Raw genomic sequence first — 144,179 nt, 5'->3', positions numbered from 1 at the left:
GGAATCAGGGGAGAGGTAAGGGCCTTAATAGATACTGGTACTCTTACATACTGCCCTATGGTTGCAAGCCCAATGGATCTATTAGAGAGCTTCCCACCATTAAAATGCATTTGAGGTTTTAAGTAGACAATACTCCTAGGAAAAGCAGAACTTAGGGGTAAAAGAGAAAAAGACAACTAAAAAAATAGATACAGAACAATTATAGAAAAAATAATATCACCATCAAGAAAAAAGAAAGAAAGAAAAATGTAGAAAACAAAACCCAGAAATTCTTTTTCTCCCCCTCTTTAGAGTGTGAGTCTCCCATCTTAATGATCTGCTCCATGTCAAGTCAACAAATACTTATCAAATACTTCCTATGTTTCATATACTATGCTAAGGGCTGGGGATAAAAGAAAAGGCAAAATGGGCCCTCAAGAACTCATGATGTAGTGGGAAGCAAATATTCAAACAACCATGTGCAAACAAGATATATGCAGGATAAACTGAAGGTAATCTAGAGGCAAGGCACTACCATTGAGGGTGGAGGGGGTGAGGATTAAGAAATACTTTTTTCAGAAGCTTAAACTTTAGCTGAGATTCGAAGTGAGCCAGAAAAACAGAGGCCATGATGAAGACCAAGAGCATTCCAGGAATGAAGAACAGCCAGTAGAATTGCACAGGTTTGGGAGATGGGCTGTTTCGTGCAAGCAATAGCAAGGAGCCAAGTGTTACTGGATTAGAAAGTTTGTAAATATAAATAATGTGTAAGAAGGTTAGGAAAAATGGAGAGAAGGCAAGTTATAAAGGATTGTAAAAGTCAAAGGATTTGATATTTATTAGTGGAAATAATAAGAATCCAATAAATTCATTACATTCCTTCCAAGCCTTTCCCTTTTCCAAAATTCCCAATTTCTATTGAGGGCTCTGCCATTCTCCCTGTCACCCAGTTTCACAACCTAGGTGTCATCTTCAACTGCTCATTCTTTCTTGCTTTCTCCCTATTCAATCTGTTGCCAAGTATATAGTATTATAAGTAGGAAGGGTAAATAGCAAATTTCCAATGATATCTCTGGATTTTCCCACTCCTTGAATTCCCCAAGCTTGGCTGAGTGGGCTAGACTCTAGGTTTTCTTAGGATTTGTTTCCAATTTCTTGTCCTTCAAAGCTTTAGGTATTATGGTCTCATCCGGCCTGGTCCACATTATGACATCAATGATGTGTTATTCATCAGTGCCCTCAGGAAATGAAGGAAGCCTCTTTTATATCTCTGACCAACATAATGTGACATTATGAGGAAGAGTATAGGTAGTCTTTTGGAAAGACAGGGAAAGTATGCTGAACCCCTTCTTAGGTGGAAGCAATTGATCTTGACTAGCCTTATCCACAAGAATAGAAGGAATATTAGCTATCATGATAGGCATGAAAATGTTTTACTGCCTATAGTCCACCATAGGCTGCCAGATGCATTTGCCTTCCTGGCAGCATGGGTTGTTGCAAAGGGAGCTAGTATAATGGAGTACTTGAGCTTATTTCTTCACTGTCACTAGGAAAGAACTATCTTTCATCCTCTTAGGAGCCCAATTTTGTTTGGTTTTAACAAGGCAGGATAGTTTAGGCAACTCCAAATGCTTTCATTTGACTCAAACCATAGTAGTTTGCATAGCATTAACTTAAAGGACCCACACAGCTACTGATTCATAATATCTCATGATATTTCCTCTCTGATTTGACCTCAGTAAATTCCCCTAAATTATCCAATTGAGGCACAGAGTTTAGGGAATTATTTAGACTTGAGAAAGGATAAAGAATCCTTACTTCCCTCATACAGAGGTTCCTTGTTCGATTTTACTAGCACCTTCACAGGTTAACAATCAGCTGCTTTCTTATAAACTCTTTCAGTAGTCCTTTAATTACGTAGCAGGACACCAGACTCTGTGACTCCTCCCTTCATTCTGGGAGTGCTTGTTTTCACTGACAGCAATATTTTCCCAAGGCACAGTTGTCCCAACTTCCTAGTCAAATGCCTAGTTGAGCAATCCATAACTGTTATTTGGTAGAGAAGTTATGTGCTGGGGTAGTTGTGTTATTGAAGAAACTCAGCTATAATCTGAAACCATTCAGGTAAGGGTCTACCCAGAATGTGGGCCCTAATTGATCTAAGCCACACTAGGGATAGGTGTGTCTTAAATTCATTTCCTTTAAGAATTTCCACCTCCTCCTCTGTAGGTCTCCACTGAGGAGAAGGCTTTAACAGAAATTAGTTTTTATTGGGTCAGGTAAAAGTGACTCCATCTCAGGCACTTAAGAAGAGATAAAGGGAGGTCTGGATAAGTCAACTAATTCAATTGGCCTTGCAATGAAAACTCATCCAACATTTTGCTTCCCTATTTTTATATGAAAATTATTTTACCCATTGGGATAAAATGTGGTAACTTAAATGTTATTAGGATATCCACAAAATCTGAAGTCTCTGACCCCAAGAGAGTCATCCCTTTATGCCCTTGTTAACAAGAAGCTTTGTGAATTCAGTCAGAGGATATAAAGAAGGGAGGTACAACTTAAACCTTGTCCTATCCTGGTCAATAAAGTCCAAGGGAATGCTCTATTTACTTTTAGAGGAAAACTAGGTTAGAACATCCATGTAGGAGGAAGGGGTAATATCCTAAATGTTATCCTATTATCAACATGAGAGTCTTATAAATATTTTTAAATATTTGAAAACAATGATGGTTCATCTCTTCTAAGCTTCTTTTCTCCAGGATACTCAAGTAAAAATAAATATGTAAAGGAAGTTAGATAAATTTATAATAATAAATTCACATATGTATGTAGGTATGTATGTAAAAGAGGTTACAGTGCCAATTTATTTAATCCGTTAAACCAATAATGATGTGAAAAGATAACAACTGAGCAGAAAAAAGCCTATATGTTATTTATTCCTTCCAACAAATTCAGTTGAAGTTTTATTTAAATAATAGCCTATTGGAACACCTTATCATCCTAAAAATACAGACAATCTCAATGGAGGGCAAAAAGGTATAATTTAATGATTGAGAGGACAATGTTTTGAACTTAAAAGAAAAGATAAAGGTTTAAAAGTGAATTGGAAATCTTGCTGACTTCAGAAATAATCTAAATGTAGATCATGCTATTCAATGACGATGCACTTAAAGTCCACTAACACTGCTAATAATAGGAATCTAATAGGTTTTATAAAATTCATTTTCCTATTCTTTTATTGACAGAAATGATTTGTCCCCTTTCTCTTGTCATTGATAAGAATGTAATTTTTTCTCTATCTTTTTTTAATGCAGTAGCAAAGAGGAGAAAACTCTGAAGAAGGAGGAATTTAAGTTGATTCCTGAAAGAAGCCAAGGAAGACAGGAAGTAGATATAAGAAAGACAACATTCCAAGCATGGAAAATAAGCAGTGCAAAGAGACGGGAGATGGAGAGTTGTGTTCAGGGAAGAGCAAATATATCAGTGTGATTGGATCACAGAAAATGTATAGGAGAGGAAAATTTATGAAGATTGGAGCAGTAGGAAGGGGCCAGTGTACTTTATCTCTGATGCTGGAAACAATAGTGTCACTTGAGATTATTGCTTAAGGAGTGACATGGTCAGAACTGCCTTTCAAAAAAATAAATTTTGGCAGCTAAGGAATGGATTAAAGCAGGACAAACTTGAAGCAAGGAAACTTCTATTATGCTGGTCTGAACTAGAGTGGTGATTGTGTGAATACAGAGAAGAGGACATACATGAAGGTAATTGTCAAGGCAGACAAGATTCAGAAATGGAAATACGTACTGAATGCAAGTAAGGCATTGAGGATGGCATTGATATTGAGAGCCTTAGAAACTAAGAGAAAGATCCTGCTCTCTATCTTTGGGCATCAATAGTCTGTGAGCTCCATGAGGGCAGGAACTGCCTTTTGTCTTTTTATATTCCTAGAATTTAGCACAGTGCCTAATGATATAGTAAGCCCTTAATAAATGTTTATTGACTGACAACCAATAATGTTACCAGATTTCTGCTTCCTGAAATAATGGAGCAGAAGGGAAAGGCAGACACAGGTTCCCTTAATAGATAGCTCAGGGGACCTTGGAAGGATGACATTCATTATTCACAAACTATAGTGCTGACCGCTCTGCTTTCACAGAGAATGACCCCAACAAAGCAATTATGTCTGGGTAGCCTTTATTCATTCTTTATTTAGGTGTTTCAAGTTCATTGAAAGCTATTGAATTCTAGCTGCTTAATTAGTATGTGCAAATAATGAGAAAGTGCTATAAATTCCATCTTTAATGAAGCAAAAGAGATTAGATTATAATATTTCTCTCCCTTTCTCCTTAACATTGCAGCTTAGATAAAAGTTCAGGCTCAATTTATAGTGACAATGTCATTGGTAGTCAGTATTTATGAATGCAAGAGGTTGCGCCCAATCCTTAAACTCCAAGCAGTTGAATAAGCTACAATGCTTTAGTGAATCAAAGTACACATGAAGTCTAGTAACAGAGATTCAGATACAAATATAGTCAGTATCATAATAATAACCAATATTTATGGAGCACTTTAAGGTTTGGTGATTTTAATAGCTAGCTTTTATAGCACTTTAAAGTTTGTAAAACTCTTTATTAACATAATCTGATTTTGATCTCAGAACAACACAAAAGGTAGGTGGTGTTATCCTAATTTTACAGAAGAGGAAACTGAGACAAAGATTAAGTGACTTTCCCAGGGTCACCTAGCTGGTAAGTGTTTGAGTCAGGATTTAATTCAAATATTCTGAAGTCCAATCTTCTATTTACTATGCTACCTCACTGCCTAATCATTCTTTAGCTGACTGGCACATCCTTTAAAACAGAGATTTACAGGCTTTTTCTTTTTTTTTTTTTTTTACAGTGTCATGAAAGTCTATTAATACTCTCAGAAAAAAAATTTTAAATGCTTAAAAAACAGGAAAACAATTATATTGAAACACACACACACACAAGTTCAAATTCATAGAAGTTAGAAATAGAGAGTGCCCGTGTTATGGCCCGCTCTTGTTTTTATACTGAATACTTATTTGTCAGCCCCGTATATATCCAGGTTGTTGTTGCTATTGATATAGGCTGATCGCTTTGAACTGAGATCCCTGGAGAACTTTGCCTGGCAATACACAGCCTTGCTAAATGTATCTTTGCTATTTTTGCTAACTGCTTTATTGACTCAAATTTGCCAGATCCTGACCTTTTACAGCATGCACCTAGACTCCAACAACTAACTTTGCCAAGTGTTTTATTTCACTTCTCCATTCACTGTCATCTCAATCACACCAAATGCTTTTTGTGCCCCTTCAAAGCACATTGTTATTGCATAAGAAGAAAATTTTATTAAAGAAAAATCTGTCAGACCCAAATACTTTAGATGAACTTCTCCAAGAGACAGGAGAGTGGGTTAAATAGCCTTAAAGAGCACAGCTCCCTGACTCTGAGTCTAAATCCAGAACAACTCCATTAGTCAAGGAAAATTTTAAGTAGGCTTGCCCATATCTGTAATTGAGATGTCCAATTTTCCATAAACTGCTACATAGATTTGCATCAATAAATGAAAACCAGTAGGATGGGTTATAGGTTCTGCTACAATTTGTTGAGTTCACAATTGTGGTTAGAATATGCATTGCCAAGTAAAGTTCCCCAGGTATCTCAATTCAAAGGGATCAGCCTATCAACAGCAACCGCCATCTGAACAGCAGTGGTGTCTATCCTATATATATGGGGCTGACTAATATAGTATCAGAAGCTATCATAAAAAGAACCCCAGATTTGGAGTTACAGTACTTGGGTTCAAATTATAACTACAACTTAATATCTCTAAGAGTTAAAGTACTTGGGTTCAAATTATAACTACAACTTAATATCTCTAAGACTATGAACAAGTCAATTAGTCTCCCTGGACCTTGGTTTCTCCCTCTATAAAGTAAAGAACTCAAACTAAGTTGCCTCTAATATACTTAGTAACTCAAAATTGATGCTTCTATGTTCTTTACTGAGAAGTGATTGGCCTTAAATGTATACACCCCTGCTTTTCATGTTTTTAGAAAAAAATCACTTGATTCCTTTAGGTATACATCTACACATACCAGTCTCCTAAACTTAAACTGAATGGCAACTAGCACATTTGGAAACTAAAGGAAAGTAGAGATCAGTGATTGACCACTACACAAAAGAGAGTGACAGAAACATACTGAAGTAGCCTGGGGCTGTCCAAAAACCATGACAAGTTCTACATCTGTTATTTGAGACACTTAGATCATTCTTTAATCAAAATATAGCCTATTAGCACTTTAGGCTGTCATCCAAGAATGAAACCATGAATTGAATGGGAATCAGTGTTTATCAGAAGCTCACTGAAAACATTTAGTGTTTGAGAAAGACAGTCTAATGGGAATGGAAACTAGTTGTTTCTCTAGGTTCTTTATGCTCAATCTCTGAATTAAATTAAATTTTCAAAAAATGATATACTTGGGTCAAATTACTTTAATTACCTACTGAAATATCTCCTTAAAATAGAACTTAATGTTATACATTAAATATTTATAGTGAGGCCATACAATGAATACTTATTTAAACAATGTTTCTCTTTTTTGATAACCAAAACATTGTTCATTGTATTATTCAATGTAATTTATCTCATTTCAAGTTAGCTTTATTAATGCATGTTTTTACCTCACCATCATTTATGGGGGAGGGAGGAGGAAAATCCTTTTTCCCCTTTATCCCTGGCTTTTAACTCTCCTTTATACTAAAGAAAAATGTATACTATATATATATATATATATATATATATATATATATGCATATATATATACATACTTTATGCCATTTATATTTATTTTATACTAAATATATATTTATGTAATATATATAATGTGTATATATGTATGTGTATATATATGCATGTGTGAATATATATATATATGTGTGTGTGTGTATGTATATATGTATACACTCTATCCTAAAGAAAAACCTACAATAACCAAAACAGACATCACCTTTTCAAAAAAGTATATCAAACATTTTGAAACTTAGCTGATGCTGAAATAATATATGGTAGTGAAAAGGGTACCAAGCTTGGAGACAGGGAGCCAGGACTTTAAGATTACTTCTAAAATATGTTACCTTAGACAAGTAATTTAATCTTCCAGATCCTCACTTTCTTCATCTATACAATACAGACAATGATGCAAACATGAAGAAAGTGCTTTGTAAATCTTAAAGCATTTTAGAAATTGAGCTGTTATTAGATTCTCATACCTATAATTATTCTCTCCCTCCTCAAGTATTCCTAGAGAACTTTTTCTGGAATTCCCCTTCACTGATATCACACTTTAACTTGCTATGATACTCATCTTCATATATTTCTTGTAAATCTCCATTCCATGGTAGAATAACAACTTTCTGAAGGCAGGATCATCTTTGCATTCCTAGTTCTTAACACAAGGCTTTTATTCTTTCCAATATAGCTTATTTGCTACCTCTTCTTAAACTAATATTTTCCTGATCTCAAGTGGGTGTAGATAAGGCAGGTGGTGATAGGTAACTAAGAGGTGAAAGTTAGCATTCTGTAGATAACAGGACAAGGATATTCATCATTTGAGGGAAAATAGCAGGTCCTTGCTGAACCAAATACTTCTTAAGTAAAGGTTGTGCAGAGAAGGAAGTGAAATAAACAAGAATGAAGAGCAAGGACAAATGAATGAAGGAGCAGAGAATTGCTTCTCACCAAATATCTTTAAACAAACCCTAGATCAAGGGTGGGGAACCTGTGACCTGGAGGTCACATGTGGCCCTGTAGGTCCTCAAGTGTGGCTCTTTGACTGAATCCAAATTTCACAGAACAAATAGCCTTAATAAAAGGATTTGTTCTGAGAAATTTGGATTCAAAGGGCTACACTAAAGGAACTAAAGGGTCACATGTGGCCTCCAGGCCTGCTCTAGGTGAATATTTGTCAGGTGTATTGGAGAAATAAGTTCTTTGGACACGTGGATTCTTGGCTTGGACTAGGTGACCTCTGGCATTGCTTCCAAATCTGACATTCTGTGATTACCAAATGAATGTAAGTTCTTTGAGGGTTGGGTCTGCTTAACTTTTATCTTTATTCTCCCAACGCCTAGCAGAGTTCTTACTGATTGAATGGTTGATTCTGTAACTGAAAACTGTTGTTAGGACAAAGAGCAGCTTTAATGTGAGTAGCACATCGGATAAACACAAGGACAGCATATGAATAGAGAATTTCAGAGGTGGAAGAGCTTCTGGTGAAGGTGAAATGTTAAGTGTCATCCCTGCGAATGGATGGTACAACATGGAGACAAAAGATACTGAAAGAAGGAAGTTTATGACTTAAGAGGTGAGGGCATTGGGTCATCATTGTGAATACTTAAGTCATCCAGGATGTTAACATGGTGCACACTTCAAAGGAAAAGAGCTGCAGGATGGTGGCAGAGACAGTCTGCAAGTGGAAATTGGGAGTAAGGAGGACACTTTCTTTTGGCTCTGTATTAGGGACATAATAAAAAGAGTAGCTAATGCTGAAGAAATTGAAATGGATATGGTGTTTTACAGAGAAATTTCATTTTCACTTATCTTCCATAGATTCATGGAAGCTATATGAGAGAAAGGCTTGGTGGACAAAGGAGGAAGTTTATTATGAATAAATAGGAGATTCTAGAGAATACAGAAGAAAGAGAGAAAAGGAGTCAATGAATTGGGAGGAGGAAAGATGAGTAATATAGGAATGAGTATACAGAAGGAAATAGGAGAAAAGCTTTTCCACCTGGACAGAAATAAGGTTTGAATAAGAGATTAGGGACAGAGGAGAATGGAATGCTTAGACTCAGTGACCTTTAAAATGAAACAGTAGATTGAATAACAGAAAAAAAAATATTGTTCCAGAAATTTCTTTAAAAGGCAGGGACCAAAGGAATAGAAAAAGGAGATAGGAAAAATATTCTCAGAAATTGGTGCATAAAAGAATTAGGAACATAGATTTAAAAGCTGGATGAGTCAGAGACATGGGAATCTCATAGAACCAGATTCTTTGACTTCAAATCTTTGCTTTTCATTTGTCATTTAATTTATTTTCCTCACTTCTATGTAAATAAAAAATTTAACATTCAGATTTTGAAATTTTAAAGTTCCAAATTCTTTCCCTCCTCCTAAAGAAGGCAAAAAATTTAATACAGATTATAGGGGTGCAGTCATGCAAAATATTTCCATATTAGACATGTTGTAAAATAAAACATATAACAAGAACAATAAAGAAAGTTCAAAAAGCATGCTTCAATCTGCATCCAGGCTCCATTAGTTCTTCCTCTGGAACTGGATAGCATTTTTGATCATAAGTCCTTCAGAATTGTTTTGGAACATTGTATTACTGAGAATAGCTAACTCATTCACAGTTTATCATTGTGTAATATTGTTGTTATTGTGTGCAGTATTTTCCTGGTTCTGCTCATTTCATTTTGCATCAGTTCATGAAAGTCTTCCAAGTTTTTCTGAAAACACCTTCATCACTTCTTATAACACAATAGAGTTTCATCACAATCATATACCACAACTTCTTCAGCTATTCCCTAACTGATAGGCATTCTCTCAATTTGCAATTCTTTTCCACCACAAGAAGAGCTGCTAAACATATTTTTGCACATATGGTTTCTTTTAGTTTTTCTTTGATGTTTTTTGAGGGGGTAACAGACCTAGTAGTAGTATTGCTGGGTCAAAGGGCATAGATATATAATTTGATTGCTTTTTGGGCACAGTTACAAATTAGTCTCCAGAAGGGTTGGATAAGTTTACAATGCCACCAACGATGAAATAATATCCCAATTCAGTCACATCCCCTCCAATATTTGTCATTTTCCATTTTTGTCATTAACCAGTCTGATGGGTGTGAGGTGGTATCTCAGCATTATTTTAATTTGCATTTCTCTAACCAATAGTAACAGAGTATTTTATGTGACTATTGAGAGCTTTGAGTTTTTGTTCTGAAAACTACCTGTTTATGTCCTTTGCCTATTTATCAACTGGAAAATGACTTGTATTCTTATAAATTTGACTTATTTCATTAATCTCAGCTGCAATTGGTTTTGTTGGTGCAAAACAATTTTAATTTGATGTAATCAAATTATCCATTTTGTATCCCATAATGCTCTCTATCTCTTGCTTGGTTATAAATTCTTCCATTATCCATAAATCTGACAGGTTAAATATTTTATGCTCCCCTAATTCATCCACAATATCACTCTGTTTGTCTAAATAATATCCAAACCCCTTTTTCACTTCATCTGAGTATATGGTGTGAGATGTTTGTCTAGATCTAGTTTCTGCCAAACTCCTTTCTAGGTTTCCCAGGAATTTTTTTTTTAAGAAGTGATTTCTTTCCTTAAATCTCAGATCTTTAGGTTTGTTTGACCTCCAATCTAATGTCCTTTCTTCTAGCCCTCACTATATCATCAAAGATAAAGAACTGTATCAAGTTTTCAGATATTTTTATGCTACATATTTTACAAGTCACTTTATCATATTTCTAATATTATATTATATGAAAACTGTGGCTAATATTATATATGTTACAAAAATATGTTATGTTACAGAAATATGCCCAAAATATTAGTAAATTAAAATTTAGAAACTTTGATAGATTTAATTCTGATTTAAATAGACAGAACTATTTAAGAATATTGCTTAGAAATAACCTTGTATATAAATCTGCTTGAGGAGAGGTCAATTCTTATCCACACTTTCACCAGACACATCTGACTGTGTGGAAATTATACACTGTCTTATTTATTCTCATAAAAATATCTACTATGCTTCTAGTTCTATTTAAATTAAGTGACAGCCAAAGGCATGATACTATGATCAGTATCAGAAACTAATAAGTGCTCTGGAAAGAGTCCAACATGGTTCTGGATAGCACATCTTGTAGAAGAGGAATTGGCTTGTCAGTGATTGACGTAAAGAAAGGTTGATACTAAAAGCCTGTCATTCATAGTAGTATTCATGCTCCATGTCAATCTTCTGCTTTGCTTTTATCTAAACAAAACATAAACTATCATTAAGATGAATGGAATGTGAACCAACTTTCAAATTATCATGAAAAGCATGTTAGAGCATTCCCATCTACATATGTGTACACAACCACTTACACACACATATTTATATGAACTTGACAGTCAACAACAAACATTCTAATATAGAAAGAAGAGCAAAAAATATTGTATAAGAATTCACTAATTTCTGTTATGAAATAATATAACATGGTAGCAATGAAATTGCCTGTCTGTTTATTACCTATTTTAAACTTATTTTTTCTTCTATACATATTTTTTTATTATTAAATTTATTTATTTAACTTTTAACATTCATTTTCACAAAATTTTGGGTTACAAATTTTCTCCCCTTTTATCCCCTCCCCCCCCAAACACCAAGCATTCTAATTGCCCCTATGACCAATCTCCTCTCTCTTCTATCATCCCTCTCTGCCCTTGTCTCTGTCTTCTCTTTTGTCCTGTAGGGCCAGATAGCTTTCTATACCCCTTTACCTGTATTTCTTATTTCCTAGTGGCAAGAACATTACTCGACAGTTGATCCTAACACTTTGAGTTCCAACTTCTTTACCTCCCTCCCTCCCTACCCCTTCCCTTTGGAAGGCAAGTAATTCAATATAGACCAAATCTGTGTAGTTTTGCAAATGACTTCCATAATAGTTGTGTTGTATAAGACTAACTATATTTCCCTCCATCCTATCCTGTCTCCCATTACTTCTATTCTCTTTTGATCCTATCCTTCCCCATGAGTGTCGACCTCAAATTGCACCCTTCTCCCCATGCCTTCCCTTTTATCATCCCTGCCACCCTGCTTATCCCCTTATCCCCCACTTTCCTGTTTTGTAAGATAGCTTTTCATACCAAAATTAGTGTGCATTTTATTCCTTCCTTTAGTGGAATGTGATGAGAGTAGACTTCATGTTTTTCTCTCACCTCCCCTCTTTATCCCTCCACTAATGAGTCTTTTGCTTGCCTCTTTTATGAGAGATAATTTGCCCCATTCCATTTCTCCCTTTCTCCTCCCAATATATTTCTCTCTCACTGCTTGATTTCATTTTTTTAAAGATACGATCCCATCCTCTTCAATTCACTCTGTGCACTCTGTCTCTATGTGTGTGCGTTTGTGCACGCGTGTGTGCGTAATCCCACCCAGTACCCAGATACTGAAAAGTTTCAAGAGTTACAAATATTGCCTTTCCATGTAGGAATGTAAATAGTTCAACATTAGTAAGTCCCTTATGACTTCTCTTTGCTCCTCACCTTTTCCTGGTTCTCTTCATTCTTGTGTTTGAAAGTCAAATTTTCTTTTCAGCTCTGGTCTTTTCATCAAGAATGCTTGAAAATCCTCTATTTCATTGAAAGACCAATTTTTCCCCTGAAGTATTATACTCAGTTTTGCTGGGTAGGTGACTCTTGGTTTTAGTCCTAGTTCCTTTGACTTCTGGAATATCCTATTCCACGCCCTTCGATCCCTTAATGTAGAAGCTGCTAGATCTTGTGTTATCCTGATTGTATTTCCACAATACTTGAATTGTTTCTTTCTAGCTGCTTGCAATATTTTCTCCTTGACCTGGGAACTCTGGAATTTGGCCACAATGTTCCTAGGAGTTTCTCTTTTTGGATCTCTTTCAGGCGATGTTCTGTGGATTCCCTGAATATTTATTTTGCCCTCTGGTTCTAGAATCTCAGGGCAGTTTTCCTTGATAATTTCATGAAAGATGATGTCTAGGCTCTTTTTTTGACCATGGCTTTCAGATAGTCCAATAATTTTTAAATTGTCTCTCCTGGATCTATTTTCCAGGTCAGTTGTTTTTCCAATGAGCTATTTCACATTATCTTCCATTTTTCCATTCTTTCGGTTTTGTTTTGTGATTTCTTGCTTTCTCATAAAGTCATTAGCCTCCATCTGTGCCATTCTAATTTTGAAAGAACTGTTTTCTTCAGTGAGCTTTTGAATCTCCTTTTCCATCTGGCTAATTCTGCTTTTGAAAGCATTCTTCTCCTCATTGGCTTCTTGAACCTCTTTTGCCAATTGAGTTAGCCTATTTTTCAAGGTGTTATTTTCTTCAACATTTTTTTGGGTCTCCTTTAGCAGGGTGCTGACCTGCTGTTCATGCTTTGACTTCATGTCTCTCATTTCTCTTCCCAGCTTTTCCTCCACCTCTCTAACTTGATTTTCAAAATTTTTTTTGAGCTTTTCCATGGCCTGAGCCCATTGGGTGGGCTGGGACACAGAAGCCTTGACTTCTGTGTCTTTGCCTGATGGTAAGCATTGTTCTTCCTCATCAGAAAGGAAGGGAGGAAATGCTTGTTCACCAAGAAAGTAACCTTCTATAGTCTTATTTCTTTTCCCTTTTCTGGGCATTTTCCCACCCAGTGACTTGACCTCTGAATATTCTCCTCACACCCACCTCACCTCCTGATCCTCCCAGCCAGGGCTTGGGGTCTGAGATTCAAATGCTGCTCCCCAGCCTCGGGACTTTGGCAGGGGCAGGGCTGCTATTCAGTGTGAGATTAAGTTCAGGTGGTCAGGTTGGGGCAGGGCCACCTCTCAGGCTCAGTTCCCTCAGGGGATTTATGTACAGACCTTCAACAATGGATCCAGGCTCCTGGCTGCTTGGGGAGCCCTGGTCTGCCGCTGCCTCTCAGCTTCTGCCTCCAGAGGGGGCCTGAGTTATGGGGGCACCCCACTCCCCTCTTGACCCACCAAAGAGACTCTCTCACCGACCCCCATCACCTGTGGGTGGAGGGACTTGCGCGGCCACTGGAGATCCCGTCCCTGAAGCCTGCTCGGATCTGTATCTCTCAGTGCCGCGGCCGCGGCAGGTCTGGGCTGGGCTCCACGTCTGCAGCGTGATGGACCTTTTGTGAGAGGTTTGCCGGTCCCTCTGGAACAGAAATCTCCTTCGCTCCACTCTTCTGTGGCCCCACTGCTCCAGAATTCGCCATGAGTTACTTTATACAGATGTTGTATGGGTTGTGGGTTCAGAGCTATGTGTATTTGCATCTTTCTACTCTGCCGTCTTGGCTCCGCCCCCCCTCTATATATTTTTTTGTAAATTTTATTAATGCTTTTTTCCTTCCTTTTGTCCCTGCATATGTATCTCTTCTCACAAATTCACCCCATTCCTTGAATACAAATCCTCTATTATAACAAATAATTATAGTCAGATAAACAAGTCAACATATTGGCCATATCTAATAATATACTCCTCATTTTGTACTTTAAGTTCATTACATCTGTATCAAAAGGATATGTTCCCTCATCAAACATGTGATGTTTTGTTTGTTTGTTTGTTTGTTGCTTTTTTAATGTGCTTGCTGATTTTGTGTGTGGATAAACTTTAGACCTTTTCATTTAAATTTTTTAACACAATTCAAAAGAGTCATCTCTTTCTTATACTACCCCCATCAACTTCCCTCAGTCCCATTTCCCAGTACATGCTCATTTTATGGGTTGGGGTGGGAAGAAATGGAGTTAGATCAGAGAGATTGTTGTCCTAGAGAAGCCTCTGGGTTAGTATCACCTTATCAAAGCATTTAATTCAATGAGAATCATTTTTTTCTTTTTTCCCTAGAGTAACCTTTCAAAAAATTTTTTTTTTGCAAACAAGTTCCTTTCCCCTAAACTTGTCATGTCTGAGAGAAAAGATACTTCAAAGAGGCAATAGCTCAGTTCAGTGTGATTAGTTACCCTATGCTTTTGCTCAGACAACACCACTGCAAATATCAATAAAGATCACCTATAAATCCAACTGCCTCTGTTCAATTCAGTACAGTCTTGGCTATGTAAAGTACTTTAGGAATTATATAATTGCCCTAGAAATAGGAATATTACTAGGAGCATAAGACTTTCAACTATTGTATTACACCTTGCTCTGTTCCTAGACCAACAAGTAATTTTAAAAGAAATGAGCCCATTTACAAAATAACTTTGTGGAGGAGGGAAGAATCAATAACATACTTGTATTTGACTTTGTCCTTTCTGAAAACATAATTGATCTAGGACACATTCTGAATCATGCTGCTGAAAGGAGCAATTACCTCAGCACTTACCAGTTATGTGTTATCCCCTTCATTATGTGCTAATATTCCTATAACATGATGGGTTTTGCCTTTGAAGTACAGCAAAATGATTTGAATCAAATCTAAACTAAATTGTTTCTGAATATATGCTGTGATTTTATAGGGAGGCTCTTTCAGCTCTAATGATCTTGTAGTTGACTTGTACTTATTTGAAAAAATAATAATAATTTATCAGTTCCACAATGTTCTTATCAAGAAAATCCTTGTTGAGAAATGAAGCTGAAGAAAAGATATGTACTTATGTCAGTCATAAATTATTTTCAAGTAGTGAGCCTCAACTTACCAATTCTTAGTTGCCAGGTCTCAATTTTGGGGTGATTCAGCTGTGGCATTCCCAAATATTCTAATTATGACTTGGGTAAATAATCACAGCTCCCACAAAATCACATTTCTGTAAATCCTTGTAGGTCATTCAATTTAATCACTATAGGATAAGAATTTACCTGTACTTATCTCCATATTTTGCCTACCACTGTCCTCCATGTAAAACACAAGCTCAAAGGGAAGACATAAAGACAAAATGAAAACAGTCTATGTTCTCAGGAATATTCTGCGATGGGGAGAAAGGGAAAGAATACAATATGAACACAGAAAATTATGTAATATGAAATATAGAGAGAGTAATAGGAAGAGGGAGAGACTGCAAATAGAAAAGGGCACAGGGAAGTCTTCATATTGGAGGCAGTACCTGAGCTGTGCTGTAAAAGAAACTAGAGATTCTGTAATGCAGAGGAGAAGACAGTGTGTACACCAGGAATGGGCCACCTCATGAATCACAGGATATGATTTATTTCCATGTACAAATAATAATCACCTCCTTTTTCTTCTTACATCTCTCCCCCATGTTTCCTACCACACTGCTAAGCACATAATAAGTACTTAACTTTTTCATGATCTAAATGATAGCTTTATTTGAAATGGGCACCTTGTGATCACAATATGACCTGTTGACCTGTTAAACGAATGAAGCATTCTGGCATTCCATAGTAATTCTCAATTACTTCTAGATGAGCTTTAGAAATTGCTGAGGTTGTTCCTCTGCCTTCCTCGCAGCCACCTTATTTCTCTCTCAATCTAGGTATCCTGATGTTATCATATTCAGTGCTTCTGGCATCCTTCATGGGGCCCTGCTGCAAACCTAGGGGGATTTAGCAGCCACGGATGGACCTCTTGATTTACCTTTCATCTTTCTGGATGGGAAAACTACTGGTGCAGGATCAGGCTTCCAGGATATTAATCCCATGTGTCAGTTTCTGGTCCAGAACAGCTGCTTATTAGTCTTTCTTCAGTGCCTGACTTCCCCAAGGACTTCACTGGAGCACCTTGGCTATAACAATCAACCGCCATCACAGAACCTAGGCTTAATGATTGAAGCTCAGTGACAAGCTGAGAGCAGGAAGACGTGGGAGGAGAGGGTACCATAATTATAAAAGTCAGGGTTTTTTTTTCTTTTTTTATTATTTTATTTATTTTTTTAAATGTTCTACAATCGCTACCATAAAACGTAAATTTTTACCCCACACACACTTGCCCCCCACCAACCTCCTCCCTCCCCAAGATGGCATAAAATTCTATATAGGATCTACATACACTTTCCTATTGAATATGTTTTCACTATAGTCATGCTATGTAGACGAACTAAAATAAATGGAAGAAATCACACAACAAATCAAAACACACACACACACACACACACACACACACACACACACACACACACACACACACACACATGATCTGCTACTTTCTGCAAATGAATTCCATAGTTCTTTCTCTGAGTATGGAAGGCATGTTGCCTTAGAAAACCACTGGGAATTTTTTTTTTTAAGTTCTTGCATTATTGCGAAGTTCCAGGTCTACCAGAAACAACTCTCGCATACTGTGGTCGTTGCTGTGCACAAAGTTCTCCTGGTTCTGCTCCTTTCACACAGCATCAGATCATATAAGTCCCTCCAGGCCTCCCTGAAGTCTTTCTTGTTCATCATGTCTTATGGCACAAGAGTACTCCATTACATTCTTACACCATAATTTATTCAGCCATTCCCCAATTGATGGGCATCCCCTTGATTTCCAGTTTTGGGGAATTACAAAGAGTTCTGCTACAAATATTTTTGTACATGTGGGACCCTTTCCAAATTTTATGATCTCTTGGGGATACAGTCCTAGTAGCAATATTGCTGGGTCAAAGGGTATGCACATTTTTGTAGCCCTTTGGGCATAGTTCCAAACCATTCTTCACAATGTTTGGATGAGCTCACAGCTCCACCAACAATGAATTAGTGTTCCAACTCTCCCACATCCTCTCCAACATTTATCATTTTCCTGTTCTGTCATGTTTGCCAGTCTTATAGGTGTGATGTGATACCTCAGAGCTGTTTTGATTTGCATCTCTCTAATCAAAAGTGATTTAGAGCATTTTTCCATATGATTATAGATATCTTTAATTTCTTCCTTTGAAAATTGCCTGTTCATATCCTTTGACCATTTATCAATTGGGGAATGACTTGTATAGCTGTACATTTGACTCAGTTCTCTATATATTCTAGAAATGAGGCCTTTATCCCCAAGATTAGCTATAAAATTTGTTGTAAATTTTCTTTCCCAATTTAGCACATCCCTCCAAATTTTGGTTGCGTTGGGTTTGGTTGTGCAAAAACTTTTCAGTTTAATGTAATCAAAATTATCCATCTTTCATTTCATAATGCTTTCTCTCTCTTCTTTAGTAAAAAATTCTTCCCTTCTCCATAATCTGATAAATACACTATTCCTTGCTCCTCCAATCTGTCCATGGTATCAATCTTTATACCTAGATGGTGTACTCATTTGGACTTTTTTCTTGTGTATGGTGTGAGGCATGGGTCTATACCTAGTTTCTGCCACACTGTTATCCAGTTTTCCCAGCAATTTTTGTTGAACACTGAGTTCTTATCCCAGAAGCTGGGGTCCTTGGGTTTAGCAAACAGGAGGTCGCTATATTCCTTGCCTACTGTGTCTCAGTGCCAAGTCTATTCCACTTGTCTACCCTTCTGTTTCTCAGCCAATATCAAATGGTTTTGATAATTGCTGCTTTATAGTACAATTTGAGATCTGGTAGCACTAGGCCACCTTCCCTAGCATTTTTTTTCATTAGTCCCTTTGATATTCTGGATCTTTTGTTCTTCCAGATGAATTTTGATATTATCCAGCTCTAGAAAATAATTATCTGATAGTTTAATTGGTATAGCACTAAATAAGTAAACTAATTTATGTAGAATTGTCATTTTTATTATATTACCTCAGCCTATCCATGAGCAACTGACTTTTTCCCACTTACTTAAATCTGACTTTATTTGTGCAAAAAGTGTCTTGGAAATGTGTTCATATAATCCCCGGGTTTGTTTTGGCAGGTAAACTCCCAAGTATTTTATAGTATCTATCCTAGCTTTAAATGGGATTTCTCTTTCTATCTCGCTGTTCGACTTTGTTGCTAATATATAGGAATGCAGAAGATTTGTGAGGGTTTATTTTGTAACCTGCAACTTTGCCAAAGTTGTTTATTATTTCAAGTAATTTTTTACTTGAGTCTCTGGGATTCTCTAAGTATATCATCATATCATCTGCAAAGAATGATAACTTAGTTTCTTCTTTGCCTATTCTTATTCTTTCAATTTCTTTATCTCCTCTAATTGCTACAGCTAACATTTCTAGTGCCATACTGAATAATAGTGGTGATAATGGACATCCTTGTTTCACCCCTGATCTTATTGGAAATGCATCTAGCTTATCCTCATTGCACATAATGCTTATTGAAGGTTTTAGGTAGATGGTGCTTATTATTTTATGGAAAGTTCCCTTTATTCCTATGTTCTCCAGTATTTTTCCTATTGGAATGGGTGTTGTATTTTGTCAAAAGCTTTTTCTGCATCTATTGAGATAATCATGTGTTTTTTGTTAGTTTTGTTGTTGATATTATCAATAATGCTAATAGTTTTCCTAATATTGAACCAGCCCTGCATTCCTGCCATGAATCCTGTCTAATCATAATGCATTATTCTCGTGATAAGATGCTGTATTCGTTTTGCTAAAATCTTATTTAAAATTTTTGCATCTATATTCATTAGAGAAGTTGGTCTATAATTTTCTTTCTCTGTTTTGTCTCTTCCTGGTTTAGCTATCAAAACCATATTTGTATCATGGAAAGAATTTGGGAGGACTCCTTCTTCCCCAATTTTCAAAAATAGTCTATATAGTATTGGAATTAACTGTTCTTTAAATGTTTGATAGAATTCACTTGTCAATCCATCCAGCCCTGGAGATTGTTTCCTAGGGAGTTCATTGATGGTTTGTTTAATTTCTTTTTCTGAGATGGGGTTGTTTAAGCATTCAGCTTCCTCTTCTGTTGATCTGGGCAATTTGCATTTTTTAAAATACTCATCCATCTCATTTAGGTGATCAAATTTGTGGGCATAAAGTTGGGCAAAGTAATTTCTAATTGGTGTTTTAATTTCCTCCTCATTGGAGGTGAGTTCAAACCTTTCATTTTTGATATTAGTAATTTGATTTTCTTCTTTCTTTTTTTTAATCAAATTGACCAAAGGTTTATCAATTTTATTAGTTTTTTCATAAAACTAACTACTGGTTTTATTTATTAATTCAGTAGTTTTCTTAATTTCAGTTTTATTAATCTCACCTTTGGTTTTCAGTATTTCTAATTTGGTATTTACTTGGGGATTTTCAGTTTGCTCTTTTTCTAGCTTTTTCAGCTACATGCCCAAGTCATTGATCTTCTCTTTCTCTATTTTATTTATGTATGCATTCAAAGATGTAAAACTTCCCCTAAGAACTGCTTTTGCAGTATCCCATAAGATTTGGTTTGTTGTCTCATTATTGTCATTCTCTTGAATCAAGTTGTTGATTGTTTCTATGATTTCTTCTTTAACCCACTCCTTCTTTAGGATTAGATTATTTGGTTTACAATTGATTTTTGGTTTATCTTTCCGTGGCTTTTATTACATATAATTTTTATTGCATTATGATCTGAGAAGGATGCATTGATTATCTATACCTTTCTGCACTGGATTGTGAGGTTTTTATGTCCTCATACATGGTCAATTTTTGTAAATGTGCCATGTACCGCTGACAAAAAGGTATATTCCTTTCTATTCCCATTCAATTTTCTCCAGAGATCTATCATATCTACCTTATCCAGAGTTTTATTTACCTCCTTACCCTCTTTCTTATTTATTTTGAGGTTAGATTTATCAAGTTCAAAGAGGTGGAGGTTGAGATTCCCCACTAGTATAGCTTCGCTGTTAATTTCTTCCTTCATCTCCCCCAAGCTCTCCTCTAAGAATTTTGATGCTATACAACTTGGAGCATACATGTTTAGTAATGATATTACTTCATTGTCTACGGTGCCTTTTAGCAGGATATAGTTTCCATCCTTATCTCTTTTGATTAGATCTATTTCTGCTTTTGCTTTGTCTGAGATTAGGATTGCTACTCCTGCTTTGCTTACATCAGTTGAAGCACAATATATTCTACTCCAACCTTTGACCTTTAATCTGTGTGTATCCCCCTGTTTTAAATGTGTTTTTTGTAAACAGCATATTGTTGGATTATGGCTTTTAATCCATTCTGCTATCCATCTCCATTTTATGGGAGAGTTAATTCCATTCATATTCACAGTTATGATTACAATCTGTGTATTTCCCTCCATCCTCTTTCCCACCCTTTGTGTTTTTAGCTCTCCCATCTCCCTTCCCCTCCTCAATAGTTTTCACTTTTCACCACTTCCTCCTGCAGCCTTCTCTTTCTTCTTTTAACCTCCCTTTCCTTTACTCCCCTTTACCCTTATTGCTTCTTCCCTCCCTCTTAGCTTCCCTTCACTTTCTTCCCCCTTCCCCTTCTACTGCCTATAGAGCTAGTTAGGATTATCTGCTTAAGTTTATTGTTCCCTCCTTGAAACAAATCAGATGAGAGTACCTCTCAAACAATGCTCATCTCCCTCCCCTCCTTCCCTCTACTATAATTTTGTACTTCTTCCTGTGATGTAATTTACCATTTTCTGCTTCCTCCTTTTCACACCTCCTGTTACAATCCCTTCGCATACTTAAATCATATTTTTAATATAACATCATTTACTTTATATCCATTCCCTCTATGTCTATCCCTTTCATATTTCATAATAGATGCACAGTTTTCAAGATTAAGAGGTATCATCTTCCCTTATAGTGAGGTAATCAGTTTGCCCAAATTGAGTAACAAGTTTTGTTAATTCCCCCCCTCCCCCATTTACCTTTTTATGATTCTCTTGAGACCTGCATTTGAAGATGGAATTGTCTATTAAGTTCTGGTGTTTTTGTCAGAAAGGTCTGGAAATCCCTTATTTTGTTGAATGACCTTCTCCTTGACTGAAATGTTATGCTGAACTTTGCTGGGTAGTTGGTCCTTGGTTGTAGTCCCAACTCCTTTGCCTTATGGAATATTGGATTCTAATTCCTTCTATCTTTTAATGTAGAAGCTGCAAGGTCCTGTGTGATCCTGACTGTAGCTCCTCGACATTTGAATTGTTTCTTTCTGGCTGTCTGTAGTATTTTCTCCTTCACTTGATAGTTCTGGAATTTGGCAAAGATATTTCTTGGGGTTTTGAGTTTGGGATCACTTTCGGGAGGTAAATGGTGGATTCTTTCAATGACTATTTTGCCCTCCATATCTAGCACTTCTGGGCAGTTTTCCTTGATGATTTTCTGGAAGATATTGTCCAGACTCTTTTTTTCATCATGGCTTTCTGACAGGCCAATAATTCTTAAATTTTCTCTCCTGGATCTACTTTCTAGGTCAGTTGTTTTTCCAGATATTTTACATTTTCTTCTATCTTTTCATTCTTTAGATTTTGTTTGACTGATTCTTGCTGTCTCATTGAGTCATTAGTTTCTACTTGCCCAATTCTAATCTTTATCAAATTGTTTTCTTCAGTTAACTTTTGCATCTCCTTTTCCATCTGTCCAATTTTTCCTTTTAAGGAGTTATTTTCTCCAGTCAATTTTTGTACTTCCTTTTCCATTTGTCCAATTTTGTGTTAGGTTTTGTGTTTCCTTTTCCATTTGACCAACTGCTCCTTTTAGGGAGTTATTTTCTCCAATTAATTTTTGTACTTCCTTTTCCATTTTTTCAATTTTCCTTTTCAAAGAGATGTTCTCATCAGTGAATTTTTTTTTTTTATAATTTTAAAATTGTTGGCCAGTTTCTCTTCTATTTCCTTCTTCAGCTGTTCCAGGAGAGCTGTTTGTGCATGCAAGCAGTTCATAGTCCCTTCTGAAGTTTCAGATGGAAGTACAGTCTCAGTATTGACCTCTTTGGTATTTGTGTTTTGGTCCTTATCCCCATAGAAAGATTCTATGGGTTTTTCACACTTATTTTCCTTTTTTTTATTCAAGGTGTTGATTGTGTGTTGTGGCTTTTGGTTCTTTCAGTTAGAAGCTGCAGAACTTGGTGTTGAGCTGATGTGTGAAAAAGCTAAAAGCAGGTTTTTGTTTTGTGCTTCCCTGATCAGCCCTGGGGTTAGCTTATTAAGTGTGGGGGAGGAGTGGTCTGGTCAAGGGAGATCTCCTCAGCTGAACTAAGAGGCAAAGGCAAGCTCAGGGGATGGTGATTCCCAGCTGCCCTATTGTCTTCCCATTTCCCCTGCAGTGCTGAGGCATGCATAGATGTTAGTGTGAATTCCCACTCCTCCTGGGACTCCTCTCCTGGTGCTGAGGCTTGCCTGGGTCCTACTGTGAGTTTTCTCCACTCTGGGTCCTCTGTCCTTCCAGTTTGCCTCCATCACAGTAGGAGGAATCCCCCTTAGCTATTTTCCTAGCCTCAGGTGTTATGAGACTATTTGCCCCCTCTGCTGTTCCAGCTGATCTAGGATTTTTCTGGGGAAATATTTTATGGTTCTTTCAAGGTCATCAAGGGGGAGAAGAGAGCATTTACTGATCACTCCATCATCCTGGCTCTTGGAAGTTCAAGTACGTGACTTACCGATGTTTATTATGTGGGCCGAATGTCTCAGGAGCTGCTGGGCTGCTATCTGGTGCTCAGCGGCCACCACTCCTTCAGCTCTACTGGTCTCCCACCCTTAGGTGCTGCTCCTCTGGTTCCACTTGCTGCTCTTAGGTTTCTCGGGGCTCTTCTGCTGCACTGGCTGTGCTCTGTGGGCTCACTCCTGCAGAACAGATCTTTCCCATGGATCTTCCAGTCTGTCCTGGGTTCCAAATCTGCCACAGTCTGTCTTCCACTGTATTCTGCACCTCCAAAATTTGGTCAGATTCTCCTTTCAGAGGTATTCGAAGGAGTTTGTCCAAAAGCTTAGGTCAGTCATTGCTCTCATTCTACCATCTTGGCTCCACCCGCATGTTTTTTTTTTCTAGAAGGGCCAAACATTGCCTCATTCCTTCTCCTTAATTTCTATGATATACACCAAAATGGCACATTGTATTTGGAAATGGGTTTTGGGATAAAGGGGAGACAGAGTATCCTCTTGGTGACAGGCTGGGCTTGGGAGTTGATGGAGTATAATCAGTGCCAGACACAAAGTGTTCTCTGTGGTTTCTTTTGGTAGTAGTGTTGCGATTGGTACCATATATCTTGCCTCCTGGTTGGAAAATGGTCCATTAATGTTTCTCTTGATTCTTGTATTTGAAAGTCAAATTTTCCATTCAGCTCTGGTCTTTTCAACAAGAATGCTTGGAAGTCATCGATTTCATTGAAATTCCATTTTTTCCCTGAAGTATTATACTCAGTTTTGCTGGGTAATAGGCACTTTTAAAATTCTTGTTGATTGATTGATTCTAAGACTAAGATTACAAGCAGACCATTCCTTGTAACTGTCAGTGCTTCAAGGATAGAATTCTGCTTTCCCCAAAGATAAGTAAATTTAAAGGTTCATGAAGATGAGAACTACCACCAGGTTTTAGAATTATTTTTTAATATAGAAATAAATATAAGAGTTATGACAGAACAAATCACAGCCAACTAGACTGCCCAGACTCATATTAGCAACTGAGTGTGCTCTTAAACATGAGAATTACATACAGAGATTGTGTCATTTTCCTCCTCCTAAAATTCCTCAAACCAATTTATCGAGCCAATGAGAGGCACCATGGTACAGTAATAACTTCACAGTCAGAAAGAACTGAGTTCAAGTCCTGCCCCTGATACAAGCAGCTTATTCATGCCTGACCAAGTCATTTAAGACCTCGGTGCCCTAAGAATCTCCATAAAATGCTAAGTTAGTAGCAATGTTCCCTCTACATTAAAAGAGAGAGTTTACTCCCTGGGATCTCTCTATATGAAAGAAATGTTATATCTGGATAATCTACATATTGTAACTGAGTTCTTACCAGCAGTTAAACTTTTGCCAAAGGAAATGGTAAACCCTGGGAAGAGGCTGAAAATCATATCTCCTAAAATCTGTTCTAGAGAAGGAAGCTGAAGAAATCAATCAAAAAGTGTTTGTTGTAATCTAATAAACATTTATTATATGAGCTCTACATTGAAAGGCATTTTGATGGGTGCTGGTGATACAAAAACAAAACACAAAATCCTGCCTGCTTAGAAGAAACTAATATCTTAATGTGAAGATACAGAATGTGAACAAAAAGCATACACATGATAACTGGAAGAAGAAGGAAAGATTTTTTTTCAAGTAGGTGACTTGGGAGAGACTTTCCAAATATTTTGGCACTGAGGTGAGTCTTGAAGGAAGGTAGGAATTTTAAGAGGCAGAGGTAAAGAGGAAGTATGTAAAGGCATAGAAGAGAGGGAGATATGGACTGTCAAGTTTTCAGAGAAACATGCAGATCAATTTGTCTAGAAAACTGAAGTGTAGAGGGAAAAGTGTAATATGCATGGGAAACCAAATTGGAGCCATATTATCAAGGTCTTTAAGCCAATCAATCAAGCTTCTATTAAGCATCAACTAGGTTTCAGGCACCATGCTACCTGTGGAGGACACAAAGGCATAAATGAGATAGTCACTGCCCTGAAGGAAATTATATTCTATATTCTATCAATTTAGACAATATGTGTTCATACAAAATATATGTTTATATTATGTGTGCATCTATGGATATATATATACATATATATGTGCATAAAGTATATTCTAAATATAAAATAGAGAGTCATTGGCAGGCAGGCATGAATAAATGAGACTTCAGGAAATGTCTGTGGTAAGAAGTGGACATATGAGATGAAGAATTGTAAGGATTTGGGGATGGCTCTGAAGTTAAAAAAAACTATTTGACAAGACTATGGTAATGTTCTCAACAGAAATAAGAATGTTTGAAAGAGGGTTAAATTTAGGGAAAATTTAAATGAATTCTGATTTAGATATGATGAGTTTGAGATACCTGTGAGCCATCCTATGGGAAATATACAACAGCAAGTTGGATCAGAGCTCAAGACAAACAAGAATGAAACATTTAGGAAATCCTCCACATAGAGAACTCAAGGATAATAGTATTCTTGAGAAAAATAGAAACGTTTGGAGGGTGATTATATAAGGGTGGAAAATAATGAATTCTATTTTGGATATATTTAAATATTCAGGAGGCTATTCTAGCAGAAGTACTAATATTCAAATATTAGCACTAAATACTATTATTATTATTTAATACTATTATTAACTACTTAAATTTTGAGGGTAGGACTTGGTCTCATCTGCAATAGAGATGATCAGTAAACCCATAGGAGGTGATAAAATCACTGAGATCTCATTTCAGTGTAATCAGAAAAAAGGTGGCCTAAGGCAGAACCTTCAGGGACCTTAGTAGTTAATGGGATGTAACATGGCTAATGATATAAACAAAAAGCAGACAAATAGGCAGGAGGATAACTAGGTGAGATTTCAGCCAGAGAGGAGAAATTCTCCAAGAGGGCATGGTAAGCAGAAACAAATCCCATAGGAAAGTTATCAGACTTAGCAGTTAATAGATCACAGGTAACTTTGGACAGAACAATTTCAAACAATCGATAACACTGGAAGCTAGACTAGAACAGGCTGTGAACTGACTTTAAGAAGAGGAAATGGAGACAGTCTCATACTATTAGGATTATGCAATACACTCAACAAACTAGACTATTATACCCTCAAAAATATTATCTTTTCCTTGTCTTTGTGCTTTGCTCTATTGCTTCTTATGCTTGGAATGTTACAGAACCTTCACATAATGAATTTCTACTTGTGTATTAAAGCCTAAATCATAGATTTAAAGTTAGGAGGGGCCATAAAGATCATTTAGTTCAACCTCTTCATTTTATAAGTGCGGAAACAGAAACCTGTAGAGGTGAAATAACTTACCCAAGGTCACATAAATAAGCATGACTGAAACTTGAACCCAAATTTTGTGATTTCAAATCTAATTTTTTTGTATGTTGGAGTATGTTGGAGCCAGATTGAACTAGCTCTCAAAAGTTGATTATTAAATTTTCAATGTGAGAATTTACACCTTGGAAATCAGCAAAGGCTAAAAGTAAGGAATTTATTGTATTGTTAACCATATATATTTAAGAAATTGATGGGAAGATAAAGGAGGGATCATTGGAGGGGATTAGTTTAAGTAATAGAAGGGCAAGATAGCAAGCAGAATTAAATTAGAGGAGTCAGGAGCAATAGGAAATAAGAGATACGCATTAACATAAAAATAAAGATTAGGAGCAGAATCTGTTAGGGAAAGTGTGTGTGTGTGTGCGTGTGTGTGTGTGTGTGTATGCATGAGTATATATGTATACAGGGATGTGTATATACAGATATAGAGACATGTTTATATCTCTATATAAATATATCCACACTTAATTGTGGACTGTGGGGAATGGGGAGAAAGAGGGGAAAAGAACAAAGTAAAAAGTGTAAAGAAGAAAACAACAGAAAATCTACAAGGAAACAATGAAAAGATGGACAGCTCTCAACACAATTTGTAGTATTTAATATATAGGCTTTCTTGAAATGGAAATTTGCTGCAATATGTTCAATATATTTTCAACATATTCAATATATTTAAAATATTCAAAATATACAATTCAATATATTCAAAACATATTTTGAAATCTCTCTTAAGTACTGCTGTGCATAGGACGTTTTTTTTTTCTTTTCTTATTTTATATTTAAATTTATGATGTTTCTTTTACTTTTCTTATGTATTTAAGTTTTAGCACTTAAGTTTAAAATAAAAAAGATTAAAAAAGAAATTGATGGGGAAAATATTAATAATGAAGATTAAATTTTTAAGAGGTGTCTCATACATATATTTTCCATTGAGAACCAGTTGTTAAACATTTACAAGAACACCCTTGAATCATCCATTTGTTCTATGAAACTTTCCCCCTTTTTTGCAGTAGATAACAACTGAGCTACCCCTGGACATTGAAGAGAAATTCATATTGCAACCCTCCAATGCACTAGCCAGGAATAATTTTAAATTATAGTCATTTTTGAACGTTTGCTATTTTTTTAGTAGACTGTAATCTCCATGATCACATGGGCAATGTCTTATTTAAATGTAGCCTGAGCTTCAAAACCCATTTAGGACTATCACCACTCATGGAGATTGATTGTTTAGTGCTCTACCCCTGAATGAGGGGTGGAATTGCTGAGAGAGAGAAGAGAGATCCTGATCTTCAAGTTTCCAGTTTTGAAAGAAAAGACACCTGATTTCACACTCTCTTCAAGTCTCTGGAAGAAAAAAAGACTCCAGGAATAAACCAACATATAAAAGAATTGAAATGTCAATCATGTCCCTATTCTAGCTTACTGCCCTAGAGACTCTAGGGAATTTCCCTTTGGGTGATATTAAAGACTCTCTCTTTTGGATGAGCTGAATATTCTTATTCTCAGTAAGAGAAAGCTTCTCCATTCTCTGTATTGTCTGGTATATGTTATCCTACATAAATTTTCTCTGATTTCTCTTTTGTTGTTGTCAAGATGGATTTATTTGCTCTTTAAAAAGGGTAATCATTGTGAAATTGGCATTTGATGGGAGGGGAGTCAAGCCTTAGATATATAGCTTGGTGTTTTGCTTCTCCATAAAGGGATAGAATCAAGAGTTTAGCTTGAACCTAAAAATGTTTTCCCTAGACCAATAATATTTAAGAGAGAAGATATGGCATTTCTCTCTCTGAGGAGAGCAGTGTCAGCCTCTGACCATAACTTCCTGCTTCTCCTCTTGGCATGAGTCTATCCCTCTTAGAGAAGAAATTAGAGAGGAAACTCCAGAGATAACCATTCTTTCCTACTAATGAGCCCCATCTAGACATACACACATAGACAACACAGACAAAAACAAACAACAAATACAGTTCACTCATGTACATTTTATCTTTACGAATGTAATATAGTGAAAAGAGAGCTGGATTTGGAGTAAGAGAACTGGAGCCCAAATCTCACCTCTGTAATTTACTCCTCAATAATTCTGGTTAAGTCATTTAATCTTCCTGAGTTATAGTTTCTTCATCTACAGAACAGTATGTGTGTGTGTGTGTGTGTGTGTGTGTGTGTGTGTGTGTGTGTGTGCGCATGTGAGAGAGAGGCAGACAGACAGACAGAGAAATAGACAGAGACAGAGACAAAGAGTGAGAAACAGAGATATATAGAAAGAGACAGATGGTTGAACCCCATGACTAGAATATGTTCCACCTTCATTTCCACCTCTTAGAATATCTAGGATTCTTCAAGTTTCATTTTAAATGCTACCATATATAGGAATCATTTCCTAATTTCTCCAAATTTTACCATTACTTTTCTCCCACATTTCCTTGTATTTTTTTGTATCTCTATCTATCTATAGATCTATATGTGTGAGCGCATGCATATGTTCTCTTCCTCATATAGATTATGAGCTTCTAGAGCACAAGAATTGTTTTACCTTTGCCTTCTCATCCCCCAGGGACTACAATAGTCTCTGCCAAATAGTTTTATTAAATCTGGTTGATAAATCAATTGAAGATGTCTTCAAGATCTAAATCTATGATACAGTGAAGAAGTTTTATATTGCAAGTCAAAGATTCTACTATCATGTATGTCTCTACCAGCTATCAGTGGAACACAGGGTATGGAGATGGTAACGGAGAAAAGAATATGCAAATTATTCAGGTTCATCTAAATGAGTATTTATTATTAATCCTGTTGCCAGCTCTAAGTAGATACAAGGAAATAAACATGTATTATGAACCTAATATCTGCCAGGCACAGGGCTAACTTCTTTACAAATATTATTTCATTGAAATCATGATGATGATGACGATGATGATGATGAAAATGAACAATTACATGACACTATGTGGCAGACACTGTGCTAAATACTTTATAATTATTATCTTATTTGATCTCAACAATCCTGGAAAGTAAGTGCTAATATTATACTAATGTTACAAATGAGAAATTGAGGCAGATATCTAGTAAGTGCCTAGGCTGAATTTGAAGTCAAGTTTTTCTTACTCCAGACCCAGTGAACTATCCATTCAGCTGCCTAGTTACCTATCTAAATTGCAACTTACTAGTGTCATTTAAAGAACAGGTAATATATATCTCCCTCCAAAATTGTCAAAATTCCATAAATAGAAGCCATTTGACTATTCTCACATTTTAAAAGGATATTTAAATGCAAGTATCTCTGGGAGTATAAGCCCTGTTGTTGTTGATTTTCACATTCTTGATAATTAGTAGTAGGCATACAATACATATTTTTGTTAAATGAATATTCACATAAGTTTATAAGATCCATTTAGCCAAGACCAAGAGATATTGGTAGTAGACGAAGAGACATTGCTAGTGGGAGGAGGGTTATGGAAGGGAGAGGAAAGGAAAAGAGAAGTAGTTTACAAATTTGCATTGAAATAGATGCCAAAGACAAACTTTGTGCTTGGAAATTTTGACTGGGCTGAACCTAGTTAGTACCAGAAACATTAAAAGTGCTTATCATTGCTGCTCACAAGCAAGCTGGTGGCACCAGATTGAGGCAGGAAGAGAAAAGAAAAGCTAGGCAGCTGATCAAATCAGCCATGCTTTTTGTAAGCAGCTGTGGGAAGAAAGGAAGACCTCTGCCCCCCTCCTTTTTGTATTAGCAAGGAAAGCAGTATTTAAACAAAAGTGATAGAAAACAAATAAAATCTAAGGACCTTTCATTTGGTACCCACGTAACTATTTTCCTGGGGTTGTCACAGATCCCTTCTCCAATTCAAGACTGAACATTTCATTTTATCTAAACCCAAATAAGTTAGAGGAATGTTTTAAAAAGAAAAAAGTGTTATGAATAATAAGAATTATTTGTTTTTCTTTCTCCAGAAACAAACCCAGAGAATTACATGGAATTGAGGAAGGAAATAATTAACAAAGATGCTGCTGCTGCTGGTGATGATGATGATGATGATGATGATGATGATGATGATGATGATGATGATGATGAAGGTAGGCCTCAATATCACATGGTGTATTCACTTCAGAGCCATGACCAGAAATTTTAGAGTTATACAGGATGCCAGGCTAGAGAGGCTAGATCTTGTTCTTTACAGAGTTTAGCCTATTAATGGTTTTTGAGTAAAGGAGGGAAACTATTTCATTCTACTAAAAAAGAAATAAACACATAATATTTCTTAAAGACCTATAAAGAAAGTATGATGCTGTGTGCTTAAGTGAAAAGGGAAAAAACTAAATAATCCTGGTGTTGAAAGATCTAGCATTCTTACAATCTTTTGGTAGTTTGCAATATGTACATACATACACATGCACTCATGCACATATAATGCACATGTGTAATATATATATATGTATTGTGTATATATTCAGATATATTTTATTTAAGGTAAATTGAAGTTGTCGAGAACATTAAAAACTGGCAAAATATGAAGTCTTGGTGGATTGGACTAGGCAGAGACATGTGACAAGGAAATAAATTAGATATGTGGGATATTAAGGGAAAGGGAAGTGTTAAGGATCTCTGAGATTATAAGCCAAAAAGTTAGGGGTGATGATAGATAATAGATAAATATTCAGGATTAATTACATGAACCCTTAAACTAAATATATATATATATATATATATATATATATATATATATATATAGTGTTTATAAGAAAGTGTTTTCCATATAATTCAAATGTGTGTTCAGAGAGATCTGTTTAGATGTGGTTCACAGGGAGACATGAATTAATAATATTAGACTCTATTTTGTACATTCCTTTCCAAGGGAGACTTTGTTTGCTGCCAGGCAGGGGAACAGGTGATTGCAGCCACTATTATAGCTATAATTATATCTATCCACACAAATATTGCTAGTCTAGAAGAAATAATTTTAGTTTCAAGCAGCACTCCTGATTGTTATCCCTTAATGGGAAAGGAATGTTTTGAGCTATAGAGATAGATAGATAGATAGACAGACAGATAGATATCCAGACTTGACTCACTTCCCACTAAATGACAGTTACACAAGGATCATCACACATAAACCCTTTTATCCAAGCTGATCACAAACAGAAATCAAGTAAGTTAATTCACACATATGAAAATATGACACACAATATACAAAATGATGAATTTACTGAGTGGGAGTAAGATAAAGAGAGAAAGAGAGATGAGACAGAGAAAGTGAGAAATACCTAGATCTCACCCACGAAGAAATTTCTCAAAGTCTCTAATATAGTGGCTACAGATAGTGACTGTGATAATGACACTGGATCCTGCTGATTTTGTCTTAAAGAATTTTTCTTTTTCTAGGAATTTCTCCCTAAAAAGAGTTGAGAACCATGAGTCTGCTTTCTGGCAGAGGAAGAAGGATTTCTCTCTCCCATCCCAAGCTCTCACCATATTTTTTCTCCTAAAGTATGTTGATACATTAGCAGTAATATTGTAAGAACAACTTTGAGTAAATAAATCATTTTGACAATTCTAAATGCCCATATTAACTACAAAAGACAATAAAGGAAGAAGTTATCTCCATCCAGAGAAAGAACTGATAAAAGTATTCATAGAATGACTTCATACACACATACACACACACACACACACAGAGATATATGTGTCTAATGATAGCCATCTCTAAGATGAAGGGAAGGGAAAAAAGAATGCATAAAACACTGAGTAGTCAATCATGACCAATGAAGACATGAAGAGAGGCTTATGAAAAGAGGCTTGAGACCCTGTTTACAAAGAACATCCAAGAAATTAAGGCTAACCAACTATGTTAATTGGCAAGAGAAAAATAGATAATTGACAATTAATTTCTGAATCATCTATCTGTGTAGAAGGCTATCAACTAGTTACAGTAGAGGTTCCCATATTTATATGGTGTACTACCTACCTCCTTTTCAAAAGAAAAAAAATTATTTCCCTCCTGGAAATTTACTTTTTTTAACCCTTTAACAGTTTTTTTTTTAATTTGCATCATTTCAAAAAATATGTACACATATTTTTTAAAATGATGCATCTTACACTTAAGAATTTATTGTAAATTTGTGGGGAGTTTTCCTGCACTGAAATTTTGGTGACACAATATTGCATCATGTAACCATATAGTATTGTATTGCAAACAAGTCATTACATGTACATATTTCTGATAATGCATGCTGCTTTTTAAGACATGTTGGCAGATTTGACTACCAATTGGTTCTAACTTGCATTTTGTGAGCTTATTTGGAAAATAATGTAATCACTACAGCTGTAACTCTGTTAAACAACAGATGAAAAATGTAGAGTTTTTCAAAATTTTCTTCTCTTCTCTCCTTTCCTTATGCTTCCACCACTCCCTTCTTTTTATTCAGTATCTCCCTAGTTGCACCGAAGGCTACTACCACCTCCCTGGCTTGTTCCAGTGCCCCCCAGAGGGCAGTACTGTCCACCTTGGGAACCTGTGAGTTAGAGTACAGATCAAATCTGAAACAAGATGAGAAAAAAGCAGTATTAATTTTAAAAAGCTCCTACATACCCTAATCAAATCGAGGTGGAGGTGGGGAATTACTTCATTTTTCCACAAAGGTTTAGCCTATGTGAATCAGTAACTATACTGAGAAGAGCAAAAGAATACAGAACTCACTTTAGACATAAATTACTAGGATATCCTTTCCAAGTAGTGATATTCCAGCTAAGGGAAGTACCAGTTTAGAGTAAAGACTCATTTGCTAAGCATCATGATACAATATGGTGAAAAGTTTTGATCAGTATTTTCTTAAAACATAGTGACAAGTAACAAACCCACAAGAACCTTGGTGTGAAACCAAACTAAATAAAATAATTACAGGGATATTTATCAGTGAAATTGAAAGGAAGACAAATTCATGGTAAATGGAACAATTTGTCATCATTTCTATAACGATCCATGGAGTAACTTGTTTAAAAATCTTACATATAAGGCTTGTGTTATATGACAATGTGCAACCAGTACTTAAGGATATTAAACTGGAAAGAGGAACTGGTCAGATTAAAATACCCACAGGAAAAATAATGAATGTTGATGATGTCACAATTAAAGAATTCATCTTCAAGATCTCAAAAAGAAGATACATGTTTGGGGGATCACAGGTGCTATTATTAACTTTAAAAATGGCTTTGATTCAATAAAACAAAATGTAGACTTCCAACAAGGAGTCCTCTATGCATATTCAAGTTTCCTTAGTAAATTCAACCACAAAGACAGCACCGACTAATGATCTATTGATTACACACATCCACTGATGCATAATGGAGGAAATATGTATTCATCACAGTCATGGAAGATGTCTCAGGAAGAGCTCAAAGGGAAGGCTTTCCTAAAAATGGTGGAGTCCAACACATGCTCTTTTTTTGTGTTGATTTTATGAAGCAACACTGATTAATTTTACATCTAACCATTAAAAAGAAATTGGACTAAAAATAAACTAATAATAATAAATAATAATTTAAAAATAATAGTAATAATAAACTAATAATAAACACTGCTCCCCAAAAAGCTAAGAAATGTATGATGTGACACAACTTATTGTTAGTAGAATTGTGAACTGTTGCAGTCAATTTGGAGAGCAATTTGGAATTAAACTACCTATACACTTTGAGCTAGCAATACTAATGCTAAGTTTATTTTTTCAAATATCTTTGGGGATAAAAAGAGAAAGAACCCATACATTTCAAAATATTTACATCAGCTCCCATGGTAGTGTTACAGAATTGGAAATTGCTGGAATGCCTTTCAATTCGAAGATGGTTAAACAAATTGTGGTATATGATTGTGATGGAATACTAATATATTATAAGAAAGGATGAGCTCGATGCTCTTAAAAAAACATGAATAGACTTGCACAAAATAATGAAGTGAAATGAACAGAACCTAGAGAACACTGATACAAGAACAGTAATATTGTAAGAACAACTTGGAGGGAACAAGTCATTCTGACTATTCTAAATGCCCAAACTAACTACAAGAGACATAGAAAGGAAGAAGCTATCTGCATCCAGAGAAAGAACTGATAAATAAAAGTAATTATAGAATGATTTTACACATACATATGTATACATATACATATGCACTCTATTCATATTTATAAGAATTTATACATATACACATACATATTTGTGTCCAATGATAGTCATCTGTAGGGCAAGGGGGAAGAAAAAAGACATTACATAACTTTATCTTTTTTTTAATTATACTATGCTATGGAAATGTTTATTTTATTCTACAAATTAAAAATAAAATATATTTTTAAAAATTCATGCTGATTAACTATGGCATTCAATTACATATAAAGCCCATTTAATCAACATGTGTATGCTGATATATGCCCCTATACATATACACATGTATCCCTATGTGTTCCTATTAATGTATATGTGTGCACATATATGTGTAATATGCAATGTGTATGTATATTCTCTGTGCATGCTTATGCACATACACACACTTACATACGTACAAGCATACATTCATTGAGGTAAAAATGCTCCCAAGCTCCTTGCTCAGAGAAATGAAAGAGAAAGAAAGGGAAGGGAAGAGGAGGGGAGGGGAGAGGAGGGAGAGAGGTAGGCAGATAAAACAGCAGAGATGAATATTTAATTTCCTTTGAAGTGACATACTTAAGGAACTTCCTGACTCACACATTTTTTACTATCCACAGGCACGCAACTAACTTTTTCACTTGTTCAGCTGATGAATTCCCAAGTAGTTAATACAGAATAAATTACTTCATTTTAGAAATTCCCTGTCTCCAAGAGCATATCTTAAGTGATCTTCCTTGGACATTTTGAGTCTCTACCCCTCAGTTTCTCCTTTCATAAAAAGAAAATAAGAGTAACTTGATATCTACACATGGGTACATATATATATATATATGCTATGTACATATATTCATATGTTATATTCATGTATGCATTTATGTTTTATACAAGTGCATAATATAGTATATATGCATATATATTATATATGCAAATATATGCATATGGAATACTTGCATGTATATACACATACATATTTAAAGACAACATATACTTATATATTATATACTTATAATACATTAAAAATGTGCATGTATATACATGCCTACTTATATAGTGGTTGCAAAATACAACGTGTGGATAAAAAGTGGCATAAGAAGCTGATTGTGTATGAGAGTATAAATATTCCACAAACAGAAAGCTTAAAGGTTACATTGGTTAAATGAAATGTTCAAAGACCTCCTGCTCTTTGATAAATGCTCTGGTGGGGATTTACAGTAGAAAGTAAATAAGAATCACACAAAATTGCAATATGTGATGGGGAGATATGCATATCTATACCTATATGCATGCATTATATATATATACATATATATATGTAGTCTCTGTGTAATGATATACCCACGTTGATGAGGTCAGAGATTCTATGACATATTTTGCTGTAGGCAAACATTAGTTATATGACAGAAACATCAAGAACTCTCTTGGGCCCAGAAGCATTTCTTCCAATTTCTCAAATTCTATGATTTAGTACCATTGTCAAGGGAAGAGGGGTGATGTTCTGGAAAACCACTAGTCAATTCAGCACATGCCCTACTTAACTTGTTGAAATTGCAGGGCACAACCTTTGTTAGAAGGATGCTCCCCATTGAGGTAGAAAATGATCCTGAATGCCTTTATGAGGGAGAGATAAGGGCAAAATAGTGAGGGAGGGATGGAGAGTGAGAGGTGGGTAAAGATAGCACCAGAGAGCAATGTTTAATTTCCTTTCAAATATTATCCTTAAGGAATCTCTTGAGACACCTATATTCATTATCTAATTGGTATTTTAAAAACTTTCCCACTAGTTCAATTGATGAATTTACAACTAGTTAATGCAGAATAAATTATTTTATTTTAGAAAATTACTGTCTCCAAGTCCCTTTCTTAACACATTTTCCATGTGCATGTCGATTTATTTTCCCATGTCTCAGCTTCTCCCTCCATAAGAGGAAAATAAGAGAAACCTGATATCTAACTCACATTCATATTGTGGGAATTAATGAGCCAGTTACATTGAGCTTTTTTGAGATTTTTGGATGAAAGACACTACAATTTCCACAACCTTTCTCCAAAGGAATAAGTGCTTGTGCCCCTCTATAGAGAAAATGTAATTTGTTCTTAGTAGTGAAACATCTTTCCTAGTTAGTGTTATCTGGTTTAATATGAGTACTGGACCTCATTAAATCATGTTCTCTTTTTCTTTGATTAATTTATAAATTTTACTAACAAATGCCTTGCATATTTACTCACTAAGAGTAGTTGCTGCAATTTCTATTTGTATTCCTCTCTCCTCCACCACCACTAAATTTTCAGTGAAATGTGTTCCTGTGGCTACTTACCCAGCATATTTCATATAACATGGCAATTGTTTCATTAAAAATAATCATTTAAAGGGCTTATAAATCACCTTCCTTAAGGATTCTAAGTAGACAGTAGGTGTAAAGAAGCCATATAAAGGATTCCTTAGTATATACACATTTAAACTGAGTAATATCCATTAATCGTGTTTAATGAGCACATCTGAAAAAGGGACCATTTGTGTTTAGCACTCTTTTTCCAGGTTTACCATCCTTAGTGATGGTTTTTTCACCATCACTATTGTTTTCTTATAATGACATGTACCATTCCTTTATCTCATTCTGTCAAAGGCCAAATTTTAAACCAAGTAATATAATAAATTATTTTGTGTTAATGTTATACAGGGAGAAAGGTAGAGAAACCATAACAATGTCAATTGGACAATTGTAGAAAAAATTATGGTCAAAGTTTCTTATCCTCTGATTGTCAAGGTCCCTTGATTTCTGACCCTGATACTTTGGAGAGAATAAGGAAGAAACACACACACACACACACACACACACACACGGTAATCAAAAATACAACCATTAATTTCCTTGAGACATAGATTCATCATGGCCAAATCTTCTAGTAGTCTTGTTTCAAAAGATCTCATTCAGTTTAAGTACATAGCTTGGCATATAAAATTTCCTCAGGAATTTTCAAAACATGGGAACACAGACACAGAAAAAAATTTCCAGAAAAATAGATCACACACAGCAGCTCTGCCATACTAGTGTAACATGGTCTCTCCAAGGTATCTCTTCTTTTAACAAAGCTCTCCAAGAGAAGAGTAGTGGATCAGACTAATGCACACATACATATACAAAACATACAAACACATACAAAGCCCAGTCAAGATAATGTGCTTCCTACATGTATTTCTTTCTTACCTTTAGGTAGTTTCAGATTGGGAAAGTACCTGAAGTAATCTTCATTTATTATCCATACCTGTTGCATTGCTAACCTCAAAAGACCATCTAACCAAGAGTCAGATAATTTCAATGTTTCTACTGTGGGGTAGGAAAGTAGCTCACTTTTCCTTCCCCTGAAGGGGCAGAAAATTGGAATAGATGGTGGTGAAAATTATGCTAAACTTGGAGTGAGGATTATATGCAGACTTCTCTTATGTTCATAATACATGTCACCTCAGGTAAATGACAATCTAGCTAAGCCTAAATTTCCCCATCCAAAAAAAATAGAATAGTAGTTTCCTCACCTGTTTTAAAGGTGTTCTCCTTAAAAATAAAGTTCTCTGTATAAGTTCACATATGTGTTTACATATGCATATATATCAAAATGGCATGCATGATATAGTTGACATGCATGTAGTTTGAAAGATTTGTGTATTCATTTAGTTATATACATGCATATACATAAATATATGTTTATGCTAAAGTATATGTAGGTGTGTCCATACATGTGTATGCACACATATATCCTTCTCCTGGGTTTTCATGACACTGATTTTTTTATGCTCCTCCTACTACTGTGTATAAAAACACTTCAGTCCCTTGCACATCTTTGTCTCACCTTTTATGCATAGGTGTAAACTATGGTTCTATTCTGTTCTTTCTTTTCTTTCTCCACTTTTTCTTTCTCTCTCTTTTCTCTCTCTCAGTGATCTCATTGATTGGAATGGGTTCAAATATTATCTCTATGTAGATGATTCTCATATATGAATCTCCATTCCACCATTTATTTACTGAACTCTGGTCCTCCATCATCAACTCCCTATTAGAAATCTCTAATTGGATGTCTCATAGTAATCACAAAATTAACATGACTTCCTTCCCCTACCCTAAATGCTTCCCCCTTTCATAATTCTCCATTTCTGTCACCACCATCTTTTCAACCACTTATATTCACAATCTTGAAGTCATCATCAACCCTTTACTCTCTTTCACCACCTATATCCAATTATTTGTTGAGTCCTGTTGATTTTATGCTTACAACATATCCATATTGACACCTCACTCACAACTGAGATTGCTATCATGCTAGTTCAGGCATCCTCACTTCTCACCTGGACTGTTACAATTAATTGCCTCTCCTAATACCAACCTCAAATCTCTCCACTCTCTAATGCAGTGCACAAATAGCTTCCCAATTGATATCATGAATCCACTGTTCTGTCCATCTCACTCCTCTGATGAAGATTTTCTAGTCTAGTGGCTCCCTTTTCCCCCTAGGGTAGATTATTAACTCTTTACAATCTGCCTCCCACCAACTTTTCTTAGCCTCTATGCATTTTTCTCATTCAACACTATTTTTCAGCAAAAATAACCTGCCTCATTTTCCTTATACATGACATCCTATCTTCCATATCCATGCCTTTGCTCAGGATGTCCTTCATACTTGGAACAAATTTTATCCTCACCTCCACTTCAAAGAATCCCTAGCTTCTTTCAAAACTCAACCCAGATACAACCTCCTTCAGGAAGTCTAACCTCCTGATCTGCAATCCACCTTCAAATTCTGAAATTACTGATGCCCTCTCTAAGGGAAATTGTGCCGGTGTGTATATGTGTGTGTGTGTGTGTGTGTGTGTGTGTGTGTTTACATATTGCCACAATAGAAATTCTGGGAGACAAATTTCCATCCACAATCCATTTTTAGTAAGACTAGTAATTTACCAATAAATGGGGTCAGTGGCCTCTTTCAATAATGAAAATCCTTAAATGAAGACTGACAGGATCTTTTTATAATTAGTAAGATGATAGAGCAAAATCTCCAGCAATTGACTATTGACAGCATACCCAGAATTGAAATTATATCATATAGACTTTGCCTACTGAAACCTCCATAACTATATCCAAGGTATGTGATTTGAGTCACAGGACAAAGGTTCCCAGGCAAGGGGAGTTGCTATAATAGTTTAAATCGATGAGATTTAATCTTTTAGGTTAATCAAGTTTCTCTGGAAAGTGGATGATGGGTGAAGTGACAAAGGTGGAGTTAATTATAAGACAAAAGCTTGACCTTTAGGCAAGTTGCTCTGGGATTTGGGTGATGGATGAAGTTTACAACAGAAAGGAAAGGATAAAGGTCAATGCAAGGCATCCTTTTAGTCTAAGCAAATTTAGGAGTTTGGAAGGAGAGATCTGTGACATAGGTGTGGAAGGTGGCCTGCAGTTCATGTACATGCAATACCAATAGTGGTTAGAACAGGAGGTAGCAGATGCAGCAGCAGTCTCAGAGTTCTCAAGCCATAGATGGAGAGAGCACCTGGTAACTTCTCAGAAAGAGATTACAAAGGCCCCTGTGCTAGCACTGGACAAAGGAGCACAACTTAACATAAATTCACAGTCAAGAAACAGGCTTACAAATGATTAAAAAAAAAAGAACCTAACCATTAAAAAACTGCTATAAATACAGGGAAGATCTACACAAACTCAGAAGAAGGCAATGAAGTCAGAGTAGCTGCAGGTAAAGCCTCAAAAGAAACAGAAAATGTGAATTAGATACAAACCAGCAAGAACACCTGAAAGAGTTAAAATTTAATTTTCAAAATCAAATAAGGTTGATTGAGGAAAAATTAGGCAAAGCAATAAGAGTAAAGGAAGAAAATTTTGAAAAGACAATTGGTTGGTTGTTGTCCTGCCTTCTTGAAGAGGACCAAAATGACATCACCATGATAAAGTGAAGTTTCAGTGTGTCCAACTGTGGCTAATCAGACCAATATAAGTTCAGAATGCTCGAGCAAAGGTTGGTAACAGAGTTTGTGTGAATATTTGGGGTGGATACACCAAATTTGCACATCCTACATTTACTTTGTGCTGTCTCAATTCTGCTTTACTCACAGAGCACAGCACCCTTTCTGATTTAGGCTGAGTGGTCCTGTGCCAGTGTCTCCCATGCTGCAGTCAAATCCAAAGCTTTTGAGAGGGTTCTCGTATAGCTTCTTCTGACCACCATGTGATCACCTACCCCATGTGAGTTCTCCATAAAATAGTCTTTTTGGCAAGCATACATTTTGCATTTGAACAACATGGCCAGCCCATCAGAGTTGTGCTCCTGAAGCATAGTTGGAATGCTTGGCAGTTCAGCTCAAGAAAGGACTTCAGTGTCTGGTAATCTCATCCTGCCAAGTGATCCTCAGAATCTTCCTAAAACTGTTCAAATGGAAGCGATTCAGTTTCCTGGCATGGCACTAGTAGACTGTCCATGTTTCACAGGCATACAACAATGAGGTCAACACAATAGCTTTGTAGACCTTCAGTTTGGTAGTTTGGTAGTTAGTCTAATACCTCTTCTGTCCCAAACTTTTCTTCGGAGCCGCTCAAACACTGAGCTAGCTCTGGCAATTCATGCATCAACCTCATTGTCAATGTGTACATCCCTGGAAAGTACACTACCAAAGTAAGTGAACTTATCCACAGCATTCAAAACTTCTCCATTTGTTTTAATCCATAGTTCCACATATGGTTGGTGAGGTGATGACTGATGGAGCACCTGTGTTTTCTTGGTGTTAATTATTAGGCCAAAATTAGCACAGGCAGCAGAGAATTGATCCAGACTTTGTTGCATCTCAGCTTCAGAGCCTGCATTGAGTGTACAATCATCTGCAAACAGAAAATCATGTACCAGCACTCTCTCCACTTTGGTCTTACCTTGTAACCTTTTCACATTTAAGAACTTATCATCAGTATGGTAGTTGACCTTGATGTCATGTTCATCCTCATTGAAAGCATTTGACAACATGGCTCAAAATATGCTAAATAGCATGGGAGCAAGCACATAGCCCTGTTTCACTCCATTAGTGACTGGGAAGGCATGAGAGTCCACTATCCAGAACCTGGGCAAACACGCCATCATGAAATTGACATACAAAATTGATGAACTTCTTCAGGCAATCAAATTTTGACAATTTTTCATTAACTCTCATGAAGAACAGTGTCAAAGGCCTTGGTCAGATCTACAAACATTGTATACATACCTCTATTATGCTCCTGGCATTTCTCCTGGAATTGTTGGGTAGCAAACATCATATTGACTGTTCCTCAACCCTTTCTGAAGTCACACTGGCTCTCAGGTGTAGGGGTAAGGTGTGTTCAGGGAGGACCAGTGCCCTTGTTATAATGGCTGCTGAACCCTTTTGAGGGTTCTTTCTACCTTTGGTGTCCACCTGTTCCACCCAACTCTCATGTGTGGCTCCAAGAAGTAGCAGCATGAGTAGTGGCCACACTCCGATAAACCATTTCAGCAGATGGGCCATACCAGGTTGAAGGTAACCAAGGAGTCCCAAACCTGTTGGTAAATTACAGGGGTGTCCATGCCAAGCATGTGAAGACTTTCTCTGGTGGAATAGGAGGAGGAGAACAATTTATTCCAATGGCCATGAAGGCAGATTAAGCAGGTGATGTGGAGCACTTAGAGTTTGGTTAGACACTGAAGACTCCAAAGATTCTGCATCCTGAGCCATCCTGAAAAGAATATTAATGCCTTGGTAAAAAAGGGTGCAAAAAATATTGAGGAAAATAACACATTAATCCAGAATTGATAAAACTGAAAAAGAGGTACAAAACTTCACTGATGGAAATAGCTCCTTAAAGAGTAGAACTGGTCAAATGGGAAAAGAGGTACAAAAGCTTATAAAAGAAAATAATTCCTTGAAAATTAGAATTTGTCAAGTAGAAGCTAATAACTCTATCAGACATCAAGAAAGAAAAAATTAGAATTGGAAATTGAAGTGATGCCCATCAAGATGGCAATGGCTGAACAAGTTGTGGTATATGGTTGTGATGCAGTACTATTGTGCTATAAGAAATGATAAGCAACATGGTTTCAGAAGAACCTTGGAATACTTATAGAAATTGATGATAAGTAAAGTGATCAGAAACAGGAGAACATTACACACAGTACCAGCAATTTTGTAAGGATGCTCAACTTTGAAAAACTTAGCTACTATGATAAAGACAAGGATCCAAGATCATTTCAAAGGATTCATGATGAAAATTACTGTCGTTCTCTAGATAGATAACTGATGAACTTTAAGTACTGATTGAAACAAACTTTTTTACAGTATTTTTCTTGTTTCTCTGTGTTAGTGTGTGTGCATGTGCTTTCTATAACAACATGGCTAATATAAAAATATCTTTTACATGACCACACAAAACAAGAAAAGAAGTAGCAGTTTCTGTACCTGATTTAGTTGGTACTCAATATTATTGAGCACTTAGAACAGAGGTACTGAATGCTCAGTCTGTGGCCTTTATTTCACTCAAAAATACTCCCACTAGTTAGGCAAATCAGATTAAAGTGTAATTGGGAAATATTTTACAAAATATGTAAAAAATAATAAAACAAAAAAATACATTAAAACCTGAGCCCTTAATGCTCTTAAAATTGTGTTGCCTCCAGAAATGTTCTTCTCTGCTACCTTGTAGACCTGATTTTTGCATCTTTTTTCTTTAGAAATATCTCTGTTTCACATCTATCATATCAGGGACTCTGATATCTAACTTTAAATGTAACTATTGCATTTTTCACAATAGTTACAAAATTTACTATAAAAATTTAGAACAGATTTTTTTCTATTTTTTAAAATTTTTCTCCCTCCTACTTCATCCGTAATTGGTTATTGATGTGATTTTGCTTAATTGGGTTTGTCAAGCTTTTTTTAAATTGCTATTTTCTGTCATTCTTTGACATTGTTCTATAGTCATTTAAAGTGTAAAACTTTCACAATACTCTATTATAACTTATAAATAAGTTTATATATTATAATTGTGGGGTTTTTTTTCTGAATGAGTCAGTTTGTATTTGGTCAGTAAAAATTTCTATGTGTTTCATATCCACTCCTCCAGCCATTTCTCACTTTTTTTTTCTATCAGTAACTTATTTAAGTAAGTCAGTTTGATCTTATTTTAAATTGAATGCCACATCTTTCTTGGGTTTATTTCTTTTGTGTTTTTATTACTTTTCATTATTATTATAACAAATCAGATGAGCTGAATCTATAGATTGTCAATTCACAAATAACTTCCACATCAATAATGAGTTACTTACTATACATGAGTTAAAATATAATCAATTTCATTTTTGTTATCTATATTGTTGTTTACTGTGTCTAGTGCCTTTTGATTATTGTGTCCAAGAATGTAGATGTAAAATATTTGTATGAGGCATTTGTGGAGTATAGAAACCTTTGGTCCTTCTTATTTCTTACTTCTTAATCGATCATCAACAAGCACTTATTAAGCATTTACTGTGTGTCAGGCACTAAGTGCTCAGGGTACAAATAAAAGTACAAAGAAATATAGCCCCTACCCTCAAAGAGATTATATTGTAATGAGCAAGACAGCAAATAAAAGTAAGCAGAAAGGAAGGAAGTGATGAGAAGTTATTTAGCTTGGAAGCATGGTAGAAAAAGTCCAGAATTCATCCTAGATGCGAAAGACATGTGACTGGCCTGGGCATCTTACTGAAATGCCTGTTCTGAGAGGAGCCATTCAATGAGAGGGAGAAGTCACAAGGAAGCATAACACTTCCAACGTGGGATGTCCAGGGCTCCAATTAGTTTCCAGGATAATGAGGTTTCTAGGGAATGGTAAAGGGAGTCCAGAATGCAGTCTTTTTTCTTCGTATTCTCTGTTTTGTTCATTTATGCCTCAAAGTCTCCAAGCATTATAGATGTGCACACACACACACTCAATTATTTATCTCCCATGGATCTTTTCTGCTGACTGTTTTTTCTCTTCCTCTGTCTTTTTTATAAATATTCTTTGTTTTAAAGGATTACTTTCAGGGGGAGGGGGGATACAAAGGGAATTTTAGACTATTTATAAACAAAAATAGCAATTCAAATGTATTTTTAAAATATATTATAGATATTTAGTGATGAGCATAGATTATGCCCATCAATTCTCCTGCTTCTGATAATACTGGCTGTTAACTTGAGGACATCATTGAATGTATCAGTGTCTCCAGGTCAACTTTCAAATTTTAAGTTGGAAAATAATTGCAGATATATAGTGGTGAAGTAGGTTTACTCATCAGAAGTTCCCGCCATCAGTGAAATTATAGTTGCAGTCCATAAAAAATTATAGTAACCAACCAATCCACTAATTAGAATGAGGACATGGTAGTTAGTATCCTCAGCTTTCCATTTTCCTTTGTAAGATTATAGTAAATAAGAGTTTCCTTATAGTTGTGCTCCTTATTCTACTATTTCTGGACACGTCTTATTTAAAACATAAAGTCTCCTATATGTCTAAATGGGAATGAGGATAGTAGCAACAAATGATTTTTTATTTTAACTCTTGCCCGTACAAGATTGGTACTCAATAAGCTTCAGGATTGAAGAGAGGCTTCCTCTCATAACCACAATCCACAAACTTCTTGATCCAATGTTGTGGATTTCAAGAAGAAGCATGGATCTCTATTCACCAAATAAGGGTTACATTGCATCCTGATAGTGCCTTCAGTATGGATAAGCATCACCTCTAAGAGATGATATTGAAGGTACAGGATTTGACTCAAGCAGAAGTAACAGGCAAGACTAGTGAAGTTTAACTGTTTTATCCTTCTTTCCCTTCCCCCCTGCCTGCCCCACTAAGAGAATCAGAACCTCATAACTGCTCCGTTCTTCTCTTGATATTAGACAGATAAATGTGATAGTGAATAGAATATTGGATTTGGAATCAGGAGGATCTCAGTTCAGATCCTGCCTCAGGTGCCTATTTAGGAGCTGTGCGACACCAAGTCATATAACTTCTCTCACCCTCAGTTTCCTCATCTGTAAAATAAGGATAGTAATAGCATCTTCATAATGTTGTTGTGAGGAAGAAATGAGGTATGTAAAATGCTTTAAAAATCTTAATGCACTGTATAAATTCTAGATTATTGCTGCTGTTGTGCTGCTGTTACTATTACCTCAGCTCCCTTTCCTTCTAACCCAAGAGAACTCTGGGCCTCCATAGGTCTTGTGGCTGACCTGTCCAACTTTGATTTAGAGCTGAACTTAGTAGAAGAGAACTAGCATCACATCTCTCCTTTTCTATCTTCCTCTCTTTCTCTTCTAGGAAAGTCCATGTGGATTCCATCCAGAAAAGTCCACCTGGGTCAGGAAAGTTATACAGTGTCATCCTTTCTATACATATAATTTTGTACCTTTTATCTCTAGGATTATTCTTAAGGATTCTATTTTTTGGTACATCTACATCATTATTGATGGATTTGTTGGTGAGTTAATGATTCCGTTGATGGCCCAGGTGCTTGGTAGTTCAATTAGTATTAAATGGGATATTCATTGTTTTCATTGTTAAACTAAGAATTTTACTATAGTCCATATTCTGTCAGTAATCATTAAATACCTCCCTTAGGCAAAACTGAATGGTTATTTTGAGGATTTAGCTTTGTAAGCAACCTAAAATCAAACCTGAAAGATTCTAGTAGTCCTAGAACCAGAATAAATCGTTTGATGTAGCAGATTCAACAACTAGTGAAAGTGGGAGGGAGGAAATTTAGCATTCTTCTCTGTCCTCCTGTCCTCAATCTTTGCTCTTTGTAGAATGGATACAGTATAGTACCTCCTTCATACCAAGACTGGTCCATTCCGAAGGTCAGTGGCCATATCCCCTTAATGACAAAAGTCAGATTCCGATCAAGAAATTTCTTTTCCCTTAACAAACTAAAAGACCCTCCTTAACCTAGACAACATGACTCATTGAGTGCATTATTTTCTGACTAGAGAAAAAGGGGGAGAAAGTGTTATTTTTACCCTTCATTCCAGCTGCTAGGTACCTCACTTTCAGCTACAGTTCAAATACTGCAAAAAAAAATGACTAAACAGGAAAGCCCTAAATCATGTCTACACTCCCGTAATAATCTGTGCAGCTTCAAGATATTCTTTATCTGAATTTTTGTAAATATCTCATTTTGTAGCTGTGATACATATAGGATCATGGTTGTTTTCATTTAAAAGATCTATGTCAAGTCAGAAAGGAGGGTAGAAGACTTAAGGCTATGGAAGTAAAGGTGGAAGACATTAACAATAGGAATCAAAAATGGGGCTGAGCGAAAGCTCAGGGTTTAGAGTTTGGCCCATAGTCATGCACTGACTGGAAAAAGCAGGAAGCATGACCAAAGCCAGCCTGAATTTTCATTCTGTATTAGGTCCCAGGGGAAAAGCAATCACCCCTACAAGGAAGGCTAAGAATCCAAGAAATATTCATAAGACTATAAAACCTCAACAATAGAGAGCTAAAGGATAGCCATCAGTCAAGGCACTCTGAAACTCCCCAAGGAAGCTCTGAGCTTTGGGAGGCCACAAAGAAGTAACTTTCCACATTCTTTATAGACAGCCAATAATAAATTCCTTACTGTCAACACTGACTGCTACTAACAAGATCAATATTAATGGAGTATCTCTTAAATAATACAGCTAAAGTTCACTTTAAAATAGTGTAGCTACTCATTGTCAGGAAAGAATGACCGATGTACGGATTCTGAGGAGCTGTTTCTAATAGCCTTATCAAATGAAAATCAGAGCCTTAAATTTTAGTGGCTTCCCATTAACCAAGTCATGTTTTTGTGACATGATGAAGGAGTGTTGAGAGCAGAACATGTGCTGTCAATCAAGATATGCATCCTCCACCACAAGGAGGCACTCTAAGGTAATAACCAAACCCTTTCTACCTTTCTCTGGATCTCACAGCATCTGGCTGCTATTCTCCCCTTGGCTCCATTTTTCCTGGCCCATGTCTACATTCTTGTCTAAGGTCTAGGTTGATATTTACATCAATCAAACCATGACCTGACTTCTATAAAACTAGCTCTTCCTTTTATCCCTCATCCTACTATATTTTTATAAATGTTCTTACAAAGAGAAATACTTGTAAATGATCTTTAATGAAAATATTAGATGAATCAAAGTAAATTAACATTAACATACACTGTGTGTAAGCCAATGTACCTCTTCAATTCTTTCATCAACTTTCCATAGGCCATCAGACCTTATCTATACCTTATATCAGTGAAGTGATTTACTTCTAGTGCAATTGTATATTTAGGAATTATTAAGACAACATTTATTAAATGCTCCCTATGCTCTTGGCCAGGGATGGTGAACTGCAGCCTCAAGGCCACATGTGACCTTCTAGGTCCTCAAGTAGGGCCCTTTGACTGTTTCCAAACTTCACAGGACATATGCAAGGACCTAGAGGGCCACACGTGGTCTTGAGACCACAAGATCCCCACCCCTCGTTTAAACTATTTAAACTTATTGAATAAATACCTCCCTGTAGGAAAAAAAAATAACTCTTTATTTCATTTGCTTTTAGTTCTTATATGTATTTGGACCCCTTCTGCAAGAAATTCTCTACACATTGATATTGTCTCTCTGGTGTCAAACATCTCATAACACTGAAAAAGCCAAGATTATGTAAACTATACAAATGCTTGCATGTAACCAACTATATTAAACATATGTAACATTTGAAATCAAATTTATCTCAATTGAATTTTTATTTCCATTCAAGTACAGGGAAAATTAAAAAATCTTGAATATTTTTCTGCTCTTAAAGTGTTTAAGCTTTCAATTTTCCTAATCAACTCAGAATAAATTTACATATGTTTCTGACAAAATAATATTGATAAATTAGGCTAATCTTTCCTCATTTTGGTCAATTTCTAGAGTTGTTACAACCAAAACAATTTGTCACCTGTTGGTCATTCCTCTAACAATGAGCTTCTTTTATCTATGGTTATTACTCAAATTATACTAAAAACTATTGATTAAGCATGTATAAAGTAGCTACTATGTGCCAAGCACTATGTTAGGTCCTGAAAATATAATGACAAAGGGTGCCTGTTCTCTCAAAAAGCTTATATTCAAATGAGAGAAATAGCATTTGTTTTGATATGCCTATACACACATAAGCCTAGGAGAGCGGGCTTAACTTAGAGTCAATAAACAAGTAAAAATGGTGTCTCAGACACACCTATTAGCTGTGTGCATCTGTACAAGTCACTTCACCTTTCAGCCTCAATTTCCTCATCTGTAAAATGGGTATAATAATAATAATACATATTTCACAGGGTTATTGTGAAGATAAAATGAGGTAACATATGTAAATTGCCTTCCCATCTTTAAGGCACTATATAAATGTTAGCTATTAGTAATATCTTTGACCCCATGGAAGACCATTATTTAATTAATTAAAGGTTTCTAAGAAATTGGGCACAACATCCTCATAAATTTATGTATCAAACTTTTAAGTTGCAAATATTAATTCAATTCACTTCTGTAACTGTTGCTAGGGCTTTTAAAAAGTAAAAGAAGAATCAGATTAATGTCCTCCAACACTCAAGCATAAATTGCTTTGTATTTTCCATTAAGGGCTAATTAGAGCTTGTTCTCCTTAGAATATAGTGCCCTTTATCTTAGCTCAAGAAAATCACCTTTTTCATTCTAACTACATCCTCTGTTTGATCAAATTCACAAATTAGTTGCAGTTTATTTAGAGACAAATCAGGGAAGTTTTCATCTTCTTAAATGACTCACCTCAGAGAGTATGCTGCTAAAAAGCCTCACCTGTGTTGTGTCTGAATGAGCTTCTTAAGAAGAAAGTAATTAACATTCTCCATTTCTCTGTCCTTCTGCTAGAGTGCAAGGTAACTGATAGGAATGGGGAAGGTTTGTGAATGATTAGAGACACAGAATGAAGAAGTAAAAGAAAACTAGAAGTCAAAAAGAAAAAAAGAACAGAAATTATTGTAACCCAAGTGCTTAGTACAGTGTGTGGTGGATTATGAATGCTTTTTTCATTTATTCATTCATAGTTCTTAATAGAATATATTTTGTATTTCACATTTTAAAATAATATACAGTAGTATTTTAGATGTGGAGGGAGTTATTTAAGAAGAATGATGGGTTCTGGTAATATTTAATATTAGACTTAGGAGGAACATTGAAGATTACAGATGAAAAGGTTGAAGGGATCTCAGATATTTTCCATTCCATATACTTCATCTTACATATGAGGAAACCAAGGTACAGAAAGATTAAGTGACTTAACTGTGGTCACACAAGAAGTAAGAAGCCAAGTCAAAATCAGATTCTCTGATTATGCATCTAGCAACCTTCTCAGTGTCCCACTTCAGTCAAAACTTCAGTCAACAGTCTTCATAATAGCAAATGAGGAAACTGAGTCCCTTAGTGATAGTAGCAGAGCCAAGATAAAAACCCACATGGTCCAGCTCCTAGTACTGTATGATGTCCATGGCCTCATACTACCTTGTTCTGGATTTTGACCAATCCTTCTGCAGAGACTAATTTATATTTAACCTTCCCCCATTAAAACTGTGTCACTAAAACTATTGCTTAAAGGAAGTTTTAGGTCTGGTAAACCTTCTTTGGAGAGCATTACTTCTAGAAATTAAGGAGGTGAGAACAGAGACTCAGAGCTCAGATATTTTTATATCTCTATCTGGAAATGCTGCTAGTCTTGTTCTATAATCAAACAACTCCCCATTGGACCAGTGTTTAAAAGTCAAGGAACCTAGAAAAGACTTTAGAGATCTGACCATCTTAGTATATATATGAGACGTTTAAGGTTTAGAGTTGTGTAACAAAACACATCTATAATTTTTTTTGTTTTTTTTAATAATTTATTTATTTAAGTTTTTGACATTCATTTCTACAAAATTTTGGGTTCCAAATTTTCTTCCAATTTCTCCCCTCCCCACACCCCAAAATGCCAAGCATTCTAATTGCCCCTATCACCAATCTGCCCTCCCTTCTAACATCCCTTCCTTCCCTTATCCCCATCTTCTCTTTTGTCCTGCAGGGCAAGATAACTTTCTATACTCCATTACCTGTATTTCTTATTTCCTAGTTTCAAGAACAATACTCAACAGTTGTTCCTAAAACTGTGAGTTTCAACTTCTCTTCATCCCTCCCTCCCCACCCATTCCCTTTGGGAAGGCAAGCAATTCAATATAGGCCATATTTGTGTAGTTTTCAAATGACTTCCATAATAGTTGTGTTGTGTAAGACTAACTGTATTTCCCTCCATCCTATCCTGCCTCCCATTTCTTCTATTCTTTTTTTGATTTTGTCCCTCCCCAACAATGTTGACTTCTAATTGCTCCCTCCTCCCATTGCCCTCCCTTCCATCATCCTCCCCACCCTGCTTATCCCTTTCTCCCCTGCTTTCCTGTATTGTAAGATAGGTTTTCATACCAAAATGTGTGTACATTTTATTCTTTCCTTTAGTTGAATGTGATGAGAGTAAGCTTCATGTATTTTCCTCTCACCTTTCCACTTTTTCCCTCCACTGAAAAGTCATTTACTTGCCTCTTTTATGAGAGATAATTTGCCCTATTCCATTTCTCCCTTTCTCCTCCCAATATGTTTCTCCCTTACTGCTTAATTTCATTTTTTTAAAGAAATGATCCCATCCTATTTAATTCACCCTGTACTCTCTGTCTCGGTGTGTGTGTGTGTGTGTGTGTGTGTGTGTGTGTGTGTGTGTGTAATCCCACCAACTACCCAGATACTGAAAAAAGTTTTCAAGAGTTACAGATATTGTCTTTCCATGTAGGAATGTAAATAGTTCAACTTTACTAAGTCCCTTATGATTTCTCTTTGCTGTTTACCTTTTCATACTTCTCTTCATTCTTGTGTTTGAAAGTCAAATTTTCTTTTCAGCTCTGGTCTTTTCATCAAGAATGCTTGAAAGTCCTCTATTTCATTGAAAGACCATTTTTTCCCCTGAAGTGTTATACTGAGTTTTGTTGGGTAGGTGATTCTTGGTTTTAGTCCTAGTTCCTTTGACTTCTGGAATATCATATTCCATGCTCTTTGATCCCTTAATGTAGAAGCTACTAGATCTTGTGTTATCCTGATTATATTTCCACAATACTTGAATTGTTTCTTTCTAGCTGCTTGTAATATTTTCTCCTTGACCTGAGAACTCTGGAATTTGGCCACAATGTTCCTAGGAGTTTTTCTTTTTGGATCTCTTTCAGGAGGTGATCAGTGGATTCTTTCAATATTTACTTTACCCTCTTGATCCAGAATATCAGGGCAGTTTTCCTTGATAATTTCATGAAAGATGATGTCTAGGCTCTTTTTTGATCATGGCTTTCAGGTAGTTCTATAATTTTTAAATTGACTCTCCTGGATCTATTTTCCAGGTCAGTGTTTTTCCAATGAGATATTTCACATTATCTTCAATTTTTTCATTGTTTTCATTTTGTTTTGTCATTTCTTGGTTTCTCATAAAGTCATTAGCTTCCATCTGTTCCATTCTACTTTTTAAAGAACTATTTTATTCAGAGAGCTTTTGAATCTCCTTTTCTATTTAGCTAATTCTGCTTTTTAAAGCATTCTTCTCCTCATTGGCTTTTTGAACCTCTTTTGCCAATTGAGTTAGCCTATTTTTAAAGGTGTTGTTTACTTCAGCATTTTTTTAGGTCTCCTTTAGCAAGGCATTGACCCATTTTTCATGCTTTTCTTGCATCTCTCTCATTTCTCTTCCCAGTTTTTCCTCCACTTCTCTTACTTGATTTTCAAAATCCTTTTTGAGCTCTTCAATGGCCTGAGACCATTGAATATTTATTTTGGATGTCTGGGATACAGAAGGCTTGACTTTTATGTCTTTCCCTGATGGTAAGCATTGTTCTTTCTCATCTGAAAGGATAGGAGAAGATATCTGTTCCCCAAGAAAGTAACCTTCTATGGTCTTATTTTTTCCTTTTTTTTGGGCATTTTCCCCAACCAGTTACTTGACTTTTGGGTCCTTTGTCAAGGGTAGGGTATACTCTGGGAATCTGTAAGATCTCACTTCTTCCGATGTGGCACAATCAAACGTGTACTGGTCTGGGCACAGAAAGGGATTTTTGTGCCTAGAATCTTAGCAGTTACCTCTCCACAGCCACCTGGCCTCCAGTTCTGCCAAGTCAGCACTGGGGCTGATTTTCAGATAAGCTGGATGGTCAGGGCTGCCATTCAGTGTGAGACAAAGACCAGCTCCCTCAGGGCTTCTACGCAGGGCTGAGATAATATTCAGCTCCTCAGTGTCCCCAGGGGTTTTTACACTCCACCAATGGATGCGGGCAGCTGTACAGGTTGCTGTGGGAACTGCTGCTGCCTGCCTTATGCGGCCTCTGTGGCCTAAGCCTGAAGCTGGAGGTATGGGAAGGCCCTTCTACCTTCCCAGCCAGCTAAAAAAGCCCCGTCACTGACCTTTGGCACCTGTGGTTTGAGGGATCTGTGAACCACTGCTGCTACAACTGGGGATTTCGGGAGTAGAGATTGCACCCCTGAGGTGTCCTCCTCCCAGAGTCGCACAGCGCTGCATGGCCAATGCTGGACTGGGCTCCGCTCAGTATCTGGTGCAACAGACATTTCCTGTGGGCCTTTCAGGTCACCCTGGGCTGGAAATCTCCTCCACTCTGTTGTTCTCCACTTCTGCTGTTCCAAAATTTGTTGAGAGTCCCTCTCTACAGGTATTTTATGGGCTGTGTGGGGAGACCCTGTGTATGTGTGTCTTTCTACTCCACCATCTTGGCTCCGCCCCCCAGAAAGCACATCTATAATTGACTAAGTCATGGGTGATCTAATCTAGGAACCAGCATTGTGTTTCAGTATTAAATATGTATTAAGCAGAATAGAATACCCATATGCTCATTACTTTTAAAACTCTAGAGATTATAAAAGTTAAATAGTCCTAAATAAACAAAATTACCAGGAAAGTCAAGGTACAATGGAAAGAGCAATTGATTTGGCATCTGAGAATCTAATTTCAAATACCCCTTCTGCTATTTACTGAACATATAACTTTAGGGAAATGATTGATTATCTCTGAATTTCAGTCTCTTCATTTGTAAAATGATTGATTGACCTATATAATTTCTTATGTCCTTTCCCACTTTAAATTTATGGATTATCTAATTTTCTTACTCACTTTCTTGATCATTGTACAAATCTGTAGCCTTGTGAGATTATCATAATCTACTCCTGTTGTTTGGAATCTACTTCCTGATGTTGGAAATAATTTCCTACTTATAAAGTCTGAGTTGGGGACTGGACATTTACTGGCCTCCAGATATCAACTCTAACTTTGATGCCTAAAGTGGAGAGAGAACTAGGATTGGTTATCCATTTCTATGTTCCTCCTCTTTTGCCCTACTATGAAAGTAAAGACCTAGGTGTTCCTACCCAATATGTAGGAAGAACAAGACCTTTTGAAGCCTGAATGTGCTGAGGGGAGTTTCTTACAGGTCCTTTACTAGCCCTCTACTTTTTGTAGTCTGTGCTGTGGTGGTAGTTGTTTTTATTCAATTCAGTGATGTTTGCCTCTGTGTCTTCATTTTGAGTCTTCTTGGCAAAGATAGTGAAGTGGTTTATCATTTCCTTCTCTAACTCATTTTACAGATAAGGAAACTGAGGCAAACAGAATTAAGTGATTTGTCCAGGGCCACACAGCTAGTAAGTGTCTGAGGCCAGATTTGAACCCAGCAAGGTAAGTTTTCCTGTGTCCAAGCCCAGCACTCTATCCAATGTGCCCTCTACATCCCCTAGCCTGTGCTATGAACTGAAGATTACTGCACCCAAGATGTAGTGATTTTCCCTTCTAGTGACTTAGACTTATAAGTGTCTTTCACATTCAATTTCTCTTCCCTTTCCTTTGATTCCCCAGGTCCCTTGGAGTCTCAAGTTCATTCTTCTAACTTCTCTAGTGAGAATGAAACACACCATGATTAAAGACCTCTTCCTTCATGCACTGCTTCTATGTTAAGTTTCTCTTGTAAGAAGTCCTTAAGTCCCAAGGTTTCTGGAACAGACTGGAACAGGAGTTGATCATCAGTTTAGATGTTATCCCCACCCTTGAGTTACTTCTACAAGTTGGATGTTATTATTTCACACTGAAATGAGCCAGTTTCTTTATATATTCACCAGCTATTTCCTAAAAGCATATAATTATGCTCAGAAGTACTTGAAAATACTTTGAAAAAAGGACAACTTGGGGGTGAGGGGTAACAACCACATTTCTTCTTATGGCAGAAACTGTAATTTCATTTGGCGAGTATTCAGCAGTTATCAGCCCCCTGATGGAAAGGGGATTTTGCCACCTACACAACTTACTTTCCCTAAAATAATGTGTGCTATGTGCTTATTGCTAAAATGTGTTCAAGCTGTAATTTTACAAGACAAAAGCAAGAAATAATTTCCATTTGTAATGTCTTTACTTTTGGTGTATCTTGTTCTGTGCAACTCATAAACTCCCAGGATGCCAAGAGAAGACTTTAGAGATGACAGAGTAGAAGTTTTCTTTTATTTAGTCATCATTCTTAAAGAACTGTCTTCTCATCCAAATGGATTATATAAATAAGGAAAAATGCATATATGTGAAGCAACCTACCACCTTACCAATTTAAGAAGAGCCAAACCGTGGAAATTGTTATAAAATATGTATGCATGCACATATGTATGTATTTTTCTCCTTTTCCCTTTTTGAATACACACTATGATAGGTTTAAAATTAAAATATTTCTAGCTTTACGTGTCAGAACATGCTAAGCTTAAACTATAAATAAAGGTTTCTCCCCAGCCTTCCAGAGCTGCACAGATGTGCACTTTTGATCATTTCTCTGCCTGGAGTCTTAGCAATAGGGTAGCTGCAGGACCCAAGGCTAGTTATGTCAAGTTGGTGCTTTCGTAGGGAGTTTAAAACTACTGACTTGATGAAAAAAGATGCTTTTCAAAGAAAAAAATATCCAGGAGGTTTTGATGTCAGCCAAGAGTTATGCTAGCAAATGATAAAAATAAGTATTCCCTTTAGGTTTTATAAATTCAAAATACCATGCACAATAGCTATACTGGACTTTAGAGTACCTAGAGAGACTAGAGATGGGCTGGATGTACTTGATGGAAACATAAGGGAAATTTGCCATTCAAATTAGGTTTCAAACACAATAGCCTTCTAGAACCTCCAAAAACAACAGTGACAACTCAGAACCTACATATCAATAGCTGAGGACAATAATGTGGTAACACTTTTCTACCTGAATTGACTTTCATGTATCAGCACAGGTCCAAAAAATCAATATATGCAAATACAGTAATAGCTAAAGATAGAGATGTATAATGTACATAAAAAATCAAAGCAGAGCAGTATCTCCAAGAGGTTCAGAATCCCAAGCAACTTCACTTTAGGGCCAATTTCCATCAAACCTCCCCCCCACTACAGAAACAAAGTGTTAAAACAATGGAGAGTTGTTCTTAGGGTCAACAAAGTAGAGAAAAATTGAGAAGAGGGAGTAAAGACATACTGAATACTTCCATATGACTTGAATAGACAGAATTAGAGAACTATTAAAATGGACATCTGTAGACAGAACATTTCCAAAACTATCAGTTACAGGAAAAAAACTGTAAATATAGCAAAAGTATTATCCTTTACTAGGCTCAAGAAAAACTGTTATGATATGTTATTATTCTCAAATTAAGAAAGGAGTCTCAGATGAAAAACAAGATTGACTTGAAAATTGTTTCCCCCTAAGAAATAATTTTCTCCTGACAAGTGCTGCAAAGAGACATGAGGAGACCAGAATGAATCAAAAGGAAGAGATCCAGATGGTTGCATTAGGAAAACTGCAGAACTTCCAGTTATTCAAACCTGTCAAGAGCCATGGAATCCATCTTTTATATTCAAATATTCTTCCATGCACATAGAACATAGCATAGTGGTTAGAGAGTTATAAGCCGGAAAAATATGACTTCAAATTCCACTTGTAATACATTTTGATCATGTAACCCTGGGCAAGTCACTCACCCTCTCAGAGTCCTAGGCAGGTCTCTAAGTCTATATGTTTCAGAGAAAGTATTGACCTGCATTGGTAGAGCAACTTTTAATACCTGGGACAAATGAATAAATATATTTCCTAGGCAAATAAAATAAATACGTATAAAGAGGGACTGTAATTTCTTTTGACTTTCTTAAAGCTGTCTTAAAGTTTGAGACATGGATCAGGGGCAAAACTTGAAAATCTGGATAATTATTTCTCTGGTGATCCCAATATCATGATCAGGACCCACTTCCAAAGCTCATTGCTCCTTGTTTGTAAATGTATAACCAATGCCATCATAATAGAGAAATAGACATAGATAAATTAATACAAAAATATGTACATGGGACAGATTTCATTGAATATATGCAGGGACATAGATGCTTCCTTTATAAATTTTAAGTAGAGGCAGTTTCTCTCTAATAAATAATGGCAAAATTGTAGCCAGACTTGGAAAAATAGCTCACTAATGAAAAGAGAGTGGCCTTTTAAATATCAAAAAGTGAACCTTTTCCCCTAGAATTTATTAGTTTTCCCTTTTTAGCAATCTAGAAGAGAGAGAAAGAAACTAATGTCATTGGCCTCTCTCCCCTCCTCTTATTCAGTGCCACATATGTGGTTACCCTATGAAAGGAACCTTGCAAAATATATGCTATATGGTGTTAAATATCTAGTATAATCCAAAGGCAATCCATATTACATATGTAATTATATCTACTATAAATAAATATAGTAGGTTCAGAATGATATGTGTAAAAATATCCTTTTATGCTAAATAATGCTTTTATACAGGGGATTCTTAACATGAGATCTGTGAACATAGGTAGATGGGTAGGCAGGCAGACAGGCGGGCAGACAGAGACAGACAGACAGACAGATAGACAAATTTCCTTTGGAATTTTATGTATTTTCTTTTATGCTTTTAAATATATTATTCTAAGAAGTGACCCATAAGCATCACCATACTGCCAGAGGCATTTAAGTCCCCTCCCAAAAAATGATTAAGAAATACTGTTTGATATTATCAACATAGTCATGCAAACTTTTCTGCTTACTATCTGTGTAACCTTGGGCAATTTACTAATACTCTCTCAGCTAGTGTTCTTATTTGTCAATTGAGAAGACTGGGCTAGACAATTTCTAAGGTCCTATTCAGCTCTAAAATCTATAATCCCATTATCTTCTGTCCTTTATTAAAGATATTTATGCATAAAATAATTTTGATTTCTTCCAGTTTATCAGAAGAGAAAAAATGCCTTTTTGAGCCAAAGTGATAAACCAGTAGATTTATGGGAAGTATCTAACTCTGCTCTTCTCCCATCAGTCTAAATGGTGAAACCATTCGTTTTAATAATGTAGTTAGAAAAACAGCAGAAATTTTGTGATAGTGAGGCATTTTTTTCATATTTCATTAATTTGGACAATAAATAGACCTACTTAAATTACACAGAGACAAGAAAAACAATTGTGTAAAAAATAAAACATACAATTTGAACTCATACATAGGATTTTTTTAATTTTGAAATACTCTACCAATGCATTACCATAGAAATGTTCCAAATATTAAATTTTTTCATTAAACTCTACCCTTGTAAACTGTCTACTGATTATATACAGTAACATTTTTCTATTTTTTTATCCAACAAAGGACCAACTCCTTAGGAGAATCATTCACCTTGGTTTTCTAAAACATAAACTGGAGGAGGCAGAACCAAGATGATGGAGTAACAACACGCACTTTCTAGAAAGCTGCCCCCAAGCCTAGCCAAATACTTGTAAAAATGACTCTAAACAAATTCTGGAGCTGCAGAACCCACAGAATGATGGAGTGAAGCAAATCTCCAGCCCAAGACAGCCTGGAAGGTTGAAAAGAAGTTTCTATCATGCCATGCTGGGAGCAGAGCACAGTCCGGTATAGACTGTGAGAGCACAGGAGGGACCTGAGCAGGCCTTGGGGGCACTGAATCTCTGCAAGCTGTGGTTGTTTCCAGACTTCATGACCTCAAAATACTGAGGGTAAATTGGAAGGTCAATGGGAAAAGCTTGTGGGACGAGGGTGGGAGAGTAGAATGGTCTGGCCCCAGCCCCAGGGCTGTAGAAGGGGAAGGGGTTGGAGGAACCCATGGCAGCCACAAAACGGTTTCTGGAGCTCTAGGCCCACAGATTTGGGGGGCAAAGGGGGTGGATCTAACAGCTGGCAATACATCCTCCACCCCTACTGGAAGCAGAGAACTACCTTGACAAAGAGCTCAAAAGTCAAGTAAATGACTAGGGAAATAAGCAAAAAACAGAAAAAGAAGCAGACTATAGCATCTTAGTGAAACAAAACCAAAGGAATGAACAAATAGCAGACAATGTGAAATATCTCATTGGAAAAACAGCTGACCTGGAAAATAGATCCAGGAGAGACAATTTAAAAATTATGGGATTACTTGAAAGCCATGATCAAAAAAAGACCCTAGACATCATCTTTCATGAAATTAGCAAGGAAAACTGCCCTGATATTCTAGATCAAGAAGGTAAAGTAAATATTGAAAGAATTTACCAATCACCTCTGGAAAGAGAATCAAATCTTCTTTGTTTCCTTGGAGGTTTTCTTTTGTTCTCTGTTGTATATGTTTTATATGTTTTATTTTGTTCTTTTCCTTCTTTCTCCCCTCTAATCACTACCCCAAGGCTACAACTGAGCAGAGATATATTTATATATAAGTATTGATATATATATATATATACACACACACATATACATGTATTCATCTACATACAAGTATACATACATATGTGAACATTTATTTTCCCTAAGATTAAATTCCTAATCTTATTTTTATGTTTGTACATATCTCTTTTTTTATCTCTCCTAAATCCTCTACTTTACTTCCACCTGCTACCTTGTCCTCCTATTAATGTGCCCCACATGCCAGCCTTTACCCTCCTATTCCCCTAAATTTAAACACCCTTCTATACCCTGCTTTTAAACTATTCCTTCACCCTCGCCTCTAAAGATCCCTGCTGTATCCCCTCCTTTCTTCCTATCTCCTTGGAGTTTTGTTTCTTTTTCAAATTTAGAAGACTTTTATACTTTTGTAGATATTTCTAAAAATTTTATTTTAGATTCAAACACTAGAACACAAATACAGAACAGTGAAAAGAAACAAAACATATCATAAACTTAAATATTGGAAGTTAAATAAGAGAAAAGAGGGGGAAAAGGCATGTCACGTACATAGAAGAACATAAAGAGAATTCAAAATATGTAACAATAAATTTTCATTGCAAGAAAGCCTGTATGATAAATACTATACATTGTGTTGAAAGCTGTCCATTTTTTCCTTGCTTACTTGTATGTTTTCTTTTGTTCTCTGCTGTGCCCTTTTAACTTTGTTCTTCCCCCTCCCCCAAAGAAAGCTACAATTAGATATGGATATATTTCTCTATAGGTATAGATAGATACATGTGCATATACAAACATACATACATATATAGACATATAGTTTCATGAACAAATTATATTCCTAATCTTTGTTTTTGTCTATGCATGTATCTCCTGTTTCCTATCCTTCTTGCCTCCTCTACTTTACTTCTACTCACTACTTTTCCCTCCTATTACTTACCTATTCTGTCCAAGGATTTCTGCCCTATCCTCCCATTCCTATAAATCTAAACACCCTCTATAGCCCCTTATAACCTATTACCTGACCCTCCCCTGTAGAAATCCCTCTCTTATCCTCCCATACTCATTGATATAAACATTGTTCTATAAACCCTTTTACCTATTCCTTCATCCTCCCCTCTAAATTTCCTCCCTTGTCCTCTCCCCTCTCCCTATCCCTTTATCTTTTTTTTCTGAATTTACACTTTTCTACTCTTCTAAATATATCTATATGTGTGTGTTTATGTATATTCTTCCCTCTTAAAGCATTGCCTATGAAAGTAGGTTACCAGAACCATCAGCTCTCCTCCCCCTCTAATTCCTCTGTATTGTTTCTTCCTCTTGCACTTCATTTGTAAAAATTAATTACTCTTTTAAGCTGTTCCTAAATGGTATTGCTTTTTAAATTCATATCATACTCAGGTTTACCCCAATCATTGTTATGAGCTACTCAGTTATTAATAAGAATCTTAGACATATGTTTTGCATTTTAAATATATAAAAATAAATGGTCTGTCCTTATTGAATCCGTTGTAATCAAACTTTGGTATGTACCTTATGTTTCTCTTGGCTCTTGTATGTCAAATCTCCTATTAAATTCAGGGTTGTTTTTTTTTTTTTAACAAAGTCTTGAAAGTCTGACAGCTGATCAAATGTCCTTTTTTTCATTCAGGATTATGCTTAATTTAGCTGGGTATGATATTTTTGGTCAGAGACCCAGTTCTTTTGCTCTTAGATATATAGTATTCCAAGACCTGTGATCCTTTAATATCTCTGCTGCTAGGTCTTGTGTGATTCTAACTGTGGCACCATCATATTAAGATTGTTTTATTTTTGTTGCTTTTAATATTTTATCCTTGACCTGGGGGTTTTAGAACAACTGTAATATCCCTATGAGTTTCCCTCATCTCTTTTAAGTGGATTTTTCCTATTTCCTCTTTACCCCAATGTTCTAATGCTTCAGGACAATTTTCTTTAATTATTTCTTGGATTCAATCATTTAATTATTTAATTATTTCTTGGATTACTGCAAGATTCTCTTTTTTTGATAATAGCTTTCAATAAGTCTAATTATTTTTAGGTTTTCTCTTCTTGATTTGCTCTCCAGATCTGTTGTTTTTCTTATTTTTCACTTTCTCTTCCATTTTTTCATTATTTACATTTTCTTTAATTACTTCTTGATCTCTTATCATTTTGCTGACTTTGCCTTGCCTAATTCTAATTTTCAAGGTGTCATTTTCTTCCTTAAGATTCTGCATCTTCCTTTCTAATTGGTTGACTTTCCTTTCATAATCTTGTTGGGGGTTTTTTGGGGAGGGTGGAAATTATTCTCATTTTTTTTAGTTTTTCCTCCATCTCATTTGATCTTTAAAGTCTTTTTTTTAAGATCTTCTATGAATTCTTTTTGGGCAGGAGACCATTTGACATTACTCTTTGGGTTAAAGGTGGGTTTCTTTACTTCAATATCCTCCTCTGAAGATGAATGCAGGTCTTCTTCTCATAATAGCTTTGTACAGTTGAATCCTTCCTCCTTTGTGAGTGCATTTTTTGTGGTAATAATTTAATTTTTGTAATCACCTTTAGCCCTGGGATATGGGGGATGATGCCTTGCCCCAGGTCTTCAGTTTTCCCCCTAGCCTGAAACAAAAGCCAAACCTCTAACCTTCTGTTTCTCACAGCACAGCTGGGTCTGGCATTCCTTGTCAACAGAGATTCCCTTTATCTTCCCTGACTCAAATGTCCAAGTTCCCTCACTATCTGGGGGATAAAAGTACCTGTGGCTTGGGGCTGAAGCAGCTTTGAAAAACAATGAATCCCTAAGCTTGCTTCTTATTGTTAAAGGGAACCCTAGCCTGGAGATGTTTATCTTCACAGGGACAAAAACTCTTCTTCCTAGGTTCTTTCTTCTGATCTTCTCAAATTGTCCCAGGAAAACCCCTGTTGTGCCCCTATTCTTATTTATTTTACCCAGACTTTGTTTGCCCTACGGTTCATTTTATCTTTTTTGTGGAGGAAAATTTTGAGAGCTTGGAATTTTCCAACCTGCTTTGCCATTTTCCCAGAGTTCTCTCCCTGACCACAATATTTGAGCCAGTCTCTCATTCTGTCTCTCATTTCATGTGTGTATGTCTCTCTCACACACACTTTCAAAAAATCTTTCTAAAGATTTAAATTGAGCTGGTAATGTATGTATATGTATATGTATGTATATTTATATGTATATATATATGTCTGTATGTATATATTCATATACTTTTTTCTGTAACATATTTATAAATATGTATGTATAAAATAAACCCTTTGAAACAGCACTATCATCATAATCATTTTCTTGTTGCAGCCCAACTATAAGGAGCACAGCCATAATGAATTTGAAAGTTCAAAGAGATATCTTACCTGGATATCATAATTTTGGAAGAATTTTCATTTTTTTTATTTTAAAGCCATGTGAGACAGACTACAGCCTGCACCATGGAAACAAGAATAAGGATCTTCCAATTTGATTCAAATCAATAAATATTTATTTAGTGAGGCACAGTGGTTAAGTGGATACAGGGCCAGGCCTGGAGTCAAGAAGACCTTAATTTAAATACAACTTCAGACATTTATGTACTACATAACCATGGGCAAGTCTCTTGAACTTTCTTTGCCTCAGTTTCCCCATCTTAAAATTGAGGATAATAGAATCTCTGAGATATGTTATAAGAATCAAATGAGAAAATAATTGGAAAGTGCTTAACACAGTGCCAAGCAAACAGTAAACATACAAATATTAGCTGTCATTATTACTAATTATTATATACAAGGGGCACAAAGGTTATGTGCGCTTCAGTGCCTGCCATTGAGGATCTTACAGTTTATAGATACTTATATACAAATTAATATATGTATACACACATATATGTATATGAGTCAGATAATTGAAAATGTCTGAACAATATATACATATATATGTTTGTGTATTTAAGTGTCTATTATACATCATAGATAGAAATAATCTATTATAAACATTGTAGTATGTATACACACATATGCATATATCTGTTATAAAATATAATATGTTACATATAGTATACATACACATATACATATATAAAGGAGCAGACTATGATAGAGAAAAGCAGATTTCCAGGCAAAGTGATCAAAACATTTTTGATGAAGGAGAGAATGCTTATTTAGGGAAAAGGGAATAGTAAAGATTAATGGAGAATATAACAGATGTGTTAGAAGCAATGAGAAATTTTAAGTTAGCCAAGATGAAAAGGCATACCATTCCTTGCATGGGAGAGGACATGAGTAGATTCAGGGAGATTGCAGATGACGATAAAAGATCAAGGAGCAAGTAGAAGTTTGGGTACTGAAAAAAATCATAAAGGAGAATAATATGATGAAAAAATAGATTTGAGTCAGATTGTTGGGCATCTTACAAGTTAGTATTTTTCCTGTAGGCTCCTGAGAGCCACTGAAACATTTTTTTTTTTTTTTTGCAGCAGGGCAAGACATGATAAGATCTATGCTTTCAGAAGATATTTTGGGCACCTTTGTGAAGGATATATTAGACGGTGGAGATAAAGGAGGTAGAGTTGCTTCTCACCTATTGTAAGAGCATTTTTCATGAGCTAGGGTAGTAACTATACGGATGGAAAAAAGAAAACCTATGTAAGAGTTATTGTAACAGTAGAAATAGACCTTGGCAATCAACTGAATGCAGGTGAATGAAAGTGAGGAATCTAAAATGGTTCTGAAAGTAACTGATTGGGATGAAGTGGTGCCATTAAAGAAACTAATGGGTGGCATTATGAGGAGCAGGTTTAGAGGAGAATGTTAAGAGCACATTTTTCCAAGATTTTGATTAGCCCAGCTGATGGTTTTTAGAGTTACAGAGAAGAGGCTGTTTTGGCAGTAAACAAGGGAAACCTAAGCTTCTGTATTTCTCCTTGAGTTTCACTCTATTCCCCCTCTAATTATTGCTTCTGATTTTTCTCCCTTGTTCTTCAACTTTTTCTTACTCAAAGTCTTCAAGGGAAATAATAGACTGGAAAATATAAATGAAGGGCATGATGTTTTACTGAGTTTTAAAATATTTATGAAGCAGTAATTATAAAAAGTGTATTAGTAGTACTTTAGAAAAAAAATAGATTGGTGGAACAGAGTAAGTATAAATGCTCTACATCAAGGCTCAATTGAGTATAGTAGTCTGGTGTTCAACAAACCAGAGAATACAAATTTATTGAAGAAGGAGTTTCTATTTGACAAATTACTGAGAAAACCTGAAAGCAATGTAGTAGAAATTAGATTTAGACAAGCTTGTAGCATTATGAATCACAAGTTTCTAGTATATATGAATTAAAAAAGATGCATTTCACAACTATGACTAGGGAGGAGAATATATAACTAAAGGATAAATATCACTAAAGATAAGTTTTTGGTTGTATAAAATTCAAAATCATATACATAAACAAAATCAATGCAGTATGATTATGAAATGGTTGAATAGGGAAAACATTTACATCAAAAATCTATCTGATCTCATAAAATATATATATTATACATGCATATGTTACATATGTATTACATATAATAAGCATATAAGCCACATGTGTAAGTTACCAAAAATATATTTTTTTAAAAACACAGTTTACAAAAGAAATGAAAATTATCGGTTCTTTGAGAGTGGGGATTGTATCATTTTTCCTACTTTTGTCTTTAGAATCTACTACAGTATCAGTAATATGGTAGGTGATTAAATAAGATTTTGATTAATTAGTATAAAAGATAAATCTAAAACATCTCCAAACACTTTAGTATACCCCTCAAAGTTGGTCAAGGTGATAAAAATAGATAGTCAAATGATAGGAGTCACAGTGTCATATACTATTGGCACAGCTGATTAGTGGTGCAATCATTCTGGAAAACAACTTAAAATTGTGTGAGAAAAATGGCAAAACTTTTCATAACCCTTTGACCCAATGATTCCACCCTGGGAAAATCCCACAAGGAGAGGAAACGCAAAGAAAGAGGTATTTCATATAGCTAAATTTTTAAAGCAAAACTGTAGTATCAAAACACTGTAAATAATATGGGTAAACATTCCTTGAATAATAGTCGAACAAATTATGGTATAAAATTGCAATGCAAGGTTATTGTGCAGTAGGAAATTTAATATATAATGTACATGGGAAAATTTGTATGAATTGAGGCAAAGATAGAATATTCAGCAGAAAAATGTACAAACTGACTAAAGGAATATAAATAAAAACTTCACAAAAAGGAAATTGTATTCTGCCTCATCATCATTATGAGTTTCAGAGCACTTATGATCTTTTATAGCAGTTTCTCAGAAAACAATATATACAGATGAGCATTTGCAAAAAGTGCATATAGAATAATCAACTATGTGGGACAGTACCTAGACTGCTAGATCTGGAGTCAGTCTGAGTTCAAGTCCAGCAAATCCAGTTAGCTGTGTGCAGGCAAGTCACCTAACCTTTGCTTGTCTCAGTTTCCCCAACTATAAAATAGGAATAATAGCAGCACCTACCTCCCAGGTGTTTTAAGGTTGAAATTATAATATTTGTAAAGACCTTTGCACATTGCCTCACATAAAAGTCAATCAATCAAAAATCATTTATTGAAAAGCTACTATGTGCAGGGCACTGTGCTAAGTGCTAGGAAAACAAAAAGAGGCAAAAGATATTCCTTGCTCTCAAGGAATTTAAAATCTAATGGGGGAGATGATAAGCAAATTATGTGTATGTATATTTCTGTGTGTCTATGTTGTGTGCGAACATACATATATGTATGTATATTTATATATATCCATACATACACAGACACATGCACACAAAAAAGTAAGTTATGTGCAGGACAAATAGACAATAATTAATAAGGATCTTTCCAGGAGTTTGGTCACAAAAGGGAATGATGATATAAGATGATAGCTAGCAGGGATGAATAGATCAAATGAGGATTTTTCTATGCAGGACAGACATGGAGTTATTTAGAGAGAGTAAGGAAGCAGGAAGCAAAAATTTAGCGACTGAATGTTAGTGAGATAATAGGAATGATATAAGAAAAATCCACTGGAGAAAATAGATTTACTTGTGCATGTAGAAGTGTTTGCCATGGCAAGAAGAGTCACCTCCTCATGTTGTTGTTGTATTCATCCTTCGTTTTCAAAGAGGACCATGACATCAGAGAAATGATGACATGACTTACCCTTAACTTTGTTTTGAGTGAAGGAGGGCTGTGCAAGGTCATTAACCTCACTTTCTCCTTTTGAGCCATCTGGGTCCAGTGACCAGATATTCATCAGGATAACTGGAGATGGCCCAGGATGCAACAGGAGACATTAACCTTTTAGATTAAGGCTTTTTCAGGTACTCATTTAAAGTGAAATGTGTAATTAGTATGAAGGAAGAGTTGGTGGAAGGAATAGTGTGAGTTGAAGAAAAAGAAGAGTGGGAACTTTCTGCAAATGTTCTCAATTTTTTTAATGAAACATGAGGCAACGTTCTCAGCTGAATGGGAAAGGAGTGAGGTCTTTGGGAATCTTTAGAAAGGATGAAAAAGTTTGGAAAAGGAATTATGGTAAATGGCATGTGAAATTGATTAGGGAGGAGTTAAAAGATTGTTTTGCCACAGTGAGGGCACAGTTTAGATTATGTCACATAAACTTGTAGTGGACCTTGTCAACACAGTTTCATGATGAGTAGGAGTGAGCATGCAATACTTAATAGAATAAAGAGGCAAGAGTCTTGACAAACAAGAGTGGAACTAGTTTAAGAAGTGGTCAAGAGAGAGAAGGAAAGAGAGCATAACCAGTACAGTGGTGATGGCCAGAAAAGAACTGGAAAGAACTAAAGTATGGAGAAATTAGAGGTCATAACAAGAATTAAAAATAACTTTGAAGTTGCAAGGCAAAAGGAGAAGAGGAAATACTATAGATTACTATGAGTATAAACATGAGTTTATAAACACGGATATAAAACACCAGTGACTGATGGGAAGATCAAGTGTATGACCATGTAAGGCAAATTTTAGTGTAAGTAAGGTGGATTTTAGTGTGTAGGAAGCAGGTTTTTTTATTATTTCTCAGAGTTCAGTTTCCCAGGATCCATAGCAATAACAATTAATAGTTCCCAAGTATTAGATATGGGTCCCCACAGTTCGGTTCAAACTATTTCCACCATGCTTGTGCACAGTTACATAATGATAAACAATATAAACTTCTACGGTGGCTGCAGCACTGAGATACAGGGACGAGGTGATGTAAACTTGGGAGGCTATTGCTTGCAAAGTACCTTCTTCGTCTGTTGGCCTATAAAATAGGTGGTCACTAGTCAGCGAGTGGTGAACCCTTAAGGTTGAATGCACCTCAGTTGGCACCCATTGAGGCTTGAAGAGATTTAGGATAAGTACAAATTGTGCCTGTCTCAATTGACCCCATCGAGACATAAGGATAGTTGCCCCCACTTCTCACCAGCCCCTGTGAGAAGGGTGATTAGGGAATGCTGTAAGAGTTTGTGCAACTGTTATCAGCAATCCTCTTCTAAGAAAAGTAGACTAGAATAAAGTAAGATTATTAACACTTTTTTAGTGTCTTTCCTGTGTGACCAAATCAAGGGTGAACCTGTACTAGCAGCCCTCAAGTGTGTTGTATTCATCTGAATTACACTGTGCCTATGTGTAGCTGTGGTCAGGTATATGAGTAGGTCATATGACCTACTGAGTAAATTGAGAAATTGGAATTAAAAAGTGTTTGAGGAAGTGTCAACATACATATACTGAAGTCCCCTAATATGATGTCAAGATTTGAGAAGTACAGAAAGACTGTAAACCAAGTAGTGAACTCAAGGATAAAAGAAGAAAAGTGTCCTGGAGGTCTGTAGAAAACATCTACCAGAATCTTGAATAAGTGTTAAAGGTTGAATAAATCTCAAAGGAGAGATTACTAAGTGATGATGGTATGGGCAGATGGTAGAGGCTAGTCATAGCAATGGGAAGAAAGGAGTAACACAATTTCCCTGCCACGACCAGTGAAAGAGCAATCAGTGCACATACTATGAATCTATGATTATCTCAATTCAACAACTACATACAGATGCCTTTTAAGTTCAATGGAAATTATCAGGCATTTTGGTTTCAATAAATTAATTTGGTTTTATCAATAAGTCTTCCCCAAACACATCTGTTTTCATATATACATTGTTAATTTAGGATTGTTTTTCTTGTCTATAGGCTAATACACTTAAGACCTTGGACCATGCAAACTTACAGGTCTCTAAAAAACAACAAAACAGTTTTAAAACATTTTTTTTCTCCTTAGATATTTCCATTAGCAGACCTAGAAAAACCTAAATACTTTCACAAGATTCTATTCCCTGTGAAAAGTTATCATAGTCTAATATTTTTAAGCAGCTTCTTGAAATTAACAGCCAGTGGTCTATCCATGTAATGTAATCCCTTTACAATTTGAATAATTTGTTTTGCATCTCAATAGGTAATAAGCTTTTTATTTATATTATTCTCCTGTACAAATGAAATCATTGTTAAAGAATTTATTTAAAGTAAAAATTGAAAAAATGTATAAAGAACATATCACTTGGTTTCCAATCTAAAGTTTCTTTGGCCTTGCCCATATTTCATTATATATTTCAATTTGTATAATTTGAATTGAGCATAGTTACTTGGTTTGTATAAACAATTATCACAAGGTATCTTCCTAAAACAAAGTTCTAATCATATTAAATCTTTTCTTCCCCCATCCCAGAATCAGATATAAAATCCTCTGCTTAATTCTTATAACCTGCTTCCTTATTATTATTTTAGTTATTTTATGATTTCCCTATCACCTCACACATATCATATTTTCCAGTAATACTGGCCTTCTTGTTATTCCTTGCAGGAGACAATCCATTTTCTAAAGCTGGAAATCTGGGCATTTCATTGTCCAGATGCTTAGAATTCTCTCCCTTCTGATCTATCTCAAGCATCATTGGCTTTCCTGGTTTCTTTCAAGTCTCAGCTAAAATTCCACCTTCTATAAGAAATATACCTAGTTCCCCTTAATGCTAGTTCCTTTCCTCAATTATTTTCTCATTTATCCTGCACATGTTCTGTTTGTATATAATTGTCTGCATGAAATCTCCACCATTAATCTTTGAGATCCTTGAAGGCAGCAACCATGTTTTTACTTTTCTTTGTATCCCAAGGTCTAAATACAATGACTGGCGAATAGTAAGTGCTTAATTGTTCATTGAATTGACTTGACAATAAGCAATCATTGTGTGTGTGTATGTGTGTATGTGCATGTGTGTATGCAAATAAAACCTTTATGATAGAGAAGATAGTAGATTCCCTTTAGTCATTCTGTATACATGAGCAGGTATAACAACAAGCAAATAGAATCTTTGCTGTTTTTCTGAATTGAGTTTTAAACCAATCTGATATGTGCATGTGGGCTCTAGCCAATCAGATACTGAGTAGAACTGTATATAATAAGAGAGCTGATGCTGAGAAAGGAGACATGAAGAGAGCCAGTGTTAAAGGGGTGAGCTAGTGTTGAGAAGAAAAAAGCGAAGAGGAGACCTCTGAGCTAGGAGGAGACCTTCTAGAGCTGAGGGAGGAGGCCTCTGATGGCAGAGATAATTAGAGCTGTAGGGCAGAAATACACCCATGAGGCTTAGCCCCTTTTGATAACTGTTAAAGTGAACTGAACTGTTTTCACAGAGCCTTTGGACTTTAGAGGTGAAGTGAGATGACAGTGATGGTGACGTGTGTTAGTACTCTTGTCGATCTCTTGAGCTTTGCTTTCCCAGAGGCAGAAGCTGTGGGATGGAGCAGTCCCCCTGAGCTGAGACATGAAAATGAAGCAGAGAGCTGCCTACATGTGAATCCAGGCAAGAGTCAGGAGTTGTCAGCCCACAGAGAAAGAGCAGTGGGACTTAGAAATCAACCTCAAGTTAAGAAGAAAGAGGGCTTTACTTGGACACTTGGTATCAATTAAGGAGGTTGTTCTTACTGTGACCTAGAGGTGGATCAGGTGATATTTTGGAAAAGGACCTTACTTGGATACTTGGTATTGGTTAAGGATGTTGTTATCTTACAGGACATATATAGATATATAGGTATATATAGATATATATATGTATATATTTTGAATGATACATTTTACTTCAGGATGCTGCTATGAATGCTTTGTTTTACTTTATTGAATAATATTTAGTTTATTGCTGAATATATAAAGAGTTTAGTATACTATGTATTTACAACCCCTTGAAATTATTCACAGCAGCAGTCCTCAGGTGTGCTTCCATGAGTGGTGTTACAGAAGAAGATGATAATGACCTCACTAAGAAAAGAAGGGGAATTGGCTTTTACGGGGGAGACCTGAGCCAAGAGGGCAAAGTAAAAGCTCAGACTTCCTATAGCTCTCAAGCAAGCTCAGCTAAATATCTAGAAAAAATTACTCTAAACAAATTCTAGAGCTGCAGAACCCACAGAATGATGGAGTGAAGCAAATCTCCAACCCAAGATAACCTGGAAGGTCAACAGGAAGTTACTATCCATTCAGTGCTAGGAGCAGAATGCAATCCAGCCTCACCAGCCCAGGGACCTGAGCAGACCTGGGAGAACTTAATCTCTGGTACCTGTGGCAGTTTTCAGACTTCACAACCTCAAAACTCCAAGGATATATTGGAAGATCAGTGGAAAAAAACATGTGGAACTTGTGTGAGAAAGTAAATTGGTCCAGTCCCAGATCCAGGGTGCTGGAGGGGACAGAAGAGTCTATGGCAGCAGGGGCAGGGGCAGCAGTTGTTTCTGGAGCTCTAGACCCACAGATTGTGGGGGGATCAGCAGCTGACAGTACACCCGCCACCCCCACTGGAAGCAGAGAACTACTTTGACAAAGACCTCAAAAGTCAAGCAAATGACTGGGAAAATGAGCAAAAGCTGGAAAAAGGAATCAGACTATCAAACCTTACTTTGGTGACAAGGAAAACCAAAATGTATAAACAGAAGACAAGAAGTCAAAGCTCCTACATACAAAGACTCCAAGAAAAATATGAATTGGTCTCAAGACATGAAAGAATTCAAAAAGGATTTTGAAAATCAAGTAAGAGCAAGTAAGAGAAGTAGAGCAAACATTGGAAAGAGAAATGAGAATGATGCAAGAAAATCATGAGTCAACAGCTTGCTAAAGGAGACTCAAAAAATGCTGAAGAAAATAACACTTTAAAAAATAGACTAAGAAAAATGGCAGAAGAGATCCCAAAATCCAATAAGAAGAAGAATGCCCTAAAAAGCAGAAGTGGCCAGATGGAAAAGGAGTCTCAAAAGCTCATTGAAGAAAATTATTCCTTAAAGATTAGAATGGAGCAGATGAAAGCTAAAAATCAGGAAATTATAAAACAAAACTAAAGGAATGAAAAAATTGCAGACTACATGAAATATCTCATTGGAAAAACAACTGACCTGGAAAATAGATGCAGAAGAGGCAATTTTAAAATTATTGGACTACCTGAAAGCCATGATCAAAAAAAGAGGCAGGAGGACTTGGAATATGATATCCAAGAGATCTACAAAGCTAGGAGTAAAACCAAGAATCACCTATCCAGCAAAATTGAGTATAATATTTCAGGGGGAAAATGGTCATCCAATGAAATAGAGAACTTTCAAGCATTCTTGAGGAAAAGAGAAGAGTTGAATAGAAAATTTGACTTTCAAACCCAAGAATAAAGAGAGGCATGAAAAGGTAAACAGGAAAGAGAAATTTTAAAGGACTTACTAAAGTTGAATTGTATACATTTCTAAAAGGAAAGAAAATATTTGTAATTTTTGAGATTTTTCTCAGTATGAGGGTAGTAGGAGGGATTGGATACATATAGACTGAGGGCATAGGGTGAGTTAAGTAGGAAGGGATGATATCTAAAAAAACAAAATTGAGGGGTGAGGAGCAACATATTAGGAGCAGAAAGGAAGAAATAGAATGGGGTAAATTATCTCTTCCATAAAAGAGGCAAGAAAAATCTTTTTCAATGTAGGGAATAGGTGGAAAGTGAAAGAACTATTTTCTTCAGTGAGCTTTTGAATCTCCTTTTCCATTTGGCTAATTCTGCTTTTGAAAGCATTCTTCTCCTCATTGGCTTTTTGAACCTCTTTTGCCAATTGAGTTAGGCTAGTTTTCAAGGTGTTATTTTCTTCAACATTTTTTTGGGTCTCCTTTAGCAGGGAGCTGATTTGCTGTTCATGCTTTGACTTCATGTCTCTCATTTCTCTTCCCAGCTTTTCCTCCACCTCTCTAACTTGATTTTCAAAATTCTTTTTGAGCTCTTCCATGGCCTGAGGCCATTGGGTGGGCTGGGACACAGAAGCCTTGATTTCTGTGTCTTTGCTTGATGGTAAGCATTGTTCTTTCTCATCAGAAAGGAAGGGAGGAAATGCCTGTTCACCAAGAAAGTAACCTTCTATAGTCTTCTTTCTTTTCCCTTTTCTGGGCATTTTCCCAGCCAGTGACTTGAACTCTGAATATTTTCCTCACACCCACCTCGCCTCCTGATCCTCCCAGCCAGGGCTTGGGGTCTGAGATTCAAATGCTGCTTCCAGCCTCAGGGCTTTGGGTGGGGGCAGGGCTGCTATTCAGTGTGAGATCAAGTTCCGATGCTCAGGTCAGGGCAGGGCCGCCTCACGGGCTCAGTTCCCTCAGGGAGTTTATGCACAGACCTTCAACAATGGATCCAGGTTCCTGCCTGCTTGGGGAGCCCCGGTCTGCCACCTCCCCTAGGCTTCTGTCTCTCGAGGGGGCCCGACCCATGGGGGCACCCCACTCCCCCCTCGACCCGCCAAAGAGACTCTCTCACCAACCCCCGTTAACTGTGGGTGGAGGGACTTGTGCGGCCACTGGAGATCCCTGAAGCCCACTTGGATCTTTTCCTCTCGGTGCCGCGGCAGGGCTGTACTCAGCTCCCAGTCCCGGCACCCAGTCCGCAGCGTGAAGGACCTTTTGCAAGAGGTTTGCAGGTCTCTCTGGAACAGAAATCTCCCTCGCTCTAATGTTCTGTGGCCTCTGGGCGCAGAATTCGCCATGAGTTACTTCTTTGTAGTTGTTCTATGGGTTGTGGGTTAGGAGCTATGTGTATGTGAGTCTTTCTACTCCGCCATCTTGGCTCCACCCCCCAATAGGTGGAAAGTTAGAGAGAAAGAGTGAATCTTACTCTGATCACATTTAACTTAAGGAGGGAATGACATGCACACACAATTTGGTATAAAATCTATCTTACAGGAAAGTAGGGGGGAAAGGGATAAGTGGGGGTTGGGGGATGATAGAAGTGAGGGCAAATGGAAGGAGGGGGCAATTAGAAGTAAACACTTTTGCGGTGGGATAGGGTCAAAAGAGAAAATAGAATAAATGGGGGGCAGGATAGGATGGTGGAAAATATAGTTAATCTTTCACAACATGACTGTTATGGAAGGATTTTGCATAACTACAAATGTATCACCTATATCAAATTGCTTCCCTTCTCAGTGCGGATAGGTGGGGAGGGAGGAAGGGAGAGAAGTTGGAAGTCAAAGTTTTAAAAATGAATGTTAAAAATTGTTTTTACATGCAACTGGGAAATAAGATATACAGGCAATGGCGTATAGAAGTCTACCTTGCCCTACAAGAAAATTGAGGGGATGAGAATAAAAACAAGGAGGAGTGTGATAGAAAGAAGGGCAGATTGGGAGAAGGGGTTATCAGAATGCACACTCTCTCGGAGTGCGTGGAGGGAATAGATGGGTAGAAAATTTGGATCTCCAATCTCGTGGAAGTGAATATTAAAAGCTAAAAATAAATTAAAACAAACAAAAAATTTAAAAGAAAGGAAATTATGGAAAGTAATAAATGATGAAGCTAAGTATGTACTTTGGGGTTAGTCTATTAGTTCCCAAGATACAAGACAGCACTTCTTACTTTCTTTACTATGCCACTCTCATTCTCTACCCATGTCCTATTGATTCCATGCTCCACATTTTGACACTAAACTGCAACTCCTTTCCTCTTCCAACTCAAAATATTACCTACCCTTCAAAACTCAATTAATGATTCACTTCCTCCATGAATGTCTTCCTAAATTGCTTCTACCCTGTATTTTCCTTGAATTCCTTTAGTATTTATGCAGGCTACACAATGATATTTTGGTTTAAATCTCACTATGTAATTATTAGCCACATTTTTCTCTAATAATTTCTTTCTTCCTTCACTAGAAATCTAAACTTAAGGTCAGCAACTCTGTTTTCTGCTTCTTATGTGTACACCTATTCCATGTAGCATTTTACCCTTACAATAGTGGTTTGGCAAAGTTGTGGTATATGAATGTAATGGCATACTATTGTGCTATAAGAAATAATGAGTAGGTGGATTTCAGGAAAAAAGAAATAACCTAGAAAGACTTACATGAACTGATACTGAGTAAGAACATTTACATAGTAATAGCAACATTGTATGAGGATCAACTATGATAGAGTTAGCTCTTCACAGCAATGCAATGATCCTAGACAATTCCAAGGGATTCAGGAGGGAAAATGCTCACCACATTCAGAGAAAGAACTATGGAGTTTGAATTCAGATTGAAACATACTGTTTTCACTTTTTTTGGTTTTTCTCTTTCTTTGGTTTTTCCCTTTTGTTTTAAGTCTTCTTTTCTGGCATGACTAATGTAGAAATATGCTTAACATGATTGGACTTACATATGTTATATCAGATTGCTCGCTATCTTGGGGAAGGGTAGACAAAAGGGGGAAGAAAAAATGTGGATCTCAAAATCTTACAAAGATGAATGTTGAAGGCTATATTTATATGTAATTGGAAAAAATAAATACTATTAGGGAAAAAATAAAAGCTTGGCAAATGCTTATTCAGTGTTGTTAAGCTATATTCCACTGAGTGAAGGGCAAAGGGGAATAAAATAATTACATAAAGCCAACCAAGGTCATTATCTTCAGTATCCAAAGACATTTACTGAATATCTACCATGCACCATATTATGCTCTGTACTAATAATATAAAAGAAGTAAAAATAAAGTCATGACACTCATGCTCAAGGATCTGTCAATCAAATTGAGAAGACAAGGCAGAACACCAAAAATGACTAATAAAATGAAATATATAAGTATTTAATGATGACTATTGACAATAGCTGTGAAAGGACTTCCATTGGATGAGGCAGTTCGGGAAAACTCATAAAAAAGATGGGTGAGAGGGAGCCTGCAATTGTGGAATGTACCAGTATGTCTGTGTTCTTTGAGGACTATTGCATATGTGCTATAAGACATCATCCTGTACTGAGAATGAGCATTAAAAGAGATAAGTTGTTGACTGATGCAAGTCTTTGTGGAACTGGAAACTCATCATTTTGAATATTCTTATGACATAAACAGAGGCATCAGAGGGGATGTTAAATACTGAAAAAGATAATATTTGGAAGGGCTTAGGACCAGACTTTCTAAATGCAGCTTAGAAATCACCCAGGACCAAATGGACTGTAATTTCAAGCTTCTAAAAAGCTGTCTGCATCACACCACCACACACTACATCTGCTACATTTAGTCACTACATCTGCTTACACACCTTCAGTGTTTCCTACTTAGCTCCATGATCAAGTTCAAATTCAGTAGCCTGGAATTCAAAGGCCCCCATAATATGATCCAAATCTATCTTGTCCTACTCAATATAAACGTTCTAGTCTACTTGGGCTATTTTACTGAACATCTTATGGTGCCTTTCCAACTTTATCTTTACTAAAGACTATATTCAAGTTTGCCTTATTATCCTCTCTTCTTATCAAATCATCTAGGTAAAATGGCATTATTTTAGAGTCAAGAAGAGCCCAAATTCCCCACCAGCATTCCAATTCCCAGTGCAGAACCCAGGAAATCAACGATCAAACCAAAGGGAAAGATAAGGCTAGATTAGTCTATAGGCATCCTATGACCTAGCCACAACAGGATAGAAGGCCAGACCAGTACATAAGCATCAATACTTGCCCTAACAGCCAGGCAGTCGATGCATAGCCCAGAGACTAAGTAGCCCATGGCCAAACTACAATAAAGACAGTACAAGACAAGCTCCTGAATAGTCTAGAGTCTGGGTAGTCTACATCCAAGCCACAAACAGCCATATCATAAAGTTCAGGAGAGAACTTGGGAAGTAAAGCATTTGGGATCTTGTAGGAGAATTTCTTCCACCACAATGTGATCACAACCTGTCAAGTAGCAAATTAAGCCAAAAGGGATTTGGAATTGTGCAAGAAGAAGAGATCAAAGCCACAACCTAAATATACATATTCAGATCCTCTTCATCCTTTACATCAACCTCAAGTCCCATAGATTCTGTAAATGCATCTCTGGTAGTGAGTTGTGCTAGAGCCAACTTTTAAATTTTCATTGTGAGCATTTATAAGTGGAAATGGATAAATCAGAACTTGACATATTGGTTCATTGACTGTCTAGATTATGCAAGTGATGGAGAAAATGTTAATAATTCAGATTAAACTTAAGTATGTTGTGTTTTTTCTAAAAATATAGTTATTGAACATTTACTAGCACAACCCTGATATAATGGAAAGGAAGCAGGACTCAGAGTGAGGAGAGATTTGGGTTCAAATTCCATCTTTCACATTAATATGCCATGTAATCATAGGCAAGTCACTTAACCTCTCTGTTTCACAGTTTTGCCATTTTAAGGACACGTATATTAATACCTGCAACATCAATTTTACAGGGAAGATATGAATATCCACAGAGGTAATGCCATCTGCAAACTTTAAGGAGTTAAATTAATTTCAGCTATTCATAACTTTAACTAAAAAAGGCCTTGTATTTTTAGTTTACTTTCAATGGGTGTATATTCTTTCTCTCCAATTATAAATATCTTGAATGTCTGTATCACAAATGATGCTGTAACAGTAAGCCTCAACTTACACAGAGGGACCTCCTACCACAGGTTCTTAGATCTGCATTTATAAAAGGAAAGGCAACTTTTGAGAGGTTAATAATCACTTTAATCAAGCACATGTATCATTCCTTTAACCAAGCACATAAATCATTCACCTAGTTAGAGGAGTCAGCACCCTGAACTTCAAAGAAAATACAGAGAAACCAAAGATCAACAGACATGGCTTCCTCTGCCTGACCATCAACAGACAGGTCTAACTGTCTGACCATGGTTACCAGACAGGGAAGCACCAACATCTGAGTTTTCCAAGCCAAGGGGCTCCTTAGTGGCTTCCTAGAATCCTCAAGCCAAACACTTTCAGTAAGTCCCAAAGTAAAACCTCACCCTCAGAGTATTTATTCACTTTTCAGAGTCAGAGGGCATCCCAACCCTTGAGAACCAGTGCCTCATTAACAAAAGGTGTAGGCCTTCCAACAAATCTTCCCTAATTAAACTCCCCTTAATGGGCAGTCCCATTAATGGGTGGGGAAGATCTTTAATCACATTAACAATACAAATACATATACTGTTTCTAGTTAAAGAAACTCTTATTTCCATACTATACTCCTAGAAAGACTCTTGGTTGATAAAGAAAAGATTCAGTCAGAGGCATTTGATTATACTAAAACAAAAACAGCAAAAGTCCCACTTTGCTTGCCATCACAGTTGTTTCCTCAACAGTGTATCATATACTGTGATGGCCATTGTAGATACTCAATAAATATTTTTTGTTTTCTTATATTAATGATTAAAATATCAAGTCCATTATAAGCTATCTCCACAATCGTTTTTGAACTGACTGGATCATAGCTGACCTACTCCCATCAGATACAGATAACAAAGGTACAATTCACAGACTGGAAAATGAGACACTGAATTATTTATAGTTTGCTTTAGATACTTGCTAACCACATTACTTTTACTTCTGTGGGTGAGTAATTCACACTTTAATTTAATTAGTTATTAAATTTAGATAATTATAAGGTGATTTGTAATCTTGAAATAACCAAAATTAATAATATAGCCTTTAGGTTGCTATATCAAAATAACTGCTTTTATATACTCTATCTCTCTCCTCTCTCTCTTTTTCTCTCATGCTTTAATCCCACATGATTTATAGGCTGCTGAACCTCACCACCACCAGAATCTCCTAGATGATAGCTGTGTCTGCAGAAGACTCCAAAATTTGTAAAATCAGCCTTTATCTCTCTCTCCCCAGCTCAGTCTTACAGATCCAACTAGAAATATCCACAAGGATGTCCTAAAGAATTCTCACACTCAATACATCTAAAACTGAACTCATTATCTTACTTCCTGAGTCTTTTCTCCTAAACATCTGAATGACAATATACTCATCCTTCCAGTAACAAAATTCACAACCTCTGAGGAAGCATACTGTTTTCTCTCCTCCCATATTCATTCAGTTGCTATGTTTTATCCACTTACTTTCTACAATTCACACATTCAACTTTAGCTCTTTATTAATATGACTGTCTTCTTAATTCAGGCACTCCTTCCCTCTTTCTTAGACTATTGTAAAAACTTAATAATTCTCTCTGCTTCAAGAATTTTCCCTCTGCAATCGGTGGTACCCATAACTGATAAAATAATTTTCCTAAACCACAGCCCTTAATCTTTTTCAGAATTCTTAAGTTACTCCCAAATGTTACTGGGGAAAAAATACAACCTCTTCAGCTTGTCATTTAAAGTTCTTCACAGATTGGCTTTACCTGTCTTTCTGAATTGATTTTACATTGCTCCTCTTCAACTAGCTTGGTACTCCATCTCCCATGTCCATTTCTCCCAGAATGGCTTCCATATTTAGAATGTTCTCCCTCCTCCTCTTTTCCCTTACCTTCCAACATCACTCAAGTGCTGCTACCTTCTAAGTGATTGCTTTCCTATCTTCCTAGTTCTATCTACTTCCTCAGATTATTTTGTATTATCATTTTATGTCTTGCTTATAACCCAGTCTAATCACAGAAAACTGCTAACCATGTTATACCAGCAATTCAATCTTAAGAAGCTTCATTCTCAATCTATCACCTTCTAGAAGACAAAGGAAAATAGAGCAGTGTAGAAGGGTTAAAAAATTTTGGTGATTGATCTCCAAACAAGAGTTCTAGTGATTTAACCTTATAACTATCATCAGTTCCACTAGGTCCCAGTATTATTTCATTGTTCAGTTCCTCAAAGGTGAAGAATTTCACCTTCCTGATGATCTCAGTCTCTGTCAGTGTCTCTATCTCTATGTTGCTTTCTCTCTTTATGTCTGTCTCTAACTCAGTCTGTACCTTACAAAAAGAAGCATAACAAAAAAGTCTTAGAAAAATTATTTCTTGTTAGATTTTAGGTGGGTGGGCAGACAGGTAAGTAGATAGAATGTTTATTAAGTGCTTAGACTTTGTGAAGTACTGAGCTAAATATTGGTGATAAGAGTACAAGCAAGACATTCCTTGCCCTTGAGAAGCTTATATCCTAATTAAAAAGACAATATACAATGAGGAATTAGGAGGGAGAGTAGGGAGTGAGGAATGAAAGAGGCTTGAAAGTCTAAACTTGTGTATATTGAAGCAAAAGCTAAAAGAACTAAAGGAGCTAGGATCTTCTTACCCAGAATCCATATTGGAAGCAGTGGCCTGAGTAAAGGCAGCATGGTCGAATTCTCCTAGCAATCCAAAGGATCCCTCTGATCATTTTGTATTACAAGTCTCCACATACTTGGTGTGTTAGCTCTATTCTGGTTTCATCAGTCATGTCAGGTATAGTTACAGATCTCAGATCTCTGTAAGTATTCACTGAATTAATATAGTAAGGATTTGGAGAGACCTGGAATTTCATCTTTGTAAAGAACTCCTGGAGAGGAAACCCTCTCTATTAAGGCTAATTAGCATCTATTTTGCAACTTGATCTTAGCACTGGGAAGTGAATTTGACCAGAACTGGGAAATGAACTTGCCCAGGGTCACAGAGGCAGGGTTTGAGCCTAGATCTTTCCAATTTTGAGATTTGTTCTCCATTCACTAACACCATGCTGCCTTTCCTTAAGGGAATACATTAAAAATAGGTAACATTTATACGGCACTTTAAGGTTTGTAAAGTACTTTTTATATTAAGTCTTATTTGATTCTTACAACAATCTTGGGAGGTAGGCGCTATTTTTATCCCCATTTAACACAAAAGAAAAGGTGAGACTGAGAAAGGTTGATGAGGGACACATAACTACTAAGTGTCAGACAGGATTTGAACTCAGGTCTTCCTGAATCTCATATCTGATGCTCTATCCATTTTGGCACTTATCTGTCCAAATTTTGGTTGCTGGGAAATGTCAATTTTTTTATTTTGTTACTCTGCCACCTAATGTGGTTAACTGGTCATTAAAAAACATATTTTTAAGCGAGATACTATTACAGGGATTTGGGGACTGGTCAATTAACCACATTAGGTGGTTATATACTAGTATGTCTCTTCATTCTTATGTACCTATGCCAAGATGCAATCACTGGGCAATCTCATATAACTAAAGTATATCAAGATGTTTCCTGACAAGCAGTACATGGCCCTGCTATCCTACAGCCTCAAAAATGTGAACTAAAGAAGGATCCATGGCCTCAAGGTCAAACACTCTCATCAGTTTTTTGAAAGACACTTTGGTTAGGTCAATCCAATTAAGGATATTCCTAGTGAAAGCAAAGTCTTTGAATTGAGGAGAAAAGTGCTGTCAATCCACTTAGTTTTCCATCTAACACTGAAAGGTCATTACTTATAGTCATTATTCATCTGACAGCTATGGCATTGTGTCTATATAGCAAGTCCCAAAAAAGTCCAGAGAAAAATGCTGTTCTTTAGACCTTAAATTTAACCTTAAAATCCTGTTTCTAGGGCTCTAGCACATTATAGAAGTGATTGACCACTTTCAGACAGATAAATCTGAAAATGGCAATCAATAAATTTTTAATATGCAGGTTATTCATCATTCATTATATCAACCAATATTATTGGGACCCGAACATAATAATATGAGTCTATAGTCCTGAAAATTTGTGAGCCTAAGAGAAAAACTTATATACTATGTTTTCCAGTATACCAGCAGCACCAGAAAACAAAAGGGCTAGGAGGGACCTTGAAACATCACCAGATTATAGATTTAAGACTAGAAGGGATTTTAGAGATCATCTGATCCAAAACACTGTCATTTTAATAACAGCTAGAATTTATATAGGGCTTTTAAGTTTTGCAGAGAGCATTACAGGTATTTCTTCATTTTATTTTCATAATATCTCCAGGAGTTAGGTGTTCTTATTATCCCCACTATAGAGATGAGGAAACCAAGACAGAGAGAAGTTAAGTAACTTGTCTAGGATGACACAGCTAGTAAGTATTTGAGGGCAGATGGAACTCAATTCTTCCTGATTTGTGGTATACCATTCTACCTGTGCCACCTAGTTGCTTCCAGTAACAGAAAAGTGCATCAGATAAAGTCAAGAGAAGCTTGGGTTTGAATCCCGTGTGCTTGACCATGGGCAAGTCACTCAGTCTTTCTAAGTTTCAGTTTCTATGTCTATCACGCCTGGTAAATGATACCTATAGTATCTTCATCTTGAGTTGCTTCATGAAATTTCAAATACATATATATATATATATATATATATATATATATACGTGTGTGTGTGTATGTGTGAATTATGTATATATATGTATATATAAACTGTGTATGGTTAAGTGTCAAGTTTATGTTTATGTGTCAAGTTTATGTTTAACTATACATGTGCGTTCTATATGCACTTACCATATATGCATATGTATATACACATGCGTATATACATGCATACATACATGTGTATATGTACATGTGTACATGTACCATGCTTAGGTTTGCCCAAAAGTGGGTAACAGAGTCCTCAGATCCTGTAGCAGTACTTAAGGTACTAAATACTTACCAGCTACAGATAGACTTTATTACTGTTCACAGAGAATACATAAGCTTCAAAAGGCTTACAGGAGCTACTAAACAAATATAGAAAACACAAAAAAAGTTCTTAAATAGTCTGTTGGCTCCCTTCAAAAAGGAACAGCATTTGGAGATTGCTATCAGGATAAGCTTTTGTCATTTGAGTAAATTTTTCTGTTACACAGAATATTTGTGGTTCCCCGGAGACTCTGGTATCTTCCTGTGCATTTTAGACTCCTTCAATAGGGAAACATACTTTGGAGGCTGGTTAAAAAAAAAAAAAAAGCAGTGTCCTTTTCATAATATCTGTAGTCTTGAAATGACATATTGGCTTTGCACAAGAGCTATTCAAATAATTGTCATTCCAAACTCAAAATCCCATAGACATTTCAAATGTAACATATCCGAAACAGAACTAATTCTGTCTAATTCCAATTGGCAATACAGACCACAACTCAGGAGAAAAGCTAGGACTGAATATATGGATATGGGAGTCATCAGCATAGGAATTAGAATAGAGAAAAAGGCAACTTACCCAAGCACTGAACTAACTGAGAAAGAGTTTTTTAGTTTAGGTTTATTGTTGTTTGTTTTTGTTTGTTTGCTTGTTTTGTATCAAATAATGTGTACCTGGATTTAGAATGGTCGAAAAAATTTTAAAAGAGTAAGCCTCAAGGTTTCTAAGTAATGGTGGTAGTGGGAAGATCTGGAAGCAGTCAAGGAGTCAGGGAGTATGAGAAAAAGTTCAACCAGTTCTGGAAAGGACAGCCAAGGATGGAATGGGATACAAATGTTGGTGAATAACAAAGGAGACATAAGAAGATGTCTAAAATTAAAGGTTATTAATTATGGAATGGGAATTCCAGAAGGTACAATGGAAAGGGCAAACATGTTGGGTGGGATATTAATAGGGGGAGAGTTGAGCTGGATAGGAATCAGAAAGTAGAAAGCAGAAATTAGGGAGATGTTTTGGCAGTTTTCAATGTCACTGGAGTGGGGTAAGAGATGGTAGAAGTATGTTATCCATTTGGAAAATGAGTCTAAAAAAATTATATTTCAGTGCTCTTACTACTCTTATTCTCTAATACATCTCTATCACAAAACAAAAATCTCCATAAAGAAGGCTTTCCTGAATGGTCTCTTCTTTGGGCTAAACTCAACATAAAGGGAACAGGGAAGATCAGCATCCTTTTGAAGTGGCTCTATTTTAAATCAGCTCTTTTTTGCCTTTATCATTCTTTGATGGAATCCTGCTACAATATAAATTGGTAGTATTAAACTTATTTTGAGAAAATTCTACCTTGGGTATTTTGTTCTGCCAATCTTCCTCTCACAGTGACTTGCTGGGGGAAAAATTGTTTTGTTGTTGCAATCTGAGTGTGTGTGTGTGTGTGTGTGTGTGTGTGTGTGCGTGTGTGTGTGCGTGTGTGTGTGTGTGTGTGTGTGTGTGTATTTCCCTCTCGGTCCTATAAACATTCACCGCATGGTAGGACTCATGTACAAAATATGGAAGTAGGTGGCTAATTTTTATCTAAAATAAGGGAGGCAAGTCTTACACTAAGGTTCCTTAATTTAATACTATTTTACCTATGAGGGGGGAAATCAGGAGAAATTATTGGTTGAAAATGGGATATCTGGGATATCTGACAAATAAAAAGTAAAGGAAAAAGACCCAACACATTTTTGTCTGATCTGTTCTAAAAATCTTCAATCCATTTAATATTTAAGACTTGAAAACCACTTTACGCACATTTATCTCATTTGAAACTCATGACAATCCTGTGAAGTAAGTACTATTATTATCCCTTTTTTACAAACGAGAAAACAGGTCATAGGACTTTGGAACCAAATTAAATGTAGGTTTATTCCCTCTCCCTTTGCCCCCAACTTTCACTCTATACTGTAACTATAATCAATGAGTTTGGGTTAGGAGAATGCTGGAAAAGGAATGGATTGAGTAAAGAGACCTCAGATTAAGGTTCCCATACTTACTAGCTATGTAACTCTGGGCAAGATACTGCTATCTGAGACTCAATTCTCTTTTCTATAAAATGAAGGGGTTTAGAGATTTTGGACTAGCCTGAAGCATAGAAAGTAACAGTACACATCAGCTCTACTCCAGCATTAAATAACCCTGTTACAAAACAAGTCACACCTTAGAGTAGAAATAAATTAGGATTCAAATCTCCTTGGGAATGGAAGGAGATCTCAGCTGTAAGAAATTCCCTATGGGAGGAAAGTGAAAGTGGAAGGCCAAAGGCTGAAATTGACAGTCCAATCCTGGAGGGACCTAAGTGAAGAGAAAGAAAGAAAGAAAGGAAAGAAGGAAGGAAGGAAGGAAGGAAGGAAGGAAGGAAGGAAGGAAGGAAGGAAGGAAGGAAGGAAGGAAGGAAGGAAGGAAGGAAGGAAGGAAGGAAGGAAGGAAGGAAGGAAGGAAGGAAAAGATCATTAAAGAATCCTTTATGGAAAATATGACAGAAGGTTGGAATTGGCCTGTAACCAAAGCCAAAAGAAAGCAGCAGTGACATCCCACAGAGTGCCTACAGTAGGTTAGGGTCCTGAAACCCATGGGCAACAGGGCACATAAACATGGAAGACTTTAACAGACATAAAAGATGCCCTAGTGAATCTGAGTATAAGCCCAGAACATACAACAGGATGTCTTAGAATCATAGAATTCTAGGAGGAAAAGTAAAAGAACTTAAAGTTTATCTCATCTAACCCCACTCTAAAACATTCCTGCTTTGTCAATTACCTTGAGCCTCAGGATCTATTTTTTTGGGAAAGGTCAGGTGGCTCTTTTCCATCTAGGATCTTGAACACCTGACTTCCTTTCTTTGTAATAACTGACTTGGCTTCTGGATTTATTTAGTATACATTTCTAAATAGAAGGTCTCGCATAATGAATGAAGTCAGCAACTTGAGAACAGGAACTACTGGACTATCGTCTTTGTATCACAAGCACCTAGCATAGTGAAGATAAAATATGAAATCCTGCTTGGTTTTTAAATTCCTCTTTAACCTAGACCAGGGTTGGGGAACCTCTAGCCTCAAGGTTCTGTGAAGTTTGGATTCAGTCAAAGGGCCATATCTGAGGACCTAGAGGGCCATATGTGGCTTCCAAGTCACAGGCTCCCCATCCCTGACCTAGACCATTTTTCCCTTTCCATTCTTACATTTTATCGCCTACACATTTCACAATCCAGTGATGCTGATCTCCCTGCTATTGGCTCACAAATGTCACTCCTATAAACAATACAGTTTTGTTCACTCTCACCCCCAACACACACACATAGAAGAAGCTCGAAGTGGGTTAAAAACAAAACCTAAGTCATCCTGTCAGAATAAGACCAGTAGTAACAGTGCAAAGCCCCCCTTTTTTTGCAGGGGGAAGGGGTAGAATTGAATGGCAGCCAGCTCTGTGTTCACTCCCACATTAGTCATGAGGGAGCACTATTTCAGAACCTCAATTCACACCCCAGGGCCTACTTCCCATGAACTCCAGTTGCAATATCTGGTCTTGCTTACTTGACCCAGATAAGAACACTATAAACCCTCCCCCCCCACATTTCCCGCATGGGTTGCTTAACTCCATACAGGAACTTCAGAGAATTCCTTTCTATGTCCATTCTCCCTGACCACCCCTGTACTGCATTCTTGCTTCACTTTCTCTCTGTCCTCTCCTTTGTGGTCTTGTGTTTTCAGTTTATCTAGTGGTACCATACCCCTCAGCTGCAACAGGTCTATTCATTGGAAGATGAGCCATAATTCAAAGCAGTAACTGGTGATGCAATAGCTGCTGCTAATATGATCTTTTGATTTAGGGAACAGAGAGAACAATGGCTAAGCCAGGAACCACAGGCCTCTCTGTCCCTCATTGTACCAGACAGTAGGGCTGTGACTAGAAGCCCTGTTTCATACTTGTGCCCCTTGAGTTTTCCCCGTTGGAGACCTAAATAGCAGATAAGATAGATTAACTTTCCTTTACCATACTCTGACATTCTGAACCACCCCATTCTGTGTGGACAAATCCATCCTATGACAGTGCATTTTCACTGACTGTCCTGATTCCCTGGAATTCTCTCTCTTCTCATCCTGTCTTCCAGCTTCCCTAGAAAATTTCATTCTCTTCAAGAAGCTTTGCTTCCCTAAATGATATGCCTTTTCTCTGTTTGTTGTTGTTGAGTAATTTCAGTTGTGTCCAACTCTTCATTACCCCATTTGGAGTTTTCTTAACAAGAGTACTGAAGTGGTTTGCCATTTCCTTCTCCACCTCATTTTACAGATGAGGAACTGAGGCAAACAGGGATAAATGATTTGCACAGGGTCACACCGATAGTTATTGTCTGAAGTCATATTTGAACTCATGAAGATGAATGTTCCTGATTTCAAGCCGAGTCCTCTCTCCACCTCTCTCTGTTTACTATCTCTTATTTATCCTGCATACATATCTTATTTGTGCATGAGTTTTATATGCTGTCTCCCCCATTAGATTGTGAGTTCCTTAAGAACAGTGACTTTTTTGTTCTGTTTTCCTTTCTTGATATCTCTAGCTTTTGGCACAGATGTTTGCACATAGTAAGCACTTAATAGATACTTGTTGACTTCACTTGATACCAAAAATAATGTTTATTAAACTGTATCTGGTTTAGGCTATGTCCAGTATAAACCAGTAGGGAACAAACCTCAGGGAAGTACCTCTTTACTAAAAAGAAAGGATGCCAGTAGCTCTGAATAAGTTGCCCCTACATATTTGGACTCTGGCCACACATGATCCCTATATGTATTTCTCTCTAGTATGTTCCCTACGTCTGTCCATTTTCTCCAATGATAGTGTGTATATTTATGTGAGAGTATTTTCCAGGGTTAGAAAGGAAATGTTTTAGTTCTTCCTTTTTTAATTATATCTTTTCATTAAATACTATTGTTTTTTAATTATATTTTCTGACATTATCAAATATACACAAATGTGAAAGAGTTCATAAACTATGATTTTATTGCCTATTGACCTTCAGAGAACCTAGAATCTTGCATAGCCAACTTAAAGGACCTTCATTGAGAGTTGCATCATATTTCAATCTCTTTGTGCTACAGAAATATATTTCTATTGTTTTAATGGTATCATCATTTTCCAATAAAATCCTTTCTCCTTCTTCTTCCAGGGAGGTAGCCCTTATGTCAAAGAATAAAAAAGAGGGGAAAGAATTCAACAATTTTTTTTAAGTTTAGCATTTTACATAGTGCTCAGCACCGATGAACTCTGACTTTTGCATAGAATCAAAGCAGAGAGGTTCATTCTCATACCTTTGAGGCCAAGCTTGGTAATTGCCTTCTCATCATTTATTTTTTATTGTTTTGTTGACTTGTCATCATGGTATGTACGCTTTTTGTGATTCTGCTATTTTTATTTTGTATGGGCTCATGTAATCCTTATTGTCCATCTCTATATTGATTGTATTTATCATTCCTTAGAAATTAGTAATAACTATTATAACCATGTATCACAACTAGTTTAGACATTTTCAATCAACAAGAATCTATTTGTTTCCAATTTTTTGCTACTACAAAGAATAATCATATATTACTACTGCTTCTGGTGGTGGTGGTGCTTCTACCACTACCTTCATCTCTTCAGACAAATCATTAAACTAATTTCAGGTCTGAATTCATGAGAGGATTAAACTGGACTTATATCATCCCTTCTAGCTCCAAAGGGTCAGAAAAATGAGATTTAAATTCTGCACTTTGAGTCAGAAATACTTGATTCATGTATTCAACTCTTCAATTTCCTCACCCCTGTGATCTTGGGCAAGTCATTTAATGTCTCTAGGTCTCTTTAGTATGAGGGAGGTTGAACAACATGATCTTATGTCCCTTCCATAGATTATAGTTTTGATTTTAACATGATTTGAATTCTTCTTTAATTATTCTACATTTCACACTCTTTTAGTTCCTTTTTGTAGTTAAAGCAGATGTTGCTTTAATTTATTGACTCATTATGTATAAAGATTTCTGTTTCCCAAATTCACTTTTTAATCTATTTTATGTATTTTTATCTATTTATTTATTTATATCTATTTATTTAATCTATTTTTATCTATTTTGTCTATTCAGAAACCTAGAAAAATAGTCATCTGTAAAATAGGGTAAGGAATATTCAAGTTCCAAATCCCAAATCCAAGCTTCTCCAACCACTGCTACTCTCTATGACCTGTATCTCCAAACTATGCACATAGCTTTCTAATTTCTAATAGAAAATCAGTTTTTAAAGCATTTCATTAAATTGAAAATATATAAAAATGGGGTATTTTAAATGACATTTTCAATCATCAAAAATATTTTTCTTTCTTCAATCAAAATTTTTTAAAATAAAAACAAAACTCTTATAACAAGTATACTTAGCCAAGCAAAACAAATTCCCTCATTGGCCATGTCTAACTATATATGCTTCATCCTGCACCATGATTCCATCAACTCTTTCATCAGTCCTCTGAAATAGTGTTTGGTTACTGGGTTAATTAGGGTTCTTCAGTCTTTCAGAATTATCTTTACAATGTAGTTGTTATTACACAAATTTTTGTCTTGGTTATGTCCACTTTACATCAGTTTATACAAGTCTTCCCAGGTTTCTCAGAGATCATTCTTTTCATCATTTCTTACAGCATAATAGTATTCAATTACTTTCATATATCATGATTTGTTCAGCCATCAGCCAATTTGTGGGTGTTTCTTTTATTTCTAGTTTTTTTGTTACCACAAAGAATTGTTAGTAATATTTTTGTAGATGTGGTTCATTTGATTTCATTGAGGCACAGATTTAATTTTACTAAGTTAAAAATACCTAGTATGACTGGGTAACATTTGGGGAATAACTCCAATTTGTTTTCTAAAATGGCTGTACCAATTCACAGCTCTCACAATTGTGCATTAATGTTCTTATTTTCCTTCAGCCTCTCAAACATCTGACATTTCATGTCAATTTCAGTGTGAGACAGAACCTCAGAAATATGTGTATCTCTTAATTATTAGTTTTTAAGCAATTTTTCCTTTGCCAATTAATAGTTTGGATTTCTTCCTTAGCAAACTGTCTGTTCATATCCTTTTGCTGTTTTCAAGTGAAGAATTGCTCTTATTCTTATAAATTTGAATCAGTTTTTCATACATCTTGGAAGTGAAATCCCTATTGCAGAAACTTTCTCCAAATAATTTTTCCCAGTTTCCCATTTCCCTTCTATTTAGAATTGTCCATTGTTATCTTCTTTGAGTTTCTCTATCTGTTGTTGTGCTACAAACTCTTCCCCTATTCTTGGTTCTGAAAGATAATTTTTTCCTTTGTTCTTCTGATTTGTTTATAATATCACCCTTTATATCTAAGGCGTTCATGTATTTGAAACTTCTTTTTCTCACTATTGAACCATGCCAACCAAGCCAGATACACAGGTGGCTGAAACATAAGCAGAACAGACACCAGAATCCAAAGAACAGCTTTCAAGCCATATTTCTGTTCCATGAAACAGCAACAATCTTTGCTTAATTTTAAAACAGGCATGTTTTTCTATGAGTAAAGTACCATGTACACAAATCTGCTATTGGCAGGGCCACTGAAATACTTCAGAGGTTCTAAGAAAAGCAAAAAAGTGAAAAAAATCCCACAAACCCATGAACAAAAAACAAAACACTAACAAGATAACCAACTTTCATCTCCTAATGGAGCAACATGTTATACTTCCAGCAAAATGACTTTGGACACCAGACAAACACCTATGACATAAGTACCTTATTAACAGCTGTTAGAAGAGACAGTCATTACCATTGCACCTGCTGGACAATGGGCTGTGTGTTCAGAGCTGATTAGAATGATTGTTGAATATGGCAGATTTTAGAATCCTTTTGCCACTTCCCTTCAAAAGCTGGCATGGTTTAAGCTCACTATATCGGAAAACCTGGCTAATAGGCAAAAGAAAGAAAGGAAAGAGACTCTAAACAATGGCAGATAGAATAACAATTCGGCTTTACTCTAGTGGCACCTGAATAATGTATGCTTCTTTTTTTCTGAGAGTTATTTATCAATATAGAAGGCCTACTCTGAGATACAGAAGAAGCTTATAAAAAAAAGTGAATATAACACTTTGATTCATCAGTATATTACATAAAGGATCACGTCTAACAATTTCATCTCTACTCCTAGAGCATTAAAGGTCTAGCTTTTCGTTTCTGCTTTAATCAGGAGCTCCTAACCACTAGCCATATAATCCATGTTATATTAGTATTAGTTGGAGAAAGAGAAGGGAAGATTCAGGGAAGACATAATAGCTATGTGCAAATATTTAAAGATTCATCATGTACAGGTGGGAACTGTTTGACTTGAAAAGGCAGAAGGAGGTTCAATGAATGGAATCTAAAAAGAGGCAAATTTGGGTTTGATATAAGAAAAAAATCTACTAACAATTCAAGACAACCAAATCTGAGATGGAATATAGTAGGAACCCCTTCTGTAATGTTAAGAGAATTTGAAGATCTTCCCTGCCCCTGAATAGGCCCACATGACCTGCTTTGAGCTTTGGTCTGTCCCACAGCTTGAGTCACATAGAGGAGCTTGCCACATGGGTAGAACAGGAAGAGTAGAGCAGTGGAGGAGGAAGTGAGAGTGAGACAGAGCTGAGGGAGAGCAGCTAGCATGAGTGACAGAGGGAGGAATTTTGCTTAGGGGAGCTTGTTTGTGGGGAGGCCTAACAGAGGGAAGGCTTGGGTATGTCAGTGCTCCCTAGATTGGTGATGTGTATGAACTTCTTTGTTACTATGGTGGATTTGCCTTTCTGATATCTGAGTAAATATCTTGGTTTCATCTTTGAGAAAGAGAGTTATTTACATTTTATGAATTTACCTTGGAAATACACATATATATTCATAGAGGCTGTTATGAGTATCATGTTGACATTATACCTTTCTTGGCAGTTTTTAAGATTATGCTTGATGACCATTTGTCATGTATGTTATAGCAGGGATTCCTTTTTGTGAGGTGGATGGAGTAAATGACTGTTGATGAGCTTTCTTACTCTCAATTCTGTGATTCTGAGGTTGTAAAGCTCTTCTTTCCTCTATCCACAGAGACACATTTACATCCATACCTTCCTACACTGAGCAGGTGCCTAAAACCAGGATATCAAGCCTATAACCTCTACTTTCCAATCAATTGACATGGTCTTTATTAAAATAATAGCTAATTTTAAATATCCCTCTGTGGTTTAATAAGTAGTTTGCATCTATTCATTCCTTTGGTCTTTACCACAGCACTGTGTGGAAAGGACAGGTGATCCAGGTCCCATTTTATAGATAAAGAGACTGAGATAAAGGAGGACAGGTGACCCACCCAAGGTCTCACATATAATAGTGGGCAAAGCTCAGATTTGAATCCATATATCTGGGGGACACAAAGATGCCAAGGTCACTAAAAAGTTAAGTGATTTGGTCAGGGTAGCAGCCAGTATGTGTCAGGAATAAACCATGAATTCAGGTCTTCTGATTCCAAAGACAATTCCTTAGTCACTAGGCCAATCAAATTCTATAAATATATGTCTACATCTATGAGTACCTAAATGTGTATAAATAATATGTATGTATCTCCACATACATCATAATAACAACAATATTAATGATAATAGCTAACATTTACCTAGTGCTTAATACATGCTAGGCATTGAAGGCACTTTATAATTATTATCTCATTTGATCCTCACAACAATCCTGTAAGGTAGGTGTTATTGTTATCCTCATTTGACAGATGGAGAAACTGAGGCAAACTGAAGTTAAGTAACTTGCCCAGGGTCACAAAGCTAGTAAGTGTCTAAGGCTACATGCACACATGGCAATTTGAGGTTATATAAAGCTCTAATAACTAAGTGTATAGCCAGGTCAAGATGAGCATAAATAATGAATCTTGTGATGTCATGCTGGCATTTTAATTTATACACTTTGGAATGAAAATTATACATAAAATGTGGTGATGATTTTATGCACAGTGAAAATATGCCATGAAAATATTCTGTGTATCTGTTTATTAATGCTATACAACAGCAAAGGACAATAAATATATTTCTAATTCAAGCTTATTACAAAGTAATAGAGTAGTTATAGAAATCAAATATAAACATTAAAAAACTGACCATTATACCCTATCAATGCATTATGCATTGATGTGATGAACACAACATTATTGTCACTTAAAAATATTTTAGCAGCATAGACTGAACTATCTTGTCTTTCTACAAATTCTCACATATATCTTGGTAGATATAAAGAGTTTTATACACATTTCAGTAAATTTGCCTCTTATCCTCTCACAAGTGTGGTGGGGCATTAAGATCAATACAGTTTTAAATGTGATATGTTGTTCTTACAATAGCTGGACTGAAATAATTTGAAAACTATTCTTCAAAAACAGTATAGTTACGTATGTTTTCATATTTGGCCACCAAATAACTGGAAAAATTTGATGGTCATAGACTGTCAGATGGTAGAGTTTTTGAAAATGATAAACAAGCTTTGGTATTAATTTAAAATGCCCTTCAACATTACCTTCCAATTAAAAATGTGTTAGATGATGCTAAGAGACTCTAAATCCAGGTTGAGTATTTTTCTTTCTTAGAAATGTAGGTAATAGAAGGCATACTTTCCTAGAATAAGTTTATTTCATCTCCAAGAGGCACAATCTCACATGTGGTCGATCTCCCCACCACCACCCATTCTATTTCAGCTCATAATACCTCTTTTTGTTTCTCTAGTTTCTGATGTTCTATCTTCTGTTAGCTTTTCACCCCTTGCTCTTTAAACCTGTTATCACTGGTGTTTCTTATTTTTTCCAGATTTTCATAATTTTTCTTTTCCCTCCTTTCTTATTACTTATGCCTCCCTTTGGTTTTTCTACTTTCATTTTTATTTTGACTTGACCTTTTCTTCTTTCAGTTCCCACATTTCTGAGGGTAGGGGACAAAGAAAGGAATTGAGGGAGGAAGGCTTATTGTGCTTTTCAAAAAATTCTCCCTGTCATTTCTTTTTGAAAAGTCTGTGATTATAACTGTATCAATACAAAAAGAAATGTATTTAAATGCATGTTGACTTCTTAAAAGACTATATACGGCCATGATCATAAGCTTCTTTCTCCTAAAGAATGAGGAAGGAACCTGAAGAAGATTTGATTGAGTCTTTGAGTCTAGTCACTTAGACCCCTTAAATCATTCCTGGTTCCAATACCAAACAAATTTAGTCAGTGGCAACCAAAGAGAGTCAACAAGAGAGGCAGTCAAGAGCTCCAGAAATGACAGCTAAGATGGATATTTAATGTAGTTGACTAAGCCTTAAAGAGGAATAAATGTGGCAGTTTATGGTTGAATAAGCGTGGGGGGATAGGGTAAAGGGTAGGGATCATTAGTTCTAAGGTGTTATTCAAGGAACCAAGTTTTGTTGTTGTTTTGTTATTTTTTTAATTTAATTCCGTCAACCAGGAAGATTGAAATTTGCATGAGGGTGAGTGGAAGTATAGCACATGTTTGTTTTGAATTAGGGTAGATATCAATTAATCAAAAAAACATTTATTAAGTGTTTACTGTGTGTTAAACACTGTTCTAAGTGATGGGAACACAAAGAAAAAGAAGAACCAGTGAGCACCTTCAAGAAGATCACATTTGAATGAGGCAGACAACAAACAAGATGATAGATATGTAGATCATAGATAGATACATAGATGATAGATACACATATACATAGAAGACAGATAGATACATAGATAATAGATTAGATAGGTAGATAGATAGACAGACAGACACACAGACACACAGATAGATAGATAGATAGATAGATAGATAGATAGATAGATAGATAGATAGATAGATAGATAGATAGATAGATAGATGTGTGTACATATAAATGCATACAAACAGATATGTTATGTTGTTTTTCCTTCATTTTCAAAGAGGATCAATAAACTCACGGGGTGATGTCTTAACTCATGGATAAATTGCATTTAAGTGAGGCAGATTTATACAGTCATCAGCTTCAATCTCTCTTCCATTGAAGTCCAATACAAGATAAAAATCAGGAGGGCTGGTGATGGCCCATGATGCAGTGGATGACCTTGGTATCTTTGCTGTCTGACCAAGCCCTAAGGGCTACACAGTGCGTGCTTCAGTCACCTTCATGGCCAATGGAACAAATTGTTCTCATCCACCCATTCCACAAGGGGAAGTCTTCATATGCTTGGGGCAGACACCCCCAACTCATCAACAAGTATGTGGCCTGTCCGTTACCCTCAACCTGATTTAGCCCATCTGCCAAGACGTTTTAAAGGGTGTGACTGCTGTACCTGCTACAGTTTCTTGGAGTCACAGATGAAAGTTAAGTTCCAAGTGGGCACCAAAAGTGCATGAGTAGCCCTGAAAAGGGCTCAGCAAGACCTCATACTAGAGGTGTCCTTGAACACCCATGTACCATATACATGTAATAGGTATAGAATAAATGAAAATATCATCACAAGGAAAAACTTTACAGCTAAGGGAAAAGAGAAAAGCCTCTTCCAACTTGAACTTAAATCATAATAAACTAAGAAAACAAGTTTAAACAAAATCGTTATGTCTCTGGATGGAGGAATGAAGAATAAGGGCTTAGATGCTTACAGAAGGACTCTGAGTAACCACATGGTCAAGTTTCACTTTGACAGAAGCAATGTAGACCTAGATTTAGTGGAAGCTTCAAAGTGCTAAGGATAGATAGGGACATATAAATATTTACCAAGTTATATGATAGATCTATATCATTTTTGGCCACATATACTACTTTTAGGAAATAAGGGATGCTCTCATCATAAGCCCCTCAATTTGTGAGATGTCTGGTAGCTTTACATATGACAGTTAATAATACTAATAAGCAACACATGTCAATGTGACAGCAAATAATTTCCTGCACTAGGACCAGTCCTCACTACCAGTGACCCTAGGAATTTGTTTTTTCCAATCTTGCTTCAAAATCTGTTTTCAATTAAAGCCACTATTCATCTTTTTTTAATTGTTTTTCTCCTTGAAATCCTCTGCTAACAATTTCTTCAGCTAAAAAAAAAGTCCAATGAATAAGGACAGAATCACTTCTACAGACAAAGATTAACATGTCTGCTTAGTAATACAGGTAAATCTGCCTCTGGTATTTGGATGTAGGCAGCAGTGGTACATGTCAGGGTTATTAATGAAGTTGCTATAAATACAGTGAAATGAGTAATGTTTGATATAAGAAATAGACTTAACCAGAAACAAGGAATGAATGCCTATTGATAAATTCATTCTTAAGGTTTTGTTTAAAATTAAAATTTAAACTATAACAAACTAAGGAAATTATTGTTTAAAAGCAGTAATTGTGTCTGCTAATGAGCAAAAAAACAATAGGCCCAACATCCCAACAGGGAATATGCTTTTGAACATATGGATCAGCACGGCTAACTTTCTAAGATTATATAAGTGAAAAATTTAGGTAGAAAAAGAATATTACACAGCGGTTACATATGTTATCACATTTGATCCTCACAACAGGCTTGTGAATTAGGTATCATTATTTTACCGATGAGGAAACTTAAGCTGAGAGTTGTTAAATGACTTCACAAACCATTTAACATACAGTTAGTAAGAATCTTGAGCAAAATTGGCACTCATGTCTATTCCCGGCATTCCATTTACTATGTCACTTCCTTATCTCAAGCTGTGAATACGAACATATCGTTGCATGACAATTTGTCTTTACTTTGTCCAACCAAGTTGTAGACGTTGTCACTATCTCACAGAATCACAGGATCTAGGGACCAAAAGGACCCTGAAAAATCATTAATGTAGAGGTGGAAAAGGGATAGTGATATAAGAAGTATAAAAGAAAGGAAAGAGAACCTTGAATATTTTTTTTTTTCTGAGGCAATTGGGGTTAAGAGATTTGACAAGGGTCACACAGCTAGTAAGTGTTGGAGGTCAAATTGGAACTCAGGCCTTCCTGACTCCAGGGTCAATCCTCCGTCCGCTCAGCCACCTAGCTGCCCTCGTCTTGAACATTTTTAAGAAATGTGCACATACACACACACACACACACACACACACACACGAAACAACAAAGAAATTCAGAAGACAAGGTGACTCAAAACTAATGCATTGAATTTATTACATTTTAAAGCAAGTTATAGATAAACAAGGATTCAATTTCATGTGCAATTCTGTCTCTTTGTATATGGAACTGCTCATGTTTGTAGGTATTTGTCAAGTTCACAGTAACAAAAAAAAAAAACCAAACCTTTTCACAAAAACATTATTTATGTTCTAAAGATTTACTCTAAAACTCTAGGTCTATGACCTTAGGGTACTAAGATACCCAATATGCAGTTATCAAATCTCTGTCCTAAGATCTTGAATGAAGATAATCCTTAGACTATGTGTTTTCTTTTTATACTCATTATTTTCTGCATCTCTAATATTTGTGAAATGGTTTTTAGAATTCAAATATAGAACGCTACATTTTATGTTAATTGGATTAGGCCTAATGGTCTAAGTTGTAGATGTTTTTAAATTCAGACAGTTATCCAATAGCTTATCCCATCAAGTTTTATGTCATTTGAATATAAGCTTTTCTTAATTGTTAAGGCCCAGAGAAACTCAATATTTTCACATAAAGTTATAAAGCAAAGAATTCCTCTTATGTTAAATATTTGTTTATAATAGTTACCAAGAAGATAGTAAGTAATCAATTAGCTGATATTTACAAATTTCATGTTTCTGACTACTAATCAATTTTAGAACTGCATCAGCTTGTTGAATATTACTTGGCACATTATTCATAGTCTATCAAAGAATACAGAGAATCACAGAATGTTAGTGTCAGAAGGGTTCTTCATGAACATCCTGTCCATCTCATACCAGAAAAGAATTACTACTACATGTTCAATAGTCATTCAGTCTTTCTCGGAAAACTTTAGATGAGGGGGCTGTTATTACTACCTGAGGCAGCTCATTCCAATTTTGGATAGCACTAATTATTAGCAAGTTGTTTGTTTGTGTTTGTTTTTAACATGACATCAAGCCCTAAATTTGACTCTGCAACTTAGATCTATTTCCCCTGACTCTATCATTTTTTTGTCAGAGAACAATTCTAAAACCACTTTCTCACGATCACCTCAATTACTTAAAGGAAGGTATTGTGTCCTTCTACATGCATACACCCAAAGTCTTCTCTTCTCTAGCTAAATATGCCAGTTCCTTTTATTTATCCTTATGTAGCATGATCTAAAGGCCTCTCATCATCCTACCTGTTCTATTTTGAGCATTATCCAGCCTTACAATATACGGGTACCCAGAATGCTACAGAATATTCTAGGTGTTATCTGATAAAGGCAGATTGCAGTAGGGCTGTCACCTCCATATTCTTGGTAACTCTGCATCTCTTAATCCAGTTCAAAATTACATTAGCATTTTTAACATCAGAGATTTAGAGTGTTAAAATCCCCAAATCATTTATAAACACGCCTAAATATGCTTCTCTCATCTTCTACTTACGCTGTTTCATTTTGTCCAATTTTTTAAAAGTTTAAGCGAAACTTTACATTTCTCTTTCTTCCATTTACTACTATTAGATTTTACCCAACACTATAGCTGGCCAGTATCTTTGACAGTAGTGTGCAGCTATGTGTCCCAGCTTAGAGTCATCTGAAAACTTGATGAATGCCATCTATGTCTGTTCAAGTTTTGCTTAAAAAGGCAAAGCAAAAGGTTAAGTACAAATGCCTGGGGCACTCAAAAGGAGATTTCCTGATAAACTGACATTTAACTATTGATGGCTACTCTTTATTGTTTTAAATTCAATTTTATTTTATTTTCAATTTCAAATTATCCTGTCTTCCACTCATTGAGGAGGCAAGAAATATAAAATTCATTACATAAATGAAATCATTCAAAACAGATATTCATATTAGCCATGTTCCAAAAAAGAAAAAAACAATTATTACACTTTAAATCTGATCATGTGATAAGTTACAAATCTCTGTAACTGAGCTAAGGTCTAGCCTACAACTCTCCATATTTTCCATAACAATAGCTTGATGTATTTTATAAATTATATATATATATATATATATGTATGTATGTATTAGATAAAATCATGGTTAAAATCATAGTTGCTAAAATCTAGGCAAAATATAACAATAACATTCAAATTTAGCAACCCTGTCCAAAAAAGAAATGAGTATCCTGGAATGATTCATTCTTGTTGAAGTCATAACTGCTCTTTGCAATTATTGTCTTTTTCTAGATGTTCCCTAAAAGTTCTTCTAATAATTTGTTCTAGAATCCCCCCACCCCACCCCAGGAATCAGAATCAAGCTCACTGGTTTATAATTTGCTGAGTCTATGGACGTTGTCTCTTTCTCTTCTTTCCTTCCTTTCTTCTTTATTTTTTCTTTTCTTCCTCCTTTCCTCCAACTCTCCCTTCTTCTTTCCCTTTCTTCCTCCTCCCTTCCTTCTTTTCTTCCTTCCTTTCTTTCTTCTTGTCTTAATTGATTTTCTTTCTCATTCTCCTTTCCTTTCTTCTTTCATTGTTTATTCTTTCTTTTCTTTCCTTCTTCCTTCTCTCCTTTTATTCCTCCTTCCTTCCTTTACTTCCTTATTTTCTTTTTTCCCTTTATTTTGTTTTCTCACAGTTTGCTGTTTTCTAATCATGTAGTACTTTCCCAACTCTCCATGATCTTTTCATCACCAACAGCTGCTCAGAAAACATATTCACTAGTTTCTTCATCAGCTGCACATTTCATTTATTTAGATCACGTAATTGGAATCCATTCAAGAGGAAGCACTATGTAGTCACCACTGACCTAGAAGTAAGGAAGACCTTGGTTCAAGCTCTGACTTTGACTTATAATGGCTATGTGACCCTGGGCAATTCACTTTATTTCAGGTACCAAGATAACTAAGACTGAGTTGCCTTGCAGGTGGTAACCTCTATTAATTGGAAAAATGCTCTATATCAGTGGAATTATAGGTCAGTTCCTGGTTACCCCCACCACCAGCATTTGCCTTCTCTGCTCCTACTCCTTAGTTACTGGAGAAAATGTCAACTCTATCCTCTACAAATCCATGTTGCCTCATGTTAAGGATACCCTCATTGCTATATGGTATAGAAAAAATGATTTATCATATTGTTTAAGAAAAATTATTATACTGTTTAAATCTAACATTATGTGATTAAAGGTTGTCCATACCCAGAATATCCCTGACCTCAATAATTCTCTAAAAATGTTGGAGATGGCTATTTTGGGTTCCCCCATTCCTAGATCCACCCAAAGCTTTGGGCTTGTGTTTTGCTTCATCCTAATTTTATTGAATGTTTATACTTTTCATATTGATCTCAGTCTACCTTGGTTTTGGGTTTTTTTATTTTTAAAATTAATTTACTTGTTTTCAGATTTCAACAATCACTTCCATAAGTTTTAATTTTCCTTCTCTCTCCCCCATCCCTTCCCAATAGGGCATGTAATCTTATATGGGTTCCACACATACAGTTTTTTATTAAACACATTGTCACATTAATCATGTTGTATAGAGGAATTAAAATGAAAGGGAAGAACTACAAGAAAAAAACAAAAAAAAGCATAACAAAAGAGAAAATAGTCTGCTTCATTCTGTATTCTGGCTCTATAGTTCTTTCTCTGGATGTGGATGGCATTTTGCATCATTAGTCCTTTGGAAATGTTTCAGGTCCTTGCATTGCTGTGAAGGGCTAAGTCTATCAGATACAGTTCTAGAACATCATGGCTCTTACTGTGTGTAATGTTCTGGTTCTACTCACTTCACTCAGCATCAGTCCATATAAATCTTTCTGGGTTAAAAAACTTATTCTTATAAAATACGAATAGATTAAATAATCCAATAAAATAAAAGTGACAGGGTGAATAAGAAAAAACAAGCCAACAATATGTTGCTTACAAAAAATATACCTGGTGAAGCTACAGCCAAAGCTGAACCTACATTGGTGTTCATTCCTAATTAATAATAATTATTCTCTAATAAACAGTAACTTTTACAGAGTGCTTTATTATTTACAAATTAAATTTGTCACAATACCCTGAACAGGAAGGTAATGTAAATATTATCATCTCCATTTTATAGGTGAATAAACCAAGATTCAAGCAGGTTAAGCAACATAGCTAAGTTAGTCAACAAGACAACAAGCATGTATAACTCTCTGCACACTTAGGCACTGTATTAAGAACTAGAAGTACTAAGAAATGCATGCACCTTGTAACTGTCAGAATCAGGACTTCAATTCTGGTCTTCTGACACCAGTTCTAATGCAATCCCTATAATAGTACTGCTACTTGGAGAACTCATTGGAGGCTCAATAAATAGAATTCAATTCACATATAAATATGGAAATTTTTAAGATCAATGACTAACTAGTCAATAGAAATACCCTCATTTAGACAACTCTTTTCTGATCTAAATTTCCCACATTGAGCCTGGCACTCTCCAGCGAAGCCCTCTTTTATTTGTGAAAGTCTACAGGGTCTGGAGTCTGGATTCTATTCCACTGATATAAATTAAGGAACTCAAGGGAGACAACATTTCCAGCCTAGGGGAGGACAAATGTTGATATCCACAAGATTCCAGAACATAATAGTACCAAAAATAGAATGTCTATTTGGATGTTTCTGTTTTTCCCATCTGTTCCCTCTTTCCTCTCTTTCACTTTTCTCCACATTCCTTGTTTTTTCCCGTATATCTAAATTTTATTTCTCCTTTCTTCCTTTTTTTGTTATCTTTATTGCACAAATATGAAAATGAATCACAGGACAATAAATACACTCAAGTTTTCAGAAAGCCCATCTCTAAAGGGTCAATATGAAAGCAATACAAAGATTTGATGAAGGACTTGACTGGAATGGCATTTAGGGGCTACTGCTTCCTTCAGGAGAATTCTGTAGATTTGGTGCATGAAAGGGGCAGAACCAAGATGGCAGAGTAGAAAGATGGACATGCTCTAGCTCTGCCCCCATATCCCATAAAATACCTGTAAAAATAACTCTAAACAAATTCTAGAGCAGCAGAAGCCACAAAACAAAAGAGTGAAAGAGATTTCCAGTCCAAGATAGCCTGGAAAGCTGACAGGAAACATCTATCACACCAGGCTCAGGGTGGAGTGCAGGCCAGCACTGTTCATGCTGCACAGAAAGGTCTGGAGCAGACTTCAGGGCACAGAATCATGGATAGCAGCTGTGGTTCCCAGATTTTTCAACCCACGAACATCAAAAACAGCTTCAAAGGTCAGTGAGGAAACTCTTTTACCTGGGTGAGAAGGGAGCAGGGCCCAGCCTTAGCCCTGGCCTCAGGGTGGCAGCAGCCACTGCAGCAGCATTCACTGTGGGAGCCCTCTGCCTAATGTCCCTGGGGGACTCTAGCACCTAATTTGGCTCTCAGTCCAGAGTAGCAGTCCTGGAGCGAGGAAGAGCACTGGCATGGTGGAGCTGGTAGAGGCTCTGGAGAAGGAACCCTACTCCCAGATCCTGGGCAGAAAAAGCATGCCTGTGGTTGCTCCCAGACAAGAACACAGGCCAGGAGAGGAGTAAACTCCTCTCCCTAAATTGTGCCACCTTGGAGAAACTGAGAACTTACATGTCCCTAGAGTATACCCTCCACTTGACAAAGGACTCAAAAGTCAAGTAACTGGAAAATGCCCTAAAAAGGGGGAAAAATAAGACTACAGAAGGTTCCTAATGAAAAGGTATTTTCTTCCATCCTTTCTGATGAGAAAGAACAAAGCATACCATCAGAGGAAGACATCAAAGTCAAGGTTTCTACATCCAAAATCTCCAAAAAAATGTGCAATGATCTCAGGCCATGGAAGAGCTCAAAAAGGATTTTGAAAATCAAGTAAGAGAGGCGGAGGAAAAATTGGGTAGAGAAATGAGAGCAAGGCAAGAAAATCATGAAAAGTAAGTCAATAGCTTTTTAAAGGAGACCCAAAAAATGCTGAAGAAAACTTTAAAAACTGACTAACTCAAATGGCAAAAGAAGTCAAAAATGTCAATGAGGAGAAGAATGTTTAAAAAGCAGAATTAGCCAAATGGAAAAGGAGGTTCAAAAGCTCACTGAAGAAAATAGTTCTTTAAAAATTAGAATGGAGAAGATGGAAGCTAATAATTCTATGAGAAACAAAGAAATTACAAAACAAAACCAAAAGAATGAAAAAAATAGAAAACAATGTGAAATACCTCATTGGAAAAACAACTGACCTGGAAAATAGATCCAGGAGAGATAATTTAAAAATTATTGGTCTACCTGAAAACCATGATCAAAAAAAGAGCCTAAACACCATCTTCCAAGAAATTATCAAGGACAACTGCCCTGATATTCTAGAACCAGAGGGTAAAATAGAAATGGAAAGAATTCACAGATCACCTCCTGAAAGAGATCCCAAAAGGAAAACTCCTAGGAATATTTTAGCCAAATTTCAGAGTTCCCGGGTCAAGGAGAAAATATTATAAGCAGCAAGAAAGAAACAATTTGAATATTGTTGAAATACAATCCAGATAACGCAGGATCTAACAGCTTCTACACTAAAGGATTGAAGGGCTTCGAATATAATATTCCAGAGGTCAAAGGAGATAGGATTACAACAAAGAATCACCTACCCAGCAAAACTGAGTATAATACTTTAGGAGAAAAAAGGGAATTTCAACGAAATGGAGGACTTCCAAGCATTCTTATTGAAAACACCAGAGCTGAATAGAAAATTTGACTTTCAAATACAAGAATGAAGAGAAACATGAAAAGATAAACAGGAAAGAGAAGCCTTAAGCAACTCATTGAATTTGAACTGTTTATTTTCCTACATGGAAAGATGTTATTTGTAACTCATGAGACCTTTTTCAGTATTAGGGTAGTTAGAGGAAAAATACATATGTAGGTGTGTATGGGTAGGTATGCAGGTATGTATTACATAGGTATGTATATGTATATTTGTGTATGTGCATATTTATGTGTGTATATATATATGGGGGTGTATATATATATGTATGTATGTATGTGTGTGTATATGTCACAGGGTGAGATGAATATGAGGGGAGAATACCTAAGAAAATAAAATTTACTCTTTAATGGAATGTACTAGGAGTAAGAGAAAGGGAGAGGTAGAATACAGCAAACCATCTCCAATACAAGAGAGAAGAGCTTCTACAATGGAGGGGAAGAGGGGGGAGATGAAAGGAAATTGAGCCTTACTCTCATTCAATTTGACTTAAGGAGGGGATAACACACACTCTATTGGATATGGAAATCTACTTTACCTAGCAGGAAGGCAAGGGAGAAAGGGGATAGGAAAGGGAAGATAATAGAAGGGACAGCAAATTGGAGAAAGGGACAATCTTAGAAGCAAACCCTATCGTGGGAGGATAGATCAAAGGAGAGAATAGAATAAACGAAGGCAGCATAGGATAGAGGGAAATGTCATTAGTCTTTTACAACATAAATATTATGGGAGTGCTTTGCATTTACGCATGTATGACCTATATTGAATTCCTTGTTTTCTCAATGATAGTGGATATGGAGGGAGGGACAGAATATGGAAATCAAAGCTTTAAGAATGAAGGTTAAAATTGTTTTAGCATGTAAATGGAAATTAAACTAAACAAGCAATGGAGTATAGAAATCTATTTTGCCCTACAGAAAAATAGAGTCAAAGCAGGATGCAAGAAGGGTGGGTAATAGAAGAGAAGACAGACTGGAGGAAGAGGTGGATGGGCTGCATGCTGTCCTGGGGTGGGGGGTGGGGAGAGATGGGGAGAAATTTTGAATTAAAATTCTTGTGGAAGTGAATGTTAAGAACTGAAAAATAAATAAATTATATTTACAAAAAAATATTTGGTGCATGAAGTAAAACAAACCCACCACTTCTGACATATATGAGTTAGTTAGAATCCTGGTAAAAGTTTTTGTTTTTTTTTTTGATAGCAGCAAAACCCATTCCTCACGCAATTGTTCCAATAATACTTCCTCTTTTAGGTCTGTCTAGGCCACCAATATTCTAATAAATCACCCAGATTTTCATAACCTACATGGCATCTTGGAAATCTCACTCCCCTACACCTCATATCCAAACAGTTGTTGAATCTTATCATTTCTATCTCAACAACATCTTTCATATCTACACTTTTCTCTCTCCTCCCACAAGCTACCACCCTAGTTTGGGTTCTCATCACCCCTCATCTGGATTCTCACAATAGCCTAATTAATGTCACTGCCTTCAGCTTCTCCCTGCTTTAATACATCCTGCACACAGCTGCCAAAATGATCTTCTTTTTTTTTCATTTTCTTTTATTAATTTATTTGTTTTCAGTTTTCTACAATACTTTCTATAGGTCTTAGATATTCTCTATCTCTCTCCCCTTTCCCTCCCTGAGACAGCTTGTAATCTTACATGGTTTCTATACATATATTCTTACTAAGCACATTTTCACATTAGTCATGTTACATAGAGGAATTAAAATGAATGGGGGAAACCATGAGAAAAATAAACAAAACAAGACAAAACATAACACAAAAGAAAATATTCTGCCTCATTCTGTGCTCCAATTCTATAGTTCTTTCTCTGAATGTGGATGGTATTTTGCCTCAAGAGTACTTTGGTACTTGCATTGCTGTGAAGGGCTAAGTCTACCAGAAACATTCTTCACACACTGTGATTGTTACTGTGTACAACGTTCTCCTGGTTCTGCCCATTTCACTCAGCATCAGTCCATATAAGTCCTTCTAGGTCTTTCTGAAGTCTTCCTGGTCATCATTTCTTATAGCACAATAGTACTCCATTACATTCATATACCACAACGAATTAAAATAGGCAAAAAGGAAACTAAGTTACCACTCTTTGCGGAAGATATGATGATATACTTAGAGAATCCTAGAGAACCAAGTAAAATCTACTTGAAATAATAAACAACTTTGGCAAAGTTGCAGGTTGCAAAATAAGCTCACATAAATCATCTGCATTTCTATATATTACTAACAAAGCCCAGCAGCAAGAAATAGAAAGAAAAATCCCATTTAAAGCTAAATCCCATTTAAAGACAATATAAAATCTCTGGGAGTGTACCTGCCAAAACAAACCTAGGGACTATATGAACACAATTATAAACACTTTTTGCACAAATAAAGTCAGATCTAAGTAACTGGAAGAACATCAGTTGCTTGTGGGTAGGTCAAGCTAATATAATAAAAATGACTATTCTACCTAAATTAATTTACTTATTCAGTGCCATACTAATCAATCTACCAGAAAATTATTTTCTAGAGCTAGAAAAAATAACATCAAATTTATCTGGAAGAACAAAAGGTCCAGAATATCAAGGGAATTAATTAAAAGAAATTCTAAGGAAGGCAACCTAGCCCTACCAAAAGGATTTTTTTTAAAATCAAAGGTCTTTCCTTGAACAGCTATCTGTATATCTGTACATCACAACTTCCCCCATTACAGTTTCCATATATCAAGGATCAGCATAAGAAATTAAATGGGATTTTCTGGGGAGTTTTGAAGAAGCCCCAGATGACACATGAAAGCCAGAAGGCAATTCAGAAAAATAACCTAAATTTTACAATAAGTTACCGTAAACACTCCATAAAAGAAAAAGAAAGAATTTAGGTTTCTTCTCTGGTAGGGAGGGAGGGTCAAAACATTTTACATGGATTTTTCAGATCACAGTGTTCCTAACTCTTGTGATGTGGAAGGGATAACTGCATGTCATTGTCTTCAGTATCAGTATATCCCTATTGATTCTAAGGTCAAATATTGTTTTATATTTATCTCATCATTTGTTATTTTCCATTTTGTGTGAGTTTTATAATACCTATACACACACACACACACACACACACATAATCATTAGTACAGTAGTACATGTAATTTATAAATAAGCAAATATTATTAGGGGCATCTACTCATTTTTTAACAGATAAGGGTACATAATCAAAAAAAAATTTGGAAATCTCTATATAAGAGGAAAGACTAATGCCTCCAAACTAGGTTAGCCTCCCAGTATATGTGTGCATGTGTGTATATGCACATATATATGTATTCATACACCATAATAATGCCACTCAGTAAAACCCTCCCCAGTTTCAATGACATTGTGCTAACATCTTCAAAGCAGGTTTTGGGAATGGAGTAGGGAAAGAATTCCATTAGGATTTTTCTAGTGAGCTTATGGCACAATGTTATTTAGCCCATGGAAAGGAGTTGAATAATAATGATCTAGCACTCCTGACCTATGTCTCATTTGTGTGTGGATTATAGAATTAACCTAATTACTTTATAATTACCACAATTATTATAGTTAGAACTGAATGTAGGAATTACTGAGTTCAATCCCACCACAGTCTATAGATGACAAAACATGCTCAGAAAAGGCAAAGCACATCACTTTGATATTTTAGTTTTTGGCAGAGTCGGGAACCAAACCTCAATCTTCTGACTTCAGATCTAATATTCTTTCTGCAAACTCAAGCCTGGTATACAGAAAGTGAGAACCAGAAATGTACAAAGAGGGGCTGAGATTTTATCAATGTAGAAAACATAACCTCACCATCTTTGAAAGCCTTATAATCTAGGGTAAGAAACAAGGTATGTAGAAAAATAAAAATGATGATAATAAGTCACTTTTATAAACAATGGCAAGGAAGAATTAATGGTTCCAGTCCAAACAAGAAAAGAATGGTGTTTATTTTACAGGTATTTGGAACATTCTCCTGGTACCTAGGGCTCTGGGAATTGTATGCATTATGTTTTCAGACACATTAAAGTATTCACATATAAAAATGTTCTGATCATAAAAGGTCTCAGGTATTTACGCATTTCCCCCATGGCTTCCCCCCACATACCATTTCTTTAGCTTCCAACATTACTCTATTTGTATTTTAAATTGTTTAATGTTTTCAGCCAAAGGCAGTCAGCTTCAAGCAAATGGAACGCTGAGGCTTTTGAACACAGCGACAAATCTACTGGTTAAAACTTTTGAATTCTATTAATGATTTAGAAAAGGCAAGAAAATAGTTCTAACTGATTTTATGCTACACTTTTAGATTGACTGCTGATTCAGTGGTCTCCAATTACCAGCACCCAGTCACTGACAAATCTGGGATTATGTTTGCTCCACAAAAGCAATAATTCTATTTGAATTGTTCTATTACTTAATGTGTTCCCATAAATTACTTTCAAGGAACCACAGTCCTGTAGAGCAAGTTCTCCCTGTGTTTACTTCATCCCTGCTTTTTTGCTCTTACTTCCCTAAAGAATGATATGAACTTCCCAGTCTTATCAATTAAAAAGGAACCTGACACACGAAGTAGGACAATGAAAGAAATTAAATGTTCATTTCTCATGCAGCCTGAGGAAACAACCTGTTAAACAATGGTTTAATAAACCAAACTATTAAACAATGGTTTAATAGTCATATTTTTGTTTTCATTCTTTTGGACCAGACCTGTGGGGAAACTCACTCTACCAATGCAAATTGGGACCCGATCAACGTCAAGATTTAGGGAGTTACTTGGGGGCAATCAGAGATTAAATAATATGCCCACCCAGAGTCACAAATTCAGAATATGTCAGTCAGAACTAAGAATTGAATCCACATTTTTCTGACTCCAAAGCCAATGATCTTGACTTCCTCTCTTAGCAGTCACCATATTTAGATATGTGTGGGTACGTGTCTGTGTATATGTATACATATATATGTATATGTATATATGTGTTTCTGTATATGTGTTCATGTATATATGTATGTATATGTGTGTACACATATGTGTATATGTACATATATGCCATAATAATGCCACCAATGTATTATGCCAATATAAAACTACAACCAGTTGCAAAGGGCTTGCCACTGATTGCTTCCATTGTTCCCAAACCTGTGTCTTCAACCATGAGGACAACCTTCATATTCAATTAAAATCCTCTATGTCTGAGGTCTTCAGACTTTTTGATGGTGTACATATGTTGATTTTATGCAGGTAAGAAGAAACATGCTTTATTGGAGAGAAGGCTGGCCTTGGAGTAAGGATGATATGGGTTCAGGTCTTGCCTTGATGTATGCTTACTAAATTTCCCAGTGTCCCAGGTATATCCTCAAAGATATGTTGCAGAAAAAACTGTCAGGATGCATTAGTAAAGGATGTTTCCAGAACAATTGCCCATAGCAATGAAAGCATAGGCTTGGATCAAGTTAGAAATTATGCAAAAGAGAAATAAGGACAAGGATACTTATCTTCTTCAAAACTAAAACATCTTTATGGTCTCGTTTATATAGGTGTGTGGACATGTGTTTCTGTAACATGCAATGTATGTGTATATATAGTCAGCAAGGAGTTAGAGTTCATCTGAGAGGGATGCCCATGTGACAAGATAGAAGTCATTAGTGTAATCTGATCCAATGATCACTGGGTATTGTAACTGTACTAAGAAAAAACAGTCCCCCTTTTCCCTTATCCTAAAAGGAGGGGAAATGATATCTCCAAAAATATGAAAGTTCACCAAGAGGTGGCCATGAATTCAAGAACAAGCAAAATCACAGCTTCAACAGAATATGGAGGCACAGGACCTGGCTTCTTCCACTATTTTCAACCCAAGTGTCTGCCTTCAGGCACAGGGGCAGCCTTCAGAAGGAGCTTGATACTGTCTTTTAGTATCAAGTAGTCCTCTGTGTCTACACAGAGTAGTCTGTGTAGTTCTCTGTGTTTCAGTTCTTCAAACTTTTAGGTCTCAGGACCACTTTACCTTCTAAAAATCATTGAAGACAATCCCCCTCCCCCACTGTGAGAGTTTTTGATTATGAGATGGAAATATATAGTACCTACTGTGTGCCAGACACTATACTAAGTGTTTTACAGTATCTTCTCATTTGATCCTCAAGAAAACCCTGTGAGGTAGGTGGTGTTATTCCTTTTTATAGCTGAAACAGAGGTTAAATGATTTGCCCAGAGTTACAAATGTTTATGACCTTGGTCATGCCCCTTAAATTGTCACTTGTGAACCATCTCTAGACCATTTCACTCTCTATTCCAAACTTCACTCTTATCCTTTCCCTTTCATCAGAATCTTGGACTTTGCCCTCAGCAGCTACCCTATTCTCCAATAGACAGGTTTTCACGTGATCTTCTACTAGATCCATGTCTTTGTTTCACTTTCAGGGCATAGCCAGACCATTCTCCACCACTCCCATCTCCTATATCTCTTTATTTGTTGGTATCTCCCCAACAGATTACAAGCTCCTTGAGACCAGAGACTATCTTGCTTACTTACATTTTTATCCCAACATTTAGCAAAGTGCCTGCCTATAAATACTTAGTAAATATTTCTTGTTCCTTCCTTCCTTCCTTCCTTCCTTCCTTCCTTCCTTCCTTCCTTCCTTCCTTCCTTCCTTCCTTCCTTCCTTCCTTCTTTCCTTCCTTCCTTCTTTCCTTCCTTCCCTTCCTTTCTATCTACTTGTCTATTTATCTTTCTAGTTAAACAACTCTATGACAGCAACAGTTGCAGACAAGGGATAGAACTGAATTATTAAAGAGAGCTACTTCACCTAGGGAGTTCCTTCTATAAATGTAATCACAGATCCCATCCCTATCCTTATTTCTTGTGCATATATGTATCATGACCAGATAACCCAGTTGGTTATTAAATCGACCTGGAATGGGATAGGCGGAGAGGGTCAGGCTAAAAATAGCACAGAATATTGACTGGTCATGAAATGTTCACTTCTACAAAACCTTCACTTTTGAATACCAATATTCTTCCAAGGCTATCAAATGGCAACAAATCTTGGAATACCATGCTCTCAGGAGAATCAGAATTACAGGTGATATAAAGAGTGATGGAAAGAAGCATCATGAGTGCAGGTAGGTTACATGCAAACTGTGGCATATTAGAAATAATTTGATATATGTATGATTAGAAAATGCTGTGGGTAGGTCATGAAGGGGAAGAAAAGGTAAGAGGAAACTCCACCTGCTCACTGGCATGCATAAAGTATTAGAAGAACCTGAGGATGGCTACCATAACATTGGATGGAACTTCTATGGAGGCTGTAGAGAAAGACAAGGGCAAGACTAGAGTCAAAGAGAATGTATGAATGAGTATCAATGTGTATCAGTTGAGGAATTACCAACACAAAAGATATTCATCAAAATATCCAAGTACCCTTCTGTGAGTCTCTCTCGTGCATTCCCCACCAAGCAAAAACAGTGTCTTATTGATTTTTGAAAGAAAAGTAACTACTCTTTTATGTTTTCATTGGAAAATAAAGTTTCAAATTATAATAAAAAAGATAAACATGCATTCTTGGCAAATTCAACAACTTATCTAATCATTTGCATTCAGCTTGAGTTGCTAACTTGGGCAGATTTTCAGATTTTTGTAATTCCTTTTTCTATGAAATCCATAAGAGTATATTTTAGTACTTCTAAAAGTTAGACTCTGATAGTTTTATGTGCAGTAAAAATAATACGGGTGGTTATTAGGAAAGGTTTTCCTAGCCCCTTACTCCTGACATGTAATACACCTTAATGGGCCAGGCAGGGCTAAAATAGACAAGTAATGAGCTTTTTAGCATATGCCAGATTGCAGTTAGTGGGACCATTTGCTCTCTAATGCATGTCAGAGAAATTTTTGCTTTGTTTTTTGAAGGTCAGAAATTCATTTACGGTAAAATTTGAATATTTATTCCATAGTAAACACAAACAGTAAAGCAAAGATCTTTTAAAATATTTTTTTCTATTCATCAATAAAAATTTAACTGCCTACTCCTAAATTCAGAATAAAGACACATTTAATTCTTTAGATTTCTTTTTTTGGCCTAGATCTGTAACTTGATCGGTACAGAGAATGGCAATTCAACCATAACATTTAGTTTGAGAGTACCCTGGGGAACATGAGAGCTTAAGTGACATTCCTAGGGTCACACAGGTAGCAAACATTAGAAGCAGAGCTTGAACCCCAGTCTCCCTGACTCTAAAGCTAGTGCCCTATCTTCTAGATTAGTGGTTCCCAAAGTGTAGCCCAGGAAGCTCTGAGGATATGTGAAATACTCTCAGGGAGGTCTGAGGGATTAAAATTGTTTTTATAAGAATTTTGATATTTTAATTTCTAATATAGTAAACATGGATATAATACACATAAACAACAGCTCTTTGGGATATTCAATAATTTTTAAGATACAGTAGTTCTGAGACCTAAATATTGTAGTTCTAAAACTAAATATATAATTCTGAGACCAAAAATATAACCCTAGACCATCCTGACTCTTATTCATAAATGTTTAATTGATATTTGTTGAATAAAAATGAAGCACAATTTGAGTATCATTATATTATATATTAAAATGAAAAAGGTGCAGTCTCATTATTTCAAAGTATTTTGCTTTGAAGAGCAAGAAATTCAGACCCACCTTACCTAAAAGTAATCCTAATAATCCTGATGATGTCCCCTACAGTCAGTTCTGCCAGACTTTGACTTCTATTTTGCATTCCAAGCCTTTGGTCAGCCAACTATTTGGGGCTTAGGTAAATTGATTGGCTTTGTCATGAAGACAGCCAACAGGAGCTTTTAAGGACAAAAATTCACAATAACTGACTGCCCCAGAGTGAAGTGAAATCAAATTTTGATAAAGATTCCAATTTTCTTCCCTCAGAGCTGCCAGTATAATTTGTAGTAGGCTAGGGAAAGATTTAAACAAATACCTCTGGTTCTATGACCACATGATCACGTCCCTTCTGATTGCAACAGAATCATAGACTCAAAGTTCTTTAGAACAGAAATAAAGAGGAAGAGGAGCAGCTGGTAGGGAAAGAAGGGGACAGAAAATCACTGAAAATATGCTTTATTAGTTAGGCAGTGAGGAGGTACAGGATAGAGTGTTGGCCCTAGAATTAGAAAAGCCTGAATACTTTCCAACTTCAGAGCCTGGCTGTGTGAACCTGAGAAAGTCACTTTACCTTCATCTGCCTCAATTTCCTTATATTTATATTGGGCATGATTATTGCACCTGATGTGAAGAGGATAAAATGAGATAATATTTGTCAAGGATATTGTAAATCTTAAATGATTATATAAATGCTAGCTGGCTATTATTGAGTGATTGACATTTTTTGAGTACCCAGTGAATGAAAAGTAGTGTCTACTATCTATATCACTGACTTCTTGTCCTTCTCTTACTTACTTCATGTGGATATTGCCTTGGATTCTGTTCTTAGCCCTCTTCTATGAAGTCTCCCTTGCCAATCTAATTAACTCCCATTGGTTGAAAGAAACATCTACTGTATATACCTTCAAAAATCTATCTCTATTACTGACTTCTCTTCTGAGTTTAAGATTAGCAACACAATTTCCTACTGGATATCTATACCTTGATACTTCACTGGCATCTCAAATGCAACATGTCCAAAACTACTCCTACTTTGGGTTTCACTATATCCCTTAGTATGACTACCTTTCACTGTTAGAACCTCAATGCTATCTTTGATTTATCCTTCTCCCTTATCTTTCATATCCAATCAACAACCAAATCCTATGGATTTCACCTCCTCATCTTTTACTAGATCTTTCCTCCTTATAACCATGTTAAATAACTTGTCTGAGATCTCACCTTTCTACAGGTCTTCATTATCATATGTTTGAACTATAACATCAGTGACTCCAAATACTTCTACAGCTCTCATACCCTTCCCTAAGTTGTTTCTTCCCCAGGATAAGCATTCTTAGTTTGTTTACTCACTTGTGATAAATTTCACACAAATAGAATTGTTTTTTTAAAAAATCATCTATTGATAGAAAAAAGTAAACACAAATTGTTTAAGAACTTGCTATGTGTATGTAAAATCACTGTGTCAAATTTTGAGGGTAAAAATAGAAAAGGAAGACAGTCATTCTCAAGGAATTCACATTCTAATGGGAGAGACAATACATATGGAAGGTTTCAACTGCCCGTCAGTTAGGGAGGTAACTATCCATTTTCCATCTGCAGTTCTGCTTGTTTTCCACTCCACAGAACACCATGCCTCACCCAGAAGAAGTTGGTCATCTGAAATCTCGTCACCCTACTGATTTACATTCACTCACTCTGAGTCTATCAGTGCCCAAAAAATGACCACATGGGAGAGCCAGAGTAATTTGGGTTTAAGGCAAAGTCCTTGAGAAGAAAAAATGTAGCCCATAAACCCCAAGATATCTTGTAAGGTTTCAGCCATCGAAAAGCAATCAGCATTTACAGTCCTTTGAGCAGTGTACCCACAGTACCCAATATGGACAAAGAGAAGAAAGAGAGGGAGGAAGAAAGAAAGAAAGAAAGAAAGAAAGAAAGAAAGAAAGAAAGGAAGGAAGGAAGGAAGGAAGGAAGGAAGGAAGGAAGGAAGGAAGGAAGGAAGGAAGGAAGGAAGGAAGGAAGGAAGGAAGGAAGGAAGGAAGGAAAACAAAGAGCAGTTACTCTTACTACTACTACTACTCCTCACAGAGGTTGTTGTTTGTTCTTCATTCTTGAAGAGGACCATGGTATCAGAAAGGCAATGCCATACCATGCAAATGAATTGAATTGAAGTGAGGCAGGGCTTTGAAAAGTCAACATTCTCACTTTCTCCTTGGGAGCCCTCTGGATCTGGTGGCAGGATATAAATGAGGATGACTGGAAATGCAGTGGTAAACCTTGGCTATTTTATGCTAAGATCTTTCCTAGGTCTCAGTTTGACTGAGGCAACTCCCATTCAGTGATTCAGACTAGGTAAGAAATGAGACAAATAATGACCTTTTAAACCTAGAGGAAAAAAAATTAATCTGGGAGGGGAAAACAGGCAGACTTTCTGGGCAAAACAGAAATAATTGCTATTTACATTAGTTCTCAGCCAATCAGAGCCCAAACAGTGACCAAGTTGGGCTTGGCCTATGACCTATTGTTGGCCAGTCAAAATAGTCTCTGCCCTCAAAAAATCTATATTCTACTTATAAAAGGAATTCCATGAAAAAAAGTTAAAATTATTTTTACGTGTAATTAGAGGGAATAAAATATAAATTAAAAGAAGAAAAAAGAAACTACATTCCTTTATGAAATCTTAAGTAAAATACTGAGTGGTAAATTTATCTAAAATAAGGTAAATAAAATATATATATATATATATATATATATATACACACAAATATGGGTCACATTTTTCTTTCTAATAGACATAATTTCATAACCAAATGAAAATTTACAAAAATCTCCCAATGCCCAGGCTTCTCCAAAAGAATTTACCAAAAAAATACCATAGAATATGCCAGAATTTTCTTCTCTGTATTCCATTATTCATAAGGGATTTAATAAAAAGTTGAAATCATAGTGAAAAGTTGCAATGGCATTGTATCTTTTCCCATTAAATGAAACAATCTGAGTGGAACACAAGACAGACTCTTGTTTTAGACTTAAGTAGTTATAATTTTTCAACTTCTATCTTTAAATAACATTGCCAGAAGGTAGACACTGAATATATCAGTGCCTCTCAGAAACCCATGTGCTCCCTGGTGTAATATTTTTACTTCTGTGATCATCCTAGTCAATTAATATTTTTCCTATTCTTTCTCTGGAGTTATGCATCCAGGTTTTCTATTTTACAGAGGATACAACTAAATATTATTCTGCCATACACATGCGTCACTTTCACATAATTCAATCACTTTACCACTTGTTAATATCCTTTAAAGAGAATAAATACATCTGAGGTAATAAGAACTGACATTTAGAGGGAAGTTTAAAGTTTTCAAAATGTTTTGCATATATCATTTCCAATAAGTCTCAAGACAGCCCTGGGAGGCATGTTATACAAATATGGAAACAAAAACAAAAGGTTCAGAGGGATAAAGTCATTTGTCCAAGGTCGCACAGTAATCAATCCACATGCATTTATTGTCAAGCAATGGGATAATAAAACACAAAAATAAAACAGTACCAATCCTCAAAGAGTTTATTATCTATTTTTGTGGGGATTAAAATTATCCAACCTACAATAAAGCAGACTGAGGCAAAGTTCTGAGCTGTTGACACTCTATGGTCTCCTCTAATGAAATAAACTTCAGATCTTTCTCACAATCTGAGATTTCCCCTCCTTCCAGGGCCCTATTTTTGTAGGGCTAGATATCTAGACATTCAAGAATGGCTATACCTAAAACAAAATAATTCCACTTATTGACATATGACGCAAAGACTAAAATATGCAAAACAATATATCAGCAGGATCATGGGTTGGACAAAGCATGGGATATCTTCACTACATGGTCATAAAATGGTCACCTGCTTGAAGCAAGTTGCTATAAGATGGCCATACGATGGCCACCTGCTTCACATTGGACAAGAGAGAATAGTACAAAGGTACAAAAATAAATTGGAGAACTTTCTATGTAGCTGAGTCACTTCCACATTGGGCTGGGTCACCATGAAAAGGAAAAATAAGGATGGAAGACCTCTAGTCAACTTCCTATGATTAAGCAAGTGAATTTACAATCTGGAGCTCACAGCACTGGGGTGAAATATACAGAACTTATCATCATTATCCCTATAGAATCATATCAAATTGATTGATACTGATTAGAATAGAGTAGGGCTCCTCAATGGATCTCCTTTCTCATTTGTGAAATAGCATAAATTAAATAACTGGAACAGCTGAGTAGAGGAACTATTAGCTTGAGGGAACTAGGTAAATTGCTATAGGCAAGGTCCCTTGAATAGAGGCCCGTGTCATGGTCAAGGAGAGAAAGAGATGCAAGGTGCTATGATGGAGGCAGTGTTCTCCTTCTTACTACTATGGAGATCATTTCCCTTTTTTAAATATTTTTATTAAAACAAATACATAAGAAAAGAAAAATAAACATATCATAAACATATATTAAAACAAATATAAAGTAAGAAAAGAAAAAATATCATATGCACAGCAGAATATAAGAGGGGATTCAAAATATATAGCAATAAATTTCCATTTCAAAAAAGTCTATATATTAAATACTATAACTTGTGTTGAGAGTTGTCCATGTTAGGTCATTTCTTCTGTGAGAAAGCAAAGCCGAGAGAAACACAAACCTTTGTCATAGGCCTCATGTGATAGAAGGGGAGGAAAGGAGAAGAAAATAAGGGGAAAAGAATGTCAATATTATTTATGATTGATTTTCAAATTCACTTCTCAAAAAAATTTGAAATTGTATGCAATAGGCAATTTGATATAATAGTAAAGGATATTGTCTTGATAAGCCCAATCTATAAGGGCAGATTATTGAAACTACAAAATGTTTGCACAAAATTCTACCAGTTCTATCAACCTTTTACTAAGGAAATGATACCTTGTTTTGTCTACTACAATGATTTTAATTTCCAAGCAAATATTTTGGATTTTTACAAATGTAGGGCAGTTACATAGGGGCAGATCTCATAATGTAGCATTTGATGTAAGCCTAAAATTCTCAGTTTTTGAATCTTATATTTGGTATAAAACATTGTTTCCTTGATGTTTAAACTCTCCATCTCCTGTATGACCACATCTAACCTACTTTGGGCGATAGATCTTAAATTCCAGTTCCTATGCAACATTGATCTCTACAGCATATGACTTTCCTTTGCTGAGTTTCCTTTCTAGTTTGGTACAGCCACATTATGCTTTCTGGAGCTACTTTTAGTTGTCCTCTACTCTTCCTCAGTAATGTTTTGGACACCTTCCAACCTGAGGTGATCATCTTTGATATCATATCTATTACCATTTTAATTCTGTCCATGGGGTTTTCTTGACAAAGCTACTGGAATTGTTTGACATTTTCTTCTCCAGTAGATCACCTTTTGTCAGAATTCTCTGCTATGACCTCTCCATCTTAGGTAACCCTAAATGGCGTAGCTTACAGTTCTGTTGAGTTATACAATCCTTTGTACCACAACAAAGGCAGTGATCTAGGAGATGGTTTCCCCACAAATGTCCCATTAACATATTTCAAAGGGCAAACACAGGAAGTCTTAATCACCCACTGATACCTTAAAAAAAATTTATCTATCTCAACACCTATTATAACTCCTCAATCACCTAATCAGACTCAAGATGAGGAATGTTAAACATGAAAGGTAAAAATTTATCAGCTTTTGCCACAAACCAGCTATACTTTGCTCTCTTACTTCTACCGATTTTGTGCTAATTTCTCAGTCTCCCAGGCTCAAAGCCCTGACTTCAAAACTGACTGTGGCCTCTTCACTTCTATAAACATTCATCAAGACCTGTCCATTTTAAATTTGTATCATCTTTTTATATTTCATGACAGAACCCACTATATTTTCTCAGTTGTCCAAATGAAGTTGAGAATGCAAAATTATATTGGCTTGTTATTGGCTGGATGTATCAATGGAGGGCATAAGCCTTCACTGATAAGTTTAGAGCTATTTCTCCTTAAATTGTTTCATTCTATTCCCACTGCTGCAATACTAGTTGAGGCCTCTTATTTTACCAAAATAATAACCCTGTGATGTAGGTGCTATTTTTATCCCTATTTTGCAAATGAGGAAACGGGGTCATAATGAATGATATAGTGTTATTTTAGGTAATAGAGCACAGTAGAAAGAATATTAGATTTGTAGTAAGGAAATATGGGTTTGAATCTTCTCGCTGATACGAGCTATTTGACATTAGGAATGTCTATTTTCTGTCTTAGTTTTCATTTCCTTATCTATAGAATGGAAATAATAATACTTACGTAGCATGACTCTTGCTGTGTCTATCCCATACTTTATGGCACAGTGAGGTTTCTACTCTTGACAATGAGGGAGAAAGTGTGCAAGCAAAAATGCCAAGATACAGCAAGGTGAATGTTCTGTGGGCAAGGTCATTGGACTTGAATAGAGAAGGGTGTTGTGGTTATGGAAAGAGAGGGACAGCGGTGACATGAAGAAGGCAGGGTTCACTTCATTAACGCTATGGAGGTCAATGCTTCTTTGAGAAATATGGCAGGAAGAAACACATATCTTTGTCAATAGCAGCATATTGACTGGAAAAATACAGGCTGTAGGAATTTCAGTTTATTCCAGATCCTGAGTCCATGCTCTGTACTGAGAAGAAAAAGCTAAGATCCAGGTAGAGGGTTTCTGCGTGTTTAATTAATAACTGGTCTTACTGGATTTATAAAGTAAACATCAGTGGCAAACTACTTTTTATTGCCTACACATATTTCTTTTCATTTTCACCTGAGCTCATGGGGGATAATCAAAGTGAATACTGCATTTCTGAGAACACTTTGACTTCAAAGCAGATTAGGTATTATCTGGAAAGCTGCCTGGATCTGGGAATAACTAGAGATTTGAAGTCACATCATAGATTTATTATGCTATGCAAAGAATAAAATACAGTATCCAGTTCCCAAGCATAGCATAACTTTCATGTTTATCACTGTTGATGCTATGATAAAAGTAATTTGTAAACATTAAAGTGATGAAGAAATATGAGTGATTACTATTGTTATTCTTCCAATTATGTACTGAACTTTGGACTCTATAGAACATTTGAATCTTAATGTGTTAACTAGAACTTCCCTCTTTACCTAATCAGCATAACAAATCATGGGAGTTAAACACTATGAGAAGAAAAAAAAAAAAAAACGAGTTGCATTTGCTGATCCATTGCTGTACCAGAACTTAGATTCTCAAAAAGGCACATGAATCATATCACAGACAAGGCAAACTAGTTATAAATAGGATCAGATGCTCATTTTTCTTAATAGTTACCCATATGAAGTACCCAGCAGTACAAAAAAAGAACCCCTTGAATGCTTTTCCACATTTAATTTAAATAATAATATTAAAAGAATCTGCTTCCTACATGGAAATGAACATATGTGTGTATGTATATGTGTGTGTATATATGTACACATACATTCATGCATATACACATATATACATACATACATGTGTGTGTATGCTTCCTACTGGTTACTGTCATTGTTTGCTTGATTTCTGACATTCTGTATTCAGAATATGAATGTAGATCTGATCAGGAGAATATGAGTAGTGTAGAAAGCTTATCTCATGCCACATGGTGTTGCAAGGCTCATTTTAACTCACATGGTTTGTCAAATTGAAAACAACACTGTTTGTACATCTAGGACAATTAGTTGTCTGCCTACTATCTATTTCTCCCCTAAGGGATGCCTGAGTGCTTCAATAGGTTTTTGACCTGAGCTAGGTGCTGCCATTAGGAAGAACCAATGGCTCTTAGCTGGGCAGATTCTAGTCAAGATTTCATTCTCCACTTTATCATTAACTATGTTATCTTGAGGAAGCCAATTCACTCTTCTGGGCCTCTGTTTCCTCATTCACAGACTGAGGGGGGCAGAGTGGAATAGATCAAATTATGTCCAAGAACATTTCCAGAGCAAAAAAAAAATTATGATTCTAAAGTTTCCCTTAATATTTAGATATGTTAGAACCCTTTTCCTTTATCTCTTTAATAATGTGGTCTTCATTCTGGACCAAGCTTGGTATACAGCAACTCCACTGAGTTAGAGGAATCGGGTATTAGAGAACGGCTCTTGTTGTCAGCTGTGCTTCATCAGTCCTCTCCTTGCACCTAATACATTATCTTATATTGCTTTTAGTTATTCATTTTCATGACATGTACCTCAGGGCAGGTGGATTGGAATCTTGTTGTGATTGTTTATCAGACTGGAAGATTTATGGTTAAATTCCAACTTAATTGCCATATCAACTAGAGAAAAATATCCATAAAGGACTTTTAATTAAGAAATATAATTTCTAAATGCAAGGTGGCTCAATTCAGGTTTACCCATTAGCATTCTAAATTTTGGCTTCTTGGATATTCTTATATATTTTGGTTTATGGGGGCGTATAAAAACATATTGCACTTGGCAGCTCAGAGAGGAAAGAAAAGTGTGTTTCTATTTAGGGGCTGAAGGAGTGAAAAATAGGACTTTCCTGGTCAGAATAGAATTTTTCCTTTTCAACTCCCCCACCCCCAATCACTCTTTCTTATATCCATCCCATTTTTGAAGTACTGCCTGGGAATCACTTCACAGTAGGTGATAGGAAATAATTTACAGACATATGCTTCTTGAGTGCTGTGTGAAAAACAAAGCCCCCACACATTAATAAATGAGACCTCATGAAGCATAGGAGATGAGATTGCAGCTTGAGTGGTGCAATAACAAAACACAGTTGTTAGGTGAGTTTGACTATAATCTGCTATCTCTTTAGAAAAATAAAAGTTGATAGTTAATGTCCTAATTTTTTGATGGTCAAGAACGAGTTCATCCCTTCAGATAAGGCCTCTCTTGAGATGTCAGTACTGAAGTGCCAAGGGCCAGATGGCAATGAAGCATCTTCCTGGGCTATACCATTAGATTCATATTAAAATTGCTCAAGTAGCTTCAGAAAAAAGATAGGAAATATTCCCAAGGCACTAGCCAGCAAGCCCTGTATCAATTAACATCACTACAAAGTAATAAGCACTAATGCAAACTGTCAGGACCATTTTAATGCACATTACTGGGAGAAAAATGATTTCTCTGAATGTTTTATATGCTTGAATGCCATGATTTTCACTAAACCACTCTGATCAGGAGACAATGGAGAAAACACTAGTCTTGGATTCAATAGAGCTGGATAGCCCCAACATTCACAACAGCCAAATTGCTTTAGACTCTTTGAGCCTTGATTTCCTCATCTGTTAAAAAAAGGAATAATAATATTTACCCCAACTGCTTAATTACATTGGGTTGCTGTAAATAAAGTTTCTTATAAACATATTCAAATGACCAAGTAACAAACATTTATTAAGCGCCTAACCTGTGCCAGACCTTGGCTAGTTGTTGATGATACAAAGAAAAAATTGAAATAGGTACTGACTTTAAAGGGCTTATATTATATTGGGGAGATTTTGTGTGTGTGTGTGTGTGTGTGTGTGTGTGTGTGTATGTATTAATAAGGAAAAGAAATGGATCCTCCATTTAAACGGTATACAGAATTCTTAAGATGAATAAACTCATTCTAACAATCCAGCATCTTCTCAACAACTCATTCTTAGACAGTGGTCTACATCATGGAGAGAATAATTGATTGCCCAAGATCATACAGCTTAGTGTCTAAAGTGAGATTTTAATTCATTCTTCTTGATTCCAAGGTCAATGCTCTATCTACTATGCCAAGATGCCTCTCACTGCACTGAGCTCTACTTACCCATTTCATAGGACTCTTGTCTATGTCCCCCTAAAATTTCACTACAGAGTCCCACCTACATATTTTGCACTTTCTCCTGATATCATGAAAAGGCTAATGGATCACTTGAACTATCTCCAGGTTGTCCTCTGCCATTAGCACTTTTTTCTTCCTAGTATATATATTTGCTAGCATTTCTCCTTAGATTTCACAATCATTGGTATGTCGACTGTGACTTTTAGGCTCTGGTTAGAGTTGGTAGAGAGCAGAGAGTCTCTCAATCTGAAGGAAATCTTGGCAGGAAATCCCAAACATTTCTTCAGATGATGATATTTTTTACTACAGTTCTTCAAAGTGCCTCATTGGTTATAAGTTAAAAGAATGCTTAAATACAGCATCATTCTCTGTGAGATATTGATCTTCAGTTCTTTGAAGACAATCATAGAGCATTACTGGTAGCACATGGGTAGTAAAAGCAGATGAATTTAAGGAGATTATATATAACCTGTCTCCTAACACTTAGATTTCTATCTCCAACTTCCTGTTGGACATCTCAAATACAATGTCCTATAGATATCTTAAACTTAACATGTCCAAAACCCATACTTCTTCCTAATTTCCCTGTTACTATCTAGGGGACCACCTTCCTCCCAGACATTCAGGCTCTCAATCTAGATACTCTTTCATTTATGCTATAATATTTAGCAGAATATCAGAAAATATTTAATGGCATACACTCAACAGTATACGTGGGGGCTGTCATCACAACAAGAACCATAAAAGGAAAAGATGTCAAGGAATGCTTCTAATGACAGGCACCTAGTAAGCTCATAGCAAGAGAAGCTTAAGAAAGTTATTGAAGACCTGTGGAGAGGCACTGGAAAATTATATCACTATCAAGCTGTTACATGGAATAGAAAACATGAATATTAATCATCCAATTGAAAGAAATTCTAAAAAGAAAGAAAAATTGGAAAAAATGATGGAGAGAATCTGGAAACCCAAATTTATCAGAAATTCTAGATTTCCTTTAATATGAGAAAGCAAAAGTCAAAAGGTTATGACAATGTCAGAGTCAAAATACTTCAAAGAGCAAAGCAAATAAAGCAACATCAATCAAAAACGTTAATATTGAGTCTGGAGAAGCAAAGAAATGGGGCAAGATAAAACCCTTCAGAAAGAAGACTGTTGAACATTTCTGTACAATGAAAACACAACTTAAATGAAATGAGAAACAGAAGGTTGGACACAATATCACTATAATCAGCAAGAGAACTGAGACACCAAAGAAGGTAACTGAAATTCCAGTTTCTTTGAAAAATTCTTTACTGTCAGGGTTGGTTAATATCCACAGTGATTGGCTCAAACACTTCAAAGGGATCATGAATTACTAGAAATCACTTTACCGGCATTCTCTCAGAAGCAGACCTGACCCCACCTTTCTTAACAAAACGCAACACACACCCATTAACAAAGATTAGAATACCTCCTTAAATATAGGTGGGTTCAACACTACATAAGATGAGCTGGAGTGAGGAGAACAATTAGGAAGCTGTTGAGATCAATTAGGAGGCAGAAAAGAGATTATGAGAGACTGAACTAAGGTTGTAGCTGCATGAGAGGAAGGAAGCATTTGAACTTGAGGAATTTTGTCAAGGTAAAAATTTCAAGATTTGGCAGCTGCTTATATATAAGTGATGAGTGAGCGTGAAGAGTCCAAGATAATGCTATGGTTATGATCCTGAGACACTTGAATTTTGTCACTTTTGACACAAATTAGGAAAAATGTAAAGATTAAGCATAAAAGAAATGGATTTCAGTTCTGGTTTGTTGAATTTTAGATATCTCTGGGACATCTGATTTGAAATGTCCAACAGACAATTGTTGAACTGGGATTGAAGTTTTGATGAGAGACTTAGGGCTAGATCTGAGAATAGATAGAGAATAGAGAAGGTTCCAAATAGAGAAGGTTCCAAATGAATGAGGTTACTAAATAAGAGAATATATAGGAAGAATTTTTTAAATTGATCTTATATTATTAAGTAATAGTATTGTGGAATTAGTTTAGTGTCTCAATTTTTCTTTAAAACATTTCAGTTTCCACGTATATTGTGAATAATATATTATGAACCAGAAGTAGCATGTTAACAGATTGAAAAGTGAACTTCCAGTCAGGGAGACCTGAATTCAAATCCTGCTTTAGCCACTTCCTAGCTATGTGACCTTGAGCAAGTAACTAAACCTGTATCGGATTGTTTTCCTGATGTAAAATGCAGATAATAATAGAAATTACCTTACAGAATTGTTGTGAGAATCAAATAAGATTTCATATGTGTATTGACATAGATATAGATATAGATTGTGTTCATCCTTCATTACCAAAGAAGACCATACCATCAGAGAAATGATGACATGACTTGCACTTGACTTTGTTTTGAGTGAGGGAGGTCTATGCAAGGTCACCAGCTTCACTTCTTCTCCAGAGTCATCTGAATCCAATGACCAGATATTCATCAGAATAACTGGAGATGACCCAGGATGCACTGGGAGACCTTGGCCTCTTTAGGGCAGGGTCTATGCAGGTACTCACTTAGGGTGAGGTAACACCCATTCATTGAATAGGTCTTGTTTAAGAAGTAGCCAGGGCATGGCCCCTTTAATGAGGCCAAGAAAATGAAAGACATCAGGCTAAGCCAGGAGGGTCCAGAATAGCCCTTAGGCAAGGGTTCAGTGGTGTCCCAGCTTCAGAGAGCAGTAGGTTTAGGGGCAGAGGGGAAGGGAGAGGGAGAGGAAAATTTACCTTCCTTCAAATATACATATAGATAGAGAACTTTATAAAACTGAATGTCCCAAATAAGTATTAGCTGCTATTAACAGTATGAGAGTTATTCTTGATACTAATCCCTCTAACACATTTTCTTGCCTCAATGTTATTACTAGTATTTCTAATACTATAATAAATGAAAGGAATAGAAGTAAAATAAATAAAGGCTCATTATATGACTGTGTACCTTATAAAAAATTATGCAAATTGAAGCACCAAAAAAGAAAATCTAAAAGTGTGCCAAAAAATCCCAGGGATATACAGAGTAATCCATTATTTATCAATTAATTATTGAACAAGTTTTCTGAAAGCACTACCTTTATTGATTATCTTAAAGACTTTGACTCAAATCCTCATGCTTCATTTAAGTACTGCAAATAAATAAGACAGAGCCAAGTATAGTGAGAACATCAGGTCATTATCAAATCAAATATCCATGTGGAAAACTTTTCTCCGCAATAGGAGGTAGATAGCTAATGGATAAGTGATGAACATGGAATCAGAAAAATCTGAGATTGAATCTTGTTTCAGACACTTAGTAGCTGTGTGACCTTGGGCAAATCATTTCACTGCTAAAATTCTGTTTCCTCATTTGTAAAGTAGAGATAATAATAGCACTTAACTCACATGGTTCTTGTCAGGATCAAATAATATACGTAAAGCCTTTTGCAATAGAAATGTGAGTTATTTATTGTTGTTGTTATTCAAAACATACCACCAACAAAATAAATTCAAAAATAATTTATATAAAACATGATATCTTTCAGGGAGAGAGATTAAATTTTTTTTATGATTCTGCTTATCCTTAAATCTATTTTGACTGCAGGCAAATCAATTAACATCTAGCTAGGTTTTCTCAACTGTGCAATAGAGCTAAAAATAGTATCTATCTTACAGGGTTGCGGGATGGCGTATATATAATGTACTTTGAAAACTTTAAAGTGCTGCATAAATAAAAAAGTGTAAGATGGAGGAGTTCTAGTGAATAATGTCTGCTTGATTAGTTGATGTAAACTGATAATTATGAAAGGACCATAATAGTGGAAACTCACAAACTATATCATTTGAATGATGCCATCTTTTTGGAACCTCTCACTTGTCTTTTGGGGATTCAACCTGCTAGTGTCAATACAGTTTGAGGGAGTGGCTTCAAAGCATATGCTACAGCTATTTATATGCATGTAGTTTCTCCATTACAATGTACTATTATACTTTCCCTTGGCATTAAAAATCTCTATGTTTCTATGAGAGAGCTTTTTAATCTCAAGCCTCATCAACTAAAAGGAGACATTCTCTCCCTTCTCCAATCCACTTCTTGAAATTCCAATCTCTTTTTAAGACCCAATATGAATGTCACACCTGTGATGGCAAGCAAAATAGGATCTTTTGCTGTTTTTGCTTTAGTATAATCAAATGCCTCTGATTGAATCTATCCCTTATCAAGAGTCTTTATAAGGAGTAAAGTACAGAAACAAGAGTTTATTTACCTAGAATCAGTATATGTATTTGTATTTTTAATTATTTTAATGTGATTAAAGATCTTCCCTGCCTATTAATGAGCTTGTCCATTAAGGCTCTTTGATTAGGGAAGATTTGTGGGAAGACCCAAGCCTTTTGTGATGCTCTCTGGCTCTAAAAAATGTATAAATACTCTGAGTTGAGGTTTTACTTTGGGGCTTACTGCCTGGAAGTGCTTTTTTGGCCAGATAAGGACTCTAGGAAGCCATTAAAGGAGGACTTCCCCCACACACACATCTCGAACTTGAGAACCCAGATGTATGTGCTTCACTCTGCTAATTTTGGTCAGACAGTTGTACCTGTGTGTTGAATTATGGTCCGGCATATTGACTATTTGATTTCTCTGTATTTTCTTTGAGGCTCAGGGTGCTGACTCCCCTGAACTAGGTGAATAATATATATGTTTGGTTAAAGTAACGATACATGTGCTTGACTAAAGATTATTAACCCCTCAAAAGTTGCATTTCCTTTTATGAATGCAGATCTAAGAACCTGTGATAACAGGCCTCTCTGTGGATGTTGGAGTGCTTACTGTTACAACACTCTACCTGGACCTTTCCTGATCCATCCAATTGTAAGGGCTCTCCTCCTCCACAATTACTATGAGTATGCTTGATTGGGTGTGCACATACATATGTGCATGTGTGTACATGTGTGTGTATGTGTGTGTGTATGTGTGTTTTCAGCTGATTTATGATTCCATTTGTTTAGAGTATTTGTGGTAAGGCTTCCTGTCCCCATGTAGATAGGACCTAATCTCAAAATTACAAACACATGAACAAATGACAATAAAAATTACAAAATACTTATAAAATACAAGATGCAAAGCATCTTGCTAAGCAGTAGTGAATACAAATAGAAAAGATAGTTCTTATACCCTAAGAGCTCCAATTCTAATATGGGTAAAGAATACATATAGGCAGTATCAGCTGTGAGTCTGGTAGAAAGGTCCAGTTGTCCTTGGGGTGCAACAGCCAAGGCAGAAAGTAATATATCTCCTATAACTTTATTTCCTTAATAAAGCCATACCAATTTCTGATGGTGAACCACTTGTCAGTGCCAAGGATTTTTGTGCCAGTACCTTTTTTTTCCTGGTTGTTCAGTAGCTGTAGCTTGATGAGAAGGTAGGGACTTCAGTACCTACAGAGGGAGCTGCCAGTTTTGGTCTTCACAAAGATTGTTTCCCTGGACAATGGCTATGGGTAACTGGAAGCAGAGCCAGTGGTTTGAAAGTTATTTACTGCTATTTCCAAAGACTTAGGAGTTCTAGATAATTACCTTTAGATACTGAAAGGTTGAGTGATTTACTCTGGGTCATACACACAGCTAAAAGTTGAGACCTGGATGGACCCAAGTCTTTCTGATTTCAAGGACCACTCTCCATCTGTTCTGCCATAAGGCCTTACCTTGTAAGGCGTATTATCTACTATTTCCCAAGATGCTGCTTGATGACTTAATTGACTACTACTTCTATTTATTAGCAACCCAATTACCTATCATGGTGTTTGATATATAATAATACCTTTAAAAAATACCAGATGAATTCAATTGAATTGATTCATTTGTATTTTGTTTGAAGACTTATTTTGACTAATTTCTCCAAATGAAGAATAACTCAACATAAATTAATTAGGGTCCTCTTTATAGGTATTTTGTGATAGATAATCATTTGCCACTTCTATGGTTTGATGACAATAACCATTATATGAAAATATGAAGCAAAGGTAGGGACATTATTAGTAAATAGGACAAAAAAAGGACAGTCCCAATTCACAGATGTTTGTGCAATTAAAGCATATTATCTCTTACTGACAAGCAATAATAACTGTAATAAACTAAGGAGACCTTAGCTAAAATAAACTAATTATTGCAGCTGACAATATAAATGCAAACATAACTCTAATGATTTTTCTAATGGTTGTTACGTGTAGTTATTTATGAATATTAGCCCAAATATGGTCCTTAGCTAGCTGCTGGATTCCCAGTCAGTAAATTCCCAATGAAGCCCCCAGTGATTTGCATGACAGATGTGTTCCTGCTTTATTCAACAATGGCATACAAAATAGATCAGGGCCAATAGCCATCTGCTGCTAAGAAGGCCATTTAGGGAAACCCTGTTGCTTGGCAACAGACTACATTCATGTCATTCAGATTTCAAAGTGTACAACTGGTCAAAGGAGGTCTATGAAGTAAATACAACCAATAATCACTACATGACAAACATCTCAAACACATATACTTTGATGGGGAAGCAATTTCAATCAGTCTCTGTTACTGAAGGATCAAGATTGGCAGTAATTTAAGAGTCACAGCAATGCTACCGTGGAACTCAACTAGGAATGGGAAGAAATGTTCTAATTACATCAGATCGGTCCATTTTACTTTTGAAATATAAAGACTAATGAAAAGCTCACTGAGCAAGGGAAATAACAGCAGGACTTGGAATTCCAAGAACACCATGAAACACCATAACAGTTTTCCAGAAATGTTAGAAGAAGGTTTTGAGATATGGTGAGATAGAGTTAGTGTTGCTTACATTAAATGACTTTAAACCAGACTGCATGAGGATAGACAACTAATAGGGTATAGGCAAATTTCCTTCTGGACGAGCATTTTCTTCCAAAATGAAAAGTAGAATGAATCAGTTCCTCATTTGTCTCAAGACAACTCTTAACTCAGTGTGCTGAAATTGTCTCAAATTTTCTTATAGTTATATTAGTGATTGTCTGATGACAATATCCCTATCTCTTCCCCATCATGTGTCCTATTTAAGCTGTGTTTAATCTTCAGGCATCTAAAGTAACAGAAGGCTCAAAAATCATAACAGATGCATCAGCTCCCTACCTAGTTTCCCACTGATACTTCATACTCCTCCTTAAGGAAGTATTTTTGTTTGACCTCTGGAGACCTGTTTCAAAGTAGACAAAGAACCCTGGAAAATCCAGCAAAAGTAGAGAAGCACTAAACAATTTAAATGAACAATTGATTTAGATATGCCTAAATCTGGTTGAACCCAAAATGTATTGTTAATTGTGTATATTTATAATAATACCTGTTCAACGGTTATAATTTTTTAAAATACAAAATTATGGATATTTTTGACAGGTAAAATGGAGCTCATCTATTTCTATCTTATAATAAGTGATGATTTTCATTGAGTTTTCTTACATTTAGGATTATAGCATTTACATACAAAGAAAAGGTACAACTTGGCATTAACTTTTTCTAGAAAAACACTAGGGGCTAAAACAATTTAAGACATTGATTCCTAAATTACCTACTTATAAATATATGGGTGCATTTTGCTATGTAGGAGAACCATAGCCCTTAAAAAAGTACAGACAAATAATTTCTTGTACGTAAACCATAAAGTACAAATTATCTATTGGAGGAATGCTATTCAAAGGAATCTGTACTTTTTAATCTCTATGGTCAAAAACTATGGTCAAAAATATCTTATCACACTCCAACCCAAACCAATTCCTTTAATTCATGATTTGCTGAATGGTAGAGAAAATATTAAGGCATGCTTATTGAGTGCACTACACACATACTCTGCCTCTCTGCTAAGTACTTCACATCATACATTACTGAAAAAAAAGAAGCCATATGACAAGAACTCTCTCATCTCTTTTACCTCATGTTACTCAATCATCTTCTCCCTCTATCTCCCTTACTCTTGTCTCAGAAAAAGAGATGACCCTTCTCTTCAGAAAGGTCATTCCTCTACATTGGTCCTAGATACTATTGTGTCCCATCTTCTCAAGCATATTGCTCCTATTGTCATCTAACTGCTGAATCTTCAATATCTCCCTATTCACTGGCTCCTTCCCTGCAGCCCATATATGATGTCTCTCCTATCCTTAAAAGGATCATCAAGAATCTCTTCATCCACACAAACTCTACCATCCTATAACTCTACCCTCATTCTCAATTAATCCCTTAAGAAAGTCATCCACACTAGATCTGTCTACTTCCCTTCTCCCACTCTACTTAATCCTCTGCAAACATTTCTAATTTCATCATTCAACTGAAATGGCTGCCTCCAAAGTTACTAACGATCTCTTAATAGCCACATATAATGGTCTTTTCTAATCTCTGAAATCTTTAACACTATTTATCACCTTCACTTCCTGGATTCATCTCTGCGAGATTTTATGATACTGTTCTTTCTTGTTTGTCTTCTCATATATCTGACTGTTTTTTTCTTACTGCTTCTTCACAGTATCTTTTGCTAAACATTCATCCATGTCATGCCTACTAACCCTTGGTATTCCTCAAGGCTCTGTCTGAAGCCCTATTATCTTCTCCCCCCATAATTTCACTTGATTCTCTCCTCAGCTCCCATGGGTTCAATTGGCATCTATATGCAAATGATTCCTGCATCTTTATATTCAGCCCAGGTCTTTTTCATAAGATATAGTCCTGAAACACCAACCATCTTTCAGACATATCAAACTTAATAACCCATAGGTATTTCAAATTCAACATATCTAAAATCAGAACATTTTTCCCACAAGAAGCCTTTTCTTCTTTTTCACTTTCTCATTACTGTCAAGGGTATCACCATTGTTCCAGTCACCTAACCTCACAATCTTTGTATCAACCTGAAAGAAATTATTATTTCTCTCTTGTATTAATAACCAATTATTGAATAAGGACCAAGGTTGTTTTTTTTTCTCTTTTCTACTTCCTCACAAATAAACCAGTGTGGGAAAACCTTCTCAAAGACTTACACAGGTTAAGATCTAAAAGAAATTCTAAGTTAAGGCCAATGGGCGGATTATTGCTTATTGTGTTTACGCAGAGAGGTCTGGGAAAATGTGGGTTCTCCCTTTTGTCAGACAGGTAATATGGAAATCGATGTCTCTTTGACCAAGATTTGAGTGCTCAGGAGCATGTACCTCAAGACTCTCATTGTAGTATAGCCCACCTCTAATTGTAATATTCATTCTCTCAGTAATTGTTAACTTATCAGAGTTGATTGCCATCTTCAAGAACACCTGCTCTTCCAAGGGCATATAAACTGTCAGCCCACTGTCATAAGGGGTCTTTAGCATTTCAGAGGACCACTGCCCTCTTTTATTAATAACATGCTAGCTTTATTAACAAATAAAATGACCAATTATCCAGAAACTATGCTTCTTGAATTTTTTAAATATCACAATCCTCAACCCTCACTCTCACTCAATATAAACAATTATTTGCCAAATCTTATTGTTTTTATTTTTTATATTCACATAAAAATCCCCTTATCTCCACTTACACAGATGTCTCCATTGTGCAGGTCTTCATTACCTCTTACCTTGTCTATTGGAGTAACCTTTCAATAGACTTCCTTCCTTGTTTCTCTCCACATTCCAATATATCCTCCATTCAGCTACCAAAGTAATTTTCATAAAGAGCACATCTGATCCTGTCCCCAACATGCACACACACACACACACACACACACACAGATACACCCCTAAAAATTCCAACTTTCTATTATCATCAGAATCAAATACAAAGGCCTCTGTTAGATGTTTCAATATCCTGCTTTTCCAATCTTCTTACACTTTCTTCCATGTACTTTATGAATCAATCACATTGGTTTGCTTGTTATTCCCCATATACAATGTTACATCTCCCATCCCCTTACCTTTGCACTGACTTTCCTCCCATTCTTTAAATGTTCTCCTTCCTCACCTTCCTCACCTCTTAGTTTCTTTTCTGACCTCCTTCAAGACTCAGTGCACATTCTGTAGAAGTCTTTTTCCCATCCCCTAGCTGGTAATGCCTTCACTTCTGTGATTACGTTCATTCTGTTCTGCATATGTTTTGTATGTGCTTACATGTTTTTCTCGCCTTTAGAAAGTTGACTCCTTGAGGATATGGACTCTTTGTCTTTCTTTGTATATCCAGTGCTTAGGCAGTAACTGGCACATACATATTAAGTGTCAATTGTAACTGTATCTCTTTTCATCAGAAACCATGAGGTCTTCCCCTTGCAAGTCTGATTTTATAGATATGCTTCTATTTAATAAGATCTTGCAAATATAAGTCTTATTAAATAGAAGCATACCTATAATCTATATTAATCAGACAATTCAAAAATTTCATTGTTTAATAACAATTAAGATTCTTTAATTATGAAGTATTGGGGGTAGTACAGTTTGAAGGTACAACAAAAAGATGACAATTGATTTTTTCTGATAGATAATGGTAGGCATCTGTGTGTAATGACAGGAAGCTAGCTTTGGAGCAAGAAAGATCTGAGATCAAATATTGACTCTTAAATATAGAAAGAAAGGAAGAAAAAAACTGAACTAGATCTCAGTGAATAAAAATAGCAAATCCCCTAAATCACACACATTATTTGAACTCATATTGTATATTTTGATTAGACAGGAACCACTTACTATATTTTACATAATTATAACTCTGAATAGTGTGAATTCAAATGAATGAGATTACTTCATGGGGATTATTCACATTAATTGGGGCTTGGCTGTAATGAGCTTTTTTTAAGATTATATTTTAAAGGATTCCTTTTTTCTAAGCTATAAAGGGTGTTACAGGTGATGTAATCAATTTAATCACACTAGTTGAAGAAATGACATTTAATAATGGTTCAGCAAAATAAATTACCCCATGCTATAGAAAACAAATCAATTTAAATTCCCAGATTTTTCATCCTTCACAGTGAGGGTCTCCAGCTGAAACAAAGGCAGACATGCACCCCAGAAAGGTCTTGGGAAGTTACAAAGTAATATATTCTTTATAAATTTAATTAGAAAACTTTTTTAAGAGTACTCAATATTTACTGAATGGTCATAATGTTTAATAAGAAACCCATTATAATAATGGGTTATGGATAGAATTTTAAAGTCACCTACAAATGATGAAACTGGTAGAGTGGATTAGAGAACAAATCTACTAATTAGTTTATGAGTGCTGGCTATGTCATATAGTCATGCTTTGTGGGAATCAGGGAATACTCAAACTTCGCATGTCTATTTATTTGTAATGATCACTGTGATAATGAGATTTTAGAGGACCAGGTTTGAAAGGTTTTCATTTTCTACAGTGTAATATCATCATTAGTAAATATCACTTTTTCATATGTTACTATAACAATTCACTAAATTGGACTAAAGGGGTTATTTCCATGAATTATGTGAAATGAATCAGCAGCTACACTTAAATTAACAAAAAGTGGAAAATTCCCAGGAGATTGTGAAGTTTAGCATAAGAGAACCTCAAAGAAGATGGAAATGTGCTATTGAAGTGACTTTAAGAGAGGTTTACACATTACTCTCAAGCAGACAGCACTCTCAGGTTCCCAGTTTTAAAAAAAAGGGACTCAAAAAAGTCAATAATTGCCATGCTTTCATTCTTAAAAGAAAGAGTATGGAACACTGGGTAAAGAACTAGCCTCAAAAACAGGAAGACGAGGGCTCAAGTACTATCTCTGACATACACTGGCTATGTGATCCTAAGCAGATCATTTAGTTTCTCAGTGCTCTAGGCAATTGTCAAAACTATTAATTGCCAAGAAGGTATCAACCTGCATTTGTAGAGGAATTTTCCTCTCCTGGGAGTCTCCATACCAAGGAAATCCATCACTGTCCCCCATCCATATCCCTCTTCCTTCACAAATTCACAAGCTCTTCCTATGCACTGCAACATTTTTCTTCTCAGATTCTGCTTTGAAGAGTCATAAAGCATTTCCACAAAGTGAGATTTTTATATGAGAAATGTTGTTTAATATGAGGCACTGAAATAATATTAAAAGATTTTACTATGAAGGAAAATGTTAAGGTGTTATTTAAATTGAAGGGTTACACACACACACAGACAATTGAGAACCACTGCTCTTCTATAGAAAGACTTGCAAAACTGTATCAGCAGTGAACACAGGGGTGATCGATGTAACTTTTCGACTAGCAATCACAAACAAGTAGTTGAATAACTTTAAAGAAAATTGACAATATCGAGCTCATTGAGTTCCTTCATATTGTGTCATTTATGGATTATTAAAAGGCTTCTGGTTGTGTATGAACAATGGGAGCATGATAGTGCTGCATGACAGAGGAGAAAACCTAGTATCTGTTTAAATCATAGAGGAGATGAACATCAGATGCAGAACTAAAATCCAACTGTTCACAAGCCCTCACCAGGACAAACCACAGGACAAAGAGAGACAAATTTTCTAAGCAATGTGGAGCTTCTTTGGGAACCCTCTTCTGATGCCCAGATTGTGAAATGAGACTCAAAAATCAATGACAAACATTCCACCCATTTATTTTTTGCAAAAGATTGCATTTTCTAAGAAAGGATACAATAAAAGTTTGAATTCAAGCAGGCAAGCTTAGAGGTGAATCAACTTAAGAAAGAAAAAGAAGTGAATATGCAATGAACATTCCCCACAAGGCACAATGCAAGTCTCATAGAGATAGGTAAAGAATTGAAATATACTTATCTGGCTCACCACAGAATATATCAGGACAGGACAGACCAGAGAATAGTCCAGAAGTTACAAAGCAGCCTGAATTAAATTCAGTTGCATCCAGACAATGTTGATCATTGAAAATGTGTCCATGAAGGTCAAGGCATAAATGCAGAACTCCACAGTGCTACTCAAAGAGAATCTAAATATTTACCATAAGGAAAAGCAGAAGATCAAGGATTGCATAACCAATGAAAAGCTATTTGAAGGTCAAAGATGGATGGGGGAAGTAAATGTTTTTCTGGGCAAGAAGTGTAACAAGGATGACATTCTTATGATCATAGAATCATAGGAATGGAGCTTAACAGTCATCTAGTGCAGCACTTCTTAAACTGTGGGTTGTGACCCTGTATAGGGTCACAAAAAATTTGGCAACAATAAAAGGTTTCTGAATGCTCAACAACCAAAAATTAATTAAAAATCAAATGTGTAATGAATCCGATGTGTCTTGAATCTGAGGTGCTTCTAGCAGAGCTTGTCCATGTTGCACCATGCAACTTCATTCTAGCTTTGGTTCTGAACACAAAACATGTGCACTTTGACATGTGCATGTCCTCAGGCCATGCATCTGTCAATGAATGCGACCAATGAAAGGCAAAAGGGGGTTCAAGTGGAAAAAGTTTGTCTAACTACCTCTTCCCCCAGCCTATTTTGTACAAGAAGTAAATTAGTAAACAAGTCACTTTTTTCTATCTTACCATAACACCTCAATAAATTGGACCAAAGAGGATATTACCATGAGATATATGATGAATCAAGAACAACAGTTAAATTAAGGAAAAATATAAAGTTCCCAAGAGATTCTGCATTTTGGAAAGGAAATGAACTAAGGAAAAGTACTTATTTCATCAAGGTCATACATCTGACAAGTAGCAGAGAGGGTAACATTTCCAGATCCTCTGATTCCAAAACAAGGGCTCCCTCTATTCCAAATATATTATTTATATTATATACTGGATCCTACAAGACCAACCAAGAGACTAAAAACCTGTTGAAAGGAACAAATAATTCATATTTTGTCTGTGTTTATAGAGATATAAGCAGAGAAAAAAATGGATGATTGTTTCAGAGGTTCAGTAGGTCTGGCACAAAATGTTATGCAATGATGGGCCTGAATGACTGAATTGTACCATGAATTTCTTGCCATCACCATCTTCAAAGTTATGCCATAATATTATTTATAGGAAAAAAATTCCACTATCTCCAAGGAAAGGTTCTAAAAGATAAGGCAAATAAAATATCACACCTGAAGATTTTCCATGTTTCCTTTTGTTTTGTTTTCATTTGTTTTACTGTACTCATCATCTATTGGTTTCCCAGTTCTGTTCACATGATTCTACATCAGTTCCCATGTTTTCCCATGTTTCTCTGATTGAGCAAGAGCCTTACAACCTTTGAATTGATGGTTTAAGTGCATCGTGGGGAGAATGAAGTGTATCCTATCCTACCTAGATTCTGCTTTGTATGCTATATTTCAGACACAGGATAAGGGGAGACTGGGTTTGAGAGCACATTACCCTCCAAAACTTGTATTTTGCAATAACTTTGTATATTTAATGTTGTCATTTATCTTTAATATTAATTAATTGTTATAATGTATTTACTATATTAAAATCTCTAGGCATATGTACACAGGGCATTGTGATATGGGATCACCTAATAACTCTTCAGGTTAAGAGATTTAATGTTCATAGATTGTTTTTCGTAGAAAATTACATGAATATGTCAGGTAGAATGTATTACAGTGGTTAATAAATCAAGCAATCAATAAGCATCTATTAAGAAATTGCTACATGTCAAACACTGTACTAGATACTGGGACTACAGTAATAAAAATGAAGGAGTTCCTAATCTCAATTGGCTTTTGTCCCATTGAGCATATAGCATTTACATGTGCAAAAAATTTGTAAATTTTTATTTACATTTACATATGCAAAAAAGTCTAAAAGTAAATACAGGAATTTGGGGGGGGTCAGTATTAGCAGCTCAGGGAGGACAGGAAAGGCTTCACATATAAGATGGCACATCAGATGCTTTTCAAGGAGATCTTAAGTTGTTTTGTTTTTCTTTTGTCATAGACCCCATTGGCAATCTGATGAACCAAATAGACCCATTCTTAGAATAATAGTTTTTAATGCATAAAGTAAAATATATATTAAAACAAAGGTTCTTGCAATTTTTCCCATCCAAGTTCACTCCATAAAATTTATCCATTGGCCCCTTAAGCATCCATGGTTTAAAGTGTGCACAAGTGAACACATTCTGCCTATTTCAGAAATGCTAGCTTGGTTTGACTATAACTGTTGTTTTGAGTGATTTATCATATGTATAATTATCACTGTATTTCAGGTTGATTGATTCTGAAGGTACTAAAATTTAACTTTAGTTCATGCTTAATGATTTGAGACCTTTCAGGGTAGGAACAAGCTATATATAGAAAACAATATCTGCAGAATGATATATATCTTCATTCTCCCATTGACTCAGTTTGAAAGTATTCCACCTCTTAGCTTTTTAAAAAATGAAGAGCTGTCATCTTTTCTAACACTTTCACTGGCAACAGCACGACTGAATTTGAGCTCATTATTTAGTCTGAAATTTTCTGATCAGTATCAAATATGGATTTAAAAAATCAAAAAGATTATGCTAATCATTTTAATTATGTATAAAATTTCATCTAGCACATTTATAGAAATCATATCACATTCATTAAAAGTGATGCAACCCCTTAAACCTAAGGCATATTATAGCAATATTTCCTAACTTTCTGCTTGAATCTGTGGTTACTAAGGGGAAGTAAACTCCTCATTAATGATCCCTTCAACTCCACTTTCAATGCTCTGGCTCTATTTCAAAAAACTTGGGGGTGGAGCAAAGATGGTAGAGAGAAAACAGAGTTCACCTTAGTTCTTCCCCAAAACCTCTCCAAAGACATTTAAAGAATGCACTAAAATAAATTCTGGAGTGGCAAAACCCACCCAAAAGTAGAGGGTAAGACAATTTTCCAGCTCAAGACAATCTGGAAGTTTGGCAAGCAAGATCTGTTGCACCAAGGTGAGAGTGGAGCACAGTCCAGTACTCCCAGAAAACCAGATGCAGGCCTTGGGAAAGACTGAATAGGCAGCAGTAGCAGTTGCTCTTGGGGTCCTTAACTCACAGAAAGTAAGGGAGTTGAACAACTGGAGAAGATATTACAGGGATCTTTTTTGTTGGTATTAGGGGCAAGATTCTGTCATTTCCCCATAACTGAATAAGGGTCACAATCCTGGGTGGCAGTCTCAGAGTGAGGAGAAGCAGTAGCACAGCAGAACTTGTAGCCACAGGGGAACAGGGACCCTCCTCATAGTTCTAGGGCTGAAAAAATTGCTTGTGGTCACTCACAGACCAGAACACTTGTTAGGAGAATAGTAAACACACCTCTTCTTAGATCGTATCTCCTTGGAAGAACTGAAAATTTACAGGTCCCTAGAAGTACTCTGAAAACACAAAATCCTTGAAGTTTGGGACAGCGCACCCTCCTTTGTGGAAACACAGCCCTACTTGAGCAACAAGCTAAAAGTCAAGAAATGGGTAGGAATCAAACAACAAGAAAAAATTCTGACTATGTAAAGTTACTATGGTGACAAGGGAGATCAAAACACACTTTCATAAGAAGACAGCAGAATCAAAATTCCTGCATCCACAGCCTCCAAATAAATATGAATTAATCTCAGGCCATGGAAGTGTGCAAAAGGGATTTTAAAAATCAAGTAAGAGAGGCAGAGGAAAAATTGGGAAAAGAAAAGAGAGTTCTACAAGAAAATCATGAAAAAAAGAGTCAATAGCTTGGTAAAGACACACACACACACACAAACACACACACACACACACAAACATTACTAAAGAAACCAACATCCTAAAAAACAGAATAGACTAAAGGGAAAAAACAGGTACAAACATCCAATGAGGAGAAGAATGCCTTAAAAACCAAAACTGAGCAAATGGAAAAGGAGGTCCAAAAGTTCACTGAAGAAAAGAATTCCTTAAAAATTAGAATAGAGTGATTTTCCAGTTTGGGGAATTAAAATGGAAGAGTGATTGGTAATTGCTATCTCCATGCCCTTGTTGACTTTGAGGAGCCCAGAGAATATTTCCTGGGGAAAAAATCCTGGAACACTGGGAGCAACAAAAATGGGTCTCTTAGCCAGTGAGGCTACGAAAATCACTAAGGAAGGTAACTCTTGCTGCGACTGTAGGGGATCAGTGCAGGACCAGAGCTGTCCCAGACAGCACCACTTCAGCAAACTGGGAGAACAGCCTGAGCTGCAGGTGGGTGAAGCCCACAACTGCCAATACCATGACCCAGGCATGCCTCACCACAGCCAGGGGAATCAGAAAAACACTAGCACAGACAGGATAATCAATTGCTGAACTTGCCAATGCTCTAAACTCAGCAGAGGAGACCTCCTGTGGCCAGACCACCCTTACTCCACATTTAATGCAACTAACTCCAGGGAAACTCCAGAGAAACCAAAAAAGACTTCACCTGGCCTCTGCTTTCCAACTCTGGCCAGCTCAGCACCAGATAAACTGCAGCATTTTAGATGCTAACTGAAAGAACCAGAGGTTACAACACACAAAGCCTAAAGATTCAGGCACAAGAACTGTAGGACAGAGCCCCATGTGCCCCAGTTGCAGAGATTTACTTTAAAAGCCACAAAAAGGTTGATAATCATGAGGAAGAAGCAAAGCAGAAAAGATCATAGAATCTTTCCATGGGGAAAGATGAAAACACAAATACCAAAGAGGTCAGCATTGAGACTGTACTCTCATCTGAAACTTCAGAAGGAAATATGAACTGGTATGAAGAACAAAGAGTATTCTTGGAAGAACTTAGTAAGTATTTTAAAAGCCAAATTAGAGAAACAGAAGAAAAACTGACCAATGATTTTAAAAATATGAAAAAAGAAATCACAGAAGAATTTAAAAGGAAAATTGAACAAATGGAAAAGGAAGTCCAAAACCTAACTGGAGAAAATAACTACTTAAAAGGAAAAACTGGACAGATGGAAAAAGAGATGCAAAACTTAACTGAAGAAAACAATTTTATTAAAAAATAGAATAAGCAAGTAGAAGCTAATGACTCTATGAGACATCAAGAATCAGTCAAATAGAAACTAAAGAATGAAAAGACAGAAGAAAATGTAAAATATCTAATTGGAAAAAACAACTGACCTGGAAAATAGATCCGGGAGAGAAAATCTAAGGGTTATTGGCCTACCAGAAAGCCATGATGAATAAAAGAGGCTGGACAATATCTTCCAAGAAATCATTAAGGAAAATTGCCCAGAAGTCCTAGATCCAGAGGACAAAATAGTGATTGAAAAAATTCAGCATTCACCTCCTGAAAGAGATCCCAAACTAAAAACACCAAGGAATATCCTTGCCTAATTCCTGAACTATCAAATGAAGTAGAAAATACTGCAGGCAAAGAAACAATTCAAATATTGGGTTGCTACAATCAGCATCACACAGGACCTTGCAGCTTCTACATTAGAAGATCAAAGGAATTGGAATATGATATTCCATAAGGCAAAGGAGCTGGGACTACAACCAAGGATCAATTACCCAGCAAAGTTGAACATAATATTTCAGGCAAGAAGATGGACATTCAATGAAATAAGGGATTTCCAGATCTTCCTAATGAAAAGGCCAGAGCTCAATAGAAAATTCAATTATCAAACACAGGTCTCAAGAGAGGTATAAAAAGGTAAACAGGGGGAAAAACTTGTTTTTCAATATGGGAAAACTGTTTACATCCCTATAATGAAAGATGATACTTGTTAATCTTGAGAATTTTGTGTATATATATATATATATATATATATATATATATATATATATATATATATATATATATATATATATACTTAAAAGGGATATACACAGACAGAGGAAGTGGTATAAACTAAAGGTCATGACAGAATGCGATTTAAGAGTACAAAGGGATTGTAATGAGAGATGTGAAAAAGAGGAGTCAGAAAAAGATAAATTACATCACAGGAAGAGGTACAAAAATATATTATAGTAGAGGGAAAGAGAGGAGGGAGATGAGCATTGGTTCATAGTTACTCTCATCTAATTGGGTTCAAGGAGGGGACAACAAACTCAGTTAAGTATAGAAATACAATTAGCTCTATAGGCAGTAGGAGGGGAAGGGGGAAAGAAAAGGGAAGGGAGATTTAAAGGGAGGTAATAAGTAGTAAGGGAAAAGGGGGATTAAAAGGGAGGAGGCTGAAAGAAGGGGGGAAGACTGAGGGTGGTGATGGTCAAAACTTTAAACTCTATTGTGGAGGGTAAGAGAGAAGGGAGAACTAAAAGCATAAATGGGAAAAGGAGACAGAGGGAAAGACATAGATAGTAATTATAACTGTGAATGTGAATGAGATGAACTCTTCCATAAAATGGAGACAGATAGCAGAATGGCTTAAAAACCATAATCCAACAATATGTTGTTTATAAGAAGCACATTTGAAATGGATAAAAGTTTGGAGCAGAATATATTGTGCTTCAACTGATGTAAAAAAAAAAAAGAAAAGCAGGGGTAACAATCCTAATCTCAGACAAAGCAAAAGCAGAAATAGATCTAATCAAAAGAGATAAGGAAGGAAATTGGTAGGTTCTTTGGTTGGTTGGTTGTTGTCCTTCATCTTCGAAGAAGACCAAAATGATATCACCATGATAAAGTGAAATTTCACTGTGTCTGACTATGGCTGATCAGACCAATACAAGCTCGGAATGCTCTACCACAGGTTGGGCACAGATAGTCTGTGTGAATATATGGGATGGGTATCCCAAATTTGCACATCCTGCATTTACTTTGTGCTGTCTCAATTCTGCTCTGCTCAAAGAGCACAACACCCTTTCTAATGCGGGCACACCATGCTAAGTGGTCCTGTGCCAGTTTCTCTCATGTTGCACAGTCAAATCCAAAGTTCTTGAGAAAGACCTTGAGAGTATCTTTGTATCATTTATTCTGGCCACCATGCGATTGCCTGCTCAATGCAAGTTCTTCATAAAATAATCTTTGTGGCAAGCGTACAATTTGCAATCAAACAACATGGTCAGCCCATTGGAGTTGTGCCTGCTGAAGCACAATTTGAACACTTGGCAGTTCAGCTCGAGCAAGGACTTCAGTGTCTGGTACCTTATCCTGCCAAGTGATCCTCAGAATCTTCCTAAGACAGATCAAATGGAAGCTATCTAGTTTCCTGGAATGGCACCAATAGACTGTCCATGTTTTACAGGCATATAACAATGAGGTCAGCACAACAGCTCTGTACATCTTCAGTTTGGTAGTCAGTCTAATACCTCTTCTCTCCCAAACTTTTCTTCAGAGCCTCCCAAACACTGAGCTAGCTGTGGCAATGCATGCATCAACCTCATTGTCAATGTGTACATCCCTGGAAAGTACACTACCAAGGTAAGTGAACTTATCCACATTATTCAGAACTTCTCTATTTGTTTTAACTGACAGTTCCACATATGGATGGTGTGGTGGTGGCTGATGGAGCACCTGTGTTTTCTTAGTGTTAATTCTTAGAACAAAATTAGCACAGGCAGCAAAGAATTGATCCATATTTTGAAGGAAAAGATATACTCTTAAAAGGCACCATAGACAATGAAGCAATTTCATTACTAAACATATATGCTCCAAGTGGTATAGCAGCCAAATACTTAGAGGAGAAGTTAAGGGAATTAAAGGAAAAAATAGACAGCAAAACTAAACTACTAGGGGACCTCAACCTGCTCCTCTCTAACCTTGATAAATCTAACCTCAAAATAAACAAGAAAGAAGTTAAAGAGGTGAATAAAACTCTGGATAAGGTAGGTATGATAGATCTCTGGAGAAAACTGAATGGGGATAGAAGGGAATATACCTTTTTCTCAGTGGTACATGGCACATATGAAAATGTGACCATGTATTAGACCATAAATACCTTGCAATTCAGAAAAGCAGAGAAAGTCAATGCATCCTTCTCACATCATGATGCAATAAAAATTTTATGTAATCAAAGGCTATGGAAAGATAAACCAAAAATTAATTAGAAACTAAATACTCTAATCCTAAAGGAGTGGGTTAAACAACAAATTATAGAAACAATCAACAAACTTCATTCAAGAGAAGAACAAGAAGAAGACAACCTATCTAATCTTATGGGATACTGAAAAAGCAGTTCATAGGGAAAGTTTTATATCTTTGAATGTCTACATGAGTAAAATAGAGAAAGATGAGATCAGTAAACTGGGCATGAAGCTCTAAAGGTTACAAAAACAACAAATTGAAAATCCCCAAGTAAATTCCAAATTGGAAATACTGAAAACCAAAGGAGAGATTGACAAAATTGAAATTAAGAAAACTACTTAACTAATAAATAAAACTAAGATTTGGTTTTATGAAAAAACCAATAAAATTGATAAACTTTTGGTCAATTTGATTTTAAAAAAGAAAGAAAACCAAATTACCAGTATCAAAAATGAAAAGGGTGAACTAACCTCCAATGAGGAGGAAATTAAAACAATAATTAGAAATTATTTTGCCCATCTGTATGCCAATAACTTCGACAATCTAAATGAGATGAATGATTGTTTTAAAAAGTATAAACTGCCCAGATTAACAGAAGAGGAAGTTGAATACTTAAATAACCCCATCTCAGAAAAAGAAATTGAACAAGCCATCAATGAACTGCCTAGGAAAAAATCTCCAGGGCCAAATGGATTTGCAAGTGAATTCTATCAAACATTTAAAGAATATTTAATTCCAATACTATACAGACTATTTGGGAAAATTGGGGAAGAAGGAGTCCTACCAAATTCTTTATATGATACAAATATGGTTCTGAGACCTAAACCAGGAAGAGCCAAAACAGAGAAAAAATAATTATAGACCAATTTCTCTAATGAATATTGATGCAAAAAATTTTAATAAGATATTAGCAAAAAGAATACAGCAACTTATAAAAAGAATAATACATTATGGTCAGGTAGGATTTATACCAGGAATGCAGGGCTGGTTCAATGTTAGAAAAACTATTAGCATTATTGATCATATCAACAACAAAAATAACAGAAAGCACATAATTATCTCAATAGATGCAGAAAAAGCTTTTGAAAAGATACAACACCCATTTCTATTGAAAACACTGGAAAGCATAGGAATAAATGGAACTTTCCATAAAATAAAAAGCATTATCTACCTAAAACCATCAGCAAGCATTATGTGAAACAGGGACAAGCTAGATGCATTTCCAAGGAGATCGGGGTGAAACAAGGATGTCCATTATTACCACTGCTATTCAATGTGGTATTAGAAATGCTAAATATAGCAATAAGAGAAGAAAAAGAAATTGAAGGAATTAGAATAAGCAAAGAAGGAACTAAGGTATCACTCTTTGCAGATGATAATATAATATACTTGGAGATCCCAGAATCAAGTAAAATACTACATGAAATAATAAGCAACTTTGGCAAAGCTGCAGGTTACAAAGTAAACCCATATAAACCATCTACATTTCTATATATTACTAACAAAGTCCAACAGCAAGAGATAGAAAGAGAAATCCCATTTAAAGCTATGGTAGACACTATAAAATATATGGGAGTCTACCTGCCAAAACAAACCCAAGGACTATATGAACACAATTACAAAACACTTTTAGCACAAGTAGACTCAGATTTAAAAGAAAAACATCATTTGCTAGTCGCTGAGCTAACAT

Source organism: Notamacropus eugenii, chromosome 2 (assembly GCF_028372415.1).
Source record: "Notamacropus eugenii isolate mMacEug1 chromosome 2, mMacEug1.pri_v2, whole genome shotgun sequence".
Classification (NCBI taxonomy): Eukaryota; Metazoa; Chordata; class Mammalia; order Diprotodontia; family Macropodidae; genus Notamacropus; species Notamacropus eugenii.
The sequence above is the reverse complement of the archived record's forward strand: the minus strand, read 5'-3'. Positions refer to the sequence as shown.